The 109,774-nt window shown below is 42.0% G+C and overlaps 3 protein-coding genes and 1 pseudogene across 4 annotated transcripts; 2 read left to right on the forward strand and 2 right to left on the reverse strand.

The window, feature by feature from the left end:
* Window positions 1–32,607: 32,607 nt before the first annotated feature.
* On the reverse strand, window positions 32,608–59,058 carry slc25a20.S (solute carrier family 25 (carnitine/acylcarnitine translocase), member 20 S homeolog). The gene is made up of 10 exons (XM_041561742.1): window positions 58,793–59,058; window positions 56,738–56,830; window positions 55,112–55,239; window positions 50,757–50,847; window positions 47,691–47,808; window positions 44,441–44,513; window positions 41,758–41,867; window positions 38,433–38,557; window positions 33,654–34,664; window positions 32,608–33,588 (listed from the first exon to the last, which is right to left on the reverse strand). The coding sequence occupies exons 1-9, from the start codon at window positions 58,895–58,897 to the stop codon at window positions 34,602–34,604; spliced, it is 906 nt and encodes a 301-aa protein (XP_041417676.1). The 5' UTR covers window positions 58,898–59,058; the 3' UTR covers window positions 32,608–33,588; window positions 33,654–34,601.
* On the forward strand, window positions 50,886–53,446 carry LOC121403740 (annotated as a pseudogene).
* A 9,628-nt stretch (window positions 59,059–68,686) lies between the features above and the next one.
* Window positions 68,687–105,473, reverse strand: p4htm.S (prolyl 4-hydroxylase, transmembrane (endoplasmic reticulum) S homeolog). Its single transcript, XM_018261408.2, has 9 exons — window positions 104,870–105,473; window positions 98,821–98,902; window positions 88,946–89,136; window positions 87,605–87,701; window positions 87,302–87,464; window positions 75,799–75,984; window positions 74,556–74,646; window positions 72,570–72,693; window positions 68,687–69,369 (listed from the first exon to the last, which is right to left on the reverse strand). The coding sequence occupies exons 1-9, from the start codon at window positions 105,260–105,262 to the stop codon at window positions 69,152–69,154; spliced, it is 1,545 nt and encodes a 514-aa protein (XP_018116897.1). The 5' UTR covers window positions 105,263–105,473; the 3' UTR covers window positions 68,687–69,151.
* Window positions 89,843–96,963, forward strand: frzb2.S (frizzled related protein 2 S homeolog). Of its 2 annotated transcripts, none has more exons than XM_018261409.2 (4): window positions 89,843–90,251; window positions 91,931–92,100; window positions 94,247–94,336; window positions 96,114–96,963. In XM_018261409.2, exons 1-4 carry the CDS (start codon window positions 89,926–89,928, stop codon window positions 96,428–96,430), a joined length of 903 nt encoding a protein of 300 aa, XP_018116898.1. In that variant the 5' UTR covers window positions 89,843–89,925; the 3' UTR covers window positions 96,431–96,963. The 2 variants fall into 2 exon arrangements, with proteins under 2 accessions (XP_018116898.1, XP_018116899.1); XM_018261410.2 differs by having other exon boundaries at window positions 89,844–90,251; window positions 94,250–94,336.
* Window positions 105,474–109,774: the final 4,301 nt, after the last annotated feature.

A 109,774-nucleotide genomic window follows, 5' to 3' on the forward strand; every position in this document is an offset into this window, starting at 1 on the left:
ATCTTGTAACTTTGTTATACATCTTTGCAAGACTAAGACTGTGCACATGCTCAGTGTGGTCTGGGCTGCTTAGGGATCGTCATAAATGATCAAAACAGCACAAGTCAAAAAATATCTGCCAGAAGCCGATACAGCAAGACTGATTAATAATCAGAATATACAGACTGCACTGGGTCCTGTGTTGTCATGTAATCTAATGTGGATTTTATAGTTTTTCTATTGTTTAATACAAACTTTCTCCAACTCTGCAGAACCAGTGGCTGCAGCAAAATAATCCTCCAAATAGAATCCCAGTTTATCTATTTAAATCTGGCTCCATGATCTTTGTCTCTGCAGCTGGAGTTGGAAACAGTAAAGGGGATGTAAAGGCAAAAATAAAATCCAATGCAAATCTCTACACAGTCGCCGACTGCTCTACAGGGAAACAAACAAAGCTGCTTGAGTTCTGCATGGCTGGGAAGTAAGGTGGGGACTCCCCCTGCTGCTCATAAGTATGAATGTTTCCCTGCAGAGCATTTAGGGACTGTCTGACAATTCCTAAATGAAGGGAGAATTTCACTGCATACAGTCAGGTTTCTTATAAAAACGGTACACATTTTTTAATTACATTATATTGGAGATAGATTTCTTTTTAATCAAAGAAAGTAAAAATGGGATTTTATTTTTTTTTGCCTTTACATGCCCTTTAAGCAGGCCTGGATTTGTGGAAAGGCCACCTAGGCCCGGGCCTAGGGTGGCAGGATTTTAGGGGGGCGACATGCTGCCCAACCACACCCACATTGGTTCAAAACCACTGGAGATGCGCTTGAGATACAATCATTTTCCCATGCGCCAATCCCCATTGATGATGAAAATTTGCACGAATAAAGGGGGGGACAGGGGCGACGAACGTCAGTGGGCCTAGGGGCACCCACTATGTAAATCCGGCCCTGCCTTTAAGCAAAGAAGAGCCCACTTAGTCATGGAGGCAAACTTTAAAACATACAAATGGGAAAGAAAAAAAAAAAAAAATATATATATATATCTCTGCTAAAGTGTGCTGTATGTGAAATAAGGTAATCAAATAACCTTTTAAAGCGGCAGTTCATCTTTAAGTAAATTTTCAGTCAGTTATAGATTGTCTAATTCTAAGCAGCTCAATTAGACTTAATTTTTCTTTTTTTTTATAGTTTTTTAATTATCTATTTTCTTTTGTCTGGCGGTTTTCAGCTTTCAAATGGGGGTCACTGACCCCATCTGAAAAACAAATGTTACAAATTTATTGTTATTGCTACTTTTTAATTATTCGTCTTTCTGTCCAGGCCTCTCCTATTCCATTTCCAGTCTCTTATTCAAATCAGTGCATGGTTGCTAGGGTAACTTGGATAGTACTGAAACTGCAGAGCTGCTGAATAAAAAGTTAAATAACGCGAAATCCACAAATAATAAAAAAAAATAAAAAACAATTGCAAAACGTCTCAGAATATGTGTTGAGCACAATTCATGTTTACCATACAGTATATTAGAGGCTGCAAGGACCTTACAGCATATGATATAGTGGTACAATGTGGAACAAAATGTCGTTTTTGGTAACATCAAACAACTATAAATGTAGCAAATGAGAAGAAACTGTCTAACCTTTCTTCTTCTCCTCCCTCTTTCTGCAGCATTCTCTCTGCCCTTAGATAAAGCTTCACCAGACGGCCCTTGATATTTGCTGACCTTCTAAAGACTACACCAGGCTTATCAGGTAATATTTCTTTCACTCTCACATCCTTTTAACTCATTCCAAAGGATGTTAATGATTTGATTTTATTAGCTAATGAATTGAATGATAAAAGAAAATCTATCATCCCTCCATAATCTCCCTATACTATTTAATTCAGTCTATTGTATTCACTTTTTCTAAAAAGCTTTCTGTAACCTTCACTTGGTACAAGTTTTCTAGAAATCTGTCTATTGGCCGAAAAGCTCGTTCTTCAAATATACTTTCCTTGCAACATTTCTATATTCTCTCCTAGTATTTGAGCTCCAACGGTATATTCTTATGTTTATTATGCTTTGGTTTCTATAGAAATCTCAACAATAAACATTTACTTCCGTCCAATACAAACAGTTTATGATTCATGTACGTGCTGCAGGTTTCCGCCCAGCAAAATAAGGATATTGGGATTTTACTCCCAATAGTTTATACAAACATTAGCATAACTGGGGCCAAAATGGGTGCCCATGGCATGGATATGTATCTTCAAACCAGGAACTATTGCAAAAATTGAATATAAGCTTCATCATACTGAAACAAGAAAATTTGTAAATACAATCAATTAAATATTCTGTATCGTTTATGCAATAATCAAGTTTATCTTCACTATCCCTCTCTCAGCATCTGTTTCTCTACATTCTGTCTTCATGCAGCAGTTGGGTGTCAGATATTTATTGACAGTTAGATCCAGTATATCTTATAGGGGGCTTCCTTTCCTAGCATATGTATTAGAGCTCACTCAAATACAGTAACTGATTCCAGTAAAAACAAAATCTAACAAGATAACTGCCTTTTGCACAAATCCTGCATGTAGAGAGACAGGATGTCTGGTGATTTTAATAGAGTGAGCTCTAAGACGTCTTCTATGCAAAAGGAGCCCCCCTATAAGATACATTTGATCTAACTGTCAATGAATATCTGACCCTACTGCTGCATGAAGAGAGAATGAGGAGAATTTCAGAATTTTTAATTGATTATATTTAGACAACTTCCTATTTCAGTATGCTGAAGCTTCTATTACATTTTCATGATAGTTCCCTAAGGTGACTATACACAGGCTGATAAAAGCTGCCGAGTGGCATATTGGCCAGTGTATATAACCCTCTGATGGCTTCTCTGACTGAGATATGGCCGAGAATTTATAGATTTGAAAATCCTGCCGGATCGAGGACCATATTGGTTCCTTAAAGGGCATGTAAAGGCAAAAAAATAAAATCACATTTTTACTTTCTTTAATGAAAAAGAAACCTATCTCCAATATACTTTAATTAAAAAATGTATATCGTTTTTATAAGAAACCTGACTGTATGCAGTGAAATTCTCCCTTCATTTACTACTGTGGATAGGAATTGTCAGACAGTCTCTAACTGCTGAGCAGGGAAACAATCATACTTATGAACAGCAGGGGGAGCCCCGCCTTACTTTCCAGCCATGCAGAACTCAAGCAGCTTTGTTTATCTCGATCCCTAAGCAGCCCAGACCACACTGAGCATGTGCACAGTCTTGGTCTTGCAAAGATGTTTAAAGGAAAACTATACCCCCAAACAATGTAGGTCTCTATTAAAAGATACTGAGTAAAACAGCTCATGTGTAAAACCCTGCTTCATGTAAATGAACCATTATCATAATAATATACTTTTTTAGTAGTATGTGCCATTGGGTAATCTTAAATAGAAAATTGCCATTTTAAAAAATAAGGGCCGCCCCCTGAGATCGTAAGATTCACTGTGTACTCATACAAACCACATGTAAGGTCACATGAGCCAATTAACAGACAGAGTTCTGCCTTTTGCTTCCTCACTTCTTCCTGTTACAGTTAGTGTTGTAGTATTTCTGGTCAGGTGATCTCCGAGGCAGCACAGATAGAGTCATGAAATGGTGGTTCAAGGCAAGAGATGTAAAAGGGCAATATTTATGTAAATATATATTCCAGTTTGGTAAGATTCTTTAATATGTCATTCAATTTGATATAAACTATCTGTTGCTTAAGTATTCATTTTGGGGGTATAGTTTTCCTTTAACAAAGATACAAGATGGTGACCCCCTGTAGCCAACTTTGAAAGCATAAATTATTTAAATCCTCTCCTATTCATATCCCAGCATCTCATTCAATTCATTGTATGTTGCTAGGCTAATTTGGGCACTAGCAGCAAACTGCAGAGCTGCTGAATAAACAGCTAAATAACTTAAAAAACACAAAAATAATAAAACCAAATGCAAATTCTCAGAATATCACTCTCTACATCCTAATAACAGTAAATGTAAAACTCATTTGGGGAGGCTTTCTGGTACTGTATTTAAAGGAGAATTCAACCCCCCCCCCCCACTAATAAAAACCCTACCATCCATAGTCCCCCCATCCGCGCTCCCCTCCTCCGCACACCTGTAAATGCCCCTAAGCCTGTAATTACCCCTCGTTGCAGAGTCAGCGCAGCGGAGCTCACATGCGCCATCTTCAGACGATGCGGTAATCTTCGTGGTCTTTTTCCGATGCTTCGGCAATTTTCGTCACTTTCTGCGCATGCGCAGTTATCACGAAGTGGCATTGTCTATATTTATAACATTTCCTTTCTTTCCTAATGATTCTCCCATTTCTATTAGCTCTGTCATTTCATATGGAGTATTTTCATTGGGTAATTATCTGTATATTTCGCTATTGTCTACCAAATCCCTACTTTGTTTTATGTACATTGAATGGTCTGTCAAAATACTTCCCCACCCCTTTATCTGCTGGTTCTATTGCAGAATTTTTATTCTATTCTAATTACATCAAGGCTTCTCTCTCTCTTTGTTCAATTAGACGGAATGTTTTTCACATTGCATTTATATCATTTCTCATAGATTGTTTTGTACCAGCCTTTTCAGACGTTTTAAAGCCTCTCATTACGGCATTTATTAGAATTAGAGACAATAGCCCTCTCCATTTGCAAGAATGCGTTTTATCCATGATTTGAGAAAATTGCTGCAAAAAAAAGGTGACCTTGAATACACGATGATTTGTGTTTTTTCAACACAAATTTTTCAGGATTTCTTGAAAGTAAAAAATCTTAAGAATTTCAATGAAAAACTTCAGCAAATAAAGCTGAGTATTTAAAGGAAAACTATACCGTCGAACAATGTAGGTCTCTATAAATATATATTGCATAAAACAGCTCATATGTAAAAACCTGCTTCATGTAAATAAACCTTTTTCATAAAAATATACTTTTTTAGTAGTCTGTGCCATTGGATAATCCTAAATTAATAATTGCCATTTTAAGTAATGATGGGTGAATTTATTCGCTAGGCATGGATTGGCAGTGAATTTCCGCCACCCGAATTGTATTTGCGAAATTTAAATTTGGCCACGGAAAATTCACCTCGACAAAAAAAATGTTAAGTGTCAAAATATACTTTGACTTCAATGTGTTTCGCACATTTTTTGCCGTTTCGAAAAATTTTTGGTGAAATGGGACAGATTCGCCCATCACTAATTTTAAGTACTAAGGAGTAGTATTGCATTAGGTCAGGTACCCGTGGAATACCCGAAAGGGGGTCACGTTTTGGGCAGAAAGTTCTTATTACCTGATTGTTCAGGTCGTCTGCAGGTGACCTGTCTGGTTACCTGGCTAAATTGTAGGACTGGTCAATCCCACCCTCCCACTGAAGTTTTGGCAAAATTTCTCTGCCTACCCATCGGAATAAGCTTGGCATGATGGCTTGGCATTTCCCAGGTTGGGAGTCAGTAAACTATTTGCAGGCCGGGTGAGGTAGCAGGTCTAGTTAGGGAAGTGGTGGATGTAGGTTGGGTTGCAGGACAGCGGGTCTGGGTCAGGCACAGGTCTGCCAAACTGGAACAGCGCAGGACTCTACTCAGGGGTGCACTGGCATCATGCAATTCATGGTGCACAAAAACCAAGAGCACACATACATGTTAAGTCACAGATCTGTATTCTTTTTGGGTGGGGCATAGATTTCCTTTAAAACAGTCAGGTTTATTCAAACATTAAATAATGCAAGTTATACAGTATTTGGACCTCTGGCTTCATGCATAGCTCATACATGGGCCAATAAGCTGCTGCCACTATTACTGTATGTCAAGTTTGGTGCAAACTGCTCTATTGTCTGTGTAGGTGCCGGCTTAATACCGCCCCCTTAGCTTGTTCTTCTGCTAATCATGTCACGGGTCAGTCAGGGACAAAGTTAGAAGAAGAGAAAGTGAAATCTTTTTCACAGACTAAAATGAATAAAATTAGATGTGTCTTCGTCTGGAGTTGTCAGGTTACCGCCACCAAAAATATACCTCTCCTTCTGTCATGTGTCATTTTTACCCTTACGAGTCCTCTCAAGAATTCTTTAATAGCGGCTTCACCCTGTATAGCACCAAAAAGCACCAAGAGCAACATCACCTCGCGGTTCTCCCTCCAGGAATGATGGAGTCAACATCAAGGTCTTTGTAGAACTTTGTAGAAATGGGCAATTACCTTAACAGCCATTCAGCGGGTAATTGTCACTGCTGGAAATGGGGCTGCGTCTGAATGAACTGGCACAGTATGATCTGGCTGACATTCCAATTTCCAAAATACACGTTTTCTCCGCTGAGTGATCAAGTGCAGCCAAGTTATCAGGGGCATAACTTCTATCTGTGCCAGAAACAAGTAGAGAACGCTGAACAGGGGAGCAAACTTTAAGGTCAGAAAGAAATGTGTGTGTGTGTATATATATATATATATATATATATATATATATATATATTTATATATATATATATATATATATATATATATATATATAGAGCAACACCAACTTAGGGGCAGATTTACTAAAGGGCGAAGTGGCACACGCTGGCGACAATTCAACAGCGTTACCGCCCGCAGGGATATCGCCGATTTACTAACGGCGCAGGCGCCAATTCGCTAGTGAAAGAGTTAGGCACTAGCGCTCATTCGCACTCAACAATTCACTCTGGTGAATGGACGTTACTCCGCCAATTCACAAAGATGCAGATTTTATTGAACGTTACCTCTTTCGCCAGACTTGCCTTTTCCAGCTCAGACCAGGAGAAGTGCACTGGAGTGTATAGATCTTCCTCTGTTACTTGCATCATATTCTTTAGTGAAAAAAGTATCAAAGTTCGAAAAAACGCTGGCATCTTTTCCTTTTTTTCAGAGTGATAGCCTGCAAAAGTCCATAATTTTTTGGGGGGGGTAAAAGGTTTCCCCCATACATTTTCTAACATATGGAACATTAACTATACAGTGGGCTCATGTGTAGGGCATTATAATAACTCTATTGTCTTTATTAAGGTTCCCTGGACATGTGTAATTAACAGTGGAAATGTAATGTATTTGCTGCAACATATAACATAAAATGTCCATTAAACTTTAAATTTGCACCGTATGTAAATTAACCTGAGCGTATTTGCGCTAGGCAGAATGAACGCTAGCGCATCTTCGCTTTGAATTGCTGAATTGCTGAAGTAACGGTAGCAAAAAGTTGCCAGCATTCAGCGCCCACAAAGAAACTCAGCATTTTAGTGAATTAGCGTTGTCTGAGTGAATTTTCGTCTGGTGAAAATGGGCATAGGTGGCCATGCATGTTCAACCGGAGATTGGCACAGACCCCCATTAAGCACCCAATAGATGCACCAGTCCTGAGAGAGGACATGCCTACAGTATGGGACTGGAAACTGGCCACGGACCCTCTGGGGGACACACATACACCACTTGCATGAGACAGACATAAGGGGGACTTGATCAAGGAGTGAGTTGACACAGGAACTGAATCCATGGTGCAATACAATGTTACTGTAAAGTGTCTGGGGCAACATGTGACTATCCCAGAGCAGAGGTCCCTGCACAAAACTATGAAGATATAGGGGCAAATTTACTAAAGGGCGAAGTGACTAACGCTGGTGAAAATTTGCCAGCGTGATGTCATTTTAGAACTTCGCCAATTTACTAACGGGAGCTGGCGTTACTTCGCTCCCGAATTTGCGATCTGGCGAATGGTCGTAACTACGCAAATTCACTAAGATGCGGATTTTACTGAACGTTACCACTTGCGCCGGACTTGCCTTCGCCACCTCAGACCAGGCGAAGTGCGATAGAGTAGATAGGAGTTCCTCAAAAAATAGTTTAGAAATAGTAATAGAATTAGTTTATAAATAGTTTAGAATAGTTTAGAAAATGTTTGTAAGTCCCAAAAAACGCTGGAGTCTTTTCTTTTTTCCAGGGTGATTTTTTTGGGGGTAACTGGCTTCCCCCCTACATTTCCTAACATATGGCACATAAACTATACACTGGGCTCATGTGTAGGGCAATATAACAACTCTATTTTATTTTATTAAGGTTTCCCAGGCTTATGTAGTGTAATGTATTTTCTAACATATACCTCCATTGAACTTTAACTTCCCGCCGTATGCAAATTAGCCAACGCTAGCGCAACTTCGCTTCACTTGAACAAATTCAGTGTCCAAAAGTATTTAGGGGTAGACTGATATTTTGTAACTTTTTACATATTGTTGCCAATTGCCTCATCCTAATTTTGGTTGTTACTTTTGTTATTTAATTTACAAGTGGTGTTTCCCTTTAGTTAATTGATTAGGTTGGACTTTTTCTTTTGCAATTAAAACAAGCAGGGTGTTCCCTGCAACTTGAATGCCTTGTGTGCCGATATCTTCTTTCTGTTAATGATTCTGAGGTTGCCGGATCCTCTAATATTGTGCACCAGACTAACCTGACCAAGAGTGTATTCATCTCTTGTGTGTGAATGTTGCCCTTGACATTCCTGGAACTATAAGGGCTCTTATAGACAAGTTTTTACCTGCGCTCCCCTGCGTTGCGCGTTCTTCCATTCAGCCCCAGGGGAGCGCAGGAGTAGACACACTCTTTTATTGTCAATGGGGCTGTACTCAGACACATGTAAGCGCCAAATGCAGTTTGGGACGCAGCAAGTTGCATTTTACTGCGTTCGTCGCATACATGCGTCTATGTGAGTACAGCTCCATTGACAATAATTCAGCGCAGCTACTCCTGCGCTCCCATGCGGCTGAACGGAAGAAATTGCAACGCAGGGGAGCGCAGGTAAAACCGCTCATCTGTAAGAGCCCTAAAAGTTCAATACATCTGTAACCTTGTTATAAGCTTAGGGGAAATTAAATGTTGAGAGAGAATGGGGGAGGTTTAATCCAAAAAAAAGTCTGAAAACCTGTTTTTGGGATGAAGAAACTGGGTTTTGTTGTCACCATAAGAGGGTGCATATTAAATAAGGTTTAATATAAACAGGTGTTAATAACATAAACATCCCATATTAAATATTCAGCCCATCATGCATAATATGGAGGCCTATGACTGGAAAGGCAGTAGACTTGGGCCAGTGGCCCCACAGTTTAGCAATAAGCTATTGCCTGGACACGCTAAAGAAGGACTTATGTTAATAACAAGCAACCGTGGGTCATTTGCAGTTTCAGTAGACGTCTGCCATGGCTTTCACATACGCTCTCGCCATCTAATTGGTCAATCCTGTATCAAATTGACCATGAAAATTCTGTTATTTAGAACTGGGTTTTTTCATCTGCACTGTATTCTTATGATAGATGGTAACGTAATTTCAGAGCCTTGACCTATTTCTCGGTACCCAATTAATCAGATATTCGCCCCCTAATGTATGCATTTTTTTTTTTGCTTTCTTCTCCCCCTCCCCAGTTAAATGAAGTAGGTTTGAGCAGATAGCACATGTGCATCGTGAGAACATGGTATAGAAGTCAGGTTTCCATGGAGACACTGGGGCTCTTATAACTAAATTGAGCAAAAGAACAAAGGCTGTTGGAGAAGTGGAGAATCAGATGCCACACGCATTTTGCGCGCAGTTCCCCCCCCCCATCCAGCACTATAATGAGGTAGCCATGGATAAAGTGTGGGGGGGTGTTTTCTAACAAGCTTGTCTCATTCAGGAAAAATAGAGCTGATTTTATGTTACGCTGCATTATAAATGCCTAGCAAAGAATGAATAGGAGAGGTTGGGCTTATCTAACCAAGAGATGATTTGTTTTAATGACAGCTAAAAATCTGTCGATATAATGTGTTTGGAACACCTGAGAGAATACAAAGGGTTAATTGTATTTTTCCCTGGGTTTCATTACTGGCCAATGTACTTTATCATTGAAGATTCTCTTACTAATTCATCTCCACCCCAGAACATCTACTGGTGACCCTACAGACCTTTCATTGTTTAAGTCCTGCAACAAAATCACTGGAGAGTCACCAATCCCAGCAAATTCAGGTTTATTAAGACATCAGACTCTCCAGTGACTTTGATCTTGATCTTTGACCTGGGATGGGATGGTGTTTGTTTGCCGTAGAAAGACTATGAATACAGTTTCTGTTGTGTATTGGTGAGATCCCTGCTTAGCATAACTGTCATGGTTTCTATTCATAACATATTATAGAAAGGGGGAGATAATCTCCTGATGAAGGGGCAGTCATAGAAGGGGAGGATACTAATAACTAAGGCAATCCAATAAATGTCAATAAGGTCATTCACACTGCACATTTCAGGTTTTAAAATTACACATTAGGGCAAGAAAAAACTTTGGCTGGTTTCCAAAGTAAAAACCAGGCAAAGGCCCAAGTAGCCCAAACCTGTACCTTGGCTAGTTTGTACTTTCAAAACCGGTCACAGCTCACTCTTCAGCCTATAACCGCTGCCTTTTCGGGGGGAGCCCTCCACTACTCGGACGCCGCCTGTACTTATCGGGAGAGAACCAAAGCTTGATTTCTGGGCAGGCAAGGGAGCCAGAGTGTAATCGGATGGAAGGGAATCAAGCAGAAGTAGTCAAGGGCAGGGCCTTAACTAAGGGGTAGCAGAGTAGGCACGTGCCTAGGGCGCAAAGCTGGAGGGGCACCAGGCACATACCTTCTCTGCCTCATATCCCTAGTCTGATCCCCTCTCTCCCCGACAGTGCGTGCTCTTACCTTGTGCATGCTCACACAACTCGCGCATACATGTGCTCAGCCGGCGACTCGAGCAGCCAGGTTGTCTAGGGTGCCTGGCCAGCCTGGCCCAGTTCTGGTCAAGGGACAGGCAGAGACAAAACCTAGAGAGCAGCGCAGTACAAAATCGGAATCCAGAATCGTCGTCAAAAACCAGGCAAGAGGGTCAGGACGGGCAGAAGGTCAAAACACAGGAATCAGAATAATACCCAGGAACTAACAAACAGAACTTACGTTGGGCAACGAATAATTGTGTGCAGGCCCTTTAAATTTTTAAATTTCACCCCTTTCTCGATGATGTCATTATTACATCATCGCACAGCACTAGAGCGTGGGCGTCCCCACTGCACCGCAGGACCACCAGGGATCCTAACAACAACTATTCTCATTACTCAATGGGGAGGAAATTGGCACCCGAACAGTCTTATAAGAAAATTAACATCACCACTATTTCAATTATTTATACTGTATCTTGCTACAATATACTAAATACTTTTTAAAGATCATCTGCTAATTCTACAGAACCAACTCTGCTTGGAGGGCATTCCACAGCTTCACAACCCTGATTGTAAAAAACCCTTTGCGTCAATGAAAACAGCTTCCTTCCATCCTCAAGTGATTGGCCTTGGGTGATTTATACAGACCTGGTCATAAAAAGATTTCTGTATTTGCCCTTAATATTTATAGAATGTAATGAATAACCGAGTGGTAGGGAAAACACACACAGTATGGAAATTCTGATAATGGGAAAAAGAAGAATAGTTTCAGCTAGATTCTATCTAACTCTCTAAAACTCAAGTTCGTTTGTATCAGTGCAGGTATGGTAGGAACCTGCCCGTGTGGAATCCATGGAACTCATCTCATTGGCTAAACAACTATGGAATCTCCAGCAAAGCGTTTCCTTCTTATCACTGTTATTGAATGGGTTCAGAGTTCACTCACACTACAGATTGTGGCTCAGGGAAGACTGATCTCATTGTTCTCTAAACAGGTGCCGGTTTGAGAATAATCTTGTTTGTGTGACTGAGAGAAAATATGTCCAAGGTGAACCCAACAGATGGGCTGGGAGAAGGGAAGCACAGAGAGGTTGGCTATAGTCTTTTCTATTTCATCCCTGCCTAGTGTCTCAAATCAACATTTATTTCCTTATATTAAATTCCCAATTGATGGTCTGCACTCTGAGGTGCTAATGTCACAACTCTAGAGTAAATAAAGTGCTGGGTGAATGTGAAAATAGATCCAATTATAACACATTCTCCTTCCATAAGGGCCTGGACACACATGCATTTTTGGCACAGTTGCGCCACGGTTTTTAAAAAAAGCTGACTGCCACGAATACACTAAAGTAATGTGCCATTGCTTTAAGCTTAAACCGCTAAGCTTATCTACGCGGCGGTCTGTTTTTTTAAACGCCTCTAAGGTCCACGTGGGTGTCCATGCCCTAAGCCTTTTCATTTTCTTACCTGCCAGAAAGCAGTTCCATAGTGCAGTTCTGGCTCTTTCTGAAAGCACATGACCAGGCAAAATGACCTGAGATGCACCTATACACTAATATCACAACTAAAAAAATATACACTTGTTGGATTAGTACCCCAGAACCCATGGCAGGACAAATCTAATGCCAGATTCATATATAACACCACATTATAAGTAAATTCCTAAATCCCAGAACACAATGCCAATTCCTTATATAACGTCCCCAAAATACATGGTAAAATAAAGTCAGTTACCTGTATAATAACCCCAGAACACATGGCAGGACAAATCTAATGCCAGATTCATATATAACACCACATTATAAGTAGATTCCTAAATCCCAGAACACAATGCCAATTCCTTATATAACGTCCCCAAAATACATGGTAAAATAAAGTCAGTTGTCTGTATAATAACTCCAGAACACAAGGCAGTATAAATGCAATGCTATTTACATAATACTCCCAAACTGTTTGTTGGGTGGAAATTAACTGGTGTTGCTCTAGGGAGAACCCATGTTATAATCCATCAGTGGATGTGGGTTTTTCATATAGGCCCATATTGGGAATAAGGAGGAACTAATGGGAATTGACCTGTTCTAAGCTTGGGGACCCTCTGGCATTCCGGTAGACCAGTCCAGCTTTAAAATAATGTTGGTTTATGTATCACATCCATGGTTAAAGCTATTCTGCAAATTAGCAGCTTCTATCTTAGTGCAACACCCATACAATGTCACCCACACATACGTCTTCTGCACATCTTCCCAGCTCCGCTCCAGGTATAAACATTAGTGTCACCCACAGCAGCAGCAGAATCCAATATTTCTTCCTACGCTGACTTCTTCTTCTCACCCACAGAAGAGTTTTCTCACCCCTCGCTTCCCATTCTCACACATTATGCAAGAAATCTTTCCATACAGAACACATTGTTCTTCAGCCCGTGGCTCTCAGTTTCTATGGCACATTGGTAAATCCCATTCTGCCACTTGACTCCATGCCCTTAATCAGTGATAATACCGGGTGAAGCCAGAGTCTGATCGCTAAAGTCCTTTTATGGCCTAACACTTCTGGGGCCTTGTTGACTCCAGGCTCACTGGAACATCCACCCAGATCAACTGCTGCAGCCAAAGAGGAGGGACCTCCCCCTGCCAGTGTTGGACTGGCCCACTGGGGAAAAAAACCCTGGTCCTACTGGCCCCACTGTCATCACTCTCACTGCTAGGCCCCCCCGCCATCTGCATACTACGGGAATATTGGTCGTGCGTTCCACTTACTGTTGCCACCTCTCCGGATTTCACTCAGACAGCCAGGATTTTGGAAAAGCTGCCCGGGTGAAAAGTGCCTGTTCGGATTTCCAAATTAGGAAATCCAAACAGAACATTTTAGTGAATAACATAGCGATCAGCCAATCACTGATTGCCCCATTATCAGTCCCACCATCTACGTCACCACGTCACACCCTAAGTCACTATGTCCAACCCCGATAACACCAGCCTGCCTATCAGTTACCCTGCTGGGCCTCCCCCCCATGGAGCCCTCCATCACCCTACTAGGCCCTCCGTCGCTCTCCCACCACTCTCCACCACCTGCCTCATCACCCTGCTGCACCCCAACCCCCAATCTTATGATCACCCTCCTGGCCTCTTCACCACCTGCCCCATCACACTACTGCATTCCTCCCAACATTTTATAATTATATAAAGAAGGACAAAAATATTTTGGCCCCGCAAAAACGTGACAGTTGGGGGGTATGCTACTGAGTGTTTCACTCTTTCCATCACCTTGCTGGGCCCTGCCCCATCATCCTGCTGGAAGTAGATAAAAAGTAAAGTAAATATGGTCAAACACACATCCTTCATTTTTCTACAGGAGGCAGAGTGGGACAAGGAGCATGCGCCGAGAATGAAGAAGTTGGTGGGATTTTGCTTGTGGAAGAGTGGGTAAGTTAATGCTTACTTGTTTGAGTTTACTATTCCCATTACTGACATGTTTAAGATGAATATACTCATTGTTCAATTCTTACTGGCATGTCTGGGGTTATTATGTGCATTGCCCAAGTCTTACCTTCATGAATGCGGTTAAGGCTTGTTTTCCATTTCTGAAGTGATCTTACTTGCATGTCTCAGTAATTATGGTAAAAATGTTGGCAATGCCTTAGGCACAGTGCATTTTTGAGGTCTCAAGCTTAACCTTCCCTTTAGGCCCCATATTTTTTAAGACAGCCTTGATGTTGCTGTGTGTATAGCAAGTGTGGGGTGGTGACAACTGTGAGGGGTGAAGCGGCAACGACAGCAGAATGCGCATATGTGTTTGGTGGGTCCCTAGAGTGATATTCTTTGGTGGGCATCAGGTAGGTTTGCCACCTTTTAGTTCTGGCCCTACCGACCGGTGACATAGAGGATGTCGTAGAGGTTTCGAAGCCGGTTTGGCCAGGAAGGGACTGCAACGTTTGGATTAGGTGAGTAGGAGAGCTGAGAGGGGCGGATCTGAGACTGGCTGGGGGTGGAACAATAGGCATTACAAATTTACTGTCTTAATACATTGCCGGTAAATTTGTAATACCGGCCTGGCCTTGGCTGGTATTTTACCGACTAGGCCAGTGAAATACCAGCCAAGTAGCTACCCTAGCACCAGGTACCCCAGGCCAACACTGCCCCCTGCCAAGCTCTATGTTACAGTGAGGCAGGATATGGTCATCAACCTACTGGCCAATGAACTGGGAATGCAAAATAAGCAAAATAGTTACATTGGTTTTAACCCAGCAACAAGGAAATTGTAACATATTCGTCAATCAGGAACCTTTAGGAGGCGGCTGGTACACTCTTGGGTCCCCGGTAGGGATGTCGCGGACTGTTCGCCCGCGAACTAATTCGCGCGAACATCGACTATTCGCGTTCGGCGAATGTTCGCGAACGTCGCGCGACGTTCGCCAATTTGGGTTCGCCTTAGCTGGCGCTTATTTTTGCCCTCTCACCCCAGACCAGCAGATACATGGCAGCCAATCAGGAAGCTCTCCCTCCTGGACCACCCCCACACCCCCTGGACCACTCCCCTTCCATATATAAACTGAAGCCCTGCAGCGTTTTTTCATTCTGCCTGTGTGTGCTTGGAAGAGCTAGTGTAGGGAGAGAGCTGTTAGTGATTTGAGGGACAGTTGATAGTAACTTTGCTGGCTAGTAATCTACTTGATACTGCTCTGTATTGTAGGGACAGAACTCTGCAGGGATTTGAGGGACATTTTAGGTTAGTTAGCTTTGCTGGCTAGTAATCTACCTTCTACTGCAGTGCTCTGTATGTAGCTGCTGTGGGCAGCTGTCCTGCTGCTGATCTCTCATCTGCATCTGTTCTTCAAACAACTGCCACCTAGCTGTCTAAATATCAATAATAATACCGTCTCCAGAAACACCACCCGAGTGACGTTTTTCAAGCAGCAATAATATATTCCGTATCCAACGGCTGTAGTGTATACGTTGACCTTGCAGGCATTATTTGCCCAGTCTTTAACCAAGTGCCACCTAGCTGTGTGAGCTTTTTCACATTCCGTGTCCAGAAACATCACCTGAGTGACGTAGTGTGATTTCTGCCCTTTACAGCACAAAACGCAGCGCTGTGTCAACAATGGATTTTTCAGATACATTTTTGCCCTTGATCCCCCTCTGGCATGCCACTGTCCAGGTCGTTGCACCCTTTAAACAACTTTAAAATCATTTTTCTGGCCAGAAATGTCTTTTCTAGCTTTTAAAATTCGCCTTCCCATTGAAGTCTATGGGGTTCGCGACGTTCGCGAACTATTCGCATGTTTTGTCGCAAGTTCGCGAATATGTTCGCGAACATTTTTTCCGCCGTTCGCTACATCCCTAGTCCCCGGGTGCCCTTTTGGGTCCCCGGGCTTTCTTCTGCGGAACCCAGGAGAAATAAGTGCATTTAGGTAGCAACAAGTCTGAAATGAGGTACCGGCAAGGATTAGGCAAAAAACATAGTCAATCATGCAAAATGGTCAAGGCAGGCAGCAGGAATCAAGGTCAAAAAACAGGCAGGAGTCAAAAACCAGCGCAATCAAACAGAAAATTATGATTCAGCAGGGTCTGTAAACAGAAGGCAGCTTTGGCACTGGCAAAATGGCGAGTTGGCTTTTTAAAGGGAATCTTGGCGCCAAAATTCAAATTTCGTGCCGAATGATGACGTCATGATACTTGGCGTCATGATGCAAGCGTCACAACGATGGTGAAGTGATGCCGGCATCACTTCGAAGGTTGGTAATGTCAGTGCCGGTCTCTCTGCCTCAACCTGGAAGAGACGTGTCGGGAGGCAAGGAGGATCGCTGGAGAATCCCCCGGCCGGTCTTACAGAAATGAGGTACTGGTAGGGAATGAAGCCATAGAGGCCATTGTTCCTATGGGTCCCTACAGTGATTTTTATCTTTTTTATTTTTATAACTCTATGTATTTACAGCCCATTTAGCAGTGAATCAATTAAATATGTGTACGATATGCAAAAGAAACCATGTCACTGAGTTTAGACCCATTAGCTAGAAAACAATAAGCCCCAGTGCAGATCCCTCTGGAGAGTCACCCAGGGGTGAGTGAGATGAGTTTGCACTCATGGGGCTGAGGCTGTGAGAACAAACATGAATATCTGTGAGATCCCTATGACAGAGACAGGGCAGGAATGTATTTCAAAGCAATCAGCACATGCCTTTCACAAGTTGTTCATCCAAGAGAAATATTTGTGGTCATGTGCGTCGTTCAAAACAGGCAATTGTTAGCTGGTTCCCTGGGACTCTGAGATGGAGGACAAACAAAATATGTTGGTATTTAGCCAGTTTAATAAACACAGAAATGGTACCTGCAGTAGATGCACAAATGGTAGCTGCATGCTGATCCCTAGTCCTGTGTAGCCTGTGCTGCAGCCCGACCTGGTGCTTTAAAGCTTACATTCTAAAGTTGCTGCATTAACATTCAGTTACTCACATCCAACGGAGTAATGGCATTTGCCTGGGCACCCAGCTTTATTGAGAGCCCTTGGGTAAAATCTTAAATGTCCAAAGATTTTTAAAGGGCTGGTTCAACCTTTATGTTAACTTTTAGTATGTTATAGAATGGCTAATTCTAAGCAACTTTTCCATTGGTCTTCATTTTTTCCTTTTTACATTGTTTGAAACGTTTGCATTTCTTCTGACTTTGCAACTTTCCAAATGAGGGTCACTGACCCCATCTAAAACAGAAATGCGTTGTAAGGCTACACATTTATTGTTACTGCTAGCTTTTATTCTTCAAAATAGGGGATTCGGTGCATCCCTAAAACCAATTGCAAATTGTCGCAGAATATGACTCTCTGCATCATACTAAAAGATCATTTAAAGGTGAACAACCCCTTTAAGGGCACATTTATGAGTGCAAGTGCAATTTCGGGTGCTAGTTGTTGTGTTTTTACTATGGTTGCTTCTTGACCAAGCCTGTGCTGGTATTACAAATATATTGTTAATGTAGTAGCTGGTAAATCTACAATACATGTAAGTTCAGCCTCGACCCACCCCTGATCTGCCCGGAATCTACTGTAAATTTACCATTTTGCTTTCTCTGCCCTGAACCTCCTAGAGGCGGCTGTGATGTCATGACCCCGCCCACTGTTACCCCTCTAATGGGATAGACTGCCCTTTAGTTGCCGCCCCTCAGCCCTGCTGGCCAGTTACATTTCTTCTCAATAGGAACAAACCCTAGTTTTTACCCACGATTCAAAGTATTTTCGAGCATAACGGGGTGAGGAGGTGGTTAGCGGTAGCTTCAGGTTGCCCCTGAGTAAATATGTGTGTTTTGCAAGAGGAACCAGTCCCAGTGTTGCTGAGTGCATCATTGTATATGTTCAAGGAGCGGCTTTAGACATATGTACGTTTAATAAATAGTGTCAGTTCTGTGGCAATTGCACTACATAAACAGGCTTTATATTGTGTAGTAGTATATACAGGGAAGGGAAGTCCAAACTGAAGACTCCAGCTGTTGTGGATCTGCAACTCCCAGGATTTTAGAGACAGCTGAAAACTGAATCAAGAGCGAGAGTTAAAGCAAACGGCAATGACAGTTGCTTAAATAGTAGGGTCAGCCTGTTCCCACCACTCCCAAACACATACCCCCGGGGCCTTTGTGCTGCTCTAGTCCTGCTGCAAAGACGTTCCTGCTCCCATCTTCATCTTCTATACAGAGCTGTGTTCTGACATCAGCATCACTTCCAGCACTCTTCTTTGTGCCAAAGTCCTTTCAAACTGGCCCAGTTCTTCTGTTCCTCTGCTCAAGCTGGCATCTGTAAAACTGGCTATTTATGGCCCATGGCCTCTTATATCACTTTGCTGATTACCAGCTGCCTGGACCCGGATAAGGATCTTTGCTGCCTCTGAACCTCGGACTAAATTTGGCTACACCTATGGCTGATCTCTTTTACATGTTGCCAACCTTTGGTTCTTCTGCATTGTCTGTATACGCATCATCGCTAGGCTGACTACTGGGGTTGCCACCTGGTCAGTAAAAGTTCTACTTGATGCCAATGTTATTAAAGGAGAATGAAAGCTACCGAAGCAGTTTATTGCCAATAGAATAACCACAATAGTGCAAGTTATAACATTATATTTATTCTGCAGAATGCTTTGCAATACCTGAGTAAACAGCTCTAGAAGCTCTGTCTGTTTATTTAGGATAGCAGCTGCCATATTAGCTTGGGGTGACATCACGTCTCTCTCTGCTTGCTCATAGCTCTGGGCTCAGATTACAACAGGGAGGGGAGGAGGGAGGGGGGTAAGAGGAGGGAGGAGCAAACTGAGCATGCTCAAGCCCTGCCCTGGAGGTTTAAGCTGAAACCAGGAAGTCTGATACAGAAGCCCATGGATACACAATAGAAGGAAAGAAGTGTGGTGTTTCTTTTGACAGGGGACTCAGAGCAGCATTACTTTGAGGGTTTACTAGTGTATTTATATAGACCTTTTTGGTAAAGCTTACTTAGTTTTAACCTTTGCTTCTCCTTTAATAGGGGAAAAAAACTTTTTCCCCCCAGAAAATATGGCATCCCTAATAACTACCCTGGAGTGGAGCTGGTTCCATGCAGGTGCTTTATGGCCTCACTAGGATGTTGGTGAGCGACAGCTCTTGTGGGTTCTGCTTTACTAAGGGGTCTGTTCTTCTAGCTAAAGGTCTCATTATGGAGTCCACATACTGAGCGAAAAGAGTAGCAAAAGGAACTGGTCATTGGCTAGTCAGCTCTTCAGTTAAAAATCTTGACATTTTTAATGCACACTCTTAATCCACCCTTGCTAAACAATCCCCATCCACTGTCTGATAAATCAGCTATTTCTGGGGTCACCGGGACAGCCCTGCCTTTATTAGGCCTACTGAGGGGTATTACAACACCAGCAATTCGATATTGCCCTGTATGTAATGCCTTAAAATATTTTTTAAGGGCAGTTAAAGGATGAAATGCTTCCTTTGCCTTTATGATGTGTCCAATCAAACAACTGACTCCAGCACAGGGACTCCTTACAGAGGCAGAAACGGAGGGTAAGTGAGAAAGCAGAATTTATGACTCATTTCTCATTCCATTGGATGAAGCTTGCATTATTTATTTTGACATGATAGTTCCCCTTTAGCCTCGGTGAGCAGCATTTCCCTGCCGTGATTAAAATTGCAGAATGCATAAACGCTGCTTATAAACACAACGCTTTTATGCTGCAAAATCAGAATTGTCCTTGATTGACAGCATTGCTTTTGACTGGCAGAGAATGATGCTGAGCAACAGTTGGGATGGAGCTTTTGTGTCTTTATATTAACACAAATGGCTTGTCGTAGCCACTAAAGCGACAGTTCCATAAGAGACAATGGAGAAGGGGTGTCCTCTTCTTGTTGGAACTGAAAGGGTTACACACCCACCTGTAGACTGAGGAAGATTATTGGTAGAGGGGTGTCACTCCCGGTACCCCTGTTGATCATTGCACAGAGTAGAGCCGGGGATTCTGAGCAAATATGGCTGTACACACGTCAGTGCCTTTTATTCCACTTAACATTATTGTATCTTGCATTTATGGCTTTTACAAGTGGGCGGGGGGCATCTCAGTTCATAACAATAAGCTACAATCAGTGAGGTGCAGTTATACTAATGTAAGCACAATGCTGATAGGTTGCCATGGGGACTACACCTGGTTAATGCATTCATTTGTTCATTTTTCCATATATTTGACTTAACAGTCAAACTCCACTATAAGCCTAATGAATAATCATCACGGCAGCTTTGCACACACTCTCACCCCTTCCAAACTGTGCCTCCGGGGCCCCCATAATGAACACCGGAAATGTCACCAGATTGACTTCCTCGCAATTGCGCCCAATTCACAACAAAATGCATGGACACAACAAAATGGAAAATTGGACACAATTGCATCATGTCATCACTAATTACCAGGGGCAGCAAAATGCGATTTTCATACTGAAAATTTGGCTCTTCTAGGGCTCTCTCTGCACTATCCTCCTGGACCCCTCCACCCACCTTGTGGACCCCCATCGACCCCTTCCATTGCATAAAGGTGAGTGTGCGGGGGAGGGGACGGCAGCAAAAAGCTGAGGGGAGGGGCCAGGATTGCTCCTGTGCAAAGTCGCATGGGCCAGACGCACTCCCCCAGGTGCCCCATAAAGAGCCGCTGGTGTGCCATGACAGCATTCGCATATGCACACAGCATGTCTTTCGCACAACCCGTCTTTCATGCATGCAGCCCCGAGAACTGGAGTTTTGAGGCCTGGCGTTTGAGGTTGGGAGTGGTCCCCTGGGCACTGCCAGGAGGGCCCTTAATTTTGCAGCCCTGGTGCGCCCCCATGGCTCCAGTCGGACCATGCCCTAGGGTTGCCACCTTTTCTTGAAAAAAACACCGGCCTTCCTATATATTTATATTTTTTCTCTATTAATAACATTGGGATCAGCCATCATTTTTACCGGCCAGGCCAGTAAAATACCAGCCAGATTTCAACCCTACCCTGCCCCTGTGTATTGTCCCCTCCTTGTGACCTCCATAACACTGGAAGGAAACTGCATTGTGGGGGAAAAATGTACCAATTGCACTGAAAATGACACTTTGCTCACTACATTGCTGGTGTGACCCTACAGGGACGGGTTTACATAGTAGACTCCCCTAGACCCTGCCCCCTCCCCTTTCTTTGTGCACATGTGCAAATTTTCAACATCAGGTCCATTTCCAATATACTGGGGATTGGTGCAGAGGAAATTTTAAAAACTATTGTATCTCCTGTGAATCCCCAGTGCTTCGGAACCAATGCAGGTGTGCAGGGCCGCCATCAAGGGGGGGACAGGGGGGAAAAGTGTCCCAGGCCTGGGAATGAAGGGGGGCCCGGCAGTGCTGCACTTTTGAAAGAGCCGGGCTTCCCTTGAGAGCGCCAAAGCCATGCGGCCATTTTTGAAGTCCCGAACAGTCGAAATGAGGAAGTGCTGAAAAGCCGAACAGCTGAAGGACCTGAAGCCACGAAAACAGCCGAAGCCAAACTCCCGAAGGGGCGGGTGTGGTTGGGTGGCATGCCGTCCACCTAAAAATCTGCCGCCATAGGCCTGGGCCTTTGTGGCCTTTCCACAAATTCGGACCTGGACCCCTATAAAGTAGCGCAAGTGGAAAGAAATCCGTTGTAGCTGTTTTGAAGCAGACATGAGTGTTTTATCCTTTATTCCCAAAGCATTGCAGAGGCGTGTAATTACCCCAGTGCCATTGCCCATTAACAGACTGATTCAGATAAGAAAGCTAAGGATGGAAGAGCAAATCAAACCATCTGAGGTTTAAAGCAAGTGCCGTTATAAAAGCTGCTGAGCAATAACTAGTTCTGCGCGAAGTATACGGGGAATGATGAGATGACAGCGCCCATATTATTATTTCTTGGTAAGTGTGTAATTAGTGGGCACTGCCCCTGTATGACAGTTTGTGCAGCAGCATCAGGAGACAATAAAACTCAGTGACAAAGCTGGTGCCAATATGCTAATGGGACACTTACATTTCCAGCCTTTGTCTCTGCTGCTCGTGTCACTATCACAAAGGCTTTGTTTGCAATGCAAATGGCTCATATGATGCGCATCGCTGGATGCCCATGTGCCGTGTAGCGGTCTTGTTGCCACATGGAAATGCTTTCCTATCTCAGCTTTTTTGGGATTGTGGGGGAGCCGAGGAGAGACTGACAGCAAGAAAATACCTGTGGGAGCAGGGGGGCTTGTGCCAGCAATGGCAGTTAGTGAGCCAATGTATTTGCCTATGTTTGAGGGCACAGCTGGGGTGGTACTAGCTTCTGGGCAGGGGTGTAACTACAGAGGAAACAGGGGCCCCATGAGAGCCTAAATAATGAGCAATTTCAACATATATTGGTAAAAAAAACAGAACAACCACTGGTTATGTTGGGGGTAACATCTAGATACACCGCTGCCTCTGAGTAATGGAGCATTGGGTGTACTGGATGGGCTCTATTTGGATTTATTATGGTATAATAACCAACAGACCCTCTGCGCCTGTCCCACTCTGTGTAGCTGCACTTAGGGTTACTGGCACCCAAGCTGCCCACTGCCACCCCCTGCTGCTTGTCACCACCACACTTTGGTCCAAGTAGAGAATGGGCCAACTGGGGCTGCCACCTCAAGACCCGCAAATCCCCCCAGCTGCAACCTCCTGGCCCCAGCCTCCCTCTGGAAAAGTTGCAACCTCCCTCAGCATTCCGTATTTTAACTTGTTGGCCCGCAATCAGGTGAGCGTGTAGCACCCAGGATTTCGGTTTCGGTTGGCAGGGCATAGCGGGTTTTGTTTCTTGGTGTCCCACTGGGTCAGTCCAACCCTGCTCATTAGAAATACGAGACTATAATAATTTAAACCCGTGGGACCTGGGGCCCAACATAAAGACCAGTTAGGGGGGAATTCAGGGTCTCCTAGTTACTCCTGGGAACCCAGTCTAAGAGTCAATTGGGGTGATATTAAAGGTGAATACACAGGCAGGTAGGGATATACCTACAGAGAAGGACGCTTCTGATATTGCTAGGGGGGGCAGAAGGTATAGGGGGGCTCAGAAAGACACTTGTAGTATCAGTCTTCCATTTCCAGCATTTTGGGGACCCTAAAATTATTTTTCCATGGGGCCCAGTAACTTCTATTTTCACGTACTCTGCAGTTAGAGGTTTGTAAACTTGTTGTGAATTTTACTCCAATGGTGAAACGTGAACCCAATAATTTAGAAAGCATAAACCCTAAACCCATAACTGTTATTATGATACCTCTGTCTTATCCCATTTGAAATGGCCCCAGCGCCAAAAGCGTTAAAGAAATGGCCAGCGCCACACGTCTAACAGGGGAGTAAACAACAAAATATATAAAGTGCATATAGTGTAGTATGTTATACAACCAGTGGAGACACAAGAAAAGGGAAAACCAGATACCTGATCTCTTACAGACTGAACATCAAAACCACTTGAACATTGGGACTGAGAAGCGACTGTTTGAAAGCTCAGTGTAAGTGCATTACTTTTCTGATTATATAATAAAAGCTTTTTTACACTGTGTGAGATGCACCTCCATTTTAATCCAATGATAATCGTGTGAGTAGGAAATTTGGCTGCATGAACTGGTGCTGACTGTTTTGGGCAAATAGGATACTGCATGATCGAAGCCCTCATATTATTATAACCCCTCCCTGGACTCTATAAAGGTTTAAAGGGTAACTTAATCCAAACTTTTTCAAGGCACACACTAGAGTCGTGCAGCGGGTCGGGTACCCGTGGGTTACAAACAAAAAAAGGATTTTCAGGTGCGGGTATAGATGCGAGTATATGGGTAGCAGGTCTCATCTAAATTTCTTATCTTATGATATATTGTCAATATTTTACTAGGGTTGCTACCTTTTTAAAAAAAATTACCGGGCAGTGGTGGGGGCGGTAAGTAAATGGGCGGGCCGTGGCATAAAAATGGGTGGAGCCAAAGGGGGTGGAGCCACATCGCGAGAGGAGCAGAAGACGAAGAAAAGGTACGTTTCCACCGGATGGCCAAGGGCTTTTTTAAGGGTATTACAAATTACCGGCAGCTACATTGCCAGTAAATTTGTAATACCAGCCTAGGCCCTGGCAGGTGTTTTACCGGCTAGGCCGGTAAAATACCGGCCGGGTGGCAAACCTAGTCAGCGCCCACTTTTGATGATGTCACTTTCGGTTTGTAGCAACATCACTTCCTGTTTGATGGCGGTCGGCAGGTTGTGGGTCAGGTTGCAGATAAGGCAGTTGCGGGTCCGGGTAGCGAATCAAAGTGGGTAAATATGCGGGTTGCGGTTCGGGTCGCGGGTTGTGTGTCCGGGTCTTAGAAATTGGACTCTAACACACACAACTGATTGGTCACAAGGGTGAATTGATTGTTTTATTACATACTACACTATATGCACTTTATATATTTTGTTGTTTACTCCCCCATTAGCCGAGTGGAGCCATTTAGTTTCATTTATATTGATACTTGAGCTTGAAGAGATTGTACCTGGACCAGCGGGAGGAGAAAGACTGAAGGTTTAGGAATCGAATCGTCGTTTTTTGTTTGTGTCAGTCGTGCTTCTCAGATAACATTATATTTTATGGGACAGCCCTGCCAGGACGAGAGCAGAAAAAGGGCAATAACTGGCTCGTTCCCAGGCAGAAGGCAAAATAGTAACACTGTATTCCATTTCATACATCCAATAAACGAATATCTATGAATAATGAATGTTTTTGCTTCAGAGAGGAGCTTAATTGTCAAAGAAAAACAACGAGGGATTGTTCTTCTCAGGCCACAGGCAAAACTCCACGCTCAGTGTTTGCATTGACAACAGCCGTTTACACCAGGAATATTTTGGGCACACGGACTGGGTAAATAAAGCCCCGCTGTGAATTGCTTGAGGCCAACCATTAGAACTTGTCTTACCTGCAACTACAGATGTCCTCGTCCTCCCAGGAGAAAGTGGTACGTGCGGCTAATGTAAAGTTTAGGAATGAATAAAGGCGGGGGGGGGGTCCAGAGAACTGGGCACATTCGGCATGTTCAGCGCCGCAATGTTAAATATTCCTCACACAAATTCTACTTTAGTCTCATGTTTTCTGCTCAAGGAATCTGAGACCAGGGTTTAAGAGCAAATACCTTGCTCTGCACTGAAATCCATTTCTCAAAAGAGCAAACTGATTTTTTTTATATTTAATTTTGAAATCTGACATGGGGCTAAACAAATAGTCAGTTTCCCAGCTGCCTCGGTCATGTGACTAGTGCTCTGATAAACTTCAATCACTCTTTACTGCTGTACTGCAAGTTGGAGTGATATCAGCCCCACCCTTTCCCCCAGAAGCCAAACAACAGAACAATGGGAAGGTAACCAGATAACAGCTCCCTAACACAAGATAACAGCTGCCTGGTAGATCTAAGAACAGCACTCAATAGTAAAATCCAGGTCCCACTGTGACACATTCAGTTACATTGAGTAGGAGAAACAACAGCCTGCCAGAAAGCAGTTCCATCCTAAAGTGCTGGCTATTTCTGAAAGCACATGACCAGGCAAAATGACCTGAGATGCACCTACACTCCAAAAAAATACACTTGTTGGTTCAGGAATGACATTTTATATTGTAGCGTGAATTATTTGCAGTGTAAACAGTGTAATTTAGAAATAAAAACGACATCATAAAAATCATGAGAGAATCCCTTTGATGGGGTTATGTAATAAAAGGCACTAAGTTTGCCAAGGAGCAGTCACCCATAGCAGGTAGTAGGTAGAATTGACTGGTCTCCCAACATCTTTTCGCTTGTTGATTGGTTACAGCTCCTGTGCAAACTTAGTGCCTTTTATTACACAACGGAGTATGAGTCATAGAATACATTGGGGTCAAGAGAAAATACCTTTAGGGTCATGGCACACAGGGGTCAAGAACAAATACGCCAGGGCCACATAACACTTTGATTGCCCTCAGCTATGGCAGTAAAGGTGATGGCACAGGCCCAATGCAGCCCTGGTTATGAGTTAGTTACACAGTGCCTTTTGTTATTACGGGTGGAGCAGGGGAGTGAGCCTCTATAAGGTCATTGCTACATACATTTATACTGTATATATATATATGGATTAGACAGACTAGATGGGACATCTGGCTCTTATCTATATAAAATCATCAGGCAGGGTGAGACGTAACCCACATCTCTCTCTCTGGGCACTTCCATCTTTATTCCACATTCTAAAAGCATCGCCTAATCCCCCCACTCGAGATGCCTTCGCTAAGTAAAGCCTCTAATCTGCTTTTGTCTGCTTGCTTCTTGCGTGTCCGTAATCCAGAGTTGAGCGTGGGAAGTTTTATTGTACAAAGCCCCCCATGAGATGTGTGTGTGTCACACTGTGTTGTGCTGAATCGTAGGCCGGAAAGGAATCTTATTATAGGGAGAATAAACGGGAGTCAGGCAATGAGTATTATTACCATGCAAATTAGCAGGAGATTTCACATACGGCACATACAGAAATAATTGCCAGTTTATCTCATCTCATACAATCCACTGCATCTCCGGCTGCCGCTGTGCCACTCAGTTCTGTGCATTTTCGGCTCAAATACACAGTGATATGGGCAATACCATTATGCCACCCACAGGGTGTAGTGAAGCTCAGGGAAGCTGGATACAGTGCCTGATGTGCCATCACATGTGACTGGTTCACTGCTCCTGCCAATGCAAATGCTTAGGGTGTTTTGACTGCTGCTGCCCTCCAGTGGAGAAAATTAGGGATGCACCGAATCCACTATTTTGGATTCATTTGAAGCAAGAATACTTCATGAAAAATTTGGCCGAATACCAAACCAAATCCAAATTAGGGGTGGGAAGGGGAAAAATTTTTTAGTTCCTTGTTTTGTGACAAAAAGTCACGCAATTTCCCTTCCCACCCCTAATTTCCATATGCAAATTAGGATTTGGATTCGGACGAATCCAAATCCTGCCGAAAAAGGTAGAATCCCGAACCGAATCCTGGATTCATTGCATCCCTAGTCAAAATGCCACTTTCTGTCTCTCCTCCCTCCCAGTACCACCAAATGTAAAGTGTCCCATCTGATGCTGTGTTTGCCCACTGGAGTTATTATCATTCAACTGTATTAGGAGCAGTGACAGGCAGAGACCAGTGTTGGGCAAAATGTCCCATGTGCTAGTGATACGTGGGTTGGTTCATAAGCTGTGGAGCTCATATAGGTTGGGGCAGGTTTGGAGCCAATCAATTGCCTCCATTGGGGACCTTACTTCATGTGCCATTACTCTTAAAGTGATAGTAACACCTACAAACTGCTGCAGTTGAAGAAGCCCCCTCCCTTCATACTGACATATGGTGCTTCTTAGAATTGGGTTATCAACAACAACCTTTAGGGACCTTACACATAGGTGTTTCTACCCCTAGTGGGCACACGTAAATGCAATCAACCCCCCCGTGAGGATTATGCAGTTTAGGTTGTGGGCACATGGGCTGAAGAGCTGCTCTCGCCGGTGTATTTTTCAGTCGGAGAGAAGCGGATCTGCTCTGTGTCCCTGTGCACTCACACACATGCGGGGGTCAGCCTGGAGATACCTGATTCCGCGTATTTGGGCTCCGCTTCTGCTTTGCTCTGTGTCTGTGCACACAATTGGATCAGATTCAAAGGAAAACTATACCCCTAACACAATGTATGTCTCTATAAAAAGATATTGCATAAAACAGCTCATATGTAAAACCCTGCTTCATCTAAATAAACCATTTTCATTATAATATATTTGTTTAGTAGTATGTGCCTTCGGGTAATCCTAAATAGAAAACTGCCATTTAAAAAAATAAGGGCCGCCCCCCTGAGATCGTAGGATTCACGGTGCACACAAACATACCATACATGTTAGGTCACATGAGCCAATTAACAGACAGAGTTGAGTCTTTTGCTTCCACACTTCTTCCTGTTACAGTTAGAGCTGCAGTATTTCTGGTCAGGTGATCTCTGAGGCAGCACACAGACCATCACGAAATGGGGGTTCAAAGTAAGAGATGTAAAAGGGCAATATTTACTTAAATATATATTCCAGTTTGGTAAGATTCTTTAAAATCCTACTTAATTTGATAGAAATGTTGCTCAAGTATTCATTTTGGGGGTATAGTAATTGAGCAGCAGATACACTTCTCTTAGCCTGCAAAAATCCACCGGCTGAGAGCAGCGGAGCCATCGAGCCCATGTGTCCACCGCCTAATAGTCCTGGCACAACTTGGGCAAAAGGCAATATGAATGGCTTCCTTCTATAACACCAGACCGTGTATATTATAAGCCTCTGCTATCCCTTTAAAACACAAGAAGGATGTGTAAGTGGCATTGTGTGTGCCCATCATGTGGCTACACAAATCACAGGAGGAAACCCTGTTGGAAGAGAAATGCCGTTGCCTAGTGAGACAATAGTAATTGTGATATCATTTGGCTGGATTAATTATGGCTGTCATGTAATTGCTCCCCTCTTATTCTACACAAATGCTCTGACGTCACATGTCAGGCCTTTATATAATCCAGTAATACATTAATCACTTTGTCCTACACCCTCAAGCTTTTATTTTACAGCCTCGGAGCACTTTTCCTCCCTCCAGTTTGCTCAGGGATTGCACTGACACTAACTGCACCCAAATGACTTCTGTTTAACCCATGAGCTGCCATGGGGTTTAGCCAAAGCAGACTCTGCTATGCTGACAATTCAAGGGAGCTTCATTGGTGCAAACGGTATTACACCTATGCAGTACAGGTATGGGAGGTGTTATCCAGAATGCTCGGGACCTGGGGTTTTCCCGATGACAGATCTTTCCGTAATTTGGATCTTCACACCTTAAAGGGATACTGTCATGGGAAAACATGTTTTTTTCAAAACACATCAGTTAATAGTGCTGCTCCAGCAGAATTCTGCACTGAAATCCATTTCTCAAAACAGCAAACAGATTTTTTTAGATACAATTTTGAAATCTGACATGGGGCTAGACATGTTGTCAGTTTCCCAGCTGCCCCCAGTCATGTGACTTGTGCTCTGATAAACTTCAGTCACTCTTTACTGCAAGTTGGAGTGATATTGCCCCCTCCCTCCCCCCCCCCAGCAGCCTAACAACAGAACAATGAGAAGGTAACCAGATAACAGCTCCCTAACACAAGTTAACAGCTGCCTGGTAGATCTAAGAACAGCACTCAATAGTAAAATCCAAGTCCCACTGAGACTGATTCAGGAGTAAGTAGGAGAAATAACAGCCTGCCAGAAAGTAGTTCCATCCTATATTGCAGGCACAAGTCACATGACTGGGGGCAGCTGGGAAATTGACAATATGTCTAGCCCCATGTCAGATTTCAAAATTGAATATAAAAAAATCTGTTTGCTCTTTTGAGAAATGGATTTCAGTGCAGAATTCTGCTGGAGCAGCACTATTAACTGATTCATTTTGAAAAAAACATGTTTTCCCATAACAGTTGGGGCAGAGGTTGTTCACCTTTGATATAACCTTTAATATGACGTAGAAAGGGATATTCTGAGACAATTTGCAATTGGTTTTGATGTCTTATTTTTTTTGTTTTGTTTTTTTTTATTTAGCTTTTTATTTAGCAGTTCTCCATTGCAATTTCAGCAATCTGGTCACTAGGGTCCAAAATACCATAGCAACCATGCAAGAGACTGGAACATGAATAGGAGAGGCCTGAATAGAAAGATGATTAATAAAAAGTAGCAATAACAATACATGTGTAGCCTTACAGAGCATGTTTTTAGATGGGCTCAGTGACCCCCATTTGAAAGTTGGAAAGAGTCAGAAGAAAACCACAAATAATTAAACAACTCAAAAAAAAAATAATAATAATGAAGACCAATTGAAAAGTTGCTTAGAATGGCCATTCTATAACATACTAAAAGTTAACTAAAAGGTGAACCACCCCTATTAGAAAAACATTTAATAAACCCAATAAGATTGTGTTACTTCCAATAAGGATTAATTATATCTTAGTTGGGATCAAGTAGAAGCTACTGTTTTATTATTACAGAGAAAAAGGGAATCATTTTTAAAAATTTTGGATTATTTGAATAAAATGGAGTCTATGGGAGAAGGCCATTCTGTGATTTGGAGCTTTCTGGATAATGGGTTTCCAGATAATTGATCCCATACCTGTACAATATGTCCAGCATAAGCCCCCCCCCCCCAAGGGATGCAGCATTCAGAATGCAGAGTGATCTACTGTAAAGGTGGCCATAGATGTAGAGATGTCCCCAAACAAGCGGATCTCTCCCCGATATGCCCACATTGAAGTGGACGATATTGGGCAGATCCGATCGTGGGCCTTACAATCAGATCACAATGCATCCAATACGGGCACAGATGCGGCTGCGATCCAACTGGGTTTTTTAAACCTGCCTGATCGAGATCTGCCCGACTTTTGGCCGGATACGGATCGGGGAAGCCCGTCGGATGGCCACACACACGGGCCGACTCAGTCTGTCTACAGCTTTTATTGGCCAGTGTATGGGGACCTTAAGTCTTGTGATCTCTGCCACTTGTGCAGCCACAGGCATATTGGACTACTCTGGCAGCAACATAAATACATAGATGATACCACAGACCTGCCAATCACATCCTTCTTGGTCTGGAGGGCGGGATAAATCAATTGAAGCAGTTTACTATCAAAGAAAGCGCAAGTACTCCTGCAGCCAGACGCTGAGGTTAAAAAGAAACTTTATTCCATCATGTTAAAAGTCACACGTCCTAACGCGTTTCGTATCAATGGACACGTAACCATAGGCACAAATGCTGACAAACCGCTTTTAAACTAAATTAAAGGAAATGATGTCCGGATTAACCCTGCATAGGGTTCTTCTCCAGGTTCCCAATTAAAAACATTAACCCTTAACAAGTTAGAAAAAAAATTTTTAAACTGCAAAGAATATCATTAAACTTATGAAATTTTGAAATTTTTGAAACTTGCAGAAGGTCCAAACTCAAATGAATTTTTCCGTTACATAACAATTTATAAAAACGCAAAAATGTTACAAAATAAATACAAAATTAAATTAAATTGACAATATTTACTTATGCGTAAATCAAGCAATATAAGCTATTTAGACATTGTAAGCCCTTAGTCTTATTTGTATTTGATTTTGCGCTAGATATTCCTCATTGATTGTTAAATATCTTAAATATCTCTCCTTAAAGTGCAAAAAATATATATACTGCATACGGGATGATTTTTGTGTGTTAACTTATTACCTTCTTGAAGATTTATTTATTTTAATTGAATTTAATTCATTTTGATTCGTTTTAATCCATTTTGATTCTTCAATTTAATATAATTCGTCATCACACAGAATGAATTATAGGGATTTTTTTTGGCACTGCTTAGATGAACTAAATTATTGTTCCAACTAATCCTTCTAATTTCAGATATATAACGTTACTACTTTACGTTACTCATGTATAAGCAGTTGACTATGAATAGATAGGGGGTAGGGTTGAAGGAAAGCTGCACATTGCAGGGATCACTTCCTGACCCAAACTGCAGCTGATTTACACTGCAAGGCTGCAGTTAGTGATGGATGAATTTCTCGTGTTTCGCTTCGCTAAAAACGGTGAAAAATTTGAGAAAGACACGTGAAAATTGCCGCACGTCCGAAAAGTCGTTCACATCAATTTTGATGCTGGCGTTAAAGTCAACGGGCATCCGAACAAGCGGGAGCTTCGTGAATTTATTTGCCTCCAGTGAAAGGCGGAAATTCGCCGCAAATTCGTGCCAGGCGAATTTATTCGCCCATCACTAGCTTCAGTCCATTCTAATAGATCTATAAAGGGGTTACCAACTTATTTGGTTATATATTATTCTTGCCAAGGCTGCCATTGTCTCAGTCTCACTGGCTACGACCGTCCTTATTGTCGACAGCCCTACTATTGTGTTATAATAACTCCCCTGCAAGAAGCCTAGCTCACACAATGCCATGAAATCGCTGGGAATAAGACACAATACTGCAGATTTGTCATTACAAGGACCCACTACAGTCACTCACAGCCTTTGCAAACAAATATGATGAAGCTCTGCCAACAGGGCCACATTGTCTATATAGGCCCCCAGGGGCCCAAGCCTTGGGTAGTGCTTAGTGGTGCAGATAAAGTACCTCCCAATTTTATAAATCCCTTCTAACCCACAGACACTCGCGGTAATATCCGGCAGCTGAGTTTTGGGGGACTGGGTGTCTTCTTCTCCTTCCCAATTAGCCGTGAAATCTGAAGGATTGCATTGTCTTTTAAAGGGCCACTATACTCAGAACTTTCTGGTTATTACCAATTTGTACAGGGAGATATATATATATATATAGATATATATATAGGCAAGTTTCTAGTTGTAATGAATAAAGACACATTTGTTAGAAGGCAAAGTTTTACTGCTGCTAAAATATATATAAAAATGTTATACAATTACAGTGACACGGACTGTTCCAACAATTGGTCCGTGAACTGATCCCCCACCGGAAAACAGTGTGAGGGACAGTAAAACATTTATTTTTTAACACATTTGATTATATATTAAGCCTCATACATTGATATACTGTATTAAACGGCTTGTTCACCTTCCAACACTTTTTTTTCAGTTCAGTTGGTTTCAGATTGTTGTTCCCCCATAAACAAAGACTTTTTCCAATTACAGGTATGGGACCTGTTATCCAGAATGCTTGGGACCTGGGGTTTTCCAGATAAGGGATCTTTTGTAATTTGGATCTTCATACATTAAGTCTACTAGAAAATCATGTAAACATTAAATAAACCCAATAGGTTGGTTTTGCCTCCAAAAAAGGATTAATTATATCTTAGTTGGGATCAAGTACAAGCTACTGTTTTATTATTACAGAGAAAAAGAAAATCATTTTTAAAAATGTGGATTATTTGGATAAAATTATGGGAGACGGACATTTCATAACTTTCTGGATAGTGGGCTTCCGGATAACGGATTCCATACCTGCACTCTCATTTTGCAACAGTTTTTCTAATACTGAAGTGTATTTCCCCTTCTTAAGCAGCACTGGGAGGGGGTCGCCGACTCTAACTGTTCTAAATTGATACATTTAGTTGATACATTTCTTATCTTTGTCCCTGAGTTTCATTACAGGCAGCTGTTAGAATTGATACAATAGTTGCTAATACTCCAGAGCTGCTGCTGAGAAATGGATCAACTAAATGTATAAACTAATTGTATCAATATGACTATGAAGATTTTCATTCATCCAGGTCATGGTATATCTAGTATAGGTAAATCTAAAAACAACTGGACTTGCTGAGTAATCAATGAAAACGTTTTTTTTTTTAGATTTACCTGTACTAGATATAATTGTATCAACTAAATGTATCAACTAATTGTATCAATTAATTGTATCAACTAATTGTATCAACTAAATGTATCAACTAATTGTATCAACTAAATGTATCAACTAATTGTATCAACTAAATGTATCAACTAATTGTATCAACTAAATGTAGCAAATTGTAACAGTTCAGATTAGGGATGCACCGAATCCACTATTTCGGATTCGGCCGAACCTCCGAATCCTTTGCGAAAAATACCAAACATATGCATATACATATGCAAATTAGGGGTGGGAAGGGGAAACCATTTCCCTCCCGCCCCTAATTTGCATGTTCAAATTAGGATTCGTTTGGGCCAGGCAGAAGGATTCATCAAAATCCGAATTTTGCTGAAAAAGGCCGAATCCCGGATTCGGTGGATCCCTAGTTCAGATGCTCCTGGATCACTGAGCTGCCAGACTGAAACCCCAGAGACACAAACATTAAACTTTGGGGAAATTTTGGGGAAAGGGTAAAAAATAAAAGATGGAAAGCAATTAAAAAAATGTATTTGATTTGTTTATGGTAAAAAATCTAAAAACAACTGAACTGAAAAAGTGTTTGGAAGGTGAAGCACCCCTTTAAAGGGGCTCATCTTAGCCAAATTCCCATATGCTGATACCAGAGGCGAATGATCAATGTCTGGATCTCTAGCATGAAGGCAAAAACATTTTTCAAGTTTATATCAACATAAGTTGGGGGTTGGGCAATTCCCATCCTCTTGGTTTAGGACAGACTTGGAAGAGAGTTGTCATTTGGTGATGATGAAGCCAATAAACAGGTGATGAATTGAAGACAAGGCCAGTCTGATGGGATATAAAGAGGGACCTTATATGAGATCAGCTCCATATACGAGTGTCTGGTCTCAGTCAAGTATTAACAGAACAGCACTAATTTAGCACCGCTCACTAATAAGGCAATTTATTTTGTATATTTCAGTCCATGTAGTCTTGGTATTCTCTGCGTGATACCCAGCGGCGCAGGCACCGACGGCCCAAACTCCTACATTTAATTCTGGGCTTCACAGGTTTGGGGAGAGCCAGTTGAGGAATTTCATGGCAACCTCAAATCCAAGGAAACATGCCTAGCAAAAAGAGGACAGACAGATGTGAGAGAGCGATTCAGGCTCAATTATAGCACTTTCACACAAGGTTAGGTATTAGCAAAAAGCTTATTTAAAAAAAATAAAAAAAAACATACTTAAAGGAACAGTAACACCAAAAAATGTTTTAAAGGAATGACAATATAATGCAGTGTTGCCTTGGACTGGTTACAACTGGTGTGTTTGCTTCAAAAAGACTACTATAGTTTATATAAACAAGCTGCTGTGTAGTCATGGGGGCAGCCATTCAAGCACAGGATACACAGTAGATAACAGATAAGTACTACTATAGTTTATATAAACAAGCTGCTGTGTAGTCATGGGGGCAGCCATTCAAGCACAGGATACACAGTAGATAACAGATAAGTACTACTATAGTTTATATAAACAAGCTGCTTTCTAGCCATTGGGGCAGCCATCCAAGCACAGAATACATAATGGATCACTGATTAACACTGAAGAATCCCATTGTATACTATAGAGCTTATCTGTTATCTGCTTTGTATCCTGTGCCTTTTCTCCTTTTCCAGCTTTGAATGGCTGCCCCCATGACTACACAGCAGCTTGTTTATATAAACTATAGTAGTACTTATCTGTTATCTACTGTGTATCCTGTGCTTGAATGGCTGCCCCCATGGCTACACAGCATCTTGTTTATATAAACTATAGTAGTACTTATCTGTTATCTACTTTGTATCCTGTGCTTGAATGGCTGCCCCCCATGGCTACACAGCAGCTTGTTTATATAAACTATAGTAGTACTTATCTGTTATCTACTGTGTATCCTGTGCTTGAATGGCTGCCCCCATGGCTACACAGCATCTTGTTTATATAAACTATAGTAGTACTTATCTGTTATCTACTGTGTATCCTGTGCTTGAATGGCTGCCCCCATGGCTACACAGCATCTTGTTTATATAAACTATAGTAGTACTTATCTGTTATCTACTGTGTATCCTGTGCTTGAATGACTGTCCCCATTGCTACACAGCAGCAAATTTCCTCTTCTTCGCAGGGAACTAATCTTCCCGATCTGCCTTCCGCCGGCTAAAATGAAAATCGCCTGGGGGCAGGCACACAGAGCGCTTCGTTTTCCGAAGTCGCCCGAAGTTTCCTTGTGAAGCAATTACAGGCGACTTCGGAAAACAAAGCGCTCCGAGTGCCTGCCCCCAGGCAATTTTCATTTTAGCCGGCAGAAGGCAGATCGGGAAGATTAGTTCCCTGCGAAGAAGAGGAGATGTGTTGCCTGGCGACTTAACTCACCGAATCTGCCCGTGTGGCTGGACCCTAAAGTTACTGGTTCACCCAGTTTTCATTTCACACCTCTTGTAGGTGCCCCATTGGGGAATTATTATCACATTAATCGGGATAAGTATTTTATAGTCAGGGCACAAGTTGTGTCTAACCCTATAGGTGTAAAAGCCTCATTAACAAAACAAGTAAAACACTGATTAAACAAAATAAGTGTATTTTATACAATTTGATATGTAAAAAATGTATAACTCACACTTGAGTTATTTTACTAGTTTTAGCTTAATGAATGAGGCAACATTAGCAATTTGAGTGAATATATTATCTAAAGGAAAAGTAAAGCCTCACAACCAATCTTTTAGTTTTAGCAGCAATTAGACACTTGACCTAAGATAATAATAAAACATATTTCTGATACAAATCCCTATATTATGCAAAAAAACATTTCCTGTATTTCGACCCTTATATCCTGGTACAGAAGTGGAATTACACAAACATGTAGGCGGATTTAGAAAGCCTGAACAAATGATCTATGATTTTCCCAGGTAAAATGACCCCCTCCCCAAAAATTCCAATTTGATGTCTGACTGACAGGTGTAGTAAGAGCTAAAGACACATTTTTTTTTTACATGTCGTGTAAAAGACAAAATCTAAAAACTGTCTATTTAAAAGACAATTGGAGATAGAGTTTTGTGAATTTGGTGGGAAATCCAAGATTTTTATTTTGTCTCAATATCAGCACTTTTGTGAATTCCCCCCACAGAGAGATCTGCGCCACAAATGATGGTCCTGCTTCTGTTTCTAGTGACTCTGTGAGCAGCGATGGGCACGGCTGGTATTGCCCAGAAGGAACATGGCGTTATCCAAGGGACAAGCGAGATCTGCAACTCCGAGGAAGTGCCGAGATTTGCGGCAAGAAACACGTAAGTCCAGGACACCCAGCGCTATTCACTTTGTACCACTATGTACGCATATACAAAAACGATATTTGGAAGAAACAGCTTGTGTCTTTCAATGAATGTCCAGCGCCTGTGTAAGCGGGATCTTCAGTTGCTGAGCAGTCATAGCGGCGAGGAGGTGCCGGCGTCTCGCATGGGGCAGCGTCTGGATGGACACGGAAACCGGGTGAGCTTTGATGCGGTCCCCATCCTTTTTATTCATTCCTGAGAACTGCAACTGAGCCTGGTGAATTCTCTTCTCTAATATTTTGAATACATTTTATTAAATTTGAAGTTATACCCGATCTTTATTAGGGAGCGATAAACCTTCCTCTTATCAGCAGTGGCGGCTTTTAGCTCTACAATAGGATTTCCTGGATTCTGCAAATATCTGCCAAGTCTGGCAATTGCAGATAAAAGGGCTTCCTCCATGGATGTTCCTATAATCTTTTCTTTTCACCCCCCCCCCCCCGCCACATGCACACACCGAGCAAATCTGTTTCACATTGGGCAGGTGGTGGTTGTTACAAATGTGGCGTCTGGGTGTTCAGGTGACATTATTTAGGCTGCACAGAACTGCTACAAGTGATCCAGTAGCCCTGCTGTCTATGGGAGCAACACTGTAGCTCCATGTAGAGTCCTGCAGCGGGTATACCTGCAGGTTACCCGCAAACATATCGGGCATCCTGCGGAATGAGGAGAGGATTTTCAGGTGTGGTTATACCGGGGGGTCTAATCTAAATTTCTTATCTTATATTGTCTATATTTTACTCCTTTTAAAGTTTTACAAAACTTGTTTCTGTCCCGCCCACTTTTGATGACATCACTTCCGGTTCACAGCACCATCACTTCCTGTTTGATGGTGGTCGGCGGGTTGCGGATAAGGCAGTTGCGGGTCCGGGTCGGGTAGCGGATCAAAGTGGGTAAATATGCGGGTTGCGGGTCCAGGTCTTAGAAACTGATTCCGTGTAGGACTCTAGCTCCATGCATTAGAGTCCTGCAGTAGGTCGGGTACCCGCTGGTTCCAACAAAAAAAAGCGGGTACCCTGGGGAACGAGGGTAGGCTTTTCAGGTGTGGGTATAGATGCGGGTCTGCGGGATGCAGGTCGGGTTGCGGGTCTCTTCCTGCTGCAGCTCTCTCCCTGCAGCTTTCCCTCCACTTGTCTACCCCTCCCATCTGAGTTCAGCCACAGCTCTCCTACATCACACGGCGCGATTCTGTCCCTCTCCCTCGGCCACATTTGATGGCGATGATAAATAGCATCAGAGAAAAGGTACACGGTGTGCTCCAGCAATAGAAGTCTGGGTTTGTGACAGAACATGCAGCAACGTGTAAAATGGATGTAACAACATTTGAAGCTAAATTACAATCCTGCATCTTAAGTGATAAGTCTGAGGGACAGGGGCTGTTAGGGCGGAAACTGACACCATAGGATCTGACCTGTAGGAGAAAGATGAAGACCTGCCAGCTCTGTTGGCACAAAGAATTCCTATCTCCACCCCGCACAATGCAGCTCCAAGGAATATGACTGCCGCTGACTCACATTATACATGTTCTTACCGCATTAGCAGGGAACGCCCGCAGCATAACTGCCGTGAAGCCTTTGTAAAGGGATCCTATGCCTTCCTCTCGGATCAACTCTCGTAGAACGTCCCGGAAGCCATTGGGATACTTTCCTGCTGGAGCTTTTATACAGAAAAGAAAATACAATTAAAAAAGCAGCCTACTAAGAAGATCATTTCCGTATCCAGAGGAATAAGCTAGAACAATTGTTTAAAGGAGAACTAAAGCTTAACTATAGAAGTAGGTAGAAATGTTGTACATTATGTTTTGGGTTTCTATACCAGCCCAAGGCAACCACAGCCCTTTAGCAGTAAAGATCTGTGTCTCCAAAGATGCCCCAGTAGCTCCACATCTTCTTTTCTGCTGATTCACTGCACATGCTCTGTGCTGCTGTCACTTACTGAGCTTAGGGACCCACTCACAATATACAGTAGACATAGAATAGAAATGTCATAATATAAGGCTGATTAGTAATTAATACACATAATTACTACATGGCAGCACAGAAACCAGTGCAATTAGCATCAGAATTTAATAATCAGCAAACCTGTAGCATCATCTTATATTACAGGGGAAGCTCATTTTCTGCTGGATAATTAGTGACGAGCCCTAAGCTTAGCTTCTCAACAGCCAATCAGAGCCCACTGAGCATGTGAGTGTCACAGACACTTTCCAAGATGGTGACCCCCTGTGACAAGTTTGAAGTCCTGGATCATTGCTGCTATTGACAAGCTGAAACTTTAGCCTCGTGCAATAAGTTCAGTATATAAAATATGACATTTTATCCATATTAATTTTTAGGGTTTAGTTCTCCTTTAAAGGGATCAGTTGAATATATAATTCTGTAGTGCTTCATGAGGATACATGTAATGGGATCAGACAGGTCAGGGCACATCACAGCCCAGTTGAGTTACACCCAACCCTTTACTCCCAATATCTTGCTAATTTAATGTCAGAAAGTGATTTGCAATGTTCTGCATCTGGAGCTTTACATTGCACTGGTGACTCTGTATATTACTGATATATTTCTTTTTCTTTGCAATAGTCATCAAAAACAAAAGTGGCCCCTGCACAACCAGCCTACAATTTAAAGGTTCTTTAAAGGCTCTCTATATTTAGGGATGCCAGGTTTGATTTGCCAATGCATTTTCACCACCCAAATACACAGCACCGCAGAATATGATTGCCTAACAAAATTAATTATACACAATTAATTATACACAGCACTGATATGAAAATGAAATAATGTATCTGTATCTCTCGCTTACACCACAATTAAATCTGTGCAAAGCGATGGTCATCAACTGAGCAAAACGATGGTGCAATCATCTATTCTGCATTAATTAATTGCACTGTAGCTTTGCTGATTACTAAATGAATAAATGACCCCAATGAGTCACTGTCACCAGGGAAATGGTAGAGTGTGAGATTAACAGCTCAGTAGGAAGGAAACCTAAAAACTGCTGTAAAGTATCTGTACTGTGGAGCGGCACAATGGAACCAGGCGTTGTCTTTGCAATTTATCATTCATTGTAATTTATATAACTCCTGGGGATTTCTGGGTTATTATAGAGATGCTTAAAGGAGAACTAAACCCTATAAATGAATGTGGCTAAAAATGCCATGTTTTATGTACTGAACTTATTGCACGAGGCTAAAGTTTCAGCTTGTCAATAGCAGCAATGATCCAGGACTTCAAACTTGTCACAGGGGGTCACCATCTTGGAAAGTGTCTGTGACACTCACATGCTCAGTGGGCTCTGATTGGCTGTGGAGAAGCTAAGCTTAGGGCTCGTCACTAATTATCCAGCAGAAAATGAGCTTCCCCTGTAATATAAGCTGATGCTACAGGTTTGCTGATTATTAAATTCTGATGCTAATTGCACTGGTTTCTGTGCTGCCATGTAGTAATTATCTGTATTAATTACTAATCAGCCTTATATTGTGACATTTCTATTCTATGTGTACTGTATATTGTGAGTGGGTCCCTAAGCTCAGTAAGTGACAGCAGCACAGAGCATGTGCAGTGAATCAGCAGAAAAGAAGATGGGGAGCTACTGGGGCATCTTTGGAGACATAGATCGTTACTGCTAAAGGGCTGTGGTTGCCTTGGGCTGGTACAGAAACCAAAACATAATGTACAAAATTTCTGTCTTACGTCTTTAGTTAGGCTTTAGTTCTCCTTTAACGATTTGGAGGACTAATGGACATTGCAAATGTACTTCCAAAGTTAGAAACCCCCAGCAGGCCCAGACTGGGTCAAACTGTGGATTCGGAAAAATCACAGAGGCGCTGCATTGACAGTGATTACTTATTGAGTCTTTAAGGAAAGGCTGTTTGGGCCTTTGGAACCAGCACCAGCCAGTGTTGCTTTTTATTATAAAGCCACACCAACTGTTTCCTCTACTTCCCCATCATTCTTTTGCACCACCACCCTGGGCCAATGCATGAGCAGTACAGCCATTTATATAACAAGGGATTGATGAGGTGTACAACAAAAATGGTGGTGTGCCGCTCTAATGAAAAGCACTCTGGGTCGCTGCACTTTAAAAAAGAGCCTAAGGTACTTGGTAGGGATGGGAATCCAGGATTCGGTTTTGGATTCGGACTGGATTCAGAGTTTTTCAGCAGGATCCTTCTGCCCGGCCGAAGCCGAATTTGCATATGCAAAATAGGGGTGGGGAGGGAAATCACATGACTTTTTGTCATAAAACAAGGAAGTAATTTTTTTCCCCCTTCCCACCCTTAATTTACATATGCAAATTAGGGTTCGGATTCAGTTCGGTATTCGGCCGAATCTTTCACAAAGGATTCGGGGGTTCGGCCGAATCCAAAATAGTGGATTCGGTGCATCCCTAGTCCTCGGTTAGCGATTACAGTCACTAGGGGCGCCTAACAAATTGGCACCACTCAGTAATAGTAGGGATGTATTGAATCCGTCGCAAAAGATTCAGCCAAATACCGAACAGAATCTGAATCCTAATTTGCATATGCAAATTAAGGGTGGGAAGGGGAAAACATTTTTTACTTCCTTGTTTTGTGACAAAAAGTCAAACGATTTCCCCTCCCTGCCCCTAATTTGCATATGCAAATAAGGATTTAGATCCAGTTCAGCTGGGCAGAAGGATTCAGCCGAATCCGAATCCTGCTGAAAAAGGCAGAATCCCAAACCGAATCCTGGATTCGGTGCATCCCTATGTAATAGTGTGAAAAAGCATGAAGTACGACTGCGATTATTAGCTTGAAGAACTGAGAGAGTATCTACGGGTGTTGCCGCAATGGAGATACCCTAGAGGCCTGACGAGAGCGCGACTTCACTAACCTGTCTGGAAGCGAGATTTTAGCACGTCTGGGGGAATTGCAACAGCCCAGTTAAAGATTCCTGCCATTCCGCCAGCAAAGAGAATTTTCGGAACACTCAGCTCACTTACACTGTAAGGAAACATAAAAAGAAGAATTCAGTTCTAAGCCCTGCGGCAGGAAAAAAAAAAGAAAAATGAGAAGAATTTGCTTCACTAGGGATAACTTGGCCTTGTGACCTAATGCTTGTGTACACAACTAATCAATGCTAAATAGTGACAAGCCTGGATCATAAAGTCCATATAAATTACAGCAGTGGTTTAAGTCATGTGCTCAGGGTTTGGTAAGCTTTACTTGGCCTTTAAGAGGCCTATTATCTGTGTAGGGCCATAGATCTGCATTTGTATATATGAGCTCAGCTAAGTCTGCAATAATAACATCAGCATCTATTGTATGGCTTCCTTTCAATTAGCTTTTAGTATGACGAATACAGTGATATTCTGAGACAGTGATATGTGGCCTTGGATTTTGTTTTTTTTTGAATTGTCAGTAGATTTCCAATTTGGGGTTTCAGCAGCTTTCTGGTTGCTAGGATCCAATTTATCCTAGCAACCAGGCAGAGGTTTGAATGAGAGACTGGAATATGAAGAGGAGAGGCTTTATGACATTATGATTTTAGAAACAATTTTGTGATTTATGACACAGCAATGATTGATTAATTAAGGTACATTGAATAAGCTTCTTTAAACAGGTGGGTCTTTAAGGAGCGCTTGAAAGTTTGGAAGGAAGGAGAAAGTCTGACAGCTTGTGGCAGAGAGTTCCAGAGAAAAGCAGAAGCCCGAGAGAAGTCTTGTAGACGAGAATGGGCAGAAGTGATCAGAGGAGAAGCGAAGGTCAGAAGTAGGGATGCACTGAATTCACTATTTTGGATTCGGCCAAACCCTGAATCCTTCTCAAAAGATTCGGCCAAATATCGAACCTAATTTATATATGCAAATTAGGGGTGGGAAGGGGAAAATATTTTTCACTTCCTTGTTTTGTGACAAAAAGTCACGCGATTTCCCTCCCCTAATTTGCATGACCAAATTAGGATTTGGTTCGGCCAAAAGGATTCCGCCGAATCCGAATCATTCTGAAAAAGCCCAAATCCTGGCCGAATCCCAAACCAAATCCTGGATTCAGTGCATCCCTAGTCAGAAGCAGAGTGAAGGTTGTGTGAAGGAGAGATCAGAGATGAAATGTAGGGAGGAGCTTCACTGTTAAATGTAAATGTGAGTAATTTGAATTTGATTCTAGAAGAGATTGGGAGCCAGTGAAGGGACATACATATGGGAGCAGCTGATGTTGAGCGGCGAGCTAGATGAATGAGTCTAGCGGCCGCGTTTAGAATAGATTGGAGTTGTGAAAGGTGACTTGTTGGAATACCTGTGAGGAGTAAGTTGCAGTAATCAAGGTGGGTGATGATGAGAGACTGAATCAGTGTTTTAGTTGATTCTGAATGGATATATGGTCATATTCGAGCAATGTTGCGCAGTTGAATACGGCAAGATTTTGCAAGTGTTTGAATGTGTGGTGAAAAAGACAGATGTGAGTCTAAGATAACTCCTAGGCAGCGTGCCTGTGTGGTGGAATGAAAGGTGGTGTTGTTTACGGTGAGTGATAACTGAGGGACAGGGGAAGATCTGGGAGGAAATATAATGAGTTCTGTATATGAAAGGTTCAGTTTCAGGTGGTGTTGAGACATCCAGGAGGAGACAGCAGAGAGACAGTCTGTGACTTGGAAAAGGATAGAATTAGACAGATCAGGAGTAGACAAGTAGAGTTGGGTGTCATCAGCATAAAGGTGATACATTCTTTTATTGTATAATTAGGAGTGTTAAATTATTGCCAATAATGAAATTAACAGTGGTTGCAAATTACATGAGTGTATATATACAGCGTATAATATTTATATATGGGCATGTATATATTTATATTTCTAGGAGTTTATATATAGTAATGGCTTAGGATACACAAAAGAAACCTCACAAAGAAGAGCCTTTCATTACACCCGACCGACACTGCCGGCTCTAGCTCCTTGGCGTTACGATCTAATAAATAATGGCTACACCGTTAGCTGGAACTGGCATGAAACAAAAATGATCCTCTTTCTCTCAGCCTCTCATTTACTTATGCCTGGTGCTGGTTCTCTCACTGTTACAACAACAAATCAAACAAACACACAAAGGCAATTAAAGTGGGGGCAGAACCCTGCATGTTTATTGGGTCAAAATTTAGTGTTTTGGGGGCAGGTCCCTTTGTCAGACGAAGGAGCCTGCCCCGAAACTTTACATTTTGATGCAATAAACACGCCCCCCGCTTTAGATTGCCTAAATTGCCAGAGACAGGATCATTAAACTTTAAACTTAGATTTTGAAAAAACGGTAAAAAAAAAATAATGGAAAGTAATTGAAAAAAGTCTTTATTTCTGAAAACAATTGAACTGAAAAAAGTGTTTGGAAGGTGAACAACCCCTTTAAAGGCAGACACATCATTCCGTCAAAGAAGATTCCAAAGATTTCATAAACTGTCGTTAAAAAAAAGTGGAATCTCGCTGCTGAACTGGAAAAGTTCTGATGCTTTGAAAGCCTGCAGGAGGGCCCAACCCAGAAATCAATCAAATTCTCTCATTGCATTGTCAAAAAAAACAAAATCAGTTTGATTACCTGTGTCCCTCTGGTGTGAGGATGTTCTTCAGCCATTCGTAGGTCATGAAGTACATTCCACTGGCTGGAACGTCTACAAAACAAACGGACAGACTTCAGGAAACACAAGTGAGAAAACAGTGACCTCTAGTGGACAAAATAAAAATACAATATTAAAAACATACACGGAAATGGCTATAATGTGAATACTGCACTTGTGTCGTATATATAAAACAAACAAAAATTAAAAACCTTTAGGAAAAAAAAACAGTCTTTTAGATTAAATTTCTCTTGCTGATCTTTCCACCGTTGCTCAGCTGTAATTTAAAAAGCCTCCAAGGTTTGTATGTAGAAAAAAAATAGTGCATAATGTTTAAAGGAGAACCAAACCCTAAAAATGAATGTGGCTAAAAATGTCATTTTATATACTGAACTTATTGCACCAGCTTAAAGTTTCAGCTTGTCAATAGCAGCAATGATCCAGGACTTCAAACTTGTCACAGGGGGTCACCATCTTGGAAAGTGTCTGTGATACTCACATGCTCAGTGGGCTCTGAGCAGCTGTTGAGAAGCTAAGCTTAGGGCTCGTCACTAATTATCAAGCAGAAAATGAGGTTAGCCTGTAATATCAGCTGATTCTACAAGGCTGATTATTAAATTCTGATGCTAGTTGCACTGGTTTCTGTGCTGCCATGTAGTAATTATCTGTATTAATTACTAATCAGCCTTATATTGTGACATTTCTATTCTATGTGTACTGTATATTGTGAGTGGGTCCCTAAGCTCAGTAAGTGACAGCAGCACAGAGCATGTGCAGTGAATCCGCAGAAAAGAAGATGGGGAGCTACTGGGGCATCTTTGGAGACACAGATCTTTACTGCTAAAGGGTTGTGGTTGCCTTGGGCTGGTACAGAAACCCAAAACATAATGTACAACATTTCTAGCTACTTCTTTAGTTAAGCTTTAGTTCTCCTTTAAAAATTACAACAGCTCCCAGTGTCCGAGTTCTTGCGCGATTTTTCCAATCTATTACCACCACCTTTTGGCCAAACAAGAGACACTTGTTTTTTCACACCAAGATATGTGGTTCAGCAAGATGATGTCTTGCTGAACCACATTTCTTGGTGTAAAAAAACAAGTGTCTCTCCTGATGAACTTTGCAGGTATTCTGACCTTTCATAACTGGGTAGTTTACGGCTTTCAAAGCAGGAAGGCACTTGGTAACATTAAAAGCAAGAGAGTTATAGTTCAGGCAGGAAGTGACGTCACACAGAAAAAGCCACGAGGGGACTATACATAGGAGCTAAAATAGCCTGTGAAACAGATATATCTATGTGTGACTGACCTTCAACCACATGTGAGTGAAAACTTTTTTTATACATATATATATTTTTTTTTAAAGGAGACATTCAGTGTAAAAAAAATAAGAATGTACCAGTGCGTTATACTCATTTAGATATAGAAGAATTGTGCTTAAAAAGTAGTGTTTCAGGCTGATTTATTGAATATTTCTACAAAAACCCTAATAATCCCTCTCTTCTCTTCCACTTCCTGCTAGTGTCCTGCAGTGGGTCAGGTGCCCGCGAGAACCTGCAAAAAAAGCGGGCACCCTGTGGAATGAGGGGAGGATTTTCAGGTGCGGGTATAGCCGCGGGTCTCATCTAAATTTCTTATCTTATGTAATATTGTCTATATTTTACTCCTTCTAAAGTTTTAAAAAACTTGTTTCTGTCTCCGCCCACTTTTGATGACGTCACTTCTGGTTTGCAGCAACATCACTTCCTGTTTGATGGTGGTCGGCGGGTTGCGGATAAGGCAGTTGCGGGTCCGGGTAGTGGATCAAAGTGGGTAAATATGCGGGTTGCAGTTCAGGTCCAGGTCTTAGAAATTGGTTCCGCGCAGGACTCCACTTCCTGCTCCCTGAATTCCCAGGCTTTACAGGGGAGCTGGCGGCTCTCAGCTCACTGCACTGTAGGACAGGAACCAATCAGCAACTAGCAGCACCTGATAGGGAACTGAAGCATGTTTTTGCTTGTGTGACTGCAGGGCTGTGATTGGCTGTCCCCCTCCTACTGTGCTTCTGGCAGGGACCGTTAGGACACGCCCACCCCTCCAATAAAGGGGCTATTTTTATAGATATAAATTTTTAGCACCATGTAAAAGCAACACCATATATTACTCATAACTGCCTACAAAATTAGTGTTTTTTCATTTATCCTATATGTCTCCTTTAATAAATGGTGTTACACTATTCTGGATTTGTATTTTTCTATGGGAACGTGAGAAGCTGACTTGGAAGGAGCGAGAGACCTGCTAACACTAAGGGCAATAGACCCTTATTAATATTTCCAGTTGGTAAAAAGGCAATTTGACCAAACTGTGGAGGTAACAGATTGGAAAAATCGTGCATGTCACCAATAGGAGTGGAAGATTTAAAGGGGAAGTACACCTCAAGAAAAGAACTCGGACACTGGGTGCTGTTTTAATATTTAAACATATTGCACAGTTTTTTGTTTTTTTTCTCTGCTGCCATAGGTGCTGATCTACATACAAACTTTGGTATATTGACTGCATATATTTAATAGGGATGCACCAAATCCACTATTTTACTGGACCGAGTTCAAATTTGCATATGCAAATTAGGGGCGGTAAGGGGAAAACATTTTTTTACTCCCTTGCTTTGTGACAAAAAGTCATGCACTTTCCCTCCCGCCCCAATTTGCATATGCAAATTAGGATTCAGTTTGGCCGGGCAGAAGGATTCGGCCAAATCCGAATCCTGCTGAAAAAGCCCGAATCCTGGATTCGGTGCATCCCTAATATTTAATAATTATTGTCTAAAATATAGCCCTTGCTTAAAGGGGTGATTCACCTTTAAGTTAACTTTTAGTATGTTATAGAATGGCCAATTGTAAGCAGCTTTATTTATTTTTTATAGTTTTTTAATTATTTGCCTTCTTCTTCTGACTATTTCCAGGTTTCAAGTGGTGGTCACTCACCCCATCTAAAAAAAACAAATACTCTGTAAAGGCTACACATTTATTGTTATTGCTTCTTTTTATTACTCATCTTTCTATTCAGGCCTCTCCTATTCATATTCCAGTCTCTTATTCAAATCAGTGCACGGTTGCTAGGGTCATTTGGATGCAAGCAACCAGACTGCTGAAATTGCAAACTGGAGAGCTGCTGAATAAACAGCTAAATAACTCAAAACCACAAATAATAAAAAAGGAAAGTCAATTGCAAATTGTCTCCACTTTCCCCGCATTACCTCTCATAAGAGTGAGCACAGTCCCTTTGTACACTCCCCGAATTCCAGCTTCTCTGTACAGCTGCTTAGCACAGTCCATGGGACCAGCGTATTTGACGTCTCCGGAGGCAGCCTGGATCTGCAAGAGCAAAGCATTGTGTGATACATGGGCAGCACAATTAGTTCTACAGACACTGGATCACTATTTCACAGACACACAGACACTCCTTTTAAAAGGAGTGGGAGGACATTTTTGTTAAGAATGAAGCAAAAATCAGAATTATCACATGGAAACAAGGAAGACAGTTACAGCTGGCAAGGTGCAGGCTCAGGCAAGGGTAGGGTTGTCCCCTGGCCGGTAAAATACCAGACAAGGTTGGTATTACAAATTTACCGGCAATTCATTAGCCAGTAAATTTGTAATCCCTATTGTTCCGCCCCTGGCCCACCTCAGATCTGCCCCTGATCCGCCCCTCTCAGCTCCCCTACTCACTAGTGATGTGTGGGCAGGCCCGATGTCCACGGGTTGGGTGGGCTCGGACCTACCACGCACCCTCCTTTCCAGGTTGCTGGCGGACCTTACAATGCCGGCTTCCGACTTTTGGGTTAAAATTTTATAGCCGCACACCTGATCGCCCCACTGATGACGTCACAAAAGGGGCGTGCGAGCAGGCGCGCGTCTATAAAAGTTGAACCCAAAAGAAACCCAGAAGTTGGGCTCAGGCAGGTGCGGGTGGAAGGAGGGCGGGCAGGTGCACATCACTAATACTCACCTAATCCAAGCGCTGCAATCCCTTCCTAGCCAAACCAGCGTTGAAATGTCACAAGCCCGTCCTAAAACGTCACAACCCACCCCCAAAATGGCACAATCCCTCCCCTCTCTGGCCCGCCCACCATCCTCTACGTCACCAGCCGGTAGGGCCAGAACTAAAAGGTGGCAACCTGAGGCAAGGGTGAGATCACTTGTTTATAGAGCGCTGTTCTGATGTGCCACCTGAAGCACTGGGTTATAGAGCACCTAAGGAGAGGGAAGAAGTTCATCATAACAGATGAACCTCAGATGAACTAATTGGGAATTCTGTAAATGTAGTTTGTCCGACACCCTAGGAGCAATGTTGTGCAACTGTCCTCATATGGGCCAACACTCTAGATATGTGGGGCCGCATTTCCTGGATTTTGCCGTTCAGTCCTAGCGCCTGGCATCTGATTATGATTATTATATAATACTCAAAAGCCATGAATATCTTGTAAATGATATCCTTATAAACGGTGAGTTCTGATGTCATTTCTGTCACATGACTCACTGAAATTTGTGTATTATAATAAATAAAGTACCCCCAGTTGTAAAATATCAGGATATTAGAAGTTACCTCGGAGTTCCATGTCCTGTATAAAAAAACTCGGCCTTCGGCCTCGTGTTTTTATATGGTCATGAAACTCCTCCGTAACTTATAATATCCTTATATTTTACAAGAGGGGGTACTTTATTCACTATATAATAGACAAGAGCCATGAATATCCTGTAAATGATATCCTTATAGACAGTGCACATGACTCACTTAAACTCGTGCATTATAATAAATACAGGACCCCCAGTTGTAAAATGTGAGGAAATTAGACGGCACCTTCGTGTTTCATGACCTGTATAAAATAACTTTACGGTGAATTCAAATTTTCTTTTATTTTATAATAGGCAGGTACTTTATTAGCTGTAACTGATAGTGATAGAGATACAGTTGACTAATGCTGAACAGTAAATATCTGGCTTAATGCTTTCAACCTGCAGTAAAGTTACAGTTTGAGTGATAAAATCCGATAAATGTTTGTTGCTGGGCCATACTAATCGCATTCTCATTATATGTATTTAGGGTTGTCACCTTTTCTGGAAAAAAATACCGGCCTTCCTTTATATTTATCTTTTTTTCCCTATTAATAACATTGGGATCAACCATTATTTTTACCGACCAGGTGGCAACCCTACATGTAGTCAGTGCAGCCCTTCTACACATTATCTGAAAACCTTAAGGGCTATTCCACACGGGGAGATAGCCTTGCGTTTGCGGTCGCGGCGACAAAGCGCCGCGCCAGTCGCCGCGACCGGCGCAGGCGACAGTTTTGTATGGGCGCCTATGTAAAAACGCCTGTGCTAACCACACGAGGCGATGCGCTTTTCAACAGTCGCCTGAAAATGCCTCGCCAGGCTTTTTCAGGCGACTGTTGAAAAGCGCATCGCCTCGTGTGGTTAGCACAGGCGTTTTTACATAGGCGCCCATACAAAACTGTCGCCTGCGCCGGTCGCGGCGACTGTCGCGGCGCTTTGTCGCCGCGACCGCAAACGCGTCGCTATCTCCCCGTGTGGACTAGCCCTTAGGATAAGTAAACCTTAAAATAAGTGACTGTAAAATTGATGAGGGGGCTATTCTAAGAACTTTTGCAACGTACATTCAGTATTTATTTATTTTTAATTCCAAGATATTAAAGGATACATGTACTGTTAATATGAATTAATTTTGTCACAACAGCACCGCCTGCTGATTATTTTCTGACCCCCAAGTTGTCAATGAAGTTGTCAGGAGAAAGAAAGAGGCTGATGTTCTTCTGCTTAGGAAAGATCCGAGAAATGTTTCTAATTTTTTTTTCTAAGCAGAAGAACATCAGAGCAGCCTCTTTCTTTCTCCTGACAACTTCCTTGACTACTTGGTGGTCAGACTGGTGGGAAAATGACCAGCAGGTGGTGCTTTCTGACACAATTATTTGATATTAACAGTACATGTATACTTTAATATCTTAGAATTAAAAAACAATAATGAATGTACATTGCAAAAGTCCTTAGAATAGCACCCTCATCAATTTTACATTCACTCATTTTTAAGGTTTACTTATCCTTTAACGTGCAGCCCTCCAGTTGTATTGATCTTTTCTGTTTTTCCCAACCCAAATTTAACCTATTCCCCCCATTTTCTTGGGCATCAAGTGTCCCACAGAATCCGAGCTCACACATTTAAGGTGTCAGAAGGAATCAAGTCACTACACTAAATAAGCTTTAATGAATTATGTAGCGGCACTTTGTGTTACCCTTCTGCTTACCTGCAAGAGGCACTTGATTCGCTCACCTGGAGCCATGATCGCAGTTGTAAACACTCCCGACAGCATCCCGGCAGCAAAGAGTTGTGGGTATCTGCAAACCAACACAGAGAAGGATCTCATGACTTAGCTATGAATCAGCTTCTGTATACACCAAAAGGTACAAATAGCTTTTAAGAATAAAGTTAGTTCTCTGCCTAATTCAAACTAAGGATGCACCGAATCCAGGATTCGGTTCGGGATTCGGCCTTTTTCAACAGGATTGGGATTAAGCCGAATCCTTCTGCCCAGCCGAATTGAATCCCAATTTGCAGATGCAAATTAGGAGGGAAATAGCGTGACTTTTGCACAAAACAAGGAAGTAAAATGTCTTCCGCTTCCCATCCCTAATTTGCATATGCAAATTAGGATCCGGGTTCGATATTCAGCCGAATCTTTCCCAAAGGAATCGGGGGTTCGGCCGAATCCAAAATAGTGGATTCGGTGCATCCCTAATTCAAACCTCCTGTACTTTCACCATTGTTACCCATCGATAAAAATGTATCTATCAGCCCCTGAGATCTACAAGAGTTTAAAGGCAATTCTGCAATAGGAGCAGCCCCACTGATTGCATTTTAATCAGCAAGCTCAGGTAAGTGGGGGTTATTCCATATACAAATTCCAGTAAAGCATGATTAAGCAATAGCAGAGCAGCAGCCCTCCCAGAGAGGATTTATAGAAGTGATCGGTGTCGCCTAATTGAATGATCATTTTCTGACATTATTATTCTACTCTGTCTGTATTGTGTCCTGCTGACTCCGCCAAAAACCAACACTTGCATGTGTGCCACAGAGAAAATAAGAGGATTTCACATTAATACTGAGACACTAGAACATTAGCTGGGATAACCTTAAGGAGAACTAAAGCCTAACTAAAGAGGTAGCTAGAAATGTTGTACATTATGTTTTGTGCTTCTGTACCAGCCCAAGGCAACCACAGCCCTTTAGCAGTAAAGATCTGTGTCTCCAAAGATGCCCCAGTAGCTCCCCATCGTCTTTTCTGCTGATTCACTGCACATGTGCTGCTGTCACTTACTGAGCTTAGGGACCCACTCACAATATACAGTACACATAGAATAGAAATGTCACAATATAAGACTGATTAGTAATTAATATGGATAATTACTACATGGCAGCACAGAAACCAGTGCAATTAGCATCAGAATTTAATAATCGGCAAACCTGTAGCATCAGCTTATATTACAGACAAACCTCATTTTCTGCTGGATAATTAGTGACGAGCCCTAAGCTTAGTTTCTCAACAGCCAATCAGAGCCCACTGAGCATGTGAGTGTCACAGACACTTTCCAAGATGGTGACCCCCTGTGACAAGTTTGAAGTCCTGGATCATTGCTGCTATTGACAAGCTGAAACTTAAGTCTAGTGCAATAAGTTAAGTATATAAAATGTGACATTTTTACCATAGTCCTTTTTAAGATTTAGTTCTCCAACCCACCCACTTAATTCCCCCACTTCCTGAGAAATTTGTGGTGAAAGGAGTTGTTGACCGCTTTTCTGAAGAGTTTGTGGAGACCAGGAGAAAAGCTTTGGACACATTTCTTAATAGGATTGCGGATCATCCAGTCCTGTCTTTTAATGAACATTTTAGTGTCTTTCTCGCAGCCAAGGACCTGAACCAGGTCTGGACTGAGAATTAAAATAGGCCCTGGCATTTCAGGTACACAGAGGCCCAATCAGCCCACACAGAGGCCACAACAGCCTCCACCAGCCCATTAATACTGACTTTCTATGGCACCTTATAGCAGCCCCTCTGGCATTTGCCAGAACCCACAGATTGCCAGTCCGGGCTTGACCTGAACAGCCACAAAAAACAGGGTATTACTCTGCTTTCTAAAATGGGAGAGTCTGTGCGGTATGTGACAAGTGGTTACAAACTTTGGAACCGTCCTGTGGAATTTGCGACCATAACAGATTACTTGGACACATTTGCACTGAAGCTTGGCACAATTGACAGAATAGCACAACGCATTATCAAGGAGGAAGTGGAATACCTAATGGAGCTTCGAGAGTATGGACCTGTGTACTCCACATGGAGCGACCTGGAAAGGGAGTTAAATGAGCCTCTGGATGGAGTGTCAGCCTGTGTTGGTAACTGCTGCACAGCACTGGAGGAGTTCACTGAAGACATGTCAGAGGACATTCTTCCTGTGATCAGAGAATATATGCTATACTCTGAATCTATGAAGACGGTTTTAAAGAAAAGGGATCAAGTACAAGCAGAGTATGAGGCCAAAGCGGAGGCTGCTGCCTTGAGGAGAGAAGAGCGATCTACGGTGCCAACAGATGTAGAGAAGTGCCAGGATAAGGTAGAATGTTTTAATGCAGATTTGAAAGCAGACATGGACCAGTGGCAGAATAACAAGAGGCAAGACTTCCGGCAGATGCTTATGTGAATGGCTGACAAAAACATCCAGTACTATGAAGGGTGCCTTACAGCCTGGGAGTCGGTTATACCACTTTTACAAGAAAAAACAGGAACCAAAGTGAACATTGCTTAATTGAAAGGACACGCCATGTTGTGTTTGAATTACTAGGGCTGACACCAGCTGTGGAACTTGCAAACCCAATGACTGTCGACTGCATTGATTTCCTAACACAGTGCATTCTACCTATCCCAACGATTCCCTCTTTCCTTTCTGCACTGGTTTGATCCTCAACTCCACCAGCAACAGCATTCTCCATAATCTGTAAAGAGCCTCTACTTTATATGGCAAACAGGACCATCTGGAGAAGCCTTTCTTTTCTCTTTTACTAAACACCCCATAGCTATTGTAAATAACCTGTTGAGTGCAATTTAAATATCTTATTATGATGCCATGTTACTCTGAGTGGATTTCCAGAAGTACCTGTTTTCTATACCTGTTTTCTAAATATCAGTTGCTTTGTATTGCCAGGCAAAGCTAAAGCTTTCATCTCTCTCTTGCCAAAGAGATGAGGAACAGAGAGCTGGTGAGTAGCCGTCGCTCACCTACAGAGCAGCAAGGTGTATGAAGCCGTATTAAAATATATACTGGCAAGTCACTTGGGCATGAAGTTCTCGTGGTTATAATCAGCCCATGAAATGATACGAGTGAAACCTCAATTTAACATCCCCTGATTTTTAGTTTACACCTTTTTCGTGGGTCCACCAAAATATATTGCATAATGTATAATGTAATGTATTATTCCCCTGATTTTACACCATTTTTCTTTAGTCCAAAAAATTTACAAAAATGTAAAAAGGGGGTTCGACTGTATTCCGACTGGCACCAAGGGCCAATTGCAGTACCCAATAATCATTACAGAGCACAGACATGGTCTCTTTTGGTGCTGGTGAGCTACACTAAATGGTCCAAGTGCCGTACACAGCCGACCCCTTTAGTATAGCAGCATGTTGAAGGACGGGGTCCCAGCTCCTTGGTACAGGCCTAACAAAAACACTAGGGGTTAAATTTACTAAGTGGCGAGAATTCGACAGTGACGGCTTTGCAGCCATCACAACACTTCGCCAGGCGAAAATTTGCGTGGACAACGATAATTTACTAAAATGTGAAGTTGCGTCCAGGGTGCCAAATGCTGGCGAATTTTAGCTTGAGTTAATTCACCAATCATAGTGAAGATGCGCTAGCGTTCAATTATGCCTAGCGCAACTTTGTTAGAGGTCTTCGCTCAGACTAATTTGCATACGGCGGGAAATGATAAAGTTGAATGGACGTATATGTTGCAGCAAATACATTACACTACACAAGTCCAGGGAACCTTAATAAATAAAATAGAGTTGTTATATTGCCCTACACATGAGCCCACTGTATAGTTTATGTACCATATGTTAGAAATGTAGGGGGGAAGCTGGTTACCCAAGAAAAAATGTATGGACTTTTGCAGCCTATCACTCTGAAAAAAGAAAGACGCCAGGGTTTTTTGGGAAAATTTTTACACTTAAAATATGATGTAAGTAACAGAAGTTTGAGGAAGATCTATGCACTCTGATGCACTTCACCTGGTCTGAGCTGGAGAAGGCAAGTCTGGCGAAAGTGGTAACGTTTAGTTTAGTAAAATCCGCATCTTAGTGAATTTGCAGAGTAACGTCCACTCGCCAGAGCAAAAATTCACCTGGTGATAGAGTGCGAATGAACACTAGCGTCTGTCTCTTTCGCTAGCGAAGTTACGCCTGCGTCCGTTAATAAATCAACGATGTCCCTGAAAGCGGTAATGCTGTCGAATCATCACCAGCGTTACTAACTTCACCCCTTTAGTAAACGTGCCTGTAGGTATGCACATACCTCTACAAGAATATCTGGAAAGTAGAAAGTGACTTACGTTAAAGTGTCTTCCGGGTGCTTTTGCTGAAGCTTTTTACCAAGGCCAAAGCCAAAGAAGCAGACGGCAAACATGGGTGTGACCCCGATAATCGGAGCTGCCATTCCTTTGTATAAGCCACGAACACCCTGAAAAGCGAGACAGTGGGAGGTGAGTATGTGTCACGTCTCCTAGATAACAGGTCAGTGGAAAGACGAACAGAGCAGTGATAAACATAAGCAAATAAACAATGATTTCTTACCTATGATCAATGTGCTGCCATGTACAGAGTCTTTGGCTTCCACAGATCAGAACCAGAATCCTTTACTCTCACGGAACTAGCTTTTTAATATGCTGCTACACGGAGGAGTCTCATAGTTGTGACATTTATGGGTCACCCACACAGAGTACATCACTCTATAGTTGTTATTATTTATATAGTGCTGACATATATACACATTTCCATCAGTCCCTGTTCACACAACAAACTAGGGAACCAGGGGCATCTGTAAATTTTTGGAGCATGGAAGAAAACGCAGACACAGAGAGGACATACAGCCTCCTTGCAAGTGGTACCTATTTAAGAACCGAACCCCAGCCAGAGCAATCCTAAAGATCTATAGAATATATAGGATAAGGGTCTCCAAGTTTGTAAGTAATAACTCACCACATTTAGGAAGTAGCCCAGGTGCACCGCCCTGAGCCCTCAGCATATGGAGTGGACAACTGAACATTCTTTGATGCAGACACTCCAGAAAGGCAGACTTCCACCAGGCACAGTTTTCAAAGTGAAAAAGTAGTTTATTGTGTCCACAGCCATACGCGTTTCGTGTTAACAAACACTGAATCATAGGCTATATGTGGTAGGGAATAGTGATGCACGGGTTGAGAATTTCTAGCCCCGCACCTGACCCTAACGCTCACCCCTCCCAATCCGCACTGCCCCTCTAAATGTGCAGGAGTCGTCCCGAACCCGCCCGACCCGATGGTCCCGTAGGGAACAGTGGTGTAACTAGATTACTGGGCCCCACAACAAATTATTTTTCAGGCTCCCAAAGGTTGACTGGTTTTACCAATATTTATTGAAACTGTACATCAATTAGGGCATCATGGGGCCCCTATACCTCCTGGGCCCCCCTCTGCTTCCTCTGTAGTTACACCCCTGGTAGGGATATTCATGTTTGTGTTATTTCTCTGTTACTTCTAAATGGCAGAGATCCTTCCTGCAAGTCAAGGCAATGACAGTTTGTGGTGCCAATCCCACCAAGTGCATCTTTACAGTCAGGGCACTCAGGCAAATTCAGGGAGATTAGTTGCCCGGCGACAAAGCTCTTCTTCGGGGGCGACTAATCTCACCAAACGGCCTCCCACTGCTGAAAATGTAAATTGCCGACGGGATGGCACTCAGAGCGATTCGTTTTCCGAAGTCGTCCGAAGTTTCCTCGTGAAGCAACTTCGGGGGACTTTGGAAAACGAATTACTCAGAGTGCCATCCCACCGGCGATTTACATTTTAGCCGGCGGGAAGGCAAGGGAAGGCAGTTTGGGGAGATTAGTTGCCCGGAAAGAGATTTGTCTCCGGTTGAATAAACTCCCCAAATCAGTCTGTGTGCCCTGACCCTTAACAGGATTTAATAAAGTAACGTACCTCCTTTACTAGAGTCTTTTTAAAGCAATCAAAGGTTCCAGAATATGCGGCAGGTATCCCTGGGACTGGCTTTGGTTGGGTTTGAATCCGAACCTATTAAATATGAAAGAACGGGTTATTTGGATACATTTTATATGGCAGTTTATACTCTGTGTTTCATCACTCTGGTGTCTCACATGCTTTAAAAATCAGATGTAAATAAGGGCTAAACGCCATGGGAGATCTTGTCGGATGGAGAGACCGCATTGTGCGAATCGGATGTAGTCACATCGGTTAAAACAGAAGTGATAGAAAAATCTGATTTGTAAATCACGTGAAACATTTGTCATTGGACACAACACACACATGTACAATGGGAACTCCGCATGCTGCATCTTTATCTGACAAAATAAAAACTGATGGCGTCGGAAAGACTTTTTTTTTTTTTCTCATTGAAATACATCAGATGTAAACGCATGAATAAAAGACTCCATCCGACTTTGGGGTATATTTATCCTAGAGTGAAGTTAGAGATCACCTCTCTCCATTCATTTCTATGGGATTTTTAAAAGCGTATTAATCAATGGGTGAAAGTGAAAGTTCATCCTTTGATAAATACGCCTTTCAAAATCCCATAGAAATGAATGGAGAGAGGCGACCTCTAATTTCACTCTTTGATAAATATACCCCTTTATCTGATCTGACATTACAGCTGTAGGGGATCAGATTTCGGAGCACCCCACAAATCCTGTGCTGTTGGTGTGGTGTTGTCTGGCAAGATCAGATCAAATCTGACCCTCAAAATCTGATAAAAATCTCCAGTGAAGTTTAGGCCTAAAGAAACAGCCGTCTCGTCATATATAGACTGCTTCCACACTGCTGAATATAAAGAGAGTGCTGGTATCAGAGGGGGCCTATAAGTGACATGGTGATTTGCCAAGAGGCTCTACCTGGCAGTACAGGAGGGTGGAGCTATAAAAGGAGAAACATATAAATTGGGAGAACTATAGTTGCCCTTTGCACTGGTCAATATGTAGTGAATACACAGACTAATAGAGGAATGACATACAGGTAGTGATTACCTACAGGAGCGACTAACCTGCTCTCTGGCCGTGAGGGCTGCACCCAGGAACTTTCACCCAGAAATCAGGAGCAACATGTGACCTTTGGCTAAGGAGCTGCAGTCGGTCAGTCCTGCTGTAAATGTCTAACTAACCCAATGCACCTTCTACCCAATTCTCTTTGGCTCCTCATTCATGGCCTTTCTGTCTCTATTATTCTGCTTCTTTCTTACACTATGGACGATCATCTCCAGTGTTCTCAGGTGCAGAGATGTCCAACATTCAATGTTCTTGAACTACAACTCACACAATCCTTTGCCCAGGTCAGGCATTTTATGGTTAAATGCAAGTTAGTGTTAATTTACCATCTTAGGTCCTGTCACCCTTCTCTCACTTTTATTGCAGGGTCTCTCCTGTCACCCTTCTCTCTCTCTCTCTCTCTCTCTCTTTTATTACAGGGTCTCTCCTTTTACCCTTCTCTCACTTTTATTGCAGCGTCTCTCATGTCACCCTTCTCTCTCGCTCTCTTTTATTGCAGGGTCTCTCCTGTCACCCTTCTCTCTCTCTCTTTTATTACAGGGTCTCTCCTGTCACCCTTCCGTCTCTTTTATTGCAGGGTCTCTCCTGTCACCCTTCTCTCTCTCTCTTTTATTACAGGGTCTCTCCTGTCACCCTTCTCTCTCTCTCTTTTATTACAGGGTCTCTCCTGTCACCCTTCTCTCTCTCTCTTTTATTGTAGGTTCTCTCCTGTCACACTTCTCTCTCTCTCTCTCTCTCTTTTATTACAGGGTCTCTCCTGACACCCTTTTCCCTCTCTTTTATTGCAGGGTCTCTCCTGTCACCCTTCCCTGGACAGACACTTTCATTACTCAGTGCTTCCCTATTGACAGAGCCAGATGTTACAAAACTACAACTCCCGGCAGCCTCTAACAATCAGGTCTCTGTACTTGAGCTGTGGGCAGCAGCAGGTGCTGGAGCTGCAGATAGTAGTAAGAGCTGTAGGGCAGCTCCTCACCTTAATAGTATCCAGCGGGTGACCGACAAACACCAGACAGACCCCTCCGAAGCCGCCGGCAAAGAAGTTCTTCATGGGACTAATGGGCTGCGGTTGCTTGGCCATCCTGAGTGCGGTGTGGTGTTAAACCAAGGCCGGTCTCTACTCAGTGAAAAGCTCCTCCCGGGCACGGGGCAAATACTACTATCCCCGATCTTTGCCCTACTTCACCCTCCGACCCAATGGATAGCCAATAGTAACAAGGAAGCTTCTACTAACCAATCATCGGGCCTCCAGTTGGCTAAAACCACACCCTTTCCTGTTAATTGACACAAGAACTCGCGTATCCTCGCTCACTTGTATTAAAGCCACGCCTCGGGCCGGTAGAGCGGCAATGCGGAAGCCGGAGGCGCCATCTGTGAAACTGGCAGAATAGTTCATTTATTTCGCCATTTTTTGGTGAACTTTTTTGCGGAGTGTTTGTGTATGGAAACAAGTGGTCAGCCTCAAAATATAGGACGTGTGTTATTTGTGGCACGCACTTGATTCATTTCTAAAACCAAATAGCTGAAGTTCTTTCTGGAGTCTGGATGACACGTGATGCCTCAGTTATGAAAGTGCTGTAATTGCAATTGCCACATACCTGCTGCCACATACCTGCCCAACTGCTGGAGATTAGTAAAACATTCATTGGAAAGTTACTTAGAAATATATGTTATTTTGTCAAGCAACGTTTTAGTTTTTGGTTTGCATCCCCTTTAATTTCCTCTGGAAAAGACACACAAAAATATTTTATTTGGGCTTTCTGGTTCCATCAGTCATTCACATATTATAGACAGGTTCCTGTGGTGCACTGACAGTAGGGTTGCCACCTTTTATGGAAAAAAATCCCGGCCTACCTATATATTTATCTTATTTCCCTATTAATAACATTGGGATCAACCATCATTTTTACTGGCCAGGCCTGTAAAATACCAGCCAGTGGCAACTCTAGGCATGGCGAGTACACAGAGGCCCATTCAGTGCTCACAGGCCATTAAAAAAGTGACTGTCTAGTAGGGATGCACCGAATCCTTCTGCCCGGCCGAACCAAATCAGAATCCTAATTTGCATATGCAAATTAGGGTGGGGAGGGAAATCTCATGACTTTTTGTCTGAAAACAAGGAAGTTAAAAATGTTTTTCCCTTCCCACCCCTAATTTGCATATGCAAATTTGGTTCGGAGTTCGGCCAACTCTTTCACAAAGGATTCGGGGGTTCGGCCAAATCCAAAATAGTGGATTCGGTGCATCCCTACTGTCTAGACGTGCCAGAATCCACAGATTGCCAGTGTGGATGGGGATTTTGCTTATATCCCATGCTGTTTGGGCAGATCCTTAGTAACCCAATCGAATGAGTGCAGCGTTATTCACTTTCCTTGGGCTCGGTGTATCAAGGTTTCCATTGTGTTGCACTGATTTAGGAGATCAGTTATTGCGCAATAAGCCAGAGTAACTCTTCTCAGGTCCCTTACACTGGCTTTCACAGTTCAGCTGTATAAAATAGGTAATGTGTGTGGCTAAGTTTAAACAGATGTGTTTCTACTTATAGTTGAGATATATTTTATAGATACACATGAAGCACAAAGGTGAAACCTGGTAGACCCCCCTAACTTACAGTTCTGCCCAAACCCTCTATTTCTTCTAGACTTTGGTTCTTTCCAAACCCTCTACCCTTCCTAGGCTACAGCTCTGCCCAAATGTTCTATCCCTCATAGACTACAATTCTGCACAACCCCTCTATCTCTTCTAGCCTACAGCTCTGCCAAACCCTCTATCCCTCAGAGATTACAGTTGTGCCCAAACCCTCTATCCATCCTAGCCTACACTTTCTACCCAAACCCTCTATCTCTCCTAGTCTACAACTCTGACAATGCCCTCTATCCCTCCTAGCCCACAACTCTGCCCAAACCCTCTATCCCTCCTAGACTACAGCTCTGCTCAAACCCTCAGTCCCACATAAGACTACAGTTCTGCCCAAACACTCTATGCCTCATACACTATAGCTCTGCCCAACCCCTCTATCCCTCCTAGCCTACAGCTCTGCCCAAACCAACTATCCCTCATACACTACAGCTCTGCCCAAACCCTCTATCCCTCCTAGCCTACGGCTCTGCCCAAACTTTCTATCCCTCCTAGCCTAGAACATTTGCCTTGTATAAATGATGCAGGATTCTTGCATGAGAAGTACATGGGGCTTAAGAATGAAATAAAGAGGATTGGGTGCTGAGTGTAACTGTTTATTTTAAAGTCTAATCCAATGAAATACAATCGACCATGTGCAAATAACAAACTCACATGAATTCAGTGGTTTCAGGGTGCTGAGTTGTGCAAATATTGATTCGCATTCTTGATTTAATTAAAACAGGCATTTCAGAAAATAAATAGAAATAAATATATAAATAACACAATATTAAGAAAAAAAAAGCACAAAAGGGATTTGCAATAAGCATGGCTGACAATAACAGTGCGGCTCATGGGCCCAACAGAAGGCTACAGGAATCTCTTTGGAAGTATTGGCTGTGAATTGGACTTAAATATGGAGCTCATTACGCCAAGGGCTGAATAGCTGAAGGGCCACAGACACACATGAATATTCAGTCATTTCCTAAAGACTCTTATAGAGCAGCCTTCTCTCATATAAAGGCTCTTTCATGCATTGCACCACTAGGGAACAAACTAATAAGTATTTGTACTGAGCCAATGGGAACCACTAAACACGGGTGTTCCGCCTACATGAGTACAAATACATAGTAAAGAATGGGTTGCATTAAAGGAAAACTATACCCCCCAAACAATGTAGGTCTCTATAAAAAGATATTGCATAAAACAGCTCATATGTAAAACCTTGTTTCATGTAAATAAACCATTTTCATAATAATATACTTTTCTAGTAGTATGTGCCATTGGGTAATCATAAATAGAAAATTGCCATTTTAAAAAATAAGGGCCGCCCCCTGGGATCGTAGGATTCACTGTACTCACAACCATACCAACAAACCATACTTGTTAGGTCACATGAGCCAATTAACAGACAGAGTTGTGTCTTTTGCTTCAACACTTCTTCCTGTTACAGTTAGAGTTGAAGTATTTCTGGTCAGGTGATCTCTGAGGCAGTACACAGACCATCACAAAATGGTGGCTCAAGGCAAGAGATGTAAAAGGGAAATATTTACTTAAATATATATTCCAGTTTGGTAAGATTCTTTAATATGCCACTTAATATGATATGAACTATCTGTTGCTTAAGTGTTCATTTTGGGGGTATAGTTTTCCTTTAAGACGTGTGTTCCCTTGAGGTAGAACACTTGCTCATCTGTAAGAACCCTAAAGAAACTGTGTATGTTTAGACTATTTGCTCACAGGAGGCCCCATTTGCCATTACCCAGGATCAAAAGCACAAAGTAGTGCAAAATGCACTTACCATGCACTTACCTGCTGCACCTGGGGCAATGGCTCCTGCAGTGTCTGCGTGTTGCAACAGGCAGCGCTGGGTGCCAAGTGGAAAAAATGATGGCCGTTGCACCGTTATTTTTTTGCACTCTTCCCCCCAACTTCAGTAAGCCTTCAAAGCTCTTTCTATGGCCAGAAAACTAATAAAAGAAAGCTAGAAAGTAAATGATGAATAACATGTAGCAGTACAGTGATAAGACTAGTGATCATTCAGCATGGATTATATGTATGAAGCCATTGCTTTCCCAGATCTACCCATCATACTGGACCTCCTGCCTGACCCTAACACCAACGGCAGCAAGTAATCCCAGGAACGGACTGACACTTCCTCTGTCTACTTTAAACTTTGAGTCTCAGTCCAGACCTGGGTAATATCCATTCATTTATAGCCTTGTGTTCCCTACTAGAGAAAACTGACTGTACAATGTGATGCACAACTCACTTCCTGAGCCTCCACTTTCCACCTCGTCTCTATCAGGAAGAAGAAAAGAACAAATGAAACTATACTCCATCGTGTTGCCATTATATGTTGCCGTTACAAGTCACTTAAAGTAAATCCTGTCCATCAAAATCCACAAATTTTCTGTATTCCTGCATTTTAATGTGCCAAAACAGGCATAAAATATCAACATAATAGTAAAAATCCTGCACTTTATACCCGACCCCTATTATTTGTTACATTGGTTACAACAATAGATTGTTATTGCATATTGCACTTAAAAAAAAACATTTTTAAAAAAAGATTTGCATAAATTTGAATATAAGATATGCTCTCCATAAAAGGCTGATACTAAGAACAATTATTCCACAATGATTAAAATAAACTCAAGTTCTTTCCAGGACTAATGTAAATGAAATCATAAAGGATGGCGTGAAGCCTACACATTTGATTTTGGTTGGCTGGTTAAAAGTATACAGGCATGGAATCCATTTTGAAACCCGTTATCCAGAAAGCTCCGAATTACAGAAAGGCCGTCTCCCATGAACTCCATTTCATCCAAATAATCCAAATTTTAAAAAATGATTTCCTTTTTCTCTGTAATAATAAAACAGTGCCTTGTACAGGTACTTGATCCAAATTAAGATATAATTAATCCTTATTGGAAGCAAATCCAGCCTATTTTATTTATTTAATGTTTACATGATTTTCTAGTAGACTGAAGGTATGAAGATCCAAATTTTGAAAAGATCCGTTATCTGGAAAACCTTAGGTCCTGAGTATTGTGGATAATAGGTCCAATACCTGTATTTGCTTTTGAAGAGTCGGACTGGCTTGGGTTTTGCTGGTGGACCCCAGCCATAGTGAGCCCCAGCCAAGGGACCTTTCTTATGTCCAGTTTAGGTCTATATAATAATGACAGCATTACATTTAGAGCTGTCTGCATCTAATTGTTTGAGAGTCAACGTCAAGTCCTTTGATTGGCCCTGGGAGACCCAGTCTGACACGCTGCTAGTGTAGGATTTCTAGGGGCCTATTAATTAATGGCTGGAAATCGAATTTACTCTATTACGGAGCTATGAAATTTCTTTGGTAAGATATGCACTTTGATAAGTGAGCTCCTTGGTGCCATGGTAAAAATGTAACTTTCTATAGATATATAATAATACTGCATACCTCCCAACATTTTGGAAATAAAAAGAGGGACAAAAAAGTTGGCGGACATAGTGAAAGTTTGAATATATGTCTGTGTTTTTTTTTCAGTTATTACAGTTTTGCTAATGAAGGTGAATTGCCCTTTAAGTCGTGAGTCTAACTTTTCCCGAGGGACCCGTTATCTTATATTGTTACAATTACTTATTTGCTTATCTCAAAATTGTAACCAAAGTATCTTATTTTCTGCTGTGGCTGTTCTGGGCTCTCTGCCAAAAGCCAATTAAGTTAGAAAAGTTGTTTCTTTTTCTGGCTGTTCAGTGCAGAGAAAAACGGGACCAGTACAAACGAGGGACTGCGGGTTAAGCTGTCAAAAGAGGGACTGTCCCTCTAAAAACGGAACAGTTGGGAAGTATGATTACTGACAGAACAACATAAAAAGTAAATGTGTTTTTTTACTTTCAGTATCCCAAAATACTTACGACTGCTCAGTGACGATGGAATAATAAACTGGCCCTGCTGAGCCGAGTTTTTCCCTATGCAGTAACACCTCAGCACAATGCTACATACATTTTGAGGCAATTCCTAAAACAATTTCTTTCGTTTAATCACAGACCCACCAAGTCCTGACATCTAGGGCTTATTCACAGGGCAATTATTGGTTAACAAAATGTCCCGAGTACAAAGGGCACCGCATTGCTACCCTGTAACTGTAGAAACCCCCAACGCCACTAAAATCCATCAAATACTGATGACAAATCCACTGCAATGCTGCCCTCATCCAGCAGATGTCGCACTTTTCCATTTGTCGCCCATACAAATAATGAATATGAACGTAGAGCTTGTGAGTTTTGAGGCTTATGCGGTGAATGATGTTGTATAAACAACAGTCACTTAAGATACAAATAAATAGTGGAAGCTGCATTGTGACTGCGCTGGACTAAATAAAGTCAGATAAAAGCCCCATGTCTCTAGAACACACCACCGATATGAATATGGTAAAAAGTAGGGATGCACAGAATCCAGGATTCGGTTCAGGTTTCAGTCAAGATTCAGTCTTTTTTAGCAGGATTCGGATTTGGCTGAATACTTTGCATATGCAAATTAGGGACGGGGAGGGAAATCGTATTTTTTACAAGAAAGTAAAAAATGTATTCCCCTTCCCACCCCTAATTTGCATATGTAAATTAGGATTCGGTTCGGTATTCGACCGAATCTTTCGTGAAGGATTCGGGGGTTCGGCCGAATCCAAAATAGTGGATTCGCTGCATCCCTAGTAAAAAGTATCGCTCTATTGTAACTAGTAATGATATTTTTAAAGGAACAGTAACAAAAATAAAAGTGTTTTAAAGTAATACAAATATAATGCAGTGTTGCCCTGCACTGGTAAAACTGGTGTGTTTGCTTCAGAAACTCTACTACAGTTTATATAAATAAACAAGCTGCTGTGTAGCCATGGGGGCAGCCATTCAAGCACAGGATACACAGTAGATAACAGATAAGTACTACTATAGTTTATATAAACAAGCTGCTGTGTAGCCATGGGGGCAGCCATTCAAGCACAGGATACACAGTAGATAACAGATAAGTACTACTATAGTTTATATAAACAAGCTGCTGTGTAGCCATGGGGGCAGCCATTCAAGCACAGGATACACAGTAGATAACAGATAAGTACTACTATAGTTTATATAATCAAGCTGCTGTGTAGCCATGGGGTCAGCCATTCAAGCACAGGATACACAGTAGATAACAGATAAGTACTACTATAGTTTATATAAACAAGCTGCTGTGTAGCCATGGGGGCAGCCATTCAAGCACAGGATACACAGTAGATAACAGATAAGTACTACTATAGTTTATATAAACAAGCTGCTGTGTAGCCATGGGGGCAGCCATTCAAGCACAGGATACACAGTAGATAACAGATAAGTACTACTATAGTTTATATAAACAAGCTGCTGTGTAGCCATGGGGGCAACCATTCAAGCACAGGATACACAGTAGATAACAGATAAGTACTACTATAGTTTATATAAACAAGCTGCTGTGTAGCCATGGGGGCAGCCATTGAAGCACAGGATACACAGTAGATAACAGATAAGTACTACTATAGTTTATATAAACAAGCTCCTGTGTAGCCATGGGGGCAGCCATTCAAGCACAGGATACACAGTAGATAACAGATAAGTACTACTATAGTTTATATAAACAAGCTGCTGTGTAGCCATGGGGCAGCCATTCAAGCACAGGATACACAGTAGATAACAGATAAGTACTACTATAGTTTATATAAACAAGCTGCTGTGTAGCCATGGGGGCAGCCATTCAAGCACAGGATACACAGTAGATAACAGATAAGTACTACTATAGTTTATATAAACAAGCTGCTGTGTAGCCATGGGGGCAGCCATTCAAGCACAGGATACACAGTAGATAACAGATAAGTACTACTATAGTTTATATAAACAAGCTGCTGTGTAGCCATGGGGGCAGCCATTGAAGCACAGGATACACAGTAGATAACAGATAAGTACTACTATAGTTTATATAAACAAGCTGCTGTTTAGCCATGGGGGCAGCCATTCAAGCACAGGATACACAGTAGATAACAGATAGTACTACTATAGTTTATATAAACAAGCTGCTGTGTAGCCATGGGGGCAGCCATTCAAGCACAGGATACACAGTAGATAACAGATAAGTACTACTATAGTTTATATAAACAAACTGCTGTGTAGCCATGGGGGCAGCCATTCAAAGCTGAAAACACAGAAACGGCACAGGATACACAACAGATAACAGATAAACACAGTAGTATACAATGGGATTCTTCAGAACGTATCTGTTATCTACTATATATCCTATGCTTGAATGCCTGCCCCCATGGCTACACAGCAGCTTGTTTATATAAACTATAGTAGTGTTTCTGAAGCAAACACACCAGTTTTACCAGTGCAGGGCAACAGTACGTTATATTATAATTTATTTAAAACACTTTCATTTATTGGTGTTACTGTTCTTTTAAATTCAGATGCCTTTACAAACAGGGTTTATTGGCTCAGTGTTGGACTACAGGGTGCACATATCAGGAGCTGGTTTACTATCGAGAAAGGGCAACATACTTGCTCCTATCTCTAGTTTACTAACAGTATAATAGCATAGACCAGTAGACTACGTAAATCATTTAATGCTACTTACTCATTACTATGTTTTACCAGAACTGTTACTATGGTTTGCTAGAACCGGAGAAAACTCTGGCCTTGTTATTACATTATTTCCAGTAGGTCCTTTGTGCATTGTCCCCCAAGGGACCCCTGTGATGTTGGGGGGCCCCAGGACAAATGTCTTCTGTGCCTGAGCCCTCATTATAACACTAACAGCAACTGCCTCCTTGTTGTCTCTGTAACAAGCACTGCGACACAACATGGCAAGTGCATGAACCGAAAATCACTGTAAAAAAAAACAAAAGAACCAATAATAAAGCTATAAAGTACATGAGTAGCGATACATAATGAGGCAAAACCATATTCTCCAAGATTCTGATGTATGAATTAGGGATGCACTGAATCCAGGATTCGGTTCGGTATTCGGCCAGGATTCGGCCTTATTCAGCAGGATTCGGCTGAATCCTTCTGCCCAGCCGAACCGAATCCGAATTTGCATATGCAAATTAGGGGCAGGGAGGGAAATCGCATGACTTTTTGTTACACAACAAGGAAGCATAAAATGTTTTCCCCTTAGCACCCCTAATTAGCATATGCAAATTAGGATTCGGATTCGGTTCGGTATTTGGCCGAATCTTTCGCAAAGGATTCGGGGGTTCGGTCGAATCCAAAATAGTGGATTCAGTGCATCCTTAGTATGAATGCAGCATTCTCACTTCAGATCTGCATACGTTGTACTCAGATTCATCTTTGTAGGATAAAAAGACATTTTTTCCCCTTAATTACAGACGGAGAGCTGAAATGACCCCAGTTAGAGTATCGATATTGCTCGCACCCTCTATTATCAATTCTCTATTCGCTTTGTAAGATATCCAGCCTGACGCCGGCGCTGATATTCACACTTCTTTACTGTAACACAGGAGTATTTTGCTGCTACGAATGATAATGACCAGTTATAGAGTAAGAAAGCAGTGTATGATTTGCAGGGCTTTGGTATCCCTTATAAATTAAAATAAACGCTCTATATATTTCTTAGCCAGCAGGGGTCGCAGTTTTATTGGCATTTTACTTTGGCAAAGTTCTGCCTGAGGCATAAGCCAAGATAATATGTTTGCTTATATGTATAATGATATATTGCTTTAAGTCTCTAAGGGGGTTATTTATCAAAGTCTGAATTTATCTCAATATTTTCTGCTACAAACTCCGCTCAAATCCGCTCGGGTTTTGTATGATTATTTGTTATTACATTTTCCCGAAAATTTGCTTTGCGGGAAAAAAATCAGTTTTTTACAATTTTTATCAGGATTTTTCATCCGATTTTCATGATTTTTTTCAGAATTTTCACCCGAAAACGTCGGGGTATTGCACATAAACCCAGCGCACATCAAAAAATCATTGGGACTTCCCCCATTGACTTGTATGCAGCCTTGACAGGTCTGAGATGCCGCATTTTCAGATTCTGACTTTTCCAATCTCAGGGTTTAATAAATTCCGAAAAAATTTGTGATTTTTTTAGTCCGATTTTTTTGTATTCGGAGTATAGTAAATAACTCCCTAAGACTGTCTCCAGGTCCGGACTGAGAATTAAAATAGGCCCTGGCATTTCAGGTACACAGAGGCCCAATCAGCCCACACAGAGGCCCATCTAGCCCCCTCCAGCCCACTAAATACTGACTTTCTATTGGACCTTATAGCAGCCCCTCTGGCATTTGCCAGAACCCACAGATTGCCAGTCCGGGCCTGACTGTCACTGTTCCCAGGAGAAATGTCTTTGCAGTTCATTGATGTAGCAACAAAATCTCCCTGTGTTATTCTGCGCTTAGAAATAAAGTGCCCCAGGACATCTGGACCCATGGGGTCTGACAGTTGTTGTTGGCATTTAGTCTGTATTTAAATGCCCTCGGTTCTTAACTTAGTTAAGATGGTCTCTTTCTCACATGCCCCCTGGAGTGTAGGCACAAAGCTATTGCACTTGCATATTTCTTCAGCGTGTATGTACAAACGGCCCGAGTGGGGTTTTTCTTAATGCATCAGCAAATGCCCAGAACTTATAGGTGTGCAAGAAAAATGTCTCCAAAAACTGTCTGGGCAGAGGACCGATATGTACACAATACCAGGTTACTCTCCAGATTTATAGATCAACGTGCATGTCCTTGTAAGGCTGATCTACTGCCCACTCTCTTTGTATTTCACTGTCCTCTTTGGCATATCGGCCCATCTCCTGCTGGAACCAAAGTTGGCGCTGTTTGTTGGGATCCACATTAATCCAGTTGTTTGCGATCCATTTGGTTCCTGCTGTGACTAAGCAGCCTCCGTGCAGAGCAAACTCGTCAATGTCCCCGACCCAACCTGAGAAAAAAATAAGTAGCAAAAGTAATATAATACATGATTAACGCTATGCTAACGAGTGAGGAAAATAGTTGGGGTTATGCAGAGCACTTAAATGTGCCCAGGGTTATTTTCTTGTATGTATGTGACTGCCTCTACTTGCTTTCTGCCAACACAGGAGCAGTCATGTCTTTCTTTATGGTAGATATTAAAACATGTTTTTTTCAAAATGAATCAATTAATAGTGCTACTCCAGCAGAATTCTGCACTGAAATCCATTTCTTAAAAGAGCAAACAGATTTTTTTATATTCAATTTTGAAATCTGACATGGGGCTAGACATTTTGTCAATTTCCCAGGTGCCCCTGGTCATGTGACTTGTGCCTGCACTTTAGGAGAGAAATTCTTTCTGGCAGGCAGCTGTTTTTCCTTCTCAATGTAACTGAATGTGTCGCAGTGGAACCTGGATTTTAGTATTGATTGCTGTTCTTAGATCTACCAGGCAGCTGTTATCTTGTGTTAGGGAGCTGCTATCTGATTACCTTCCCATTATTCTTTTGTTTGGCTGCTGGGGGAAAAAGGGAGGGGGCAATATCACTCTAACTTGCAGTACAGCAGTAAAAAGTGATTGAAGTTTATCAGAGCACAAGTCACATGACTTGGGGCAGCTGGGAAATTGACAATATGTCTAGCCCCATGTCAGATTTCAAAATTGAATATAAAAAAATCTGTTTGCTCTTTTGAGAAATGGATTTCAGTGCAGAATTCTGCCGGAGCAGCACTATTAACTGACGCATTTTGAAAAAAAATGTTTTCCCATGACAGTATCCCTTTAATATAATTAGAGCTCCTTATGCATGAAAATGACAATATCTACCAGCAATGCAGCATTTTCTCGATACTTATAACAGAGTTAAAATTGCAAAAAAACAAATATTCGCAAGATTTAAAGGAAAAGTAAACCCTCAGAATTTTTCCTTTGCCGATCTTTTTCACAGTTCCTTCACTGGATCATCAAATCAAGATACAATTAAAGATCAGCGCCACAGGTTATGGAGAAAAACAAATAACAGAACCTAGTGCAATATTTTTAATATTCAGTGCAATCACCAAGGTGTTACAACACTAATCTGTGTGTGTCTTGAACCATAGAAAGTCTATGCACAGATTTTTTGTGTGTGTTTTAAAGTGCTATAGTGATTTCTGCAAGGTGCTAGGTGATATGGTGATTGCACTGAATATTAACAATATTGCACTAGGTTCTGTTATTTGCTTTTTTCCATTTTCTCCATACTGCAGCATAATAATGGGGGTCCCACAAAATATGGTGCAGCACATGGTGCCCAAAATATGAAAGTGTATTAAAAGAATACAGTAGTGTTTCCCTGTACTGGTAAAACTGGTGTTATTGCTTCAGAAACTTTACAATAGTTATATTGTCATTGCTTTTTTAACACTATAACACTTTCATTTTTTGGTGTTACCGTTCCTTTAACAAAGGTAGATTTGTAGAATTGTCAGGACAAACTGCATGTTTTTTGCATATTTACTCTGCCACAATCTTAGCACCCATGGGAGAACGTCTTTGCCTTCACCTCTCTGATAAATACAACACTGTGTGCATTCAGCAGCCATGTAATTTTGACTGGCACATAAGTGTCCCCTATCCTGCCCCCAACCCACGCCAGTTTTGGGTTCCTCATAAGGTGCAAAGCAGAGACTGAAGTAAATACCCTGCAAGTGCCCAGCAACAAAGCACCAAGGGGTGGTCTAGCACTTCCAGCAGGGGATTATAAATCCTGTAATTTCCAGACTGCAATTCATTAGGTGTGTGGGTGCACATGGAGGCAAATTAACACACAGTACTTTTTATACTCACTCAATAAAACAGTGAGATTGGGATAATGTGGTGCCATGTTCTCTTGAAACAAATAATGTAAAATTTTTACAACTAGAATTTCTGTCTTCAACAGACAGCAACACATAAGGAGTCATTTACGTTGCAGAACTCAGTGTACAAAAGTTGAATAAAAGGCTAAAAGCTTTTGGCACTTTACTTCAGAGTGCAAGGGCATTGGACTAGCCCCTTAAATAGAGTTCTGCCTAATGCAGGCAACACTCTAGCCAGGAGGGGTGGGTGGAGGGAGGCATGTACTGTAGGTAAGGACAGGGCTCCTGTGTGCATCTTGCCTCTACGCTCTGCTCCTCACAATGTTTTTTTGGAGCAAGGAGCAGAGTGCAGCTTTCCATGGGGTACAAGTGCTTGTTAGATGAGCACTAAAAGGTGAGCTCTTGCATCCCTTAGTGGTCTAACACTCCTCATGGTAAGAAATTACCTCTATAAGGTCATAGCTCACTTTGTGTGAATAACTTTACTTATAGACAAGCACAAATCCAGGAACACAAACTATTGTACATAAAGCCTTACTTAGGTTGTCCTCTAGGTTGTCCTCTAATTAGGCAAATACAACAAACTGCAATGTATGTCTCAAGAGAGGCTACTTCACTACATCCATTTGCATCCTAGTTCAGATTCTAAGGCTCGACTTTAACTGCAGATCTATAAAGGTCAATATGCCACAGGACCAGGGCCGCCATCAGGGGGGACAGGGTGGAGTGTTGTACCGGGCTCGGAGGGTAAGGAGGGCCCAGCCGTGCTGAACTTGCTTGATTAGCCGGGCCCTCCTGCTTTCAGAGAGCTGCCGATATCAGATGGGAGGGCAGGTGGAGGCATCTTCTGTCCACAGAAGTTTAAGTCTCGGTTGAGCTGCTCATGGATTGGATAACTGAGGTTTGAAATACCCCTTCATATCATCCAATCGCCATGCAGATTTACTGGGAGTTATAATTGTAAGGGACTGTCACTGGAAGAAGATACAGCCACCTGTGCTCCTCCTTTCCCTTCCCGTCTCCCTACCAATATTTTTATAACATGTGGGGGGCCCTGGCCACCAACTTTTTTTTTTTACTGTGTGGGGTCCTAGCCACCAGCATTTTTAATGGGGGGCCTTGACCATAAATGTTTTTTTATTAATGTGTGGGGGACCCTGACCAACAATTTTGGGGACCCTAGCCACCAATGCTTTTTTTTTTTACTGTAGGGTGGGGGGCGCGGACCTGTGGGTGGTGCTTACCATGGGGTGGGAGCAGCCCAGCGGGCCCAGTAAATTTTGTTGTATGGGGCCCTGTGATTTCTGATGGCGGCCCTGCACAGGACCTTACCTTTGCCATCGGACAAATAATTGTACCAGAAGACCGCAGTTCCCTGCCGTGGCTTTATTCTCAGGTTCCCCTTATCGCAATGCTTCCTTGTATCTCTGAGATCAACGTCATTTTGTATCAAGGACTGAAAAAGAAGAACATAGTGGTACTTACAACTCGCACCCAGTCTTGCTTCTACCACTCAAGCTGTGGGATCCACATTCAATGAAAGTGTAATATTGTTACATGTGAGAGATGAACAAATCATTCCATCCACAGTATACAGTTGCAATAGCAGATTCACCACTGTATCACATTAACCCTGTGTCAACTCTGGGCAACTGGAATATTTTGTAATATTTCCTGCCCATGTGATGGGCAATAAAATGCCATCATGATCTTTTTTAGTGACTTTAATTTTAATAGTAACTTTAATTTCCCTGAATGGATTCAGAGTGATGGGAGAAACATTTGTACCCTACAGGCAAACATAGGTTTGGAAGTAAATGGAATAATTTGATATTGATGGGAAGGTTAACATACCATGATAATATTATGAAACTAAAAGCTCAGTGTTTGTTTTGCACCAATAGGGATAAATATGGATTTTTGTTAATTATATTTGTTATATTAGCTTGATTAGTAACATTGTGACAATGGAGAAGTAGTATACTGCTGTGCTTACCAATTCCTTGTATTAATGGAAGGCATGGCCAGCTCCACTTTGATTACAGCACCCCTCCCAACATCACGTGTCCCTTTAGTGGTGCCTCATAGAATATGAATTGCAAATAAGTCAGGGTCCCTCAGTTACAAGATGTAATGCAGGATTGAGTTCAGGAGGACTTACATTGGTATTACACAAGTATCTGACTGATCGGATCTCCGGCCAAATGGATAGAAACTGTATGACTGATCATAGAGAGATGCCTAAATACTGTTGTTCTATATAAGTGATGAGATCTGTAGGCAGCAAAGATTCACTTTCTCATCTGTGAATGCGCTAAGTACTCTCCTACAAGGTGCATCGGCAGATACAATTTGCAGTCTGGACAGATCATTTGCCATCTGACTGGATCACAGAATGGTCTGTCGAAACTGACCCCTAAGATTTCATACATGCCCAGGGGTTCAGAAGTAAGAGTTGTTAGAGAACTAACAGGGCCGGATTTACAAAAATAGAAACAGTACTTTCAATGTCCAACTCCAGGTCATTAATAAACAAGTTGAAAAGCAAGGGACCTAGTACAGAGCCCTGCGGTACTCCACTAACAACACTGGTCCAATTAGAAAATGTTCCATTTACCACCACTCTTTGTAGTCTTTTAGCCAGTTCTCTATCCAGGTACAAATACTATGTTCCAGACCAACATTCCTTAATTTAACCAGTAACCTTTTGTGTGACACTGTATCAAATGCTTCAGCAAAGTCTAAGTAAATCACATCCACTGCCATCCCAGAATTACACTCTTTCTTGGATCGTTCGTTTCAATACACACGTGTAGAGCTGAATCGTCAGATATACATATAGAAACAATAGAATTCTACCTGTATCTGACAATTCAGCACTAACAATGACCGATGTGTGGGTGCCATCAGTCGGTACTTTTCCCCCCATACACGCAGGGGCGCTCCACCAATGAGGCGAGTTGAGACACTCGCCTCAGGCGGCAGCGCCCCCCCGGTTGCCAGGGGCGGCAAAAATGCCGCTCCTGGTAACTAAGAGCCGAATTTCCGGTTTTCAAACCGGAAATTCGGCTCTTCTAGTGCAGAGAGCGCTATTGCGCTCTCTGCACTAAGCGTCGTGGACCGCCCCTGCCCTCTCCGGCGCTATAAAGGTTAGTGCCGTGGGGAGGGGTGGGGGCGGCGAAAGAAGGCCGCCTCAGGCGGCATTATAGCCAGAATCGCCCCTGCATACACGCACCAAATATCTATGAAAATTTGTTTTGTGTGATATTATCTGTGCGTCTATGGCCACCTTTACTGAAACTGAACTGTATAACTCACCATTTCCTCATATGTTCTGTTATCTGCTACTGGAAAAGTGGTCTCACCTCCCCCCGTAACATTATTCAAGTAAAACAGAACAGTCACGTAGCTGCAAAAGAAAGAAGCAAATGTATAATGTCAGCATATTTGGTATATATTATGGCTAGGGCCAGATTTACATAGTGGGCACCCCTAGGCCCGCTGACATTCATGGCCCCTGTTCCCCCCCTTTATTTTTTAAATTTTCATCAGAGCAATGGGGATTGGCACACGGGAAATATAAAAAACGATTTTATCTTGTGCGCATCCCCAGTGTTTCTGAACCAATGTGGGTGTGGTTTGGCAGCATGTCGCCCCTTAAAATCCTGCTGCCCTAGGCCTGGGCCTTGGTGGCCTTTTTTACAAATCCAGGCCTGATTCTGGTAGTGGCATAACTAGATATTACTGGGCCCCACAGCAGATTAGTTTGCAGGCTCCCAGGTTGACCAGTTTTACCAGTATATCAATTAGGACCTCATGGGGCCCCTATACGTCATGGCCCCTCCTGCAGCCGCAGGGTCTGCGTCCTCTGTAGTTAAAGGACCAGTAACATAAAAAATATTAGTTTTTTACAAAAAAAACCCCAACGGCGACAGGGCGACGATCTATTGTATGGTGCTTGATTTCTTCTCCCTGCCTTCTGTAGGAGATCGCCAGGGAGGAGAAACTGAGCGCCGCACGAAGGTGTTTTTTTTTCATTAAAAAGAAACAATTTTTTAAAATAATGTATGTTACTGGTCTTTTAAGCCCCTGTATTCTTGGTATATCATATTTAGGGATGCACCAAATCCTGGATTCAGTTCGGGATTTGGCCAGGATTCGGCCTTTTTCAGCAAGATTCGGATTAGGCCGAATTATACTGCCTGGCCGAACCAAATCCGAATCCTAATTTGCATATGCAAATTAGGGGCAGGGAAGGAAATTGTGTGATTTTTTGTCACAAAGCAAGGAAGTAAATATTTTTTCCCCTTCCCACCCCTAATTTGCAAATGCAATTAGAATTCAGATTCGGTTTGTTATTTAGCCGAATATTTTGCGAAGGATTTGGGGGTTCGGCTGAATCCAGAATAGTGGATTCGGTGCATCCCTAATCACATTTACATTTATTGGTCCTGCAGTGGATGCTATAAAAGGCCACTGGAATCTTAAAAGTGAGTGGCATTTATTTCTGGCTAACTCTATATGAAAAAGCAAATCTTGGGGGTTTGGGATCTTAACTTACCGACAGGAGGTTTCAAAAGGGGCCGTTTCATTGGCTGTGAGCTTTGTATGGGTGCACGCAGTCTCTGGGAACACTGGTCCGCTGTCCATATGAGCATGATAATGTCCTCCTGTATCATACCGCACCACCTGCAAAGGCTCACTGTTCTCTACAACCTCCAGGGGCAGATGGGTAAGTTTAATGATTCTGTGATGGAAGCAGGTAGATATGAAATGTTCATTACCAAAGATGTGCAGACAAACTATAAACCAATCTGATATGCAATGAAAAACTAATGATCAAGCATTATAAAATGGTTCTCAGATAGGTAAATTATCTACATGTGAAATTATTAAAGGGAAATCTGTCGTCCCTACTGAGAAAACCCCTCTATTGCAGTACACTGTATAAAACAGCAATTTGACAAAACAGAGAAAAAGGAAATCATTTTTAAAAATTTGGATTATTTGGATAAAATGGAGTCTATGGGAGAGAGAAATGGCCTTTCAGTTATTCAGAGCTTTCTGGAAAATGGGTTTTCCCATACTTGTATGTATGGGAAAAGCACAGAGCTGCACCAGAAATACTAATTGTAAGGAAAGGTGCAAAAAAAATGGTGGTTGCTTAGGACTGGGGGGTTCAAGGTTCTACAAAAAAGTAATTTAAAAGTTATTTAATTATTTTGTCCCCAATAAGGATAAATTATAGCTTAGCTGGAATCAATTGCAAGCAACTGTTTCATTATTACAGAGAAAAAGGAAATCATTTTTAAAAATTTGGATTATTTGGATAAAATGGAATCTATGGGAAACGGCCTTTCCAGAGGTTTCAGGATAATGGGTTTCTAGATAACGGGTCCCGTATCTGTACACATTTTTATTTTTAAAGAAGAAATTCAAAGGAGTACAGAAACATTCTCGAAACTAGAAACAGGGGTAGAAGGTGCAGCCAGTCTCTACCACCTCCAGCATCAGAATAGTCTCAAATGGTCCTGCTTCTCCTGACAAATCCCATTCATTTATGGAATAAGTGAAAGTTGCTTGCAGTTGTGGCACACAGGTTTGAATAATACACATGAATATTTCCAAATCGCAAAAATGGACAGGAAATTCTTATTTAAAAAATAAGTAAACCTTTAAAATAAGTGAATTTAAAATTGAAGTTCTAAGAACTTTTGAAATGTACATTCATTTTTTGTTTAATTACAAGATATTATAGGAGGATACATAAACTGTTAATATAAATGAGTATAAATGAATTTTGTGACAAAATTTTGTTTGTCACCTGCTGGTCATTTTCTGACCACCAAGTAGTCAAGGAAGTTGTCAGGAGAAAGAAAAAGGCTGCTCTGATGTTCTTCTGCTTTGAGAAATGTTTTTAATCTTTTTCCTAACCAGAAAAACATCAGAGCAGCCTCTTTCTTTCTTTTATATGAAAGATTTTTATTGAGTTTAACAAGTTATTCCAATAGACATAGAATCATAGAATTTCTTGCAGTTAAGCAGCGACAGAATCGTCTGTAAAACAATATGAAGAACCATGTCCACGGAAAGGAAAGAATGATAGAGAGACACAGAAAAGAGTAGAAAAAGAATGTAGACGGGGAAGAAGAAGGGGTGGGAGGGATGGAGCAACCAGCTAGGTAAGGCATCACCTATATAGGCGAGGGATGGAGAGGGGGGTATTAATGGTTGGAGGCACAAATAATTTCCTTTCTCTCTTTTGTCCATCGTATAGTTTCTGAGGAACTACAGTCCTTTCGAGGCCGGAGTGTCCTGCGTGATTTGCTGATTAAGAGGTAAGTAGTAATTCGCTTTTCATTTCTCCCACAGGTGTTTGGAATGCGTGCAATTTCTATTTAGTTGATGTGGTCCCAACGACAGTTGTTCATACATAAGGTTAGAGTCTATAAGTGAGACCAATTCTTGCTTGTGAGGGACTTTAGTTGTCTTCCAGTATTTTGGTATTAAAAGTCTGGCAGCTGTTAGAACGTGGAATATAAGATGTCGAAGTGGTTTAGGGAAGGTATCCAGGTTATGGTTTAGCAAGGCTAATGGCAGAGTCAATGTCAAATTTAAGTGAGTTGTTTGTCTTAGAATGTTTTCAGTATGGGACCATAAAGTGGAGATCCGCGGGCAATACCACCAAATGTGGGTTAAAGTTCCAATGCCTTTACATTCTCTCCAGCATGCATTGGTTGCACCCGGGTAGTATTTGTGTAATAAGTGTGGAGTTTTGTACCATCGATTTTCTCGCATTTTCGATATGATTAGTGCATTTCGAATATTTAAACGCCATATTAGCCAGTTTAGTCCATTGGTCTAAGTCCAGATCCATGTTAAGCTCCTGTTTCCATTTCCGTATGTGAACCGGTTTCTCAATTGTAGGTGTTTCAGTTAGTAATTTGTATATTGTGGTAATTCCATTTCTACTACGGGGATTCTGTGAGGCGAGTTTCTCGTAGCTGGTAGGTTGGAATCCCATGAAGTTCTCTGTGCTGTTCAAGAAATGCCGAATTTGTAAGTACTTGTAACTCCTGTCTCGGGATATTAAATTCTTTCGTCAGTGTGTCAAAGGGTTTTAGAGAGGAGTCTTCATACAATTGACCAATGGTCGTCAGACCACTGTTACGCCATCTCGATAAATTGAGATGAGGGATAGCCACCTCTAGCATTTCTAGGCTCGCCTTCTGGGCTGGAAACCGGATAAGGGAACGTTTACCATTGACTTTGGACCAAATGTGTACAGCCGTCTGTAGGGTATGGTTGGTAAGAGTGCGTTGGATGGGAAGGGCTCGGGGGTGTACCCACAATAATCCTCTAAGCGGCATCGGTTTGATAGAGGCTTGTTCCAGCTTTAGCCAGTGTAAGTCGTCAGTGGGAAGGTTCCACGCTCTGATTTGGTCCAGAATCGTTGCCTGGTAGTAAGCTTCTAAGTTAGGGACCCCAAAGCCCCCAGCAGCTGTCGCTCTCTGTAGGTATTTTTGCTGAATTCTCGGTCTTTGATTGGCCCATATGTAGTTCTGGATTATTCGCTGGGCTTTATGGAAATAAGGACGTGGGACCATCAGGGGTAGAGACCGAAAGAGGTATATAAATTTAGGTAAGAGCATCATTTTGACGGTGGCTATCCTACCAAGCCAGGAAGTATATAGTGGAGCCCACTTCGTCAAAAGTTCTTGTGCTTTAGTCAGCATCTTGGGGTAATTGGCGTCGTAGGTCTTGGATATAGAGCTGCTTAATTCTATTCCCAGATAAGTTATGGAATGCGACTGCCATTGGAATGTATGGTTTGCCTTTAAGTGTGCTATAGCGACTTGAGACATTCCCAGTGGAAGAAGCTGCGATTTTGTGTCATTAAGCTTGTAGTAGGAGATTGCACTAAAGTTTTGTATAATCTTAGTGGCTGCCGGTAGTGATAGTTCCGGATTCGTCAAGGTAAGAATAATGTCGTCAGCAAACATGGCCATCTTGTGGGTGATACCTTCCACCTGTATACCAGAAACATCTACCGCTTTCTGAATCGTCCTGGCAAGTGGTTCCAAAGTCAGGTTGAAGATTAGGGGCGACAGGGGGCAACCTTGTCTGGTGCCATTTGATACACCTATGACTAAGCGCCGGAGGGTGCGAAACGCGTAAGGTGGGCCTGGTGGGGATGTTTGTAATTGATTTTTAATGCTAATTTAATAAAACAATATTTTTTATGAAAACAAAAGCCTTGGGACAGCTATCTTTGGATAAAGGACTTTCTTATTGGTGCCATTTGATATCTTAAAGGGGCTGGAAAGGAATCCCATACTGTTGACTTGTGCGGTGGGGTTGGAATACAGGGACAAAATTGCATGTTTAATAGGGCCACGTAGACCAAAATATTGAAGTGTTTGATCAAGGTATCCCCAGTCAACTCTGTCGAAGGCCTTTTCGGCGTCCAAACTGAATAATATAGTGGGTTCTTTCCTTTTGGATGATAGTTCTATTAATGCCAACATCTTTCTAGTATTATCTGGCCCCTGCCTTCCCTTCAAAAAACCAGTTTGGTCTAAGTGTAATAAGGAGGGTATAATTGACATCAATCTGGAGGAGATTACTTTAGCGTAAAGTTTGAGGTCCGCATTTAGTAGGGAAATGGGTCTATAATTGGCACATTCTTCTGCATTTTTCCCTGGCTTTGGTATCGTAGTAATCGTTGCCGTTAGCATTTCAGTAGGGAAGGAGCCTCCGTGGAGGACGCAGTTAAATAGGGTGACAAGATGCGGAAGTAATATTTCTTGGAAGTGTTTTTGATAGCCAGCGGTGAGACCATCGGGGCCTGGGGCTTTCCCTAGCGGAGTTGTTTTTATGGCCTCTTTTATCTCGTCCAACGTAATATCTGCATTGAGTTTTTGCAATTGTGAAAATGAGAGTTGTGGTATATCGGCTGCTGCAAGGAAACTATGAATGGCCTCCATGGTAGGCTGTGGCGTTGCTGTATCATGTTTCAAATTATACAAGGAGGCGTAATATTCTGCGAATCTGTTAGCTATTGCCTTCGGGTTAGTAATGGGTTGGCCTTTAGCTGATGTTACCTGAGCTATGGAGTGGGCTATTTGTCTTTGCTTAAGTGTGGTGGCCAATAGCCTGCTGGCTTTGTTGCCTTTGGTGTACTTATTGAGGTTCAGACGTCGGAGTTGCCATTCTACTTTTCTATTATCTAGGCATTGTATTTGGTATCTCAGTTCTTGTATGGATTTCGTCCTAGTGTGGGTCGGGTATTTTTTGTTCAAGGCCTCCAGTTCGAAAAGTTGTTGTGAAAGGTGTTTCATGGCGGCCTCGTTGTTACGCTTAGTGGTAGCAGCAATTTTAATTAAATGCCCTCTGATGACCGCTTTATGGGCACACCATAGGGTAGCTTGGGAGATGTCCGGAGTGGCATTCATAAGGAAATACTCACGCAAAACCATTTTACATTGGTCTAAGGTTGGTTTGTTGTGTAGTAGGGAGTCATTGAGACGCCAATGTAGACGGGACCTCAAATACTGATTGTTATCGAGTTCTATGACTATCGGAGCATGATCGGCCCAGGTGCTGATTCCGATCTCAGAGCTTGTTACAGCTTGTAATACGGTTTTGTCAACCAAAAAATAGTCTATCCGGGAGTATTTAACATGAGCATGAGAGAAGAAGGTATAGTCTCTTTCCAAGGTATGTTGTGTTCTCCATACATCGTAAAGTGCTCGTTGTGCCAAGAGTTTTTTCAGGATTTTGGCCTGGTAAGCGATACCCCGAGGACTAGAGGCAGGCCTAGATGTACTCGTGTCTATCTCATAGTTCAGTGGAACATTAAAATCGCCTCCAATGATGAGAGGTCCAGTGGTTGCTTTATCTATTGTTTTAAATAGCATGTTGTAGAATTTGGCCTGACGCTTGTTTGGACTGTATACATTCACAATGGTGTAGGAACGGTCTTGTATCTGTATGGAGACAATAAGGTATTGACCTAACGGGTCAATTTGTTGCGATAGTACGCAGTGCGGGAGCCGTTTGTTGATCCAAATAGCTACTCCATGTTTTTTGATGGAGTTTGTGGCATAGATTTGCGTGGGGAAATGCTTGGAGTTAAGTGTTGTTGGGTTGTGGCTAGTAAAATGCGTCTCTTGTAACAAAAGTATGTCTACGTTCAATTTTGTGCTCCAATTCACAAGCTTTGAGCGTTTTTGTGGCCTATTGAGCCCATTCACTTTTTGTGATATTATCTTGATCCCCATGTTGGTGTAAAAGTGCGATTATAGATTGGAACGGACTTACTCAGAATCAGAGTCTCGGAGATGTGAGGCAGTGACTGTGACATCTTCGTAGGAGCAGGTGACAACTTTTCCCTCTGCGAGATAGATGATGGGAGATAGGTTTCTTGCCGGTGGTTGCTGGTGGGTAGGAAAGAGGGGAGAGAAAGCAGGAAAGAAAGAAGAGCTAGAGAGAAAAAGAAAACATATATGTTTAACATCAACAATATGTTTAAAACTTATATACAAAACTACTGCTAAGGTATTGGCTAAAGGGGGGGACTGCCCGGTATACCCTGGAAGGAAAATGAGGATGCACGGGACTGGACCACTATGGTCGGGCAGAATAACTGGGGGGGGGTTGTGGGATGGTATCCACTCTAAGGGGGGTTCCTAGCTCGGGGGAGCAAAAAAGGAAACACTGTTAAGGCATCATAGATGCTGTTTAAATGCATAGTCCTTGTCAAGACTGGTTGTCAGATTGGTGATCGTGTAGAGCCAGGCTGCTTATCCGGCATCAAAGTCTGCTTCTCCTGGTTCGGTTGTGGCTTTGTTGATCTTCCTGCTTTGTCTTGTCTGTGTCACCCACTCTGGCTGGATGCGAGGTCTTTTTTGGGGTGGATCAGTCGCCTGGTTTGATGTCGCTGAAGTCAGGCCCCATTTCTCCAGAAGTTGCTCTGCATGTAGTGGTGTGTTCAGAATGACTTGGTTCTCATCTTTAGTGACCATGAGTTTCACAGGGTGGAGCCAGCGGTACGGTATGTTGTTGCTTCTCAGCATTGCTGTAACGTTGAGAAATTCTTTCCTCTTGCGCTGAGTGTAGCTAGAGAGGTCAGCAAAGCATTGCAGCTGACTGTATTTTTCTGGAAAGTCTTTCTTTTGTCTGAAACGCTGTTGTAGTTTTTCCTTGACGTAGAAATAATGAACCCTTAGGATAGTGTCCCTTGGGGCCCCTTGTGGCGCAGTTTGAGCTCGGGGTAGTCTGTGAATTCTGTCTAGCATTAGATGATCATGAGGCATATCTGGTAACAGCTCACCCATCATAGTACAGACATACGCACTTAGATCTTGCGCAGGGACCGTTTCCGGAATGCCCCGCAGCCTGAGATTATTGCGTCTATTTCGGTCTTCCAAATCAGCTAATTTAGCAGTCAGAGTTTGAACGTCTTCTTCTAGTGCGCTATTTGCGTCTATCAGTTCGTTATGTGAAGTGACTAACTCAGCCATTTTCTGCTCTAGGTGATCAGTGCGTTCACCCACCTGGAGGATATCCGTGTGCAGCGAGGAAAGGGCCGATCTGAAATCTCCCTGGATTTCCATCCTCAACGCCGCCAATAACCCCTTCAACGACTCAACAGTGAGTGGTGAGTAGTCGGCTGTATCTTCTAGGGGCGCCGGCAGCTTGCCTGTGAAGCGCGTGCGATGCGCTGGGCTGCTACCTGTGGAGTCGCCGCCATCTTGTGACGGAGTCCGCGAACCCTGATTTAAGGCAGCCTTGGGGTAAAAAGCAGTCATCTTGACCGGAGAAGCTTTCTTACGCGACTTCCCCATATTCTCTCTGGTAGATGCTGGGTATGGCTCTGTTTGCAGGGATCAACACCAGTCTCTGATGCTTGTTTTTGCTCCCGCTTGCCTAGAGCTCCCCTAATACGCGTCCATCACGCTTGATGGCTTGACTCCGCCCCCAGAAAGGCAGGAGCTTTGATAGTGTCTAGCCTCTTTCTTTCTACTGACAACTTCCTTGACTACTTGGTGGTCAGACTAGTCAGAAAATGACCAGCAGGTGACGGCGTTGTAACAAAGTGAATTCATATTAACAGTAAATGTATCCTTTAACATCTTGAAATTGAAAAAAAAATCAATGTACATTGCAAAAGTTCTTAGAATAGCACTCTCATCAATTTTAGCACTCTTGTCACGTATTTTTAAGGTTTACTTCTCCTTTAATGAAATCAAAGTATAACTTGAATACTATATATTTATTTATAATATATTTATAGACCATTAGACATTCTCACTAGTTTGTTGTACATAGAGCTGCCAGGGAACAGGAGTTTAATCTGTTTTTGCAATAGTCCCTCGAACACGGCAGATTCGTTAAAGGAGGTGTTCTGAGATAATTTGCAATTAGTTTTCATTTTTTATTATTTGTGTTTTTTGAGTTATTTCACTTTTTATTCAGCAGCTCTCCAGTTTGCAGTTTCAGCTGTCTGTTGCTAGGGTCCAAATTACCCTAGCGACCAGGCATTGATTTGAATAAGAGACTGGAAAATTAACAGGAGAGGCCTGAATAGAAAAATGAGTAATAAAAAGTAGCAATAACAATGAATATGTAGCCTTACAGAGCATTCATTTTTTAGATGGGGTCAGTTACCCCCATTTGAAAGCTGGAAAAATTCAGAAGAAGAAGGCAAATAATTAAAAAAACTGTAAAAATAAATAAATAATGAAGACCAATTGAAAAGTTGCTCAGAATTGGCTTTTCTATGACATACTTAACTTAAACTTAAAGGTGAACCACCCCTTTAATTTAAATAGAAAACAGGAATTAATAGAAGCCCTTTACATCCTATATAGACAACGATGCCCCTATAACATCCCTGAATTAGACCTTCTTTAACAAGAAAATCTTAGCCTTTCAACTCTTTTTACATTTATTTCCACTACCAACAGTTTAGCGATGCCCCCTGCTGTGTTACAGATGCATAGGAATGAGCAGGCAAGAGGGCACAGCTAAGCGAACTGATTATCTCTCTGTACTTACTCAACTGGTCATTGTTTTAGTAGTGTCACTTTGTGTTACTAATTAACTGAGAGTAAACAATGGAGGAGGTACTGACACCAAACATAATTAGTGGAATCCAAATGAGCTATTTCTTTTTTTTCTCACTCAATTAGCCCTGTGTTTAGATGAGTAAATCAATCTATCTCACACTCCCTGGGAAGCTGGGATGCAGATTTAACGAGTCTATCCCATTAGCTTATTACTGTATGGATATCTAATATAGTGATGGGAGCTCAGCAATCAAGATAAAATGCTTCCAATTGCTGATGCAAACCAGTAGCTTCCAATGTCAAATATTTTGTGATGGGGGTGTCATATGGTAACAGTACCAGGAACTTTTACATTAACTGAAATTTAATTTTCTACAGGTACGGGACCTGTTATCCAGGATGCGCGGGACCTGGGGTTTTCTGGATAAGGGATCTTCATACCTTAAGTCTACTAGAAAATCATGTAAACATTAAATAAACCAAATAGGCTGGTTTTGCTTCCAATAAGGATTAATTATATATATAAATATTATATATATTATAAATATATATATATATAATTTTTAAAAATGGGGATTACTTGAATAAAATGGAGTCTATGGGAGAGTGCCTTTCAGTAATTCAGAGCTTTCTGGATAATGGGTTTCCGGATGACGGATCCCATACCTGTACTACCAATAGGCTGCAGTGGCCCTGTGACCCGGGCTGGAAGTTTTTAAATATGCAGCTGCATAGGGCACCAGAAGGAGGGCACCAGACTGGATGTCTTCCATCATCTGTATATACATGATATACAATTACTGTACATTATGTGATATTATATAGTAGCCCACAAGTGTTCATTTAAAGGAAAATATGCCCTAGCACTAGTACAATATAGTGAATAAAGTACCCCCTTTTGTAACATATAAGAATATTATAAGTCACCAAGGAGTTCCTGACCATGACCATATAAAAACAAAAGGCCGAAAGGCGATGAGGTGTCTTCAAACATGGTCATATTTTACAACTGGGGGTTCTTTATTTATTATACTGTAACACGTAAGTTTAAGTTAGGCATGTGACAGTAATAGCATTACTTGGCACTGTGTATGGATATCATTTAAAGTGTATTCATGGATCTTGTGTATTATATAGTGAAAAAAGTACCCCCTATTGTAAAATATATAGTGAATAAAGTACCCCCTCTTGTAAAATATAAGGATATTGTAAGTTATTGAGGAGTTCCATGACCATATAAAAGCATGAGGCCGAAGGTTAGAAAACTCAAGTTTCAGTAAGTCATGTGACAGAAATTACATCCCTAACCCCCGATTATAACTGATGATATCACTAAGCATCGTTTATAAGGATATAATTTACAGGGTATGCATGGCTCTTGTGTATTATAAGGAAATTATAAGTCACTGACGAGTTCCAGGACCATATAAAAGCACAAGGCCTAAGGTTTTATTTTTAGTGAGTCATGTGACAAAAATGACATCACTAAGCTCTGTTTATAACTGATGACATCACTAAGAGCCATTTCTAAGAATATTATTTACAGGATATTCATGGCTTTTGTGTATTAAGGTGGCCATACACCTTGAGGTGGGCGATCCTAATCATGGGCCCTAGGGCACAATGATCAGATCATAATGCAGCCAATACGGGTCGGGCGGATTGTGGGACTGCGTCAACGAATAGATGTGTTCCACGATCCAACGGGATTTTTAGCCGTGCCGGATCGACATCTAACGACTTTCGGCCAGAAATCAATCAGGGAGGCCCGTCGGAGAGCCCCCCACACACACACGGGCCGATAAGCTGCCGACTCGATCTGTCGGCAGCTTTTATCGTACCGAGTATGGCCACCTTTATAATAGTATAATAGCTAACCACTCATGAAGTACCTTGGTTAGTTAATTAATTTTCTACCCAGCCGACTTGTTATTACGTATGTAGTGGTGGCCAAACATCTACTTTGGTTTCTTACCTTATAAATAACATTTTCTTGATGATATGTATTTGTGTAGTCAGGTTCAAGGTTTCCTCTCTCTTATGTTTGTATATGTCCATATGTGCATGGTGGGATAGTAGTGCACAACAAATTTTGGGACGTAAATTTTTGTAAGCCCCGAATAGAGAAAAGGAGAGGCAATGGAACTCAGGCACCCCTATGATTTTAGTGTCTCCTAATGTCTCAGTTAACCTCATAATTATGGACATCTTTTATTTAGTGTTACAAAATCCTCTATCCATAATAAAACCTCTAAATCCAGGAGTCCCCAACCTTTTTTACCCATGAGCCACACTCAAGTATAAAATAATGTTGGAGAGCAACACTAGCATGCAAAAAGTTTCCAGGCTTCCAAATAAGGACTGTGATTGGGCATTGGTAGCCCCTATGTGGACTTGCTGCCAACAGGAAGCTCTGTTTTCCAGTATACATGTTTTGTTATGCAAAGAAATTCAAAAAGAGGAACCTGCTTGGAGGCCCTGGGAGCAACATCAAAGGGTTGAAGAGCAACATGTTGCTCATAAGCTACAGGTTGCGGATCACTGCTCTAAATCACTGACTGCATTCTGGTGTGCATAATGGAAGCACTAAGGAAACCTCCAGCCTGCCCACATACTCTCTAAACTGTTTTATATGACATTTTCATACAATCTTGCCCAATATAATGTCTTCCAGTGAATAAAAGGTTTGCTACTTGCATCACTGACTTGCTAAGGGAAGCCATATATTATCTCCTGCTCAAGGCAACTTTAAAGAGCTGGGATACCTTGCCCTAAAATTCAAAGAACGTGTAACCAGCATACTGGCACACAGTGTAAGTATAGAGAAGTAAAAGTCGGTGAAGGAACTTCATGTCCCATTCTGCATCTTCAGATCGTACATGAGCCTTCAGGTGTCTAATAGTGGTTTTTGCATGTTTTTGTCACGTCATATACGATACGAAGTTTCATCAAAAGCTTTTCTCTGGCTCATGGACATGACGATGCTCCTACCTCTGACGAATGGATCTCAGCACATGATGGGCACCTTCTCCCTGATACAGCCAAGTATGCTGACTATTCCTGACCAGATCATTCATGGTAACCTCCTGTTTGCCCAGATATTTATGAAAGTCCCTGAGGTTTAGTTTCTTGAATTCATCCAGGCTTAGGACTCCTATGAAAATTAAAATAAAAGTAAAAAACATAAATTGTGTTTCTCAAGAACCCTGTAATCTCGTGTCCAAGGCCCAGTAGTGAGTGCAGATCCCTAAAAAAGGGGTCAGGCTTTTCCATAAAGTATTTTTACACCCTTACCATTTCCATCTGAATCAGCTTTCAGTGCAGAATACATCTCTCTGATATTCTCTGGGGTCATCCACCTGCCATTGCCTAAACGAGAGTGGGTTAATACCTATAGTGTAAGAGAAAAGATAATAAACAGATCAGGTTGGGGTTGTGTCGTTAACTAAAACAAAATTATATAAATATTTTGCAAGGCTGCAAAACAATAACACTGCTCACGTCTTGGTGGCACCAGAGGTATTTTCTGCTCAGTCATATGTAATGTACACTCACACCCAGTGCTTACATTTTATTACAGCAGAGACTTGCCTTGAAGGTTATGCAGATATCAGAAGCCATAAATGGCAAAGAGCACAAGTCCTGTAATTTTATTAACACCAACAGTGGACCTCACGCATACTGGGATTGGTCATTGTTAATACATTTTTATTTTCTCTTTCGACTTATCTAAATTGAGCTTGTATAACATGTGATCCTATATGTGATTTATAATAATACAATATAATAATAATATTGTATTATATAATAATAATATCTCTTTTTCTCTGCCCCCATACTTTATATATTTACCACTTCCTTGAGAATTTTCTGGCGAAAAAATATTTTTACGACACTACATAGGTAGCAGTAAAATTTTGCGAATATTCTGGCGTTAATTTTGTCTTTAATACATTTCGCTGTTTAGTAAACCGGCCGTTAATGTGTATGTAGCGTTATTTTCAGTGAATGTGATAACTAGCGAACAATTATTCTTGCGCAAGAAAATTTGCAAATTTATATTTACCGCAGGTTAGTAAACTGGCAATAACATATTTGGCGAAAATTCTGTCTATATATTGTGCGAATATTTTTAACACGCTTTAGTAAACAGGCGCCCAAGATATTAAAGGATACATTTACTGTTAATATGAATGAATTTTGTTACAACAGCGCCTCCTGCTGGTCATTTCCTGACCAGTCCGACCACCAAGTAGTCAAGGAAGTTGTCAGGAGAAAATTAGAGGCTGCTCAGATGTTCTTTTGGGTAGGAAAGATTTGAGAAATATTTCTCATTTTTTGCTAAGCAGAAGAACATCAGACAAGCCCTCTTTCTTTCTGCTGACAACTTTCTTGACTAATTGGTGGTCAGAAAATGACCAGAAGGTGGCGCTGGTCTTTAGAATAGCACTCTTGTCAATTTTACATTCACTTATTTTTAAGGTTTACTTTTCCTTTAACATTTCACTAATAAGTGTTGGATTCTCTGTTTATTTTGAGATGTAGTGGATGAGTGCTGTTTATCAGATAAAGGTCTCAATGATCAACTCTAATCTTACGTCTTCCTGTTTCTTACTTTCATGTTGCCATTCTCACCTCTTTTATTTGCAGCTGCCCATCCTGGTTGTGATCCAACAGATTAAAAATGTCAGCCTTGCTGATATCAAGGTTGTCCATGGCTTCTTTGTACCCATCTACTGGCAAAATCTGGCTGGTCTGGAGTCCTTTTAACCTGGCCAGGTGGATGTGTAACTTGCATTCTTGTTCCGTGAGAAAATTTGGGATTTCTAATGAAAATCAACAAAAACAAAAAGTCAAATGAAGAATGTGTGCTGAAATGGGTGGCATAAGTTCCCCCACCAGAACTAGCCTTCTGTATTATTATTATTAGCCTTCTGTATAATATTATTCTTATGTATTAGTATTCGTAGCATGTGCAAAATTTACACTATTTTCCACTTTTGGTGTCAAGCGGTCAACTAAATTGTGTGTATAAACATAAAATATATCTTTACCCATCAAAGATGATTAAAAAGACTCACTCAATTAGCCTGCAGCTAAGACGTTACAGTGAATGAAAGTTAATAGGAAAGCAGTCAAGTTAGTTAATGTCTGTTTGAAGATACCCATGGAGAGATAATTAGTCCTTTCTTATGTCAACAAGTGATTGTTTTGCTTGTGTCAAAAAAATAAATAAAGACTTCCAAGTGTTTGTACAAGGAAGGTAATTAATGAGGGGCTATGGTCAAGCAAATTGATCTCCTTAGAGATCCAATCAAACATACAATAATACCCCTTAAAATAATGCAATAGGTAGGAGGGTCTAAAGAGTTGTCCATCCTGATTACAGCACCTGCTAATCTAAGCAGGCTCCCTACAGGACTAAACAATCACACTCGTATTGTGTTTACCAACAGAACACCAAGAGTGCTCCATCTTAATGAGAAAGGATTATCAGCCAAGGGTCTTCCACACTATAAAAATCCATTAGCTCAAATCAAGACAAGCTCAATCGCCTCATCATTTAGGAAGGAGAAACACTAGTTTTTAGTGCAGCCTCTACAAGGAAAATCCCAATGGCCCCTCAGCTATGTCAGAACCTGGGAAAGCTGTGTTCCCAGGGGCCACTGATGGTTTTGCTGTGCTTCTTGACTTGTGTCTCACAATCTATGTATCTGGACTTCTTTGGCAGCTCCTCAAGATGCATGCGAATCCCAAAGAATATGGCTTTGTGTTATGACATTGGATATTCGGAGATGAGGATCCCCAACTTGCTGGAACATGAGACAATGGCTGAGGCCATCCAACAATCCTCAAGCTGGTTACCGTTGCTGGCAAGAGAGTGCCATCCTGATGCCAGAATATTCCTGTGCTCACTCTTTGCACCTATTTGCCTGGATCGGTAAAGTAACATTTTTTGGTGACATCTTCCCCTTTTCTTTTTTGAAGCTATAATTTATGAGATCCCATTCGCTAGGGCTTGTTATATGCACTAGATCAGTGATCCCCAACCAGTAGCTCGCGAGCAACATGTTGCTCTCCAACCCCTTGGATGTTGCTCCCAGTGGCCTCAAAGCAGGTGCTTATATACACAGGGGTTACTAAATGGCCAATCACAGGCCTTATTTGGCACCCCAGGAACATTTTTCATGCATGTGTTGCTCCCCAACTCCTTTTACTTCTGTATGTGGCTCACGGGTTCTAAAGGTTGGGGATCCCTGTACTAGATTATCCAGCAAAAGGTTACCCTGACCTTTTCCTTCTTATTATGTGCACTGATTATAATCTACATTTCTCTTCAATTGATACCCGGATAAATATCATTCATTTCTCATTTTGAAAAAACACTCTCTCTTCATATGTTACATTTACTGCTACATTCGCTGCTTGTATTTTGCTAATAGATGTTTTGGTATCATTGAAAAACTCATGGCTGATCTTTAGCCGAGTCTCTCTTTGGATAATGTGTATCCTCCTGTGTTGTTTTACTGAAACACAGAACAGTTTTTCATGACAGATATAGGACCACACACATTTACAGCATTTGGACCACATGCAGTTTTGTTTCATTGTATTGTAAATCTTTACTAATTATTAGCATGGAGACATAGCACATTTATATTTTAAACTAGTTGATTTAAACTGAATTTTTTTAGACCAGGGAAAGGTTTGCTTTGGTGCTGTAGTAGAACTACAGCTGCTCGGATGAGTAGGGAAACATCTTCATTGATTACTCAGCAAGTCCAGTTGTTTTTAGATATATATACTAGATATACAGCATCCAGTGGTTACTGGAGGAATTCTGGGAGTTATAGTCAGGCCCGGATTTGCGGCAAGGCCGCATAGGCCCGGGCCTAGGGCGGCAAAAAAATAGGGGCGGCATTATAGGGACGTGTGCGTCCCCATTCAATCACAGCAGCTGCGCCGGCGTTTTTTCGCCGGCGCGCTGGGAAAGGGAGGTGAGGTGGGCGCTAGGACCGCGCGGCCGCCTGGTCGGACTGCGCGGCCTAGGGGCGCCCGTCATTGAAATCCGGCGCTGGTTATAGTTCTGGGGTATGTAAGCATGCCTATACTCACTTTTGGATGAGACACATTTAGGCACATTTATCAAGGGTCAAAATTTTTAAACTCACATGAATTTGATTTTACTTGAAATTCAATTGGGGTAATTTATAAAAAAAAATTGAATACAGCAAACTCAAGACAAATCTAAATGACCCGAAAACTCGAATCAAATTAGTTTAGAATTCGATCAAACTTGATTAGAGTTTTTTCTCTGAAAAACACTGGAATGTCAGGAAGGCTACAAACATCTCCAAATTGGTTACTGAACTGGTTATACAGGAATTCGGCAGGTTTTAGGTTGCGAATAGTCAAATTTGAATTATTAAAGGGCCAGAGTATGATAAATTTTGAAAATAGAATTCGTTTTTTTATTAAAAACTCTAATCGAGTTTGGATAATTCCCTAGTCGAATTTGACGGAATTTATGTTTTATTTCATTATGGAAAAAACTGTTTTAGATGAAGATTCTCTTTAAAGGCAAAACATGCTGCTTATGTGTTTATTCTCTGCTCCAAGGTATATCTACCCGTGCCGCAGTCTGTGTGAAGCTGTAAGGAGCAGTTGTGCCCCTATCATGGCCTGCTATGGGTACCCTTGGCCTGAGATACTCAAATGTGATAAGTTTCCTGAAGACCACGGCATGTGTATCTCACCCATCACATATGATACTGGCTCTACCCGTAGAAGTAAGTAGTTCTTCTTTTTAAAGGATCAGTTCAGTGTAAAAATAAAAACTAGCTAAATAGATAGGCTGTGCAAAATGAAATGTTTTTAACATAGTTAATAATATTAATAATATAGTTTAATATACTTAGCCAATAATGTCATACTGGAGTGACTGGATGTCTAACAGAACAGAACACTACTACTCCTACCAGCTTTTCAGCTCTCTAACTCTGAGTTAGTCAGTGACTATAAGGGGGGCCGCATGGGACATTACTGTTCAGTTTGCTGAATGCTAAGGATCAATTCTTAGCATTCAGCTTAGATTCAAAAGAAAACAGTTATGTCCCATGTGGCCCCCCTTATAGTCACTGACTAACTCAGAGTTAGAGAACTGAAAAGCAGGAAGTAGTGTTCTGGCTATTATGTTACATATCCAGCCTTTATACATTACATTTTTAGCTAACTAACTATATTAGAAACATATTTTATTTTGCACAGCCTATCTATTTACCCAGTTTTTATGTTTATACTGAACAATTCACATAAAATTGTAATTTTTTCCCTCTAGAGTCCCCATTCCTAATTAATACACTTAAAGGGGTGGTTCGCTTTCAAGCAAGTTGTTTTCAGATAAATCACCAGAAATAATTACTTTTTCCAATGACTTTCTATTTTCTATGTGTGACCGTTTTTCTAATATTGAAGTGTCAAGTGTCTTTTTTCACCTTCTGAAGCAGGCACGGAGGGGGGTCGCCGACCCTGTAAACTGTTCTAAATGGATACATTTAGTTGATACATTTCTTATCTTTGTCCCTGCTGAGCAGAATCTCTGGGTTTCATTATAGGCAGCTGTTAGAATTGATACAATAGTTGCTAATACTCCAGAGATGCTGCTAAGAAATGTATCAACTAATTGTTGCATAATTGAGTTTAGAATCTGCACCTGAATTACTGAGCTGCCAGACTGAAACACCAGAGACACGAACATTCAACTTTACACTTAGATTTTAGAAAAACAGTAAAAAATAAATAATGGAAAATAATTGAAAAAAGTCTTTATTTCTGGGGAACAATCTAAAAACAACTGAACTGAAAAAAGTGTTTGGAAGGTGACCCCATTAAGTCATTTCTGGGAGATGTTTTGTCCAATAATTTTAGGCATCAGTGTTTTAAATGCAGCCATATCCAAAGGTATCTTCCTTAGACCCTCTCTTTTTCATACAAACATTTAATGTCCTCCCTTAGCTTATTACATGATCACATTTAAATTGAAATAGTGTTAGTAGACTCCCAAATAAAGTACTGGGGTATTCAGAAAAGCAAACCATTCTTTTTTGGTGAAATTAAATTTTCTTTGATTTTTTTTGAGTATACATACTGTATATTGGAGATGTTTTTGGGCAGCCTCCTGTTGGATCAGCACCTCGAATCTACATATGAGTGTGCGCTTTCCAACAATTTGGGGCACATTTACTAAGGGTCGAATTTCGGACTGCTAAAAACTGTTAAATTTAATGAAAAAAATACTTTGACTATCGAATTTTTTCAATTCGATGGTCGAATTTCGAAGTGATTTGACCATCGAATTGAAAAAATTCGATAGTCGAAGTATTTTTTTAATTAAATTTAACAGTTTTTCGATCAAATTCAAATCATTCGATCGAAAGAACGTTTTAATAGATCGAACAAACTATTTTAAAAAAAAAAAACATTCGACTTCTAAAAACTTTATTGTCTTTAAAATATTGGCTATAGGTTCTAGGAGGTCCCCATAGGCTAACATAGCAATTCGGCAAGTTTAAGGTGGCGAAGTGTCGAATTTGAAGTTTTTTAAAGAGACAGTACTTCGATTTTCGAATATTTGAAGTTTTTTCAATTCAAATCGAATTTTGGCCTATTCGATGGTCGAAGTACCCAAAAATTACTTCGAAATTCGACGTTTTTGAGTTCGAAAATTCACTTCAAATTCACTTCGACCCTTGGTAAATGTGCCCCTTTGTTTCATACTTGGCTTTGAGCTCCAAAGTTTGGGATGTTCTGCCACAGGAGGTTTGCAGAGCAGATGGTACGCAAAGTAGAGCAATCAGAGAAAAATGTATTGTGTTGCATGTGCCTTATTGCCTGTACGGAATCTAGCAAAACTAGAGCTCTTTCCCTGTGTTACAGCAGTGCCCCGAGCCAGCTGTAGGGACTGTGAACTTGAAGAAGCCAGCACTTCCAAGCCAATACTTGATACATTCTGCAATAATGATTTTGGTAAGTATTTATTCTGTACAGAGTATGTACAAGTCATGTTGCTATACGTATATAAGAAATTAATAGAAAAGTGAATATACAAAATTATTATTTTTGAACTTCCCTAAAATGTGCATGTGTGGGTCCAAAACCTTTTCCAAAGGAAATCTGGCTAAACTCCATATCAGGTAGGGTTGCCAGCTGGACGAGCGCACAGGGATGGCTACTTTAGGGGGGAATCTTTCAAACCTTTGAAAACCAGACCAGTTTGAGACAGTATGATTGAAAACCGAGCTGGCACCCTGTGTGTTGTTGTGTGCTGGATGGGGAACAAAACTCTGAAAATGATAACAACCAGGAGCATGCACACTAGAAGATCACCCACTATCCTGGCCCAATCTAAATGCTCCTGCTTGGCACTCACTGCCAGGGAACCTGGATATGTAACTGTCTTTTCTCTGGAAACTACTAAATGCAAAGTGCCCTACTAAATGCACACAAATTGGTGACAAGTGGACCTCAGTGCCAAAATGATAGGCCCATCTGTCACTGCTCCCTGTTGGTCAGATGGGGCACTTCCATTCTCTAGTTTTCAGAGTGAAGACAAGTGGGGAGTGGCATTTTTGTATGCCACCAACCTCTGCCTGAGGGCAGTTGCAGAAAAAATGCCATAGGCCTTAATCTTACACTTGTGTTCTTTCAGGTGCAAGTGTCTATTGTAACAGATTTTAAAACCAGATATCTGCCTAATTTTCAGATAGATATCAATTGGCCGGGATTTCTTAAAGGAGAAGGAAAGGTTAAAACTAAGTAAGCCTTATCAGGATGATCCACCTAAATATACCAGTAAACCCTCAACGTAATCCTGATCTGTGTCCCCTGTCAAAAGAAACACAACATTTCTTTCCTTATATCGTGTACACATGGGCTTCTGTATCAGACTTCTTGTTTTCAGCATAAACCTCCAGGGCTAGGGCTTGAGCATGCTCAGTTTGCTCCTCTCTTCCCTGCTGTAAACTGAGCTCAAAGCTATGAGTGAGCAGGGAGAGACTCAGGCAGAAAGTGATGTCACATCAAGCTAATACTGCAGCTGCTTCTTTACTCGGGTATGGTAAAACATTCTACAGAATAAATATAGCATTCTAGCTTGCACTATTGCAGCTAATCTATTGGCAATAAAATGCCTCCATAGCTTTACTTCTCCTTTAAAGGATAAGTAAACCATAAAAAAGACGAGAGTGCTATTCTAAGAACTTTTGCAATGTACATTCATTATTTTTTTTTAATTCCAATATATTAATTCCAATATATAAAGGATACATGTACCTGCTGGTCATTTTCCCACCAGTCTGACCACCAAGTAGTCAAGGAAGTTGTCAGGAGAAAGACAGAGGCTGCTCTGATGTTCTTCTGATTAGGAAAAAAATTAGAAACATTTCTCAAATCTTTCTTAAGCAGAAGAACATCAGAGCAGCCTCTTTCTTTCTCCTGACATCTTCCTTGACTAATTGGTGGTCAGACTGGGTGGAAAATGACCTGTAATATCTTGGAATGAAAAAATAAATAAATACTGAATGTACATTGCAAAAGTTCTTTTAAGTCCCTTATCAATTTTGCATTCATTTATTTTTAAGGTTTACTTCTCCTTTAAACACAGACCAACAAGCTGCCAACTGTAGAAACAGAGCTAGCAGCTTTATAGTTCCAAAATATTTTAATATTAATATTATAAGTAAAATGAGCAATTAATAAAGGGAAACTACATATGGATAATCTTTTCTTTTCTCCCTGTGTAAAGTTGCCAAGGTCCGTATCACCAAAAAGAACATCACTTCAGCGAACCTTTATGACTTTGATATGGATTCGAAACTGGAGATCCTGAAACACGGCTCCTTGCCCAAAACGGATGTCCTTCCTAGGCTTCAGCAGTGGCTGGATCTGGATGCTACCTGTGTGCAGAATATCATGCGTGGGACCCGCACGGGCATTTATGTGATATGCGGAGAAGTGCAAGAGGACAAGGTAGTGGTGAACAATGCCTACGCATGGCAGAAAAAGAACAGAAACCTGCAGTTTGCTGTACGGAAATGGAAGAACCATAAGTGTCGGGTATAGGAATTCCCATTTTGTTGTACTGCAGAGAAACCAAAGTCCTGTGTTGTGAATGTGAAACAATAGAAATAGGGGCATTCATGAGAACTGTATATAATACTGTATATATCTATGCTAATTTACTATAAAAACCTTATTGAAAAAAAGAGCAGAACGGTCTCCTACTGCTTGAGAGGTCACCAGTGTCATTAAAAAGGGCTACAAATTATTGAAAGAACTCTTAAAGGGGTGCTTCATCTTTAACTCCCACAATAACAAGGGTAGTGAAAATAAGCAGAGCTCACCCTCTTACTGTGCAGCGTGTCCCTGTCGGCCGCTGCTCCCGCGGTAACCCGGCAACTTCAATCCGGAACTTGCAACATTCCATGTGACCCGCAGTTTAGCGCTGACCGAAACATCCAACGGAATCACTACTAATTGCTTTGAAAAATGGCTTTTATTCACACATAATATGGGGCAAATTTACTTATGGTCGAATATCGAGGGTTAATTAACCCTCGATATTCGACTGCCGAATGTAAATCCTTCGACTTCGAATATCGAAGTCGAAGGATTTACCGCAAATAGTTTGATCGAACGAAAAAACGAACAATTCAAAGGATTTAATCGTTCGATCGAACGATTAAATCCTTCGATCGAACGATTAAATCCTTTGAATCGTTCGATTTTAAGGATTTTAATCCATCGATCGAACGATTAAATCCTTCGAATCGTTCAATTTGAAGGATTTTAATCCATCGATCGAACGATTTTTCTTCGACCTAAAAATTGTTCCAAAGCCTATGGGGACCTTCCCCATAGGCTAATATTGACTTCGGTAGGTTTTAGGTGGCGAACTAGGGGGACGAAGTTTTTTTTAAAGAGACAGTACTTCGACTATCGAATGGTCGAATGATTTTTATTTCGAATCGTCGAATATGGAAAGGACGTCTCCATTATGATCAAATAATTTGGATTTGTTAAAATGATTTCCTTTTTCTCTGTAATAATAAAACTAAGGCCCCAAGTTAAAAAAAAAATGAGCCCAAAGGCATGGCTTGGCTCCTACTTCGGCGCAACTCAGCTCCTACTTTGGAGCAACTCGGCTCCTACTTTGGCGCAACTTGGCTCCTACTTCGGCGCAACTCGGCTCCTACTTTGGCGCAACTCGGCTCCTATTTCGGCTCAACTCGGTTCCTACTTCTGCTCAACTCGGCTCTTACTTTTGGCAACTCAGGTGTTCGGCATGGCTCAGCTCCTACTTCAGCGCAACTCGGCTCCTACTTTGGCGCAACTTGGCTCCTACTTTGGTGCAACTTGGTTCCTACTTTGGCGCAACTTGGCTCCTACTTCGGCTTAACACGGCTCCTACTTCTGCGCAACTTGGCTTCCCCAACAGTTCAAAGGCCATCTTCAATAGACTCCATTATAATCAAATAATTTGGATTTGTAAAAATTATTTCCTTTTTCTCTGTAATAATAAAACTAAGGCCCCCAGTTAAAAAAAAAATTGGTGCCCAAAGGTTTAAAAAAAAAAAGAAAAAAAAATCTGGTGTTCGGCATAGCTCAGTTACTACTTCGGCACAACTCGGCTCCTACTTCTTCTCAATTCAGCTCCTACTTAGGCGCAACTTGGCTCCCCCTACAGTTCAAAGGGGGCCTGGTTAATCCAGGAAATGCAGCACTGCCCCCCTTAACATATCAACCTGAAACCCACAGGACCCGCAGGTCAGACAGGATTGGGTATAAATCTGAGTGACCATTGCAGGTTCTGGTTGGGTGCGGGTCAGACTGGGCTACCCCATGCCCACATCAAACCTGGGATTGTTTGGTGGGGGAATTGATTTGCGGCAGCTATAGTACATGGTTGGGTATCACTGAAAGGTTTACAATGGGGTGGGGCCACCACAGCTGAGGTGGGCCCCAAACACTCAACAAGGGACAAGGGAACCCTAGTTTTGAAATAGGGAACAAAGATAACATATAGTTCTGTATTTGCTTCCAGAATAACTGGTAATCCTACACTGGGCAGCAACCTAGCGTACAAAGCTGTTACTTACCAACACAACTGTGAATCCAGCTGCCCAAGTCTGTCTGAAGAGCAATTGCCCTGAAGAGATCAAGCCAAACCTTTCCACCCGATTTAATCCTTTCACCTGTAGGCCTGTCAGTTACACTACTTGCCCATGTTACCTAAGGAGTTTGTCTCGCTGTGACTGGCAGATAGGGCAAGCATTCAGATTATCTCTCAAATTTCTTCTGACATACCAATGAAAGCCTAGGGCCTTCAGGGGATGATGTTGCCTTAATCCAACAGTGGATGGGCCCAGATATCTCCAGGGGAAGGAACCACATAAGCACTTTATTTGAGTTAAATGATGCCAAGATCCTGAGAAAAATAATGAATCTCTTACCAAACAGCAAAGGCTTTAAACTCAGAGTTCTCATTTCATGGATTTTGTCTGGAACCAAGTTCACCGTCTGTCTGTAACCAACCTTAAAAACACAATAATATTGCTATTAAGTGTACGATTTCTGTACCTACATTATGTTAGTTATGAAATCTATTTTTATTCGATAAAGAAAGTGGCTGTATTTTATTTATAGTACAGGCATGGAACCTGTTATCCAGAATGCTTGGGACCCGGGGTTTCTGTAATTTCATACTTTAAATCTACTAGAAAATCATGTAAACATTAAATAAAACCAACGGGCTGGTTTTGCTTCCAATAAAGATTAATTATATCTTAGTTTGGATCAAGTACAAGCTACTGTTTTATTATTACAGAGAAAAAGGAAATCATTTTTAAAAAGGTGGATTATTTGGATAAAATGGAGTCTATGGGAGACCGTCTTTCTGTAATTCAGAGCTTTCTGGATAATGGGTTTCGAACGAATCCCATACCTGTATAACATTAATGGTGCAATGCTTAACCCTTGTTATTAAAGCATTAAATATTTTATCTCAAAGTAAAACTGACTCCTGTGCTTATATCCTTTCAGTACCTGAAGAAAAAGTTGCTTTAACAAATTTCCCTGATTTTACATTTTCCCGGATTTTTCATAATTTTTTCCTGGTCCCCTTAAAAACATAAAATTTGGGGTTCTACTGTATCTGGGCATGTAGTTTAGGCATGACATCCCCCTTCATGTACATTCTTATATATATGGTGCTACTTTTATAGGCAGCACTGCACATTAGATCACAACATGAATAGAAACAGATGGAAACAATACAATGACAGAACATAAATAGCAATAAACAGTTATCAGCAATTCAAGATTTTTCCATTCCAATACATTCCAGTTTAAGTGCTAAGTGGAAGCATGTCCCTGCCCTGCAGAGCTTTCAGTCTATTTAATGTATATTGTTTAAGTTGCATCAAATTATATTTTCATACAAAATAGCTATAGTAGGAGAAACTAAAATATTGGAGGCAGAGAGAAATTGCTGCATCTATTGCACATTTGGCAACCCCCTCGAGTGTTTTATCTGAGCCTGGTAGGATATGTCTGTGGTATCTGATACATAGACAGAGATTCTAAAATCAGAGGTGTAGTGGGTCCTTATTCCCTCCACTGTGTGTGTGATATGAGATAACATTATGTTGGAGACTGACCTGTAAAAGATCATGCAGCACCCTCTCAACATTATAGTGGTTTACTGGGGAGGGGTGCAACTCTATCCCACACTCCCTTCCCAGAGACTATTATCCCACTGTTACTATAGGCACCATCTCTCCCTACTATACCTGCTATCCCACAATCACACTCCCTTCCCAGAGACTATTATCCCACTGTTACTATAGGCACCATCTCTCCCTACTATACCTGCTATCCCACAGTCACACTCCCTTCCCAGAGACTATTATCCACTGTTACTATAGACACCATCTCTCCCTACTATACCTGCTATCCCACAGTCACACTCCCTTCCCAGAGACTATTATCCACTGTTACTATAGACACCATCTCTCCCTACTATACCTGCTATCCCACAGTCACACTCCCTTCCCAGAGACTATTATCCCACTGTTACTATAGGCACCATCTCTCCCTACTATATCTGCTATCCCACAGTCACACTCCCTTCCCAGAGACTATTAACCCACTGTTACTATAGACACCATCTCTCCCTACTATACCTGCTATCCCACAGTCACACTCCCTTCCCAGAGACTATTATCCACTGTTACTATAGGCACCATCTCTCCCTACTATACCTGCTATCCCACAGTCACACTCCCTTCCCAGAGACTATTATCCCACTGTTACTATAGGCAGGGCCGCCATCAGGGGGGGACAGGGGGGACAAGCGTACCGGGCCCGGGCATGAAGGGGGGCCCGGCAGCGCTGCATTTTTTTGAAGATCCGGGCCCCCCTTACGAGCGCCCGAGCCGTACGTCTTGCCTCTTCAGTGCCGAATGCGGAAGTGCCGAAAAGCCGAAGCCGATGCGACGAAAAGACCCGAAGTCACGGAAAAAGCCGAAGTCCCGAAGTCACGAAGCGCCGAAAAGACCCGAAGTCACGAAAACAGCCGAAGTCCTGAAGCAGCGCAAAGACCCGAAGTCACGAAAACAGCCGAAGCCGAAGTCCTGAAGCGGTGAAAAGACCCGAAGTCACGAAAGGAGGCGAAGTTGAAGTACTGAAGCCATGAGTTCAATTCTACTGAACACCAGTTTGTGTTTTTTTTTTTTTAATCCCCTGGCCACCAATGTATTATTTTAATATTCTATAGGCCCCTGCCACCAATCTTTTTTTTAAAACTTTTGTTTTTGGGGCCCCAATTTTTTTTTTAACTCGTAAGGGGCCCCTTGCCACCATTGTTTTTTTTTTTGGGGTTTTTTTTTAAAAAAAAAATTAATTTTCTTTTTGGTGGCCCCAAATTTTTTTAACTTGTAAGGGGGCCCCTGCCACCAGTTTTTTTTTTTTTCAAAAAAAAATTATTTTTTTTTTAAATTTTTTTTGGGGCCCCAATTTGTTTTTAACTTGTAAGGGGGCCCCTGCCACCATTTTTTTTTTTTCAAAAAAATTTTTTTTTCTCCAAATTTTTTTTTTGGGGCCCCAATTTGTTTTTAACTTATAAGGGGGCCCCTGCCGCCAATGTTTTTTTTTTTTTCAAAAAAAAATTAATTTTTTTTCAAATTTTTTTTTGGGGCCCCAATTTGTTTTTAACTTAGAAGGGGGCCCCTGCCACCAATGTTTGTTTATTTTTTAGTTTTTTTTACATTTTTTTTGTTGGGGCCCCAAGTTTTTTTTAACAGGGGGCCCCTGCCACCAATGTTTTTAAAAAAAAAAAAAATTTTAATTTTTTTTTTTTTGGGGCCCCAATTTTTTTTATAAGGGGGCCCTGACCATCAATAGCTTTTTACAACTTGTGTGGGGGGGGGTTACTTTTTTAGCGCTGATGTCTGTGTGGTCTTTTAACTGCGATGTGGGCGGGATATGGGGCGGAGCTTGGTCGTCAGTGTGGGCGGGGCCCAGGGGGCCCCAAAAATTTTGTTGTACGGGGCCCCGTGATTTCTAATGGCGGCCCTGACTATAGGCACCATCTCTCACTACTATACCTGCTATCCCCCAGTCACACTCCCTTCCCAGAGACTATTATCCACTGTTACTATAGGCACCATCTCTCACTACTATACCTGCTATCCCCCAGTCACACTCCCTTCCCAGAGACTATTATCCCCACTGTTACTATAGACACCATCTCTCCCTACTATATCTGCTATCCCACAGTCACACTCCCTTCCCAGAGACTATTATCCACTGTTACTATAGGCACCATCTCTCCCTACTATACCTGCTATCCCACAGTCATACTCCCTTCCCAGAGACTATTATCCACTGTTACTATAGACACCATCTTTCCCTACTATACCTGCTATCCCACAGTCACACTCCCTTCCCAGAGACTATTATCCCACTGTTACTATAGGCACCATCTCCCCCTACTATACCTGCTATCCCACAGTCACACTATCTTCCCAGAGACTATTATCCCACTGTTACTATAGGCACCATCTCCCCCTACTATACCTGCTATCCCACAGTCACACTCCCTTCCCAGAGACTATTATCCCACTGTTACTATAGACACCATCTCCCCCTACTATACCTGCTATCCCACAGTCACACTATCTTCCCAGAGACTATTATCCCACTGTTACTATAGGCACCATCTCCCCCTACTATACCTTCTATCCCACAGTCACACTCATTTCAGCTTGAACCATGCTAAAACAGGTCTAGATGCCACTGAGAGCAGAATCCTCAGAATGTTAGTAAGATCACAGTAGTAATTCTAGGGCTGCTATACTTTAACTCACATAAGGATATACATGCACATCAAGTGAAAAAAGCCACTGAGACTTAATAGGACAAATTACAATGTACTGCAGATAGAGCAGGGAGAAAGGGGCTTTTTAAAATTCATATCAATTTGTCAACCAAAAGTGGGTCAACACATAAAGCAGGTGCTAGACACATTGGTGCCACTGTACAGCCTTTCAAACTGCAGGGAGCTACAACTGTCAGACAATAAATTAGGTATCTTCACTTAAAGGAACAGTAACACCAAAAAATGGAAGTATTTTAATGTACTGTTGTACTGTGCTTGTAAAGAGCAACACAAGCTCGCTCCTCTAGGAACAGTGACAAGGAAATTGGTGTTGCACCGAGTATCATTAACCTTTCAACAAGGGTTCATCTAGGTTAGGGTCAACAGAACATGTGAAAGGCATCAGTGCAATCAGTGCAGCCCACTAACCCAAGAATTTATTAGCGGGGTCTCACGATCTAGTAACTATACTCTAAAGACGGCCATGCACAGGTCAGTTGGACATTCCATGATCCCATATGGATTGATGGCAACTTGAAGTTATAGTACAACTACAGCTACAAAGTGCATGTTTCTTATACAGGTATGGGACCTATTATCCAGAATGCTTAGGATCTGGCTCTTCAGGATAAGGGGTCTTTCTGTAATTTGAATCTCTATATCATAAATCTGCTAAAAATCACTTGTTTTCACTGAACAAGTCCTTGGAGTGCGGTTTTTGAATGATCAATGTAGTAAAAAAAATTTACCAGCACCCAGGCAGATGGTGTCACGCTAGTTTATATATATATATATATATTATAAACTAAAGAAGTAGGTAGAAATGTTGTACATGATGTTTTGGGCTTCTGTACCAGCCCAAGGCAAACACAGCCCTTTAGCAGTAAAGATCTGTGTCTCCAAAGATGCCCCAGTAGCTCCCCATCTTCTTTTCTGCTGATTCACTGCACATGCTCTGTGCTGCTGTCACTTACTGAGCTTAGGGTCCAGGGTCGGACTGGGGGGACCGGGGCCCACCGGGACTGCTGGTCCAGGGCCCCCCGCCCCCCTACTGCGCCGCTCGAATGCCGCCATGCGCATGCGCGAGCGCACTTCTCGGTGCGCAAGCGCCGATGCGCATGCGTTGATGCGATGCGCATCGCAGGAAACTTTTTATACTATTAGAGGGGGTCTGGCCCGGCGGGGGCCCACGAGGGTCGGGGCCCACCGGGTTTTTTCCCGGTGTCCCGCCGGGCCAGTCCGACACTGTTAGGGTCCCACTCACAATATACAGTACACATAGAATAGAAATGTCACAATATAAGGCTGATTAGTAATTAATACAGATAATTACTACATGGCAGCACAGAAACCAGTGCAATTAGCATCAGAATTTAATAATCAGCAAACCTGTAGCATCAGCTTATATTACAGACCAACCTCATTTTCTGCTGGATAATTAGTGACGAGCCCTAAGCTTAGCTTCTCAACAGCCAATCAGAGCCCACTGAGCATGTGAGTGTCACAGACACTTTCCAAGATGGTGACCCCCTGTGACAAGTTTGAAGTCCTGGATCATTGCTGCTATTGACAAGCTGAAACTTTAGCCTCGTGCAATAAGTTCAGTATATAAAATATGTAATTTTTAGCCACATTGATTGTTAGGCTTTAGTTCTCCTTTAAGCAAACGCTGCTTTCAATAACAACTGTTTTTGTAAGTAACTTTAAAAGCACTGAAAAGGTTTCAATAATGTATATTGGAAAGTGGCTTAGAATTTAAGCAAAAAAAAAAGAAAGCTAATTTTTATTTTGGGGTTGACTTGCCCTTGAACAACAGCTGGACTGTCACAGGTCATCCCTAAGGTCCATGTCTTTTTTCCCTAATGGCACATGGAGTGTTACGTCCATCTGAAATGAAACATTGGGGGGTGAGGGGCAGACAAAAGGAGTAGACAGGGCAAACGTAGTGGTGCATTTGGCATTCTGACCTCAGCTGTCAGTAAAATAGTCATACAGAATCTATAGGATGTTCTAATGAGCCATTCCTGTGGGACTAATCCATTGTTAGCCAATGACAGGGTGAATATGGCACCCCCATGCTGCTGTAGTAAAAACTGTAAACAGGGTTTGCCCCGCCCCCTCACCTTAATGCCCTCCAGCCTGGGCAGATACGTGTAGGGAGCGGCTAATTGGTCCAGGCGCGGTATTGCTCTCGGATCCGGGGTCGGTGCCGCCTGTCCTGCTGCATCTCCACCTGGCTCAGTACCGTGCTGGTTGCCATTGCTGTAGTACACGTAAAGCAGCAGCGCGATGACGTTCAGGATGTACACATGCACGAACACCATCACCACCACAAAGTACGAACGGGAGCACACGCCGCCACCTTTCTGCATGCCGGATAACCTGTCTCTCACAGGCGGGGGCGGTTCATCCTGAGGCGGGGGAGGCCCTCCGGTTACAGCACTGCCCAGAGCAGCCGCCGCTGCAGCCTCCATCCTCCGGCTTTGACAGGAGCCAGGGAGCGCGCTGGTTTCCATGGAGACGGTGCGCCGCACGTGCTCGAGCGCTGTCAGGGACAGCTAGAGTCGGGGCCACGTGACGCCGCGCGCGTGGACCAGGGGAGGGGGTTGCTAGGAAACGGAGCTCGCGATTAAAACCTGAGTCCTGACTGGACAGCATGGCTGTGTTGTTGAGGGAATTCCCTCGTCCAGAATAAGGGAGGATACTTTCTTTCAGTCACACAAATAAATAAATATTCGCATTCTGGGTACAAGTGTGATGGCCCCTTTGCTCACTGTGTTTAGTAAGTGTGGGGCCTCATAAATGAAAATGTGAAGCTTGTAACAAAAAAAAGCTCATAGTAGGGACCCCCCAGGGCACGGGGCCGTACAACAAAATTTTTGGGGCCCCGCCCACACTGACGACCAAGCTCCACCCCATATGCCGCCCACTCCACATCGCAGTTAAAAGACCACACAGACATCAGCGCTAAAAAAGTAACCCCCCCACACAAGTTATAAGTTAAAAAAAACTTGGGGCCCCAACAAAAAAAAAATGTAAAAAAAAACTGGAAAAAAAAAAATTGGTGGCAGGGGCCCCCTTATAAGTTAAAAACAAATTGGGGCCCCCAAAAAAAAATGTAAAATAAATAAAAAAGTTTTTTGAAAAAAAAAAAAGTGCCAGGGGCCCCCTTACAAGTTAAAAAAAATTGGGGCCCCAAATTTTTTTTAAGAAAAAAAAAAATTAAAAAAAAGTTTTTTGTTTTTTTTTAAAAAAAAAACATTGGTGGCAGGGGCCCCCTTATAAGTTAAAAAAAAACTTGGGGCCCCAACAAAAAAATGTAAAAAAAACTAAAAAAAGTTATAAGTTGGGGCCCCAAAAAAAAAAAAATTTAAAAAAGTGTCATGGGCCCCCTTACAAGTTAAAAAAAATTGGGGCCCCAAAAAAAAAATGTTTTACAAAAAGATTGGTGGCAGGGGCCTATAGAATATTAAAATAATACATTGGTGGCCAGGGGATTTAAAAAAAAAAATACACAAACTGGTGTTCAGTAGAATTAAACTTCAGTACTTCAATTTCGGCTGTTTTCGTGACTTCTGGTCTTTGCGCCGCTTCAGGACTTCGGCTTCGGCTGTTTTCGTGACTTCGGGTCTTTTCAGCGCTTTGGGACTTCAGGTCTTTTCGTGACTTCGGGTCTTTTCGGCGCATCGGCTTCGGCTTGTCGCACTTCCGCATTCGGCAACGCAGATGGAGGACGTACGGCTCGGGCGCTCGTAAGGGGGGCCTGGATCTTCAAAAAATGCAGCGCTGCCGGGCCCCCCTTCATGCCCGGGCCGGGTACGCTTGTCCCCCCTGTCCCCCCCTGATGGCGGCCCTGGGGCCCCCCCAAACTCTGTGAATAAAATTTTTCATAAATATACCAGTTAGCGCCTCACTAAACCTTACACACACCTTGAGGCCCTAACAACCACAGGACCATCTTCCTTCGGTTTTTTTCTTCTGGCAAAAATGCCTAATTTCTACCACCAGAACCAAATTGGCTATTTCTAATCCTGTGTAGAAGTTCAGATATAAACCTATTGGGAGGAACTACTCCACGATGTGTCTGGTGCCAACACCTCGCCATGCGACGAAACGCAATCGATGTGTCGGATGTTGTGAAGACACGTCTGCGTTTTCATCCGACAGTCGGATAAATGTAGTTCTTACCTGTAATTTCTCCTTCACTTCCTGTTTCTTCAGAACATCTGACACGTCACATGCGTTTCGTCGCATGGCAAAGTGTCGGCACCAGCCGCATCGTGGAGTTCCTCCCACAGAGGGAAACAGCATGCAGATTGTTTTACCCTGAACACGATTTCTAGTGCAATCAGGCAAGTGATAAGTTGGACTCTGCCAGTGCAGCCGGGGCCCTGGGTCCAGCGTTGGAATGGAGGGCCTGGCAGGACCGGATTTACATGGCGGGTGCCCCTAGGTCCACTGCCGTTTGTCGCCCCTGTCCCCTCCCCTTTATTCGTGCAAATTTTCATCATCTGGACTGGAGTTATGGGGAACGGTGCACGGGAAATTTAAAAAAATATTGTATCTCCAGCGCATTCCCAGTATTTTTGAATCAGTGTGGGTGCGCAGCATTCCACCCCCCTAAAATCCTGCCACCCTAGGCCAGGGCCTAGGGGGCCTTTCCACAAATCCGGGCCTGGGGCCCACCAGAGCTGCTGCCTCAGGGCCCACCAGTTTTTTTCCCGGTGTTGTGCCAACCCAGTCCAACCTTGTCTGGGTCTCAGGCGATTATTGCTAACAAACATGGCGCGGGGCCTCTACACTTCTGGGCCTCCCTGCAACCACAGGGTCTGCTAACTCTGTAATTATTCCTCTGTAAATATACAATTAATCAGGGTCACAGGTGCACCTGGAGGCATAAGGGGTCCATGATCTGGCTTTATCATTTGTTTTTCTTTTATATTTATTTTTATCTACAATGCTGGGCCTGAATCCGACAGCTGCACGGCCAGTACCTGCTGGGAAATGATTAGGCAGCCAGACACGGCAAGGCAGATGCTTGGTGCACACCTGAGCTCTCTAAGACTCATTGGGTTTGGTGTGTACCAGTGATGTCAGGGCACGCCTTGCCTTGCCTTGTCTGGCTGCCTAATCTTGCCTGGTATCATGCGCCTGTCCCGACTGTTCCCAGGCCCAGCATTGCAGATAAAAATACATTTCTTCTTGGCCTGTGATGCACATACACTGTATCTGGGGCAGTGTATTAATTACTGTATGTAGGAGCTCTGCCGAGATAGTTCTGCCAACATTCAGTTATGGAAGCACTGGCAGTGACAGAAAGGTAAGTAAATTAGGGGGCCACCCATGCGTGACAAGAAACAATTGTTATATGGTGATGTATGGATGATGAGCCGCACTAAAACAGGCAGATGTGAAACATTGCTAATTAAATGGCAATAATTTTTGACAGGTTGTCTTGTCCAGTAAAGTTTTTGAAATAGATACCGAAATGGTTCATACTTTTAAAGCCTTGAGCTGGCCTAGAGTCCTGCAGCGGGTCAGGTACCTGCGGTTTACCCGAAAAAAAAGTGGGCGCCTTGTGGAATGAGGGGAGGATTTTCAGGTGCGGTATAGATGCAGGTTTGTTCATCCTTAAATCTGTTTATTTTGCCCTTAAAGGGATACTGTCATGGGAATTTTTTATTTTTTTTCAAAATGAATCAGCATTTCTCAAAAGAGCAAACAGGTTTTTTATATTCAATTTTGAAATCTGACATGGGGCTAGACATTTTGTTAATTTCCCAGCTGCCCCTGGTCATGTGACTTGTGCCTGCACTTTAGGAGAGAAATGCTTTCTGGCAGGCTGCTGTTTTTCCTTCTCAATGTAACTGAATGAGTCTCAGTGGGACAAGGGTTTTCACTATTGAGTCTTCTTCTTATATCTACCAGGCAGCTGTTATCTTGTGTTAGGGAGCTGTTATCTGGTTACTTTCCCATTGTTCTTTTGTTTGGCTGCTGGGGGGGGAAGGGAGGGGGTGATATCACTCCAACTTGCAGTACAGCAGTAAAGAGTGATTGAAGTTTATCAGAGCACAAGTCACATGACTTGGGACAGCTGGGAAATTGACAATATGTCTAGCCCCATGTCAGATTTCAAAATTGAACATAAAAAAATCTGTTTGCTCTTTTGAGAAATGGATTTCAGTGCAGAATTCTGCTGCAGCAGCACTATTAACTGATGCATTTTGAAAAAAAAAAAGTTTTTTCCCATGACAGTATCCCTTTAAAGTGCAACCTGAGCTCTCTCTCCATGTACACTGAGAGGAGCCCAAGCAGGGAGGTGCATTACAAAATGTTTTCCTCTACATTTGTTACTGCCCTTGCCAGAAGAAAAAACACAAATAGACCTGAAGTCATGGGGACAAAGGCTTTCTCAAAATACATGTAAGAGCTAATACAGTGATGGCCCAGTTAGACATCTCACATACTTCAGTGCCACCAAGGCAGCTGCCCCATCTATTTCTGTGTTAATCTTCAGATCCATGTTTTTTTGCTTGCAATTTGTCTCTTTGCTGCTTATATATTTTCCTCCTGTTCATCCTTCAGTGCTAAGTTGATGCTGCAGCCTCTCTAGAGAACCCCTTATCACTTTCTTTTAGACCCTTTCAGGATAAGGCTAGCCATTTGGTACTTGTTGCAATTTTGGCTTTAATATTTGATTTAATTTATGGTGGGATTAGACGATGTGCACAGCTGTGCTGGCAGTGGGTTAGTACAATAGTACACATCGAATGAAGCATTATTAAGATTATAACCTGGCATAGATGATGATGTGTGGCTGGGAACTAAATCCACACAGAACTCTCCCCGTGCCGTTTGAGGAAACAGATCTGATGCCACAACCGCTTGCGAAATTCGATGGGTACCTTTTTATTTTCCATGGAAAAGGTCTGCATCCTGGTTGCCCAGCCCCTACCCCAAAAAAAAAACCTTTTTTTCCTTTGATTTGGAATAATTTCTTGTATTACAGTGAATCTAAAGTCGCTAAA

This window comes from Xenopus laevis, chromosome 4S (genome assembly GCF_017654675.1).
Source record: "Xenopus laevis strain J_2021 chromosome 4S, Xenopus_laevis_v10.1, whole genome shotgun sequence".
Lineage (NCBI taxonomy): Eukaryota > Metazoa > Chordata > Amphibia > Anura > Pipidae > Xenopus > Xenopus laevis.

Coding starts and splice junctions, on each gene's coding strand:
- p4htm.S (XM_018261408.2), bottom strand. CDS start 105,262: ATGGAAACCAGCGCGCTCCCTGGCTCCTGTCAAAGCCGGAGGATGGAG. Junction 98,903..104,869: donor CCAGGCTGGAGGGCATTAAG/GTGAGGGGGCGG, acceptor TGTGTTTTTAAG/GTTGGTTACAGACAGACGGT. Junction 74,647..75,798: donor CCTTTTGAAACCTCCTGTCG/GTAAGTTAAGAT, acceptor TTTCTTTTGCAG/CTACGTGACTGTTCTGTTTT.
- slc25a20.S (XM_041561742.1), bottom strand. CDS start 58,897: ATGGCCAAGCAACCGCAGCCCATTAGTCCCATGAAGAACTTCTTTGCC. Junction 50,848..55,111: donor CACCCGGAAGACACTTTAAC/GTAAGTCACTTT, acceptor GTTGGTTTGCAG/ATACCCACAACTCTTTGCTG. Junction 41,868..44,440: donor CTCACACCAGAGGGACACAG/GTAATCAAACTG, acceptor GTTTCCTTACAG/TGTAAGTGAGCTGAGTGTTC.
- frzb2.S (XM_018261409.2), top strand. CDS start 89,926: ATGGCCCCTCAGCTATGTCAGAACCTGGGAAAGCTGTGTTCCCAGGGG. Junction 90,252..91,930: donor GCACCTATTTGCCTGGATCG/GTAAAGTAACAT, acceptor CTCTGCTCCAAG/GTATATCTACCCGTGCCGCA. Junction 94,337..96,113: donor ATTCTGCAATAATGATTTTG/GTAAGTATTTAT, acceptor CCCTGTGTAAAG/TTGCCAAGGTCCGTATCACC.